The sequence below is a fragment of the Dermacentor andersoni genome, chromosome 7 (genome assembly GCF_023375885.2).
Source record: "Dermacentor andersoni chromosome 7, qqDerAnde1_hic_scaffold, whole genome shotgun sequence".
Taxonomy (NCBI): Eukaryota; Metazoa; Arthropoda; class Arachnida; order Ixodida; family Ixodidae; genus Dermacentor; species Dermacentor andersoni.
The window spans coordinates 129,023,440-129,167,618 of NC_092820.1; the positions used below are offsets into that span (position 1 = coordinate 129,023,440).

Consider the following 144,179-nt stretch of genomic DNA (forward strand, 5'->3'; position numbering starts at 1 on the left):
GGCATCCACAACCCTATTTAGCAGGAAGGCCATTCTATGTGAGCACGACGCTCATGCCTTTTGCAGAAGCCATAAAGCTGCTCTAGTTCGGGCAGAGCTGAGTCGCTGCAGTGATCGGACGCATTTTTTGCATCCCTCTCTATCATGTGAGCCAATATAGAAATTTTTTACTGTGGTCATCACTACTGCAATCCGTTTCCGCCAGGCCCAAAGGCTTCCTAGTGCAAATTTTTTGAACTGTCGATTGTTATTTTTTTGAAACACAAACGCGTAGTTACCTTGCTTTTATTTTTTATTCTGAATGTTTGTGTGCAATAGAAATTGTGTGGCCGGGAAGTCGCGCAGCTTGCACAGCATTTTTGCGACAAGCCCGAAGAAACAGAAAAAGAAACCATTGCCACTGAGAGCGTTATAAGGTGTCTCATAGGCAAACGCTTTAAATAATAACTTCGCCTTGTTTTACACGCTGAACAGCCGTGAAACAAGCCGCTTTAAAATATCGGCTTTAATATCTTCTTTTTTAAATCTCACCTTCTAAGTTGGCAAAATGTTGATCTCTCTGCAACAGTAAATGTTCAAACAAGTGCCTGCAAATGCACACGACGAAGCTATCTTGCAGGCAACCGTTCGGTCCTCTTGCGCATTTTATTCTACTAATACAAGTGAAGGTGCGTTAAATGGGAGGGAAAGCTCTATGTCAAGGTAGCATAGTCTTCATTTCTAATTGTTCAGCTTAACGTTAGGCTACCTAACGAATATGGGTAGCATTTGAAGCACATATTGAGTGGCTAGTCTAAATTTTCGGACGCATAGAATTTCAAAATGAAATCCTGTGACTCTTTTAGCTTCCCCGCAGCGCAATGGTGCCTTCTGAATTACCCGCTGCAGTAGCATAGTACCGATACCTTTGCGCTGCTAAATTTGGCGTGGCTATTTCAATCCCCGCCGTGGCGGGCGCATTTCGATTGAAAGTCAAATCGAGAAATGCTGATGCACCTAGATTTGGGTGCATGCTGAAGACCCCAAGAAGTGAAAAGTAATCCGAAGTCTTCCACTATACAGTGTGTCTCGTAATCATATTGTGAGTTTGGGAGGGAAAATCATGAGCTGCATTTTTCTTGTAAGGTGAAATATAAAAGCGCCACTATACTTCTACAAAACAATTTACATACCGACAACACCATAATAATAGGGTGTTACGGGAGACGTTACGGTAAGAATGGTGCATACTGAGCAGAAAGGGATGCTCCACATTTGGGAACGTTGCGTGTTTCACGATACTTGGATCTAGTTCTCCGTGACTAAAATTATACCTACACAAAGAGAAAGAATGGAGATGGAATATTCAGTTTATTTTTCCCGTTCCCAAATTTCAATCCTCGTCTAGGTCGCTAAATATTAGGACAATCCTACGCCACCAATAAGTTGCTGAGAACCAGTAGGGCTACATTATTTCAGCGGCCACCAAATCAGGAATGCCCACTGAGCTTCATAAGGACTGGAATCCTGGAAGAACGCTAACATAATCCATATCCAAAAGAAAGGGGACGCCAAATACTTGAAAAATAATAAACCGATCAGCTCACTGTCCGTTGCCTGCAAAGTATTTACTAAGGTAATCACAAATAGAATCAGGAACACCTTAGACTTCTGCCAACTAAAGGACCAGGCAGGATTCCGTAAAGGCTACTCAACAATAGACCATATTCACACCATCAATCAGGTGATAGAGAAATGTGCGGACTATAACCAAACCTTACATACAGCTTTCATTGATTACGAGAAAGCGTTTGATTCAGTCGAAACCTCAACAGTCATGGAGGCATTACTGAATCAGGGTGTAGACGAGTCGTAAGTAAAAATACTGAAAGTTATCTATAGTGGCTCCACAGCCACCGTAGTCCTCCCTTAAAGAAAGCAACAAAATCCAAATAAAGAAAGGCGTCAGGCAGGTAAATACGATCTCTCCAATGCTATTAACAGTGTGTTGACAGGAGGTATTCAGAGACCTGGATTGGGAAGGATTGGGAATAAGAGTTAATTGAGAATACCTTAGTAACTTGCGATTCGCTGATGATATTGCCTTGCTTAGTAACTCAGGGGACCAACTGCAATGCATGCTCACTGACCTGGAGATGCAAAGAAGAAGGGTGGGTCTAAAGATTAATCTGCAGAAAACTAAAGTAATGTTTCACAGTCTCGGAGGAGAACAGCAGTTTACGATAGGTAGCGAAGCACAGGAAGTGGTAAGGGAGTACATCTACCTAGTGCAGGTAGTGACCGCGGATCCGGATCATGAGACTAAAATAATCAGAGGAATAAGAATGGGCTGGAGTGCGTTTGGTAGGCATACTCAGATCATCAACAGCAGGTTGCGATTATCCCTCAAGGGAAAAGGGTATAACAGCTGTGTCTTACCAGTACTCAGGTACAGGGCAGAAACCTGGAGGCTTACGAAAAGGGTTCTACTTAAATAGAGGATGACGCAACGAGCTATGGAAAGAAGAATGATGGGCGTAAGGTTAAGGGATAACAGCAGATTGGCTGAGGGCACAAACCCGAGTTAATGACAGCTTTGTTGAAATCAAGAAAAATAAATAACCATGGGCAGGATATGTTATGAGTAGGGAAGATAACGGATGGTCATTAAGGATTACGGACTAGATTCCAAGGGAAGGAAAGCGTAGCAGGTGGCGGCAGAAAGTTAGGTGGGCGGAAGAGGTTAAAAAGTTTTGAGGGACAACGCGGCCGCAATTAGTACATGACCGGGGTAGTTGGAGAAGCGTGGGAGAGGCCTTTGCCCTGCAGTGGGTGTAGCCAGGCTTATGATGATAATAATGATGACGATGATTATCACTCTTTTTCAGCTCTCTCCCCCAGCGCGGCGAAGCTGCGGACACAATGTGAAACCCAGCTAGGCTCTAACAGCTTCATTACAAAAGAAAGGGAACGATAGTTGTAACACCGTAAATTTCATATTCCTTCTGGAATAAATAGCCTTTACATAACGGTACGTTGGTCATACAGAGGCGCTTTTAGGATGTGGTTTATCAGCCATAGGTCAAATGCAACAAGTATTTGGAATTTCCCCTATCCTACCATATTAACATTATTCTCCTCTTTCAACTATTGAGAAGCTGTAATATTAGAATCAGGGTTTCGGGCAAACCAGAAGCAGGAAATTCGTGAGTCCTACCTCATTTACATGTTTGTTTTAGCCCGTCGCGTAATAATTAAAATAGCATTGCATCCCTACCGTTTGGAAGTGTGTTTGTATAGGTTGCTTCACGTTCCACACATCATTTACTATCCTTTTCACAGCTTGCATTGTGCTGACACGCCTTCTTCCTTCCTCAACCCCTTTTGACGCTGCCTTTAGTACGTATTACTCGGCTTCATAGTATAAATATATGTGTTCTGTCACCGCCTGCACCCTGTTATGAGCTACGATTATCTCGATTACATTTCGCATAGCATGCCCATTTGCGTTACGTGATGAAAGCAGTGGTGACCACTTGCTCGTGGCACGTTCGTAGTTAACAGACTTGCCACAGTCCATCTCTCAAGTCGTTTACAGCTCTGTAGAAGCGGAAAGACTGCTCATTTCATAGGAAGGGCGAACGCCTCTCGAGATGTGTTCATCCACGCTGCGTCGTCTGTTCCGCGGTAGTTTACTTCGCACTATAACACGTGTTGGCGCAAAGGTTCTCACATATAACATATCGCTATAAGGTAGCATACACCGAGCAAAGTTTCTCATCCTGCTAAATTGTCGGACAGTTGTAATCTGAACTATATGCCGCTGCGCATGGATATTGCCTGTTTACTCCTCGGTCCTTCGGAAGCACTGCAAGCGATCTGTGAGTTTAAGTACGTTTATCTACCACAAACGATAGTTATCGAGCTATATACAGCGCTCTCTCAAGCCTTTACGTATTCGACTGGTAGAAACGGAGCACTGGAAACGTGTTCTACTGGTTTCCTCCCTGTGATTGGATTCGTCCTGAAGCACTTGGAGCCGATCAGAATATCTCATCGGAGCTGCTCTGAGATATCGCCGCGGTATACCAGCTGGCTAACGCCTGCATGGCAGCTGGCTAATCAAAGCTCTAGACAACTTTTCAGGCCCAGCAATATGTACCAACTATAAAACACTTAGCGCAGTAGCACTGGCATTGCTTGCTTTCAGGAATGAAGCAAGCTCCTTGTTTACTAACGACGCAATGTGGGTGGCATTCCACTGGCAACGATACTTGAACAAAGAAAGAAACTGTCAGTCCAAAGAGCATTTCGAATGTACCTAATAACGTAAGCTCATTTAAATATTTCTTTTTTGGCAGACCACACCATAGACTAGACTGCATTCTTTTGTTCAAATTAAGCGGCTAAACATTCAACGTGAGAATATCAAGAATAGCCCTCACTGGAAAGATAAAACAGTGGTGCCACAGGTGTTTACGTTCTTGTTGTAATATCTTTTCTACAATGGAGGGGGGGGGGCATCTCTTCATTGGGCGTAATGTTCATTTATTACGCGCAACCTGACTAGACATCATGTCTGTATATACATTTTTAAGCAACTGATGTTGCTTAAGCTATGGACTATATCTATTGTAAGAGAAATAGGGCATGTCACGTATTACATAGTAAAGTTAATTCTTGCTTTAGGTGAAGAGCAATAATTTAGGAATGGAAGATGAACTAAGAATAACGGGCAGGTAAAAAGTGAGAAAGGATCAGGAAAGTTGCAGACGTAATTAGAAGATACGTAATCAAGCTTGTCGGGACACTAGTTGCATCGAGACGGCAATACAAATTAGTATTGACTATTCTATTCCTAGTGGAAGAGACCCATATGAACAAATGTAGTCACTTTTCGCGCGGGGCTTTTATCGCACGAGGTCGTGAGATCAAACCCCGGCCATGACGGCAGCATGTCGATGTGGGCGAAGTGCGAAAGCACCCGTGTACATGAATTTAGGTGCATGTTAAAGAACCACAGGTAATTGAAATTATTCCGGAGTCCCCCATTACGGTGTGCCTCCTAATGTCATTGTTGTTTTGGCTCGTAAACCCCAGAATTCAATTCAATTAGGTCTGTTTTCTTTTTCGTAAACGGACAGATAATGTTCGTTCACTTCGTTAATCGCTTTTCTCCCATTGTTGCAGGTTGCGTCCATTGCTCGAATGCGATGGTTATTTTAGGGACTATCAGAATAAAAAAACAGCAGTGTTTGCTCTTAATATTCCAAGCCCAGACAGGCAGTTTCCTAAGCTCAAGTTTTGGCTTACTGGAATAAACGACCGTAGCATGCAACATGTACAGGCATGTTTTGTTACGCAGACTCACAGATAGCGTGTCGCATATTGTGCCTTCCAAATTTTATCAGAGCGTGTTATTCTAAACAGCTAGAGATATCGCACAGTGCAAATTGTAAATCGTAGAAAAATACAGCTGCAACCAACTAAATGTTAATCTCATCCAAGCCACGTCCCTGCCTTTGAGTTTGCGGGCTACAAGGTCAGGGTGCAATGTGTCTCCATCGCAAAACATTGTCCTGTGAGGCATCCTCTACTTTCGGTTTCGTTCAGTGCTTCTTTATCTTTCTTTATATGCGTTTCTTTTCATAGCTCAGAATAACAAGCTATCATTCATGGCCGCCCTTGAGCGGAATATAATACGGCCCTGGTATGCCACGTCCTGCCCAGTGCACGCGACAGCCAACCGCGCTTCTTGGTTCGGACAGAAGAGGCTGCTGCGTAATGAAAATACGAGATTTTGCATTCTGCCAACTGCTGTCGCCACAGCAGCACTGAAAACATTTTAGGCACTGTGTCTCTCCTCCTTATTTTGTGTGCCTCACACGTGCGACGCGTGGAACGCAGATCCTGGCTTTCTGAACGGAAATATTTATTGAAGCAATTTTCGTTGTGTTTAGTTTCTTCCTCGGCATCACTAAACCCCTTGTGATCTTTATTTGTGTCTGTGTCTGTCACAAAGGTCACAACTTTATTCCCATGCAATTTTTATTAGTGAACTACACCTCTCACAAATTGTATATGAAGACACCCCATTATAAGAACCCACAGGGTGAGACATCTACGCAGTAACGTCACGTAGACGTATGGAAAGTTTGACGCTCGTCGAAAAAAGAGACGGTCATCTCAGGTGTATGTACAGGGAGAAGTACTATTCTACCAGCAACACAGTACAGCAACATAAAACATACAGTACCAGCAACATAAAATATGGTATTCAAATGGAGAATGCTGTAAACGACCAATGAACATGTGCCTACAAAATGTAGTTAGACTAACCTTTCCTACCTTGCAAGCAATTTATTTTGTCATAACATTGGTCTATCTTGATGTGGACAAACAAGAAGCATCTTTCTTAAACACATGTGAAACAACAGCAGCAAAAAAAAGAAATGGGACTTTTGCAAGATTCCCTACTAACTCCAGTTGCTACAAACTGCAACACATGCTATGGGGATCACGGCTCCTCAGCTTTTGTCCTGAATTTGATCTCTTCAGCTTGCCGGTGAAGTGCTACAAACGTCGTATCTTGCTCAGAGCATGCTACTGGCAGCGGGCGGGCACAAAAACCTCCAAACATTTACCATAGGGTGGCGAGCCGTGACTGCTGCCTGGTTGCCACGCAGGAGCTAATCTGCGCCACGTATGCAGCTGGCACTGCTTACCTAGCACGCGCCAATCTGGTGACGGAGACGACAGCAATAACGGAAAAGCAGTAGCGCAGCGCTACATGACTATAAGAATATTTACCTTGCAATGGGGGGGGGGGGGGGGGGAGTCTTCTCCCTACAAGCGTTAAAATGGAAACGCTCCGCCGGTACGTTCACAATGCACTCCAAATATTAGGGGGTTGCCGATGTAAGAAGACTCGAAACCTCAATTTACAAGAGCTTGAAAAACTTGCGGGGCTGGGGTGACTAAGTTCCCTTAACCTGTAAAATAATGCTACACAAGTAGAATGCAGTACACGTGGGCTTACTGTATGTGCTTATCTATGGCATGTACGGTACGCTATGTGCTTATGTGCATAAGTTAACATATGAAAGAAATACCTTTTGTTAAGCTCACTGGGCTTGTGCAGAAGCTTAACAAGTCGGCGGTCAAAATTTATAGTATCTACACACACCGAACTTAGTGCCTCGTTTTGAGGCAACTGTGCAAGATTTTAAACCTTGTACCAGGATTGGGAGGGGAGAAAACGTTTCGTATATGAATCACTTCTTTAAAGCAATATCAATCATAGTATGACTATGTAGCTTCAATTGTGGATGCCAGCGGCCCTGTTTTAAATGCGTGAGAAAACATGGAGCGTGCGATTAAATAAAGTTTCGGGCGTTATTTATCTCACTCTGAAGCTTTCAACTAGAATCAGATAAGAATTTCAGAAATCATCTTCAACCGCTTTCTGCACCGAGAGCACCGTCCCTCGCATAGGTCTTTTGCTTTGTCTTGTTCAAAATTGATCCAGATTCAGCGTATATGGTCGTCTGAACTACACACATGCTGCTAATATTGAAAGTTTATCAAGTCGACGATTAATCAGCACTTAAGCACAATCTGAACTGGTTGAACAACAAAAATAAAAGCGGAACATATGCTTTAGAACACAGTGTATATTTAGGTTATCCATGAACCACTGGAAAATAATGAAGGCACGATAAAAGCGTGTCTTACTGCCACATACAGTACTCCATTAGGTGTGAGATTGGATGTGCCACTATTTAAATTCAGGTCACAATGAACTCACAGTACTTCTCGCGCGCGTCCTGCTAGCGTGAAATATCTAGCAAAGGACCATTGAAAAATTATTTTTCGGCAATACGCCAATTGTATCGCGTACTCAAATTTAATTGGCAAAGTGCGGAGTTCACGGGATCCACCCTTCAATGAGCGAACGCACTGAATGTCAGTCTCGTAAATGTTCTCATGTGACACAAGATAAAATATACGCAGATTAACCAACTGCCAGAGCAGCCACCAGGCACTGCAACAGTGTCTAATAGTGAAATGTAGGAAACTGCGATGGGCCGGCTGGGAGTCAAGAATAAAAGAAAAAAATTGGTGAAAGTAACGGGGACAAAGTAGGAAGCTCACGGCGTCAGGTCGCAGGCAGAGTGGAGCTGTCTACATGGGAGGAGATAAGATATTTGACATCTAGGGTCACCATGCCTGTCTTCCAATGGTGTCATACCTGCCACGCTATCGGGCATCATATAAATGTGCTAGCTCTACCGCACCAGCTTTGCAATAGTGTATCGGTGATCTATAATTTCCCAAACAATGCGCTCTCTAGAATGGTGACGCTGTTTACGTTGCGTTTCTACGCTTGAACATCACAGAAGTACCTACAGTTAATCATAGTAAAAAAGAATTGCCTGCAGCAGAACATTTATCGACAAGACAGTCAGCTTTCAACTTGCGAAAAGCCCTTGGGAGATTCGCTCTGCAGTCATTCATTTCCAAAAAAATTGGCAGAGCTCATCTGACAACAAATTTGATGTGAATGCGATTAGCAATACACCAATGTAGCCACACAGTGTATCGCCACTTCAGAAAAACAATGTAGCACGCTGTAAGCGTGCTACAGCGTGCAAAAAATATACGAATAATATACAGAGTGTACGTTATAATTATAACATGTCAGTTAAAACTCTGGAATATTCCCTGCGTCCTGGTTGTAACTTCTTTGTAAAGGCACTCTATCGAGCTGCTGCTCCTGACGCGGGGGTGTTGTGAACGGGGCGCCATGCCCAACCTCTTGGAGGCAATACATTTCATGTATAACCTTCGCAGACTCATTCTGGGCGATTAGCGTAGATTGAACTCCTAACAATATTGCATATACTGTACCAAAGTTGTCTGTCCGCGTACATAGCTAACAAAATCTACCGAGGGGCCCATGTTTAATAAATCACAGAGAAGCCGGCAACTAAATTACGGCACATACCAAATGTACCATGTTATCAGCTCGGCGAGACAGCAGCCAGTACATAGCAGGTGGCTCGTGCAAGAGAACAACTTAGGTCGCTTAGTTAAAGAAGTAAAGCAAGACATACCATAAAGTGAGTAAAATTCTCTGAGAATGCTAACTGCATCAAAAAGTTTAAGCAGCAAAGGTGCATGCGTCAGATGTTTTCAGCATGGCTGATTCAAATGGTCGTCCGCAGAATATTTGTTCTGGGATATACAGCTGAGTAACTTTGTCGGACGATTGTCAATCAATAGAGATGAGGCTTTCCAATCTATGTAAAAGTAATGTCTGCAAGATGTAGTTAGGACGTCGCATATGAAAACTCGTAGTATGACGTAATCGTGATCACCATCAGACATTTATTTGGCAATGACGTCTTACTAGGAAAAATACTTTATGAGCCTAAACACAGAAAATATTCGCTAGTGTTCCTTATCGTCAGATTCGACAGATTTGTGATTATTCCATGGAGCGTGCAACTATAATTCATGGAACCTATACGTTGAAAGAGTTGACTTAAGTTCTCGAGCAACAATACGAAACTTTTCGCCACAGATACCTCTTCACAATAAAAATGTACATGGGTGAATGGGTAAAGTGTTGCCACTTGTGTGTGCAAATGACAACGTAACACGTCTGTTGTCAAATTCAAAATACTCGCACAATATGTTGAAACGTTTCTGTGATCTAAATGTGCAACAGACGACACACTTTTACCATACTTCTGTAACAAATGCCTCACGCAGTCGCTATAAGATTTCTTTAATTTAGCCATTATAGTGAAAGTTGTGCATATACAAACGTCATTTACGATGTTTTGTGGCCGCTGATTGAACATTGCTAACTTGCATCTTCCGCGGTGACGTCAAGTTCTGGTACCTGCTTTTCAATGCGAATTGATAAAATCAATTCCTTCATTATACCTGGCCACGGCGCCATAAATAAGACAACGTTGCCAGTTAGCTTTAAAGCTTTATTACAGCTCATTGCCATATATGAAAAAAACTGGCATCAACGCTGTGATGCAATGGTCACCATGACATTAAGTTTATATAGTGCCGAAGAGAATATAAAAGTATTTAGCTTCCTTAAATTACGGCAGTGCTACATTCCATTCAGTGATTACAGAAGACTATAGGCTTGGGCTGGTTGGTAAAACACAGTTACAATGGAAGCATAGCGCGCAAAGGACGATCCACAAAGACTAGATAGGACACGCGCTTGTCCTGTCTAGTCTTTGTGGATCGTCCTTTGCGCGCTATGCTTCCGGTGATTTCAAACCCACTTTCTTTGTAAATACTTCTGCTTAAACATTGGTGCTTGTACTTGTGCTATAAGTTTACTAGTGGTGTTTAGAATGTGTATGTCTGTTTTCTGAAACAAGGTTATAATGGACATTTATTGACTGTGCAGCATTTAGTCTTAAATTGCAAAATTTCCTGTTATATCATAAGCAGTTTCATTTCAGCAACTGCATTTCGCCTGTCTGTGCTAAATATCCTGGATAATTTAATGAGTTACCTCTCACTGAAGAATATTTTTTTTGTCTACGAGGGCTAAATCAGCTAATTCAGTGCACATTTCATTAGCTCCCTAGCTTTAGTTCATGAATATAGCAAAAACTGGGGATGGCTGTTTAATTGTTTTGGAACTTATTTTTGTGAAATTGCTGAATCTTCTAATGTTGGTTTATGCATTTCACAGGAGTAAAGTAATTACGAAGGCAAAAATGACACGCAAGGTATAGGAAGTACCTCCGGATATCTTTACATAGCACACGCCTCAAGGTATTTTTAAGCCACTCGGAAGTATGGTGGCAGGAATAAAGATTTCGACCCCCCAATTCAGCACATTTTACTTGGCCTTATTAATATCACTCATCTGTATATTTTGCCTACGTTTGCCGTAATCGTCGCTGCTGGTATATTTCTGTTCATGGCTATCCACCACACTTCTCGGTGGCGCCGCCGATTTTCCTCTAAATACTCTTCTACACAACTTCCTTGTCACTTCACCAGCAAAATCTGCAGGCAAAAGGGAGCGTTTTGTCATCTAAAACTCAGCAAAAAAGCAAATAACACACTGCTCCAAGGCCGCTACACGAATGAGCCACTTCAGACATGTCGACGTTATTGCGCATTTTGTTCGCGTTTTAATAACAGTAGAGATAATTGTCTACATAAAGTATACACGGGGCAGCAGTACATTCCGCCATAATAGTAACCAATTCATTGTTCGCTATAACATCGGCAATGCATGGCGATCCTTTGTAATACTGAGGCACGTTTGCAATTTACACGACGCATAGAGATGTCAGTAACTTGTTTAGCCATTCTTACGGGTCCAACGGCGATTTCTTCACATTGCAAAATTAAGGTACTTGATCTGCGCCGCTGAAACCTTTTGAAGGGCAGCATTTGTTAAATTTGAAGAGACAGAGCTTTTAAATTCACGCACAAGGGAGAAGAACGCAGATAACATAAAATAGGGCGTACCAAATAGTGTGTGCTTTTCTCTTTCTTACCAGCATGACCTTTCTAGGCCGCGAGATATGATATGCCAAGTCTTCCATTCCTAAGATGACAAAGCTAATGTTGATGTTCACTAGAAAAGCAAAGAAAATATTGCAAAACAGACCTCCAAACGCTTTTTGTAGTCTTTCTGGGAAAACCAGCAGACTTTTGCCCATTGTCATAGCACTCGGGCACGAACTATTGGTTGCAAATGAAACGCGAACAGGGGAACGCGTGGCGATAGGACAAATCGAGGCCGCTTGCCTGTCGTTATCAGAGAGAGGCGCGAATTTCCGGTTCGCGATAGTTTACTTCTATTTTCTTTGGCTTTCATTTTCTTGCTTTGTCACTGGAGCACCACATTCATGCCTACAACCGATTACACCTTGCACAGCGCTTTGACTTTGCTTCCACCGATGCCATGTTATCGGCACCTGGTTGCGATGCGAACAGCGCAGGAGGCCGATCGGGAACGGCCGGTGTGCAACGTGACGTTCTTAATCACTTTTTTTTCTGATAAAGCACGCAACTTTAAAGCCACGAGAAAGGCTCAAATACATTGGGACCGATATTTCACGCGTCATTTGAAACTGACAATGCCGAGTGTAAGCCCCGAAGAAAGAGCTCGAATCGTTGCTTTTTGCAGTCATGGTGTGCTACAACGTGGGATTGCAGAGGAAACACGTTGTGCACTGTCTACGATTAATAGAATTTTGCATGCCTACCGCGACGAGGGACGGCTTGAAAACTTGCCTCGTGGGCACAGGTAGCGGGTTACAGGAAACGACGCCGGCCTACATATTGTGGCCGCTGCAGCAGATGCACCCATCATCACTGCTCGCGAGATTAAGGACACTTTCGAATTGTCTGCTAGCAGGTCCACTATTAGGCGCCGTCTCCACGAGGCTGATCTGCGAAGCCGCGTACCATCGCAGAAGCCGCTGGTCTGAGCAGCTAATCGAAACGCAAGACTCTAGTTGCACAAAGCCATGCGTTATGGCCTGCAGAGCACTGGCGCTGCGTGATGCTCTCTGATGAGCCTACGTTTTCGACTCGTCGGGACCAGCGTCAGCGAACTTGGAGAGCCCAAAACACCAGGTGTGTCTTCCCTACCAAATACGCATGTTGACACTGCCGTATTTGATGTCGGGTTGCTTTAATGATATGACTAAAATATTTCATATTGCGACGCGAAAAGAATCCGTTCATTTATTTATTTATTTATTTATTTATTTATTTAACTATTTACTTATTCATTTATTTACTTATCTGAATTACCCTCAGGGCCAAAGGCACAACAGAAGCAGTGGCTCGAAAAGAAGACAAGTACAGGCATGAGATGCTCCTAGTTATAGAATATTAGCTAAAATAGTTTACAAGCTTTGTTACATTCCTAGGTATACAATCTTAGTTAAGGAACTGCGAAAAAGATAATGATCAACAATGGAAGTGAGCGATCCGGGAAGGTGGTCCCAGTCCTGTGAAATACGCGAAATGAATGAGTGAAGGCAATTTCTTGTATGGTAAAAAGCGATGCCAACTTTTTGTGCGTGATAAGTGCAGAGAGATATTAACAAGGGCGTAAACATAGGTGAGTTTGGAAGGGAAGTACTTGCATAGAGACGCTGGTTCGCCATTCATATTGGTAGGCTATACCTTAAAATACAGTTACAAAAGCATTACTTCCAAGATACAGTAAATTGTGTTTCTTCAAAGTGTTTAAAAATGTTAAAATAAATTTCAATTTGCAACTTTAAATATACTTGCAATTCTACCTGCATTGCGACACCAACAGCCACTAGTATTTATATTCTTTAAAGCTGTTGTGGGTGTGTCTATGCCGAAGGGCGAAGCAGGGACTTCTTTAATTTGAATAAATCAAGCAACAACGCTTAATTGAATATTGTGTATTGCTCCAACACAAGCTATGACACCGCGTGATTGCTTGTCCTTTCCAAACATATCATCGTCATCATCATCATCATCATCATGATCATCAATACCAGCACCAGCCAACTTTATGTCCACAGGACGAAGGCCTCTCTCCCTGCGATATGCAATTACGCCAATTGATTCCAGCTTGCGCCAGCGAATTTGCTAATTTCATCGCCACATCTAGTCTTCTGCAGCCCTCGACTGCGCTTCCCTTCTCTTAGTACCCATTCAGTAACCCTAATGGTCCAATGGTTATCTAACCTGCGCATTACATGACTCGCCCAGCTCCATTTTTTCTCCTGATGTCAAGCAGAATATCGGCTATACCCGTTTGCTGTCTTATCCAAACCACGCTATTTCTGTCTCTTAACGTTACGCCTAGTATTCTTTGTTCCATCGCTCTTTGTGCGGTTTTGAACTTGTTGTCAAGCTTCTTTGTCAGTCTTCAAGTCTCTGCTCGATATGTCAGCACCTGTAACATGCACTGATTGCACACGTTCCTTTTCAATAATGATAATGGTAAGCTTCGAGTCAGGAGCGGACGTCTGCCGTATGCGATCCGCCCAATTTTTACTGTTCTATTAATTACTTCTCATAATCAAGGTTTCCTGTGTAAATTTAACCTATGTAAACCTACTCCTTCATAGACTCTAGAGGCTGACTGGCGATCCTAAACTCTTGTTGCCTTAACCGGCTATCCATCATTATTTTGTCTTCTGCATACTAATCTTCAACCCCACTCTCGCACTCTCTCTGTTAAGGTCCTCCATCATTTCATGTAACTTGTCTGCAGTATTGCTGAATAGAACAACATCTTCGGCAAACCGAAGGTTGCTGCGACATTCGCTGACGATCCTTACTTCTAAGTCTTGCCAGTTTACTACCTTGAATACTTTTTCCAAGCACGCCGTGAATAGCATTGGAGAGATTGTGTCTCCTTGTATGACCCCTTTCTTTCTACTTTTCTTGTGCAGAATTAAGGTAGCTATGGAATGCTTGTGAAACCAAACATACACTTAGTGTGAAGTAGTACCTACAGTGGAACATGAAATTATATCAAAACATTAACATAAATGCAAGCATCTACATTGACGATGGCTGTGACCAGCGATTCCAACAGTGCGAGGGCACCTTCCAGAGTGCTCTCAAATATAACGGAGCCCTAAAACATAATGTGAGCCAGAAGTTGTCTTTAACCTAATGTGCACTCGATAGGTGCTACTGCGCAAGGTTAACAGGTAAGAATATAAAGAATAATATTCTGCATGCGGAAGCTTGTGTTGGCGACACTGTTGACCGGAAAGTGTGGTGTAAATTGTGGTCGTTGACTGAAAGAGCAGAACAGTACAGCAAGGCTGCATGATTCTAAATACACCACAGCCTTGAGTCTGCCTAGTGAAAAAAAACGTGTGTGTTCAATAAAATATAAGCATTCTATTGTTAGGACGTAGATAAGGTAAATTTGGAAGTAGTCTGGGGAATCAAATGAAAATCCTACACATTAAAGCAAGTGCCTCCCTGTTTCGTATTTACATTTTAATTGAGCTGCTGTTGTGTGTGTTCATTGCCTTCAGCAAGCCATGATGTCTACTCCCAAAAAAAGTCACAACTGACCGTTACTAAAATGCACAATACCCAAACAAAAGTGGTCCCTTCAAAATTTGAAGAACCCCATGGGTATTTAACAGTGTTTCGATTTGCGGGTGAATAGGGATAATGAAAAATATACTAAGTCCAAAATCTGTTTTTATTCAGTCTGAGTGTGGCAAACTACAAAGCTTGAGGTTAAAAAGGATTTAGGAAAGCACTTAGCTCTTATGAATGTTCGCATTCAAATATTTTCCACCAAATCACTTGTGAATAAGCACACTTCCGTTCATTCTGTTCTATACCTAGCACAAAAGAAAAAAAAGCACCGGCAATTATGAAACTTCCTAATGTGAAATTTTAGCGCTGTGCTATTTGTGTATTCAATATGCGTGACAATACTTTGTATTAATGTTATATAGGTACGCGCTTTATAATAGGAAGATAACGCTGTGAGTAGTATAGCTGGAGGCGACAATCTGTCACGTGCAGCACATTGGGAACAGAGTGAAGTGTGGCGAGCCTGCCTCGCTAATCTGGAATTCGTGAGAGATAGCGCGTGGTTGATGCGTAGGCGCAGTTCACAGCAACCACCGCAAACAGACCTCTGCTCATGCAGTGCTTTGTTTCCATACAGACAACGCGCTGCTGCGGCGCATCGTCACCCCACAGCCCGACTTGCCGAGTACAATGCATTTCTTCTCACGCTGTTTTGTCACCAACGATGAGAGCGGCCAGTTTTGGCGGGTAAATCTTGACACCAGTCTCAGCGGCGACAACACCAAAGGAAGCGTCGCATGAAGCCTTACTCGTGGCCGCTTGCCATGGCCCCTTGCAAGAGTAGGGATCCCAGTCACAGATGCTGCTACCGCGGACTGACCTCAGCAGCTCACGGCGCGGACGACCTTAGCCCCCACCCAATGGCACGTCCTCCCCCCCCCCCCCCTAATCAGAAGGCCAGATGAGATCGCGTACGCGGCTCCGGATGCTGTGTCCCAGGGCAACTCAGCGCATAGGCAGTCCGTTTCCCTCTGCCCTTCATCCAATTTCCGCTTCATATTTTGACTGGAGCGCCCTCCTATACTTTCCTGTTCGCCTTCTCTTCTTTCATCTCGTGATGCACTCCGCATTCGCTTCATATTTCGCTGCCCTCGTTCGCGCGATTACGAGATATATTACGAGGTGTGTTACCATATATTTGGGTGTAGTTTAAACTGATTGTTCAGTTTTGTGACGTCGATGATGCTTTTTTAGGTTTGATAGCAATAGGCCAACTGTGGGAATGAATCTATGAACTAATAATAGAAGGAAAATATCCCGCCGACTAGTTAGTCGTTCGAGTTACATTAGATTGATTGCTATAATGTTTTTAAATGAAACGGATCACTCTATTCTGCATGCTCTCCAGGTGTTCGATGAGGTATTTTTGATGAGACCATATACTAGAGGCGTACTCAATTTGTGGCCGTACAATAGTTATGTGAGCTAGTTTTCTTAGTGGTGAAGGCGCAGTTCTTAAGTTGTGGCGCCGAAATCCTAATGCTCTGGAGGCGTTAGCCGCAATGGAGGTGATGTGATTAGTCCATGAAAGATTGTGCGTAAGGAGGACATCTAAGTACTTAAGTGTGAGTCTGTTTCGTCCCCTTTGCTGAGTGAGAAGCTACAACACCTCCTACTTCTCCTGAAGCCGTGTCCAAGCTACTTGCGGGTGCGACATATTGATGTGAAGCTGCGCACCAGTGGATGGAATGACCAGCTCAATGGCCGGAGATGTTCTATTCCGCCTGCTGAACTAATGACGAGAGCATCAATATTCCACTCTACAGGTGTTTTGCTCCGATGTAGAAGTCGGAGACACTTATTTTCTTAGTTATGTAATAGCGCATAAACTTAAATATAAGCCCATAAACAGAACTAATCCAGCACAAACCAAGCGTTAGGCATATGTAGAGCACGCAAACAATACATTTTTGTGTTTGTTCGGGACGTCCTTCTAGGCGCGGATGGCCAAGGGAGCGTTCTTTCTTATCAGATAATAGCCTATTCAAATGAAAGCTACACGAATTTCTTGCGCCAAAAAAAAATTACGGTTGCTGATGTGAACTATTGGTCACACGCGGGTATAAAGTACCGTCTTTATCCAACTTCCACTAATTATTGTGTTCGAGTAGAGTGTGCGGCAATTGTAAGACGGCAGCAATTTGGATTTGTGTAAGCTAAATTGATACAGCTGCACAAGACACAACCAATGATCTACAAGACAAGGTGGCCGCCCATGAAATGTTTGCCGCGTAGTAGTGTCATTACGCTCTTTTATTTCGACCATTGTAAGCTCATGTTGCCCAAATACGCCAATGGTTCGTTGTAGCAGACGCGCCGAGAGGATATAAGTATTTGGAGAAACGACTCATACTTCTCTTGCTTCATCTAGTCAGCTTGTAATGAAGAGAGATCTAGCCCCATTTTTGAATGTGGGATGTTTTGCACCCCAAAAATGCAAGGTGGCGTTTAAGAGGGCCCTCAGGCAGCCATTTATTTCTATGCGTAGGTCGCCGTCCAACTAACATCATTCTTCTCCCTCTCTTATACCTAAAAAAGTGAAATACGGCGCACACGAGCAATGGCGGCCTGCAACAATAGGTACGTCTGCCTAGGTGCAATAAAATCAAATCAACTACAGTCATATAAATGTCGCAGAGAATGATTAGTTAGTGTAATATCCGCGTAAAGATATGAGGTGATCCAGCTTGCGAATCGCGTAAGAAAGGATGCCTTCGTGTGCAGAACTACAGCTTAAAATTATAAGAAAGCAGCTATAACAAAATGGGTGCGTGTTTGGAAAGATGACAGCGTATCTTGACACCATGAGCGCTACTTTTGTATGAACCACTCTATGTGCAATGCCCGAATATATGCTGACCACTACTTATCCAGAATTTCTGTATGCGTCTACGGCATAAATTTGGCCATTAAAAAGGCGATAATCAAATACCTACTTTCGTGGAATATTATATGCGCCTTTTCTGAGGTAAAACAGTAAGCATCGCAGGTAATGTTGGCATTGCTGGTTCGGAATACTCATTTTATTGAATAGGCCTTTTTTAGTTCAAATAACAGTCATTTCTACTTTTTTTTTACATATGCGCAAATTTTTATTCCCCACATATGCAATCAGGCACCCAGATTGTTAAATGGCACACTTGTATTAGTTGGAATGTACCGTTGTTTAAAACACGTGCTGAGAAAGTAACAAAAAAAAACACTAATACTTGGAGTTTGCCTGACGCCTCCTTAAACGTGCAGGAACGACACTGCCTGTGAACAGAAATTGGTTGCCGGGTGGTAGGAGGTGAGGTATATGGCATAAATAATTCCTTTTTATAAGATCTGACCGGCAATTATTTTATGTCACCTTCATATTACATTTGCCGTTCACCGACGTGTACATTTGGGTAATCATACCAGACTTATATTTTTATTCAATAAGAAAAGCCTGCCTTCTGTATGGATAGCTTATACTGACGCTGTCGTTCCACCTTGATTGGTCGTCACATTCAAACGTCCAAAATTAAGAGAATTGTTAGGATTCGAGCTTCTCGCGCATCTCACTTGTCTGGAATACATAAGAAGTACCATGCCAAAAGGCGAATGTTCAGTTATTCTAAACACACTTAAATGCAAGCGAGTTTACTGCTATGGAAACAACAAGCATATAGTCTCTGAATTCTGTGTTTGCGTTCGCACTACTATTCAAGTTTATGAGGATGTTTGTGGAAAGTACTCTGTGCGCAGTGAGCTAGCTTGATGCATGCGTCCTTTTTCGCTGCGCTAACGGTGCTCGAGTGCGACGCTTAGCTCGAGGCGACAACGCGCCGATTGGAGCTCCTTTCGCTTCTGCAACGCACATTTGGATCGGTCCAGCTCAAAGAGGCAGCAGAGAACGGTGGCGTGTTTCGGTTATCGCCTATTAAAATGGTACGGTACGCCTTCAACGGCAACGCGCCGCGCTAGATAAAGATGCTTACTGCGGTAGTTTTGGCGGTGATAGGCGATAAGGCGAGCCCGTCGGCGGCTGTGTTCTTTGCTGACGTCGTCATCACACCTCTGTTCATTTGCGCTGTGTATTCGTGTGCAGTCACCGCGTGACAGCTGCGACTTATCGGTTCCAATCCCAATCCCACTTATCCCAAATCCAAAAGAGGCGAAATATATTTTGCGATGCGGCACATCATTACCGCAACCTAAACCGAGGCGCGCTTAACCGCTACAGCACAAGATGTTATCAAAATAACCGCACGGTATACTATGAGCCACTACGGATTAAAAAAAAAACAATTCTTATGTCCTACGTGCCAAACCAACGATGTGATAACGAGGCACATCGTATAGTTGGGGCCTTCGTATTAATTTTAACATCCTGGAACGTGCATACAACGTACAATGCACGAGCGTTTTTGCATTCCGCTACTTTGGAATGCGGCCGCTGCAGGGATCGAATCCAGGAGCTCGAGTCTCAAATTGCCACGGCAGCCGCCATAGTTACGATATGCGTAAGCGTGAAGTGCAACACTGCCTTCCGGTACGAGTGTGGTACAAGCGTAGCACAGCTGCACACCTACTGCACAATTATTTGTCGCGGTTCTCCTAAGCTCGTAGTACCTGCCTAAATACCTTGAAAGGCAGCGGGCCTATCACGTATCGGAACGCGATAACAAGCGCTCAGATGGCCCACGTGAGCCCCTATGAAAGATGGCGTGGCCACTGTACAAAATTTTCACTGCGCAGAGAAGCTGATCCGTATGTTCAAATTGTGTTCTCTCATACAAATTAGGGAAAAATTATTATAGAGGAAGAAATGAAGCGATGCAATTTTACGCACGTGGGGCGCCGCTGCTTCTTCGCCTACCATTGTTTCAAACGAAGTGGCGGCGGCAGCGAGCGTTAGTATCGCGCGCTTTCGCTCCGGGGAATGCGCTTTGTCTGAAGAAAGTGAACGGTGTGCTTAACATCTCACGCTTCTCAATGTCAAAATAGAAGACAAGGTTACGTGCTCAAGAAAACGAGATTACCTACCTGTGTGCAGAAGTTGGGCTGCGACTGTTTCGTGATGCCTTCTCTCCAACAGGCATAATAACCTCTGCCGCGCAACTCATCAAAACAGCCAGGCTCGCACATAAGTGGAAGACTAGTAGTTGGGTCAGCCAATGATTTCAACGGATAAATGTCCCACTTATCGTCGTCAAAGTATTTCACTAAAATGTGCGTCATGTTGTCCGAAAAGAAAAAAAAATCATCAGAAAGCGCGAGGCGCGAACCACCGCACAATTGTAACCAAGTAACTGAGTCTGAAAGCTGTTCACAGCTTCACTATCGTATTCAGTTTTTAAGATATTTCAAACGCAAGATAACCGCACTGAAAAATCGCTAATTAATTTGTAATAATTTTTCATCTACTAACCTTTATAAATTTTTAAGAAGAACCTAATTTGTAGCGTTAACAATAAATAATACGACTAAGAAATGGGACTACGAAACTAGCGGTAACCTTGTGTACTTTTGCAAAAACGTGCGCAAAACGAAGCTACAACGGTTATAACCGCGTGTGCACACGCACACATCCGAACGCTACCTTGACGTTTGTAGCGCTACCTAGAAATAAAAATTATTACTAATTTTGTTATTTTTAAAAAAGTAATAGAACTAAAATAGTTCATAGCGCCTCTCCAGATGGCAAGGTGACAAGTAAAGTATGATAAGAGTCCCTTACCTGTATTTCTTTCATTTCCCTTTGGGCTTCTTCTACTTAACTGAACATACGAGACTTGCAGGCTTGGGAGACGAGAGCATGGCAGTTCGGCGAGGCTCAAATAAATCACATGCTTCTTGCAAGGCGAGAGTCAGGAGCAGCCACAGATACAGCGATTAGCTGTGACACTGTTGCGGCTGTTGCTGAATCCGTAGCTCCTTGAAGACAATGGTTATAGCGGCTGCGCTCTGCGATTTCAAAGTGCGTTCGTTGTTTGATCTCTAGTACCATGGCCCTTGGATAAAAAAAAACTATGTTTGCTTTCCGGACAGAGGATGCGTCGCAGGAAATTCGAAGACCTCTGACGTGTAAGTATGACCTCTCACGCACTTGCATCCTACGATTCCCACAGCGCGTCCGATGCTCGAAGGTAGCGTCGTCGCGTGTCGGTGCCTGTCTTATCGCCGGCCGCGCTGCCGCCGTGTCTACTTTTAGGGCACTCCACATGCGCGTAGTCACCGTGTTTGCAAGTGAATTTGGCATTCTTCTACTCCCTGAAACGTGCTCATTTTGGATCGTACCAATGGCTAGGTCATCTTGTGTATGTTAAAACGACGATGGCATTTGTACGCCGGCGAAGAAATGTTAAATTGTTATGAACTTGGGCGGTGATGAAGCTAGTACAACGTTGCAGTTTTTACGTAGCGAAAACGGCTACGAAAGTGGTGCGGTCCCGGACATAGGCGCTTCAAAGTGCCAGCTGTAGCGATAGCACGAGGAAGTGGCGCACGGCGCACGCGCCAAGCATTTCATAGCTTACTGGCTTTCGAATGAGAGGAGTATGCGCGCGCTCGTGGCCTATTGGTTAGAGTACCGGGCTCGACGGCCGACGTTCGATTCCACCCCATCGGTCACACATTATTTTCATTTAATGAAAGCGAGGGAAAAGAAGAACCTACCTGCCGGAAAGAGTTAAGTATGACGCTAGAACACTTCGCATTAAATTTTTGGAATGCCTTCATATGCGAGTCCTAATTATTGTATACTAGACTCAGCTCCTGCACAACAAAAAAAAAACAACGAAAATCAACACAAATCAATCAATTAATTTAGTCATTGAGAACACTCAATGGTAATATTTTTGTGCAAGTGTTGAGCGAACTCAATTGCTTTTCAAAATTTGTTGAAGTCCATTGTTTCCACAATTGCCCAACAATATCTCAATGGCTAATCAACAGTCATTGTTGTACGGGGTGCCATGCCATGCGACTTGATAATTCTTTGTTTTGACGATGGCCTCGCTTTACATGCCCATGTTGAAGTGCCAATATTGGCTAAGGAGCGGACTCTGCAAGATCGTCTTACCACCTTGCACGAAGTACCACGTTGCGCAGTCCAGCCCTAGACCAGTTGGAAGCAACACTATTTAGCTCTACCTCGCAAGAGCAGCTACGCTTGCTGGAGCTGGAGCGACGAACCTGAAGGCGTACTCTACCTCTACACTGAGGAGTCTAGAGCCCACATGTGAAGAAGCAAGACCAGCTTTCTCCACCAACTCTCTTACCTCTTAAGGCTTCTAATAAAGTATCATAGACGTATTTCTACAGCTTTGAAAATAGGGTACCCTTTTCAAAGCTAGAATCCACCATTTCGAGCGCAGTCATATCTCGCTCTATGTGCTGCAACTCGGCTGTGTTAGCTTTGCATCGCAGTAAATTCCCTAATTTACACTGCGGTCAAAATACAATGACTCACCTTATTGCGGGAAAAACACGGGGAAGGGGGGAGATGGAAATTCAAGACGATGAGCAAAACCACAACAAGGTGAAAGCCGGAGGTAACGTTTCAACAAGTGGACTTGTTTAGGCAAGTGGCCTTCAAGAAGACAAGTCCACTTGTCGAAACGCTGGCTCCTGCTTTCACCTGGCTCTCGTTTTCCTCATGACCTTAGTGCGGTCTTAGTGCAATTGTTAGGAGACTATTGAACACTTGCTCTATTATTGTTCTCTCTACGACGAACCACGCCAGATTCTGCGGAGCGTGCCTCAATTTTACGTCGCACGTGAGTTCCTAAAAATATGGCATCAACTTATTTTTTTGTCCAGAAAGCGCCGCCACCCGTTTTACCTTACTATATTCGAAGTAGACGAGCGTAATCCGAAATTTGATCTTACTACATTCGTCCCTATATTTTCTTACTTACCCAGACTTCCCCCTCTCTCGATTTGGCAATTTGAGACGTCGTACAGTTAGGGAGGTGAGGCGTACTAGGGATAGAATACTGTGTTTTTTTTTATATCGAAGTGCTGAATCCGGGTCTTCATATTGGCCAATCTTAATACATGCAGTGCAATCTTAAACCACCAAAATGTGGCCAGGAGCCAGTAGGGCTGTACTGTTTCAGCTGCCACCACATCAGGAATCTCCAATGAGCTTCACAAGCATGTCCTCACCAGATCAGGAATGGCGTTTTCGGTGCAATGCTTATCCACTACCTCCATATAGAACTTGGCAATACAACTCTGGCCATTAGGGTATGGGGATGGCAGACCACTTGAAAGAGGCCATAGTCACATGAGTAGCGCAGCAAACCATGCTAGGAATCTCTGGATCATCAGAGGAAACCACTAGAAGGTGAACCTGGCAACAGTAAACGCGCGAACATGCGCAAGAGGATCGCGTGCTTGGAAAATTGTTTTGAAGCCAATGCAACTTGCTTGCCTGCAGTGAATTGCATAGTTATCTCCTACGGCTAAAATAATAAATAAAATAACGCACGTTGGTAAACTAGTTGGTCATAACTTCGCACGCAAACAGCGTAAAATTGGAGTAAATTGAAATACACAAGACGGAGTGCTCTCTTATATCTTTCGGCGGTCCTCTAGTGTAGAGATGATCTGCACCATCACCTACCGAACGTGCATTGCGTTGTGGTTGGGGGAGCTATTTAGGAATTTTCTGGCGGGCTCATTTGGTGTGGTATAGGGCAGCTCACTCTGTACAAAAACGACAAAGGGGCTGAGAAAGGGTGGGGTATATCGCACGGTAGAGCGTTAGGTAAGTTGAGGTGTTGGTTTGAAGTTGCCTTCAGGCCGTGGCTTCAGCTTTGGCCAAGGATGGATGCCGTGGCGGCAGCGTCCTTCTCGAAAAGTGGTAGTGCTAGATTGTGTTGTAGTAAGCGTGTAGTGCTTGTGAAGTGGAGTATTCGGACGTCTCTTGCAGTACCCGGTGGCAGTGATAATAATGATGCTTAGTCGAGTGTTGAAGCGTTTTCGTGCGCCTTCTTCCCTGTGAGCGTGTTTGCTAGCGCTGTTAATTCGCAGTGTCACTGCGGAAGATGTCACTGCCTAGTTCCATTGGATCTATGAAAGCAGTCACAAATAGTTTTCCAACCGTATGGCAATGAAATATCTGTTATCTATTGAAGAAGACTACATTTTCAGAGCATCGGCTAGCAGACAGGAAACTCTTTAGATACTCAGAAACACGACGCCCCACCAGTACCGGCCACGGCATCTAAACCTTCAGACGCGGCGAACCTCTCGTGCAGGAAAGTACATGCGTATCAAAAAGCAATTTATAGTCCGGTGACGCATGCAGCCAACTTAGTACGATAACGTTTCAAAAACCTAACTAAAGTTATGCTCTTTAAATGGAATAGGGAGCGAAATAAATTTTTTGTTCGTTCAGAGAGTGCCATTTGAGATACACGTTTTGTTGCAGTGGGGTTTATTAAGAATTGTTTTTATTCTTTGGCTAATTAGAGAATAGACCCGGCAACCCGCACGTCAGCAAGGGTTGCACAGATGGCCATAGGCATATGCCAACTCGTAATTTATTTTTGCTGTCCTGAGTTGAGTTAATAGGAGAGATGGTGCAGTATATATCTACGAAACCAAAGTCTGCGGGACAACCACAGAACAGCCACTTCAGCGATGAAACTGTGTTGTGATTTGTTGACTTCGAGCTTACGGCATATTCTTGGACCCCTCTGGGGCAGTTCATTGCCGGTTGTTCTTTCAGACGAATACATGGCCGCATTAGTTGTGAAGCTGTTCTTTCTGTCGCAGAATCTTGCATTCCGCGTTCTCTATTCGTTTGTTAAAATCACGAATCGCTGACACGAATCCCTTTGCAAGCAATTGCGTACGCGATTCCCCTAGTACTAAAATTCACTTGGCACAGTGTTGTTAAGCCGTGTCTGTACAACGAGAAGCATTGTAGAACATACAAACGCTCCAATAAAAGGGTTGAAATAATGTAGAGAAACAGACTATGCAATGTGTTCGGAATTATAATTACTAATCGCAGGAAATCACATAATCTTAGGTGTTGGATTAAGTCAAAAATCTCATGGCACAGGGGTGCGTCGCTACCTCCTAATCCTTCTTTCGCTACCTTTAGAGGTAATTCATTGTTCAACGATATGGGCCGATACCACAACTGAGTATTATTGTCAAAGACGGTTTCGCTGTTATACGAAGGCCGATAAGTACCGATGAACTTGAGCGCCGAAACACGTTAATTGCATTATTTGTGTCGCAAAAGATGTTCGCAATATTATTGCGAATTACCAATTATTTGCGAAAAGTACTCACCTAAAGAATTAGAAAATTACTCAATGAACAAGAGACATTCACTTTTATGGGTACGATACCCAAATATACAGGTGCAACAAGTGGGCCACTTTACTCGTGTAATGTCTATGCATGTTTCTTTTTAAATTTTCGGTGGAGTGCAAGCCTTACATGGTAGTGGCGTATGGCTACTCACTGGTTCATGGAACAGCGCATGGAGTGTAATGCCGAATGAAACAGCCAGTAGCAGCCAGGCAAGAATACTTCCATTCTGCTGCCTTCGTCGTTTGTTGACGAGCAAGCCTCACCGGTGCCCTAAGCTTGTCGTCAACTAAGTTGTCCTCTACTGCTTAACGTTCGAGTAGCTTTGAATTTGTGCACCACAGTTGGAAACGGAAACGCACACCACGTGTTTGAGATCCACGGACGCACTATTGTCAGCAATGGCGTCTTAACGCTGAAGAACGTTGATGTAGCACGATGGATCTACGGAGGCGAACACGATCCAGCGGATTTATGGAGTTGATATGACCAACACTAGAGGAAACGCTTCCTTTAGCACCCATGCATTAAAGTAAGTAAATACATGGGCACCGTTATGACCATCAATATGTAACAATGTTAGTACACAAAATTCTTGTACGGTGATGCGAAGCAATGCGGTAGTTGCATTTACCAAGGAGTCCTACCATGGAGTTTGTGGAGTCTAGTAAGGGTAAAATTAATTTCTCAACACAAGTCAACAGCAAGCGCAGAAGCTGAGCAGCGATTCATAGAAAGGGAGCGATCGGTAGGGATATCTAGCGCAATTACAAGCATCGTTGGGTATGATGGCGCCATCTAGCTAATGCGCCTGCAAGCGCACCCTCTTGTAAACGTTATAAATACTCATCGGATATTTCTAAAGAATACATAGAATGAACTATTATTAATGCTGTGGATAAGCACGTGGAACGTGCGAACGCATATTTTTGCTGTAGGTTTTCTGTATTTTCAGGTTTCCTTAAAATAATTTTGGCCAATATGGAGATAAGTACGGTTGCCACCATGAGAGGGATGGATATAGCGGCGACTTTGTGGTTGGCACGATATGGCCCAGCTTTTCCTGACGAGTCAGTACACCATCTCTGGGTGGGATTCAGTGACAATCGCCGGCAAGTCTGTTACTGGTACCTTCTAGTAGTAAGTGGCTGGGGCAAATTAACCCGCATGTGAGATGTAAACAGGGAACCAGTGCAATCTCGGAGCACACGCACGCTGGCACCCTGCTTTGTGTTCACACATGTTGTTTTTGAATTTCTTGCGATGCAAAGTGACGTTGCCGGCGTTTTGCACTGGCGAGCCTTGCACAAGTCAATGTGTATATCAAAAGAAGAAAAGAAAGTACAACAATAAAAGACACGAAAAAAGCGTCCTGCTCAGCAGCAAATTATCTGTTTTCCCATTTTCTTGGTTTTGGCACAACGAATCAAGCATCTCAATTATTTCGAGATATTTATTTCATGTACATCTGCGTACACAGTTCTTTTCATTTTGCATAGAAGCTGTCGAGCGATTAGGTCCTCAATGTTCCTTGAGCTCACCACAACCCCGTAGGTACTGCAAAGAATTTGAAAGGAGTATAAGCAATGGTAAAACTATGGAAATGATTAGTCCGACGAATGAAAACATATTATAGTGCATGCATTTCTTGCTCAGAAACAATAACGTAATAATAAAATTATGGGCATGCTATGAGCGTCTTGGAACCTATGTGAAGCAAAGCGATCTTGACGCGGCTAATCAAAGGCTTTAAATTCGCCCATTTCATTGTTGCGGCTTCGGCACAAAGTATACTGCAGCCCGCGCACGTGCTCTCCACGAAGCCGTGCTACGCGCCGTGACACGCCTGGTGATCGTAGGAAAGAGCTAGTTGCCGTTGGCACGGTAGAAGTATACGGGCTATTGCGACCCAATGATTAAAGCATTGGGCTGCTGTGCAGAGTGATGAAGGTGTCGATTTCCCATTGGGCCGATATATAATTATCTTTTTTAGTTTGAACGCTTGTGCAAGACAGTAGCAGCAGACAGCAACCATGATCAGAAACGTCCTGCAGTAGTGACAAACAAAGCTTCGCTTTTAAGGCTCCTAGGAGTCTGATCACCATGGTGTATCATTTTATTTTTTTTTTATTTTTACATACTGCAGCCCCTTTATGGGGCTATTGCAGGAGTGGGTTAGACAAAAAGAAGTCATACAAAAAAACAAGTAAACAATAACTTATTAAAAGTTCACAAGAAACAAGGCAGATGACACAAATGAAACTCTAAATAACAGCAACACTGGGAGTCAGTACAAAAACGAGAATGAGTCAACACACTGTAATCGAGGGGCATGAATGGTAGCGGCGACCGTTCATCGCGAATATTGAATTTAATTGGCAATATGAGGTGTGAAATGTTTGCACAAGTTGCCTGTGCGCGCCTGCTTGAATTAAATGTATTCAGAATATGTTTTACGCCCTAAACGTTTCCACGCCACAAACCGTTGTACAAATAAAAAATCGAAACTAAGCACATTCCGAGGAGTCCAATCTGTCGAATGAAGACTTAGAAATTTGAAATATTCAAACTCTTTTTGCTTATATATATATTGCCGGACGTGCCAAAACTGTTTAGCAGAGAAAAAATCTGTTAAATTAACATGGCACGTTCACTCGGACGGCGAAGCAGTGACAGCGATAGCATGCTTTACGCTGCGCACTTGAGCTCTCGGACGGTGTTTCATCCATGGTTTTACCCATATGCGGGCAGTGCTGGGCACTATCGACGATACATGTATGTTAGATATTATCTTCGATGCTTTCTGGGTATCTTGTATCTGTATCATAATACATATGGCAAGACGTGTATCAGTTTTTGTATTTCCGACGCACGAAAGAATGTATCATGTATCTGAAGATACAAGATGCTGTCACAGCATCACCGGGCTAAACTGTAAACGTTGACTGAAATCCGCTTCTCTAGCTGATACTGCTGCCACTAAGCCACTAAAGGCAGTGGTATACTTTTATCTGTCTACCAGAGCCCTCGAGCGAGGGCAGGCGGAGAGGTTGGCGCCTCCCTATTGGTGGAGCTGATTCACGAGGTGGCGCTCGCGACGTTAAGTCAAGTACAAGCGCGCGAACGTCTGCGCGCAGTCGAGCTTTTGTGTGCTTGATTTTTTTGTTTTAGTTGGGTCGGTGCCACGACACTTGTTCGTAGCCACCGTACTGTGCTGCGTACGTCTGTGAGCGCGGCGTCCTTCGCGCAAATTTTGATGCCGCTATAGTGCCGTTATCGAAGCTTCTCTTACGTGGTATTTGTTGCGAAGTTGAAAGAATGCATGAATTTGGTTGCCTTGCGTCTATTGGCTTTCACACAGGAGCGACTCGAAGGATTCGTTGCATGCATGGTTGTCTAATGAAATATAGTTCGAGCAATGGAGACATATTTACTCGAAATATTACACTTTGAGCAAGAAGGACAAATATTTTCAGATATACCGAACATTTATTTCAAATAAAAAAAAGATTGGTGGAACATGACAAATTTCCAAGAAAACATTTTTGTTCATGCGCGTTTGCTTCTGCATTATACAGATATATCACAAGAAGTTTACCATCGTAGTGTCTTAAGATACAAAAGAAAACTATCGTATAGGATACAATAATTGCGGTAGTATCTCCCATATGTATATCTAAAATACGTGTTGCCGGAGTATCTTCTATCACATAATGATACAGCTGCAAAGTGTCTATGCCGACCCCTATGTGCAAAGGAGACATGTTAGATTGACGCAGCGTGTCACAACACGCCTGCTGGATTGAAGCAACAGTGCCCCGGAAACTAGGCGCCTCTGAATGTTGGCTTCACGAGTGCGGCTGGAGGTGGCTGCAGGTGTCACCCCTTGGCACAGCCCGAAATGAGAACGACGAGAAACGGTCCGTAAAAGTCATAATCATCATCAATAGCTTATTTTTATGTCCACTGCAGGACGAAATCCTCTTCCAGACATCTCCAATGACCAATGTCTCGCACTCGGCAATTCCAATCTCCGCCTTCGACATTCTTAATTTCACCACTGGACCTAATTTTCCGCTGTTCTCTACTGTGCTTCCCGTCTGTTGGCGCCCATTTGGAAATCGAATGGTCCACCGATTATTTGGCCTATGCAATGCGTGGTAGGAATAGCTACATTTCATTTCTGTCAATGTCAATAGAGTATGCACTATCCCCATTTGGTCTCCGATCCGAATTGCTCTCTTCATTAGTAAGCGCCTAGTGAAATACATAACGTTAGCTTGACATTTACTCATGAGACCAGAGCATATACACATGAGCTCAGCGGGAACGCTGGCCTGCTTATATTGCGCGTGCGCCTATTCCGGCAGCAGAAAGAGAAACCCTGCGCTGGCTCTGCCCACGAGGCGTTTGAGCGCCTATTTAACGCTGCATCCACTTGGCAGTGTCGTTTTTACAGTGAGACGCCATAGGTATTTCAGAAGACATTGTATTCTTCCACGTGCCATGCGCGCATGCACCGAAGGCGTGATTGCACTACAATGCTGGCGGTGGCAAGAAAGATGTGAATGCGTCTCCAATGTCTGGAGTTTTGCTATTGTCTTCAACCGAGTAACAACGTCACTCTTATTCAGGTATTTTACTGTGCGAATTTCTCTTTGACTTAAGAGTTGACGTGTCAAAATTGGTGTTACCATTCAAAGCATGTGATGTCGCGCCTGGAATGGCACTATACTAGCTATACTGTGCTGTATGTGCGCAGGACTGACGCCGTTGCAAAATGTATCACTTTGAGATCGTGAGCCATGGATAATACTGCATTGAAATTTTAGCATCAAATATTTCTGATAAAAGGTATACGCTGCGAATGAAATATTTTATGAACGTTCTTGCCGGTGGCAATGCCTAAACATTTGGACTAAGAATTCAGTCGAGACCTTAAAACCGGGTCACAGCCTCTCCGGCATTTCAATATTGCAGCATCTATCCTAGCATATGGGAGCATCCATACGGACCACCACGGCGACGACGATGCAGATGATGATGGCGAAAATTTGCATGGAGTTTCTATACAATTGCTATCAGAGTGATGTTGCGGGAATGCAGACGGGTATGCTGTCGGGAATGTGAGATGTTTCAAGGCCAGCCTAATGTGCCTGCGTTTGTACAATTGCAAATTGAACTAAGAATCGACCACTAAATCTGTTTAGGTAATCTCTTGTTTATTTATTAAACATAATAAACATATAATAAGTCAACTTGAGTGCACAGTAATGCTGGAATAGGAAGTTATTATACTTCCCTCCAAAATTTCATACGGTTGGTTAACCTTATATTATATTATATTAAGCAGAAAAATGAGTAGCCTAGAGATATTCTCATTGAACAGCTGCAAAGAAGAGCAGTACAATTTGTTCCAGTAAGTCACTGCCCTTGGTGAAGATTTTCATTTCTTGTATACTGCCTTTGGTACACTTTCAATTTTGAATGCAACTACGGCGAAGATGACCTTTGGCTAGGTTTTAATGGTGGCGACCTTTGTAATCCTTCATAAATATATTTTTTTTTTCAAATAGAAGGAAGCTATATGTCAAGTCTCAATGCCTACGTATATAAGAGATAAGATAAATGCCAGGCATAGACGAAAAAATTATGATAAAATACTTCAAATAATATTTGGTTTATCTGTGCCCCAGAACTTTACTGCACTGTGAAAAAGAAGCAATACACGTCTCAATAAATTGGTATTGCAGAACATGAGTATTCACGAAAATAAAGGGTCGTATTGTTGTGAAAATCAGGCACCAAAATTGTGCAGAATGTCTTAATTTTCTTCCTGATAAAATAATGAACAGTTAACTTAGACGCATGTAAATGATTTTGAATAATATATCAGGGATCGATGTCGGGCTAGTTGGTGTAGTACTTGGAAGAGCAAAAAGCGTGTAAGATGAGGACAAGAAAAAAAACGCAACATATGCGCTGACTACAAACGTTGTGTTTATTGCAACAAGGCAATAATGGCGCTTTTGCAATAAAGACAACGTTGTTAGGGCATGTGTTGTCGTTCTTTCCTTTTCATCATCTTACTGGCTGTTTCCCCTTTTAAATTTGAATATTTTTGGAATTATTGAAGAAAATAATCATTATTGCGGCACGTCCCACCACACTTAAGGACAGAATAAGGTGACTTCACTGTTCCTATAGGCGAAATCATCATCACCATCATCATCAGCCTGGTTACGCCCACTGCAGGGCAAAGGCCTCTCCCATACTTCTCCAACAACCCCGGTCATGTACTAATTGTGGCCATGTCGTCCCTGCAAACTTCTTAATCTCATCCGCCCACCTAACTTTCTGCCGCCCCCTGCTACGCTTCCCTCCCCTTGGAATCTAGTCCGTAACCCTCAATGACCATCGGTTATCGTCCCTCCTCATTACATGTCCTGCCCATGCCCATTTATTTTTCTTGATTTCAACTAAGAAGTCATTAACTCGCGTTTGTTCCCTCACCCAATCTGCATAGGCGAAATGGGCCTACATAAATAATTTGCCGCCATGTGAGCAAATACGAAGAATATACTGACTTCAATTCACAATAAATTTCCTAGTGCAGTGCTCCTTCCTTCACTTATATTAAGTCCGTCCTTATAATGCGCGCTCTTCCTAATTCTTCGTAAACTCCCTCGCAGTTTGTTGAGTAGGCTATTGGCTTTGCGTGTTCATGCTGCTGCCGTTGTGTTGCCTAATAGCAGGCTGGCACAAAGCGACTGTCATATTTACTACATTGTTCCAGGCTATTGGCCTCGTCTTCTACGCATTTCTCAGCGCTAAACAAGCAGTATCTCTATATATCCCCTGCAAGAAACATAGGTTCTCGAGAGCATAATTTCTTTGTGAAACAAGCAATTCTAATCTCTCAAGGCCTACGTTACTAAGCAATATGCTACAATGGTATGTATGCCTCTACCGTGCCAACACCAACTTTTTCATTGAGATGATCACCGCATCTTCATGATGATTGCCATATGACGGCCCGTGTGCACATCAGAAGATTGGCGAATCAAATGATAGTACATTTGAAATGCTTAGAAAAAAAAACAAGAAATACAATACAATACAACAGTTGTCATATTGAACCTGCGCACGAGTTTCTATTACGCCAAGGACGTGTACTGAAAAGGGACAAATTTGTCGTAATTCCTTAACCACTTCAGGAAAGCTTCGAGCCACGTAGATTCAAAAAAGAGAGTAGCATCTGCCGAATTTAGTTTACATAAATGATTACACTTACCACAACTGCACTCGCATACGTCACGCCTATTATTACATAGGTGAATCTGGTCGTTGGGGCAATGATGAAGTCGTCGTACAACCTCGCAGTGATTTACATTTTCAACTGAATGAGAAAATAGGAAAGACGTATTATTACAACCCCGTCTTTGTTTGGTAAACTGTTCTTGTCTGCGCCACTGACCGGTAACCTGTTGGCCAAGGTGCATCTTTTAATATTGCATGCTGCTCCAGTATAAGCAATTTAGACTTTTCGATAAGCTGTCTTACACCAGTATTTGTGATTCCATTTCCTCCAGCCACGAAATATCAGGAACTTTCGATAAATTTGTCACACACAAATGATCAATTTGAAGGCGGTGCTAAAGGATTTTACTTAAAAAGAAAAGATGTTGTTACCGTGATATGTCTGGCATTTTCTAAAGAGTCCACGTAATGAGAGAGTAATAATACCTCCGTTTACTGTATGATGTAGAGCTATAGTGATATTGCGTTTTTTATAACAGAAATTTAAGCACCGGAAAAAAAAGGAAGTGTACAAATAATTAGTTCGGAAAGTTTCCCGAACCTATTTGGTGGATTTACGGCAAGGTGAAAGTACTGGGAAACGTGGCGGACATTCAGTGAACGTGTCCTTTGGATCCATACACACCAAGTTTGAGTGTAACTAAATGTAAACTTACTTTGCGTACTCTGAGTGTTGGATTTGCCCGCCGCGGGTGAAAAGGGGTCACGTTCATATATATATATATATATATATATATATATATATATATATATATATATATATATATATATATATATATATATATATATATGTCTGTGTGTGTGCGTCTAACCAAAGAACAGCGTTCGCTCAACCGAAACAAGTAATGACGAAAGCAATTTCATAAGTCGAACAACCATGACAAAAAACTATTTTACAAATCGTGGCAGGTCGGCGAGTTTTCGTCAGGGGGACTAAACAACCGAACACATTTTCTTTAAGCTTCGGGTTGGGAAAGGGCATACACGTGGAAAGAACGCGTAGGCAGTGCAGGGTATTAGTAGCAGGGCTATACTCACTACCGAGTGATTAGTGTCATTGTGTTGATGAGTTTTCTGTGAGTTTAATAAACTGTCAGCACTCTCCGAAATGAAGGAAAATAAGTTTGCTCGTGGCCAGGTTGGTCTTCACAAAAACCACATTAGATCCGAAGCTAAGGCTGTCTCGAACAATTTCCCTAAATACAATAACGGAGTTGCTCACACTATTGCAGAGTGCTTTATTGTTGAAGACTCTACCGCACAGCTCATCGCTATATCAAAATGCTTCAATTCTGACGCGACTACTAGCGTTGGGAATTTGAGCTGCTTAGAATATAAATAACTTTGCTAGAAGGTTGAGACTTCAACAATTGTTTGTGAGTCCCCTTGATAAAACAAACGCTCTGTGCTGCCTAGCAGTAAGCAATGGGCTACGTCGATAGCCTAATTCACCACATCTCCCCTAATCCTTAGTCCTTTATGAAGGATACCAACCATTTGACGTCTAGCATCAAGGACATTCAAATAATTCCTATAGGTTTACTTGCTACCATCGTTGCTAGTTTTTTGCTCACGAATCTTTGTTTTATCTTTAAAGCTGATGGAAATAGGGCAATGTGAGCAGCACTAAAAAAATGTCTGGTCAATACACCCGCTGACTGCTACACGTAACAGACACGCCCTACAGTGGTTATTGAACGTAACAATGTAGAGGTTATTTGCGCTCATTGCGCGCATGTCGAAGGAAAGTATGGGAACGACAACTGGTCCTATTTAGGTGAAAATTTTATGACAGTACTAAAGAAACACTTTTATTGCTTGTCGCAGCTAGAGGTCCCACAGCTGAAAGTGTTTCATTTATGACATATTCTTAATTTTGCCTCATTGGCAAGCTTATTTCTGAAATTTATAACATCCTTCAGCTGTGGTCGTCCTACTATTTGCTTTTTGCGACCGTTACTCGTCGCAGAGTGCAAATTTCCTGGGATTAACCGTGTTTACCAAGATTAAGTACAAAGCAATACAGAAAGTCTATTGACACCGATTAGTATTTATGCTGTTACAGTAGTCAAGCCAGGCACTTCAGGACAGCATTCGCTGCAGCTACGCGACCCGTGTATTAATACGTGTTAGAAGAAAGTTAATTTCAACGCTAAATGTGCTGAAATACTCGAAACAGATAACTGATGGTGCTTTCTCCAGACCTTGCAAGCCTAACTGCGCCAACGTAAACAAAGCTAAATCATCTAAAGCAAATATTGCAGAAATATATCTTTACATACTTTGCTACGTTGCCAAAAGCTTCAGCAGTCCTTAAGAAAAACCACGGCATTCTTCCAAAACTCGTAGCCTTAAGCGCCTTAGACCCGCCTCGTGTAGTATACAGAAAAACTAAAAAAGAAAAAAAAAACGTTGTTTTATGTATGCCAGTTATGAACGCTTGCCGTGGAGCTGCGTGTCGGACAAGCAATAAACCACGTTGACAGGTCTACCGTCACATGATTACCACACAGAAAGCAGTCAGCACTGCGTCTAACTTCTCTCTAAAAAATTATGCGCGGCTCTGCTATCGCAAACACCATATTTCAGTGGAGCTGGGCGAAGGCCTGTAAAGTAGTGCGAAACCGCACACAAGAGACACGAGCGCTGGCAACGCGTCCAAGTGGTGTCCGCCAAAGGCGTCAACTACGACGTCCACGATTCCAGTGGCCAACACCATAGTAGACGCCGTGGTTGCCTCCTCTGTGTAAAAAGCGCCGGGCGAGGAGGACACCGAGGAACCCTAGCAGCCGCTTGAGAAGTACGCCCCTCCTCCCTCACCTGACTCCGTCACCTCCTCCCTCACCTGACGCGGCACGCATCTGCGCCGCGTTCCTCGCTCGCTTGCGTACCGCTCCTTTTCTCCTGCTGGGTTCCGCCCACCCTCGCCACGTCGTTATGCTGCGTGGTGCTATTTTCATACTCTGCTTTCACTCCCTTCCAGCTCTCTCCGCCAGCGCGACGAAGCTGCGGACGCAATGTGAAACGCAGCTAGATTCTAAAAGGTTCATTGCAAAAGAAAGGGAACGTTACTTGCAACCCCCTTAAATGTCGTATTCGTTCTCGAATGAATACCCTGTACATAACAGTACGTTTGTCATACAGAGGCGCTTTTATTGTGATTTATCAGCCTCAGGTCAAATGTAACAAGTCTTCGGAATTTCCCCGATGCTACCATATTAAGAATATTCTCCTCTTTGAACTATTGAGAAGTTACAATATTAGAAAAAGGCTTTCGGGCCAACTACAAAAGGCAAATTTGTGAGTCCTACCTTATTTATATGTTTATTATTAGCACGTTGGGTAATAATGAAAATACCATTGAATCCCTACTGATTAGAATAATATTTGTATAGGTTGCTTCACATTGCACATGCCATTTACTACCCCTTTCACTGCTTGCATCGTGCTGACACGCTTCCTTTCTTGCCCGTCCCCCTTTTCGCGCTGCCTTTAGTACATCTTACTCGTTTCCGTAATGTAACATACATTATTTTTTTCACCGCGTGCACCTTATTATGAGCCACGATTATCTCGCTTACATTTCGCATAGCATGCCCTTTTGCGTTACTTGAAGAAAGCAGTGGTGACCACCTGCTCGTGGCACGTTTGTAGTTAACAGGCTTTTCACAGTCCATCTCTCAAGTGGTTTACATCTCTGTAGAAGTGAAAAGACTCCTCATTCAATAGGAAGGCTGAACGCCTATCGAGATGTGTTCATCCGCGCTGCGTTGTCCGCTCAGCGGCAGTTTATTTCGCAGTATACCACGTGTGGGCGTAATGGTTCTCCCATATAACATATCGCTATAAGATACCATGCACCGAGCAAAGTCTCTCATCCTGCTAAATCATTGGACAATTATAATCCGAACTACATGCCGCTGCTCATGGATATTGCCTGTTTACTCCTCCTTCCTTCGGAAGCACTGCAAGCGATTTGTGAGATTGAGTACATTTATCTATCCCAAACGATCGTTATCGAGCTCTATACAGCGCTCTCTCAAGCCATTCCGTATTGTGCTGGTTGAAACGGAGCACTCGATAGGTGTTCTACTCGTGTCCTCCCTGTTATCGAATCCATTCAAAAGCACTTGGAGCCGTTCAGAATCTCTCGTCGGAGCGTCTGTGAGATCTCGCCGCGGCATACCAGCTGCCTAACGCATGCATGCCAGCTGGCTAACCAATACCCTAGACAAGTTTTCAGGCCCCCAGCCTTATGTATCAACTACAAAACACTTACCGCAGTTGCACTGGCATTGATTGTTCTCAGGAATAAAGCACGCTCCTTGTTTACCAACAACGCAATGTGGGTGGCATTCCACTGGCAACGATACTTGAATACAGAAAGAAACTGTCAGTTCAAGGAGCATTCCGGTTGCACCAAATAATGTAAGCTAACAAAAAAGTGTTTTTTTTTTTTTGTGGACCACACGATACACTAGCCTGCGTTCTTTTGTTCAAATTTCCCGGCTAAACATTCAACGTGAGAATATCAAGAGTAGCGCTCACTGGAAAGATTAAACTGTGGTGACACAGGTGATTACGTTCCTGTTGTAATATCTTTTCTACAATGCATCTGTTCATTAGGCATGACGTTCATCCATTACGCGTAACCTGATTAGACATGATATCTGCATAAACAATTGTAAGCAACTGATGTTGCTAAAGCAATCGACTATATCTATAGTAAGAGAAATAGGGTGTGTCACGTATTACATAGTAAGGTTCATTCTTGCTTAATTTGAAGATAAAAATTATGGGAATGGAAGGTGAATTAAAAATAACGGGCAGGTAAATGGTGAGATAGGATTAACCAAGTTACAGGCGTAATTTAAGGGTATGTAATCAAGCTTCTCGGGACACTAGTTGCATCTAGGCTGCAATACAAATTAGTATTGACCATTCTATGTGGAAGAGACCCATATGAACAAAGGTAGCCAATTTTCTCGCGTTGGGCTGCTATGCACGAGGTCGTGCGATCAAATCCCGGTCTCCACGGCAGCCTTTCGATGGGGGCGAAATGCGAAAGCACTAGTGAACATTAATCTAGGTACATGCTAAAGAACTGCAGGTGGTTCAAATTATTCAAGAGTCCCCCACTACTGTGTGCCTCCTAATCAGATTGTGTTTCTGGCTCGTAAAACCTCAGAATTCAATTCAATTAAGTCAGTTTTTTTCTCGTAAACGGACAGATAATATCTGTTCACTTTGTTAATCGCTTTGCTCCCTTTGGTGCAGCTTGCGTCCATTGCTGCAATCCAATGGTTATTTTAGGGACCATCACAATAATAAAAAAACAGCAGCTTTTGCTGTTAATATTCAAAGCCCAGACGGACAGTTTCCTAAGCTCAAATTTTGGCTTACTGCAATAAACGACCACAGCATGCAATATGCACATGCATGTTTTGTTACACAGACTCACAGATAGCGTGTCGCATATTGTGCCTTGCAAATGTTATCAGAGCGTGTTATTCTAAACAGCTAGAGATATGGGACATTGTATTTTGTAAACTGTAGAAAAATACAGCTGCAAACACCTAAAGGTTATTCTCTTCCAAGCCCCGTCACTGCCATTTAGTTTGCGGTCTACTAGGCCATGCAGCAGTGTGTATCCATCGCAAACCATTGTCCTGTGAGGCATCCTCTACCTTCGGTTGCGTTCGCTGCTTCTTTGTCTTTTTATTTTCAAATGCGTTTCTTTTCGCAGCGCAGAAAAACAAGCTATCATTCATGGCCGTCCTTGAGCGGAATATAATACGGCCCTGGTATGCTACGTCGCGTCTTGTGCACACGAAATCCAACCACGCTTCTTTGTTCGGACAGAAGAGGCTGCTGCGGGATGAAAATACAAGATTTTGCGTTCTACCAGCAACAGCAGTCGCCTCTGCAGCACTGCAAACATTTAGGCACCGTGTCTCTCGTCCTCATTTTGTGTGCCTCACACGTGTGACGCGCGGAATGCAGATCCTGCCTTTCTGGAAGGAAATATTTATTGAAGAAATTTTCGAGGGCACATTCGCCAATACATAGGTAAAAAAAAATAGGCCTGCAGCTTGCGGTCTTTCTTCTATGTTGTACAAACACCCTAGCCCCCAAAATTGCGATTGTCGGTTTCATTATAGTGAATTTTTTCCCCTCATAAATACGTACACTTGTAAGTACCAGTGATTAGGTTGGTACAAAGACGTGCGTAAAATTCTGATAACGTCGTATTGCAAACCAGTGACGTCACTCGGGCGTGTGGCATTCCCAATATACTTTAGGTGGCGAGGCACGTCGTAGAGAGGAACGTCGGTTTTACTGGCGCTGATGAGAAATCTGCGCCCCATGTACTATACGAGGTTCGCGCAACCATATAGAGCTGGCCCTTAGGGCGCACGGTGACTTTCACTTGCCAAATCAAACGTTCTTGTAAAGCCACCAAATTGCTTCACATTACACATTGTGACATTAATAGTCAAAAGGCTACTTTTGCGGCCTACCCACACACTACACTGGTAGTGGTCAAAAAGCTGATTCAGGAAGAGCTATGATAAATTGGTACAAAAATCTAGTATGGTAAAGTGCATTCACATATATTTCTGCGCGCTAATTCAATAAACAATCGGCGCGGTAATGCATCGAACTTACGCAAGTGTTTTTGTTTTAATTATAGAAGCGTTCAGAGTACGGAATCTCGCGATACGACAAATAAATGCAGATGATTTTTTTAATGCAGGCTACAATTCGGATTATATTACCCCAAAAAAGCACTCGGGGCCATAACATCTTAATTTTCTACCGCTCAAGTTGTATCTGTTTTCTTTCATCAAACAAATCGGAATGTACTACCGCGCCTTCAATACTTTATCTCTCATAGGCACCTATATTAGTGTTTCTACATGCGGTTAAACAACATCTGCAGCTTGCACGTTTTAGATAGCTGTGTCATAAAGGATGATAGAACTACAGCACACAACCTTCTAAAGGATATTTCCTTGATTGATCTTGAATATGCATACACAAGGTTCTTATACAAGGCTAAATAGAGCTTGTTATAACAGGCCGCAATAATAATGGAATTGCCCATTAATTATTTTTCGTTTATGCTGAAATAGCACAAAATGACGGATTTGAAGGCGAAATTAAATCTCAAGAACAACTTATCAGGAAAGCATGACTCGCTGGCTCTTTAAAAAATACCTAGTTAAATATATGACTTAACGAAAACGCGCCGAGGACCTCGCAAGCCAATTTATCGAAAATAAATTCTGTGGATTCTGTCAATTTTCATATCCATTTGAAATTCCTCCAACAATTTCGGTACGGTTATATTTATTCTCTTCTGCTTTGTAAAATTCATAATAACAAAATATTGTAAACCTTCTTGCAAAAACTTTCAAGGCGCTTATCTCATCGTTATAGTTGACCTCAAAACGTTCTCCAAATGAACATGGTTAGAGAAATAATACGATTCCTTTGTTTCACAGTAATGTATGCAGAATTATTATAACTTCAAATGCGCTAAAATATGTCCTTGTATTGTTGATCAATGTTAGGACCATTGCCAAATAACCTGAATTAAATTATTCAAATCAATATATCATCTATCATAAGGTATTTTTAATACTGTTGATCAAAGAATAACTATCTGTGTATTTTGAACAAGATAAATGCTGTAGCTTGCGCTTTGTTGCATACATAAGGACAGTTATCCTGGCGTGTTTTTAGCGACACGTAAATTTCAATGCAGCAAATGTTACCGAACTCTTAAACACGCTTAGACTGAGAAAACGGAGATAGAAGAGCGCCAGCACACGTCGCACAAACCGGTAGTAGCAAATAATCAAATTATGTGTACTTGAATATATTCCCTGTCCTCTCTATTCATTGTGAAGGCTAAAAAAAGATCAGCTTGTCCACGGTAGACGAAAACAAAGTTATTCATGTTTAGTTTATTAAGAAAGATAACCTTTTCTCAATTGTCATACCTTCAAAGCTCCACACTTGCCAAATAAACTCCGAACTTGAATGCACATTTTACTACTCCGGCTAATCTCATAACGACAGATACTCTCTCGATATGGGATAGTCTCTCGTTATACACGTTTCTGTTTTCGATGCCTACGAATTTGCTCACAGAATAAATATACCGTAATAAAGACTTAATCTTAGCTTCTATATTATTAATATGCAGTGAAAATTAAAAAAGAAGTTGAGGTATACTTGCTTCTGCCTTTCTCGCCCTTCACATATCCGGATAATGCTGCTGGCAGAAATATAAGGAAGCACAGAGCTGTGTATTTTGCTGCTATTGTTGGCTGGAATAAAGAAATACCGTGATTTATTATTTCATAAATGAAATCAACCTTGTGCATTAACCATGATAACCTAAATGTGCAAAAGAGATAGAACGCTTAGATTGATACGCATACACAAATATATTTTTGTTAATATGGAGACATACTTAATTTTTAAATTTTTTTTTTGTACTCGCTGGTTTCCTGAATTCAAAGCTCAATGGTGTTTTAAAAGTATAAAATACTATCTGTGACAGATAGCTAGGTGCCAAAATTTTGACTCATTCGGTATATATTAATGGCGATAACATTCTCACAAGCAAGTAAATGTGTGACTGTGTAAAACTTCAAATGCAGAGACACTGTCTGATTAGGGCTTACCTGCATTTCTAGATGCCTAGGCGCAATATCCGAGCTACAGGGCAGACGTATGCCTCTTACTCATGCACGAAAGCTTGCAGCAGTAACTAGGTTAGTCCTTTTCGTGGAAATCTCTCCGCAAAGGAAGTGTAACCCTGGTGACAAGCGAATAAATCCGTCCCATCTATATGTTGACGACGTAAGCGAAACGCTGCGGCCTTCAACAATGGAAGGCTTATAACGTTGTATAGGACTGTGCCAAATAGAAGCGAGACCAGCTGGCTGACATGGACGGTATTTGTGTGTTGGGAGGCTTGACAGATTTGCACAAAGAGATTTGGAAGTTATTCTTTTCACTGGGAAATACCAAGGAAGTCACTTAGAATTGAATATATATATATATATATATATATATATATATATATATATATATATATATATATATGTATATATATATATATATATGGCTGTTGTTTCGTTCGGAAATCTTATGATTCATAGAAAACGATAGCAACATGGCCACAACACCTGCCTGTGCCATTTCTTCGGTCAAACCAACCTTCGCCCCACGTGATCCATACTTCGTTTAGGACAATGAAAGCTTACATATAAAACTGAGAGCACGCGAGGAGTCCCTGTCTTACAAAGGGACAGCTATCGATTTAAGACGATAGCTCCCTTTTCACAGCCTTTAGTAATGGACCTGTTTATACAAGGCGCTACCTTTCGGATCGCTCCAAGTTGTAACAGTTTAGGTTTTTCTGCGAATTAGAAGTTCTTCGCAACGTGATTGTCGTTTTGCAGAGTAAGCTGTTATGGATCCATTCCATTAGCCATTCCAGTTGGCGATGTCCGCCGTCACGGCCGGTGTCGGTCGCAGCTATTGCCAGAAATTAGAATAAAAGATCACCCCGTTCCCACCGGCATCGAACCCGCGTCCTCTGCGCGGTAGTCGGCCACTCTAACATTGCGCCACGTCAGCCATCCCTAGTGGCTGCTGCAACATGTCCTATACACGCGTGTTAGCGCACGAAGAGCCACGCGAAGCGAGATGCGTGTCGCGTAGCTTCGATACCGGCACACTTTGCATTGTAGTTGCATATGATTGTATCAGGTAGCGTGCAAGGTATCAGTTGTATATGTAGCGATACAAAGCCTATAGAGAAGGTTTGAGGAAGAAAAATAAAGGTTAAAGAGACGAACAACGGTACACCAAAATAAATCACTTAGGCTACGTGACTATTCGTCATCGCCCCGTTTTAAAGGGAATGCCAATAAATCGTCAACATCAAAGGCAGCAGATCAGCATCGTATCACGCCACATTTCACGCCATGTGAAGTGCACGCCGTGTAGCATCGATTGTTGCAAAGTTTGCCGTTGCAGTTGAGTCGTATTCCACCAGACGTCACGACATGTAGCGGTTGCATCGTATCGTGCCACGCGCCAAGAACTTTGACCTGTGCGCCGCGTAGTCTCGATGTCTGTGGTTCCTCTTGGTTACACGTTATGGCGCCTCCTCGCAAGGTACGTACCGCTCCTTTGGAACCGAATAGTAGAGCTGGGTGCGCAGCTCCGACCGTGTAACGTCGGACTCAGCTGACCAATGTGCAGAGAGCAGCGTAACCCGCGGGTCGCCGTCGACGCCGCGCGGTGAGTTCAGTTCGGTCTAGTGTAAACTACGGAAAGAGACTTCGCAGCGAAGACCCTGTAGTGCGTGGTGCCAAGAGCAGAGCTCCTATGGAGCCGCTACTCCTGCTGACGCGACATCGCGGAGCTCGCGATAGGAGTGCCCCTATACGCGCACGTGAGCTTACGCCGTCCTGAGATCATAACCACGTGACATAGGGAGGGCTATTAGCCATACATTGCGCTCAAGATGTGCGTGATTGATATAAAGTTTATACATAGGCATAACAAAACTGGAAACAACTTGTTTCTGCCCCTGTATCAGATGTTTGCGCACCGGTTACGCAATGTTAGCGAACGGCTGCCCGATTCTGGCGCGTAGGCTTACATATCGCATGGGTAGATATGCCTGACGAGTAGGACGGGCACGTATGACCTAGCAGAAGGGTGACGCGTAGCTAGGCGCGTGGGATCAGCTACATGTGGTCGGGCATTTTGCCTACTTAAAGGAGTACTGACAGAAAAATTTTCCATCTTGGTTTTGCGGAAGGCGAAGACGTTCGCGAGACGCTGGCCATGCGTTGCATGGGCTCCGCATTTTCCAACCAATTCGGACCGCTACCCATCAACGGCAAGCATCGCAGGCGAGTTCGCTTCTCGTGGTCTTTTTCTACATTCCCGTGTCACATGTGGCAGCGACGGCCACGCAGCGCACCATGGGCAAGCGCCGGCATGTAGTGTGGTATTCATGTGGTGTGCTCTTCCCAAGTGGGGATAGGTGTGTGTTTGTATTCTTCTGTACGCGCGGGCTTCTTGTACCCCCATTTGCCGATGCGGGGGGGGGGGGGGCGGTGGGGCAAGGCGCTCTCTCGTGCGCCGTTGGTGTTCGAGGATGTCTCGGGCTGTAAGTGGACTATGTTGGAAAGGGCTGTGGTTCCCCGCTCGGTTCGTGAGTTCTCGAGCTAGGGAGTGCGCCCTCTCATTGCCTGGGATGCCCTCGTGTCCTGGACACCATATGATTGCATGTTCGTCTTGGAGTGCGTCGCCTAAGATTCTCAGCGCGATTCGTGGCAATCTGCCTTGCATATACATTCTGCATGCTGCTTTAGAGTCGGAAATAACCAGTGCCGAGTGCCCGCCGCTGTTGCTGTGTTTGATTGCCATCGCGATTCCTGAAGCTTCAGAAGTGGTGCAGCAGGTGCAGCAGGTGCAGCAGGTGCAGCAGATGTTCACTTTAGACCACTCGTCACTGTTGAGGCGCGCACGGGACGTGGCTTCGCAGCCAGTGGGATGTTTGATACCGTTTCGCAGCTATAGAAGCTGGCATTTTCTCTCAATGGTCAATTTTATGCTTCCTTTTCAAAACCAAAACGCTGGATTACCTTCTGGCTAAGTATCCATTTAGAAAAACGTTGTAATTCTAACAAACGCGCATTCATATGGGTGTGTTCCCGCACTCGTACACATGTTTCTTTGGCTCCAAGGGGATGAATTATAGGCGAAAGAAAGACTTTTTAGGGTGCATCTTTATTTATGTATTTATTCTAGATACTTTCAGGACCCAAAGGCACTATATATATATATATATATATATATATATACTGGCCTAAATGTTTATAGTCATTGTCATGGCAATATGCTACAGGTATGAGGGTAAAGCAGAAGCAGCTGCCAAGTGAAACCTCTCTTCGTATTTAACTATACGCATGTTGGATAAGAACAGCTTTATTTCATAGCGAGATAGATTGCTGAAAATTCCGAAGTAGGTTTTCACATTTAGGCACGCAATTTCATTGCAGGAATGTGTCAAATATAATAACCGCCACCTTTATTGTTAAATTCTAGAAACAGTATGTTCTTATATATACCATCTGGTTAAATAGTCTGGTGAATTATGAATTCTGTTAGCAAAGATGTTATTTGGGCATGGCTCAGTCGTTGCTTTTTACTGACGGTGCCACAGTAGAAATCGTGAGTGCTCTCAAGACTGCACAAGGGCTTGTGGAGTGTCGTCGGGCGTCGTGCTTGTGGAGTCTGCAGAAGATGTTTGGAAAATGATTCCATTAAGTCTTGTGATTGACGTAATCTCTATTGCGTATGCACGTGCACATACACACAAACCCCCATATATATATATATATATATGTATATACTCCCAGGGTTAGTTCTAGTGTTACAACATGAATACGCAAGAAAGTGTTTGGGATAACGGCGGCGCGGTAGCTCAGTTCGTTAGAGGATCGCACGCGTAATGCGGGAATGTCGGATTCTTTCCCACCTGCGGGAAATTGTTTTTTTTTTACACTTTCATTTCCATTAAACTAGCATTTCTGTAAGTGAATTTGTAAGTGCACGTAATTTCCCCTATGTTTTTCTTGGTGTCATCGTTTGTTGGCTCGTTATGAATACTAAACGACGGAACCCTTGGTTAATTCCCTTGCTTCTCGTTTATGTATATATATATATATATATATATATATATATATATATATATATATATATATATATATATATAGAACTTGAGTGGTGCTACAAGGTAAACAGAACAAGTATTTAATTTCGACAGTTTCGATCGGTGGACCGATCTTCATCAGGGTTTACAAAAAAATGGCAGTTCGGCCCTGGTAGTGAAGACACCAGACCGGGTGCCCGGTCGTTCTTATATACATCAAACCGAGAGGAACAGTTGTGACAGTGATTGATTTTCGGCGCCTTGGCAGATTTACAGCGGCCTTTGGCAGCTATGCAGGGCAAGAGGAAGGCGGAGTCACATGTATGTAGAGCAAGGAGGTCAGTAAGGAAAAAAGGGAAAAAAGAAAGAAAAAGGAAAGAAAAAGAAAAAAGAAAAAAGCACACAGGAGGAGGGAGACGTGAGTCGGAGAGTGAGGGGGGCGGGAAGTAGCGGCAGCTAGGTTCCCGTGCACCCGAGGCAAGGAGGGAGAAAACGGTGGCTCCGCAGCACCAGTGCGTGGGCTGCCGTTGTAGCGGGCAGCCCACGCAACGACCGGGCACCCGGTCTGGTGTCTTCACTACCAGGGCCGAACTGCCATTTTTTTGTAAACCCTGATGAAGATCGGTCCACCGATCGAAACTGTCGAAATTAAATACTTGTTCTGTTTACCTTGTAGCACCACTCAAGTTCTTTACGTTTGAAAGGTAGCCTGAAGAATCCCTCTTTGCCTACTATATGTGTGTGTGTGTGTGTGTGTGTGTGTGTGTGTGTGCGTGTGTGCGTGTGTGCGTGTGTGTGTGTGTGTGTGTGTGTGTGTGTGTGTGTGTGTGTGTGTGTGTGTGTGTGTGTGTGTGTGTGTGTGTGTGTGTGTGTGTGTGTGTGTGTGTGTGTGTGTGTTTGTGTGTGTGTGAAGGCACGCATTGTGATTTTTTATGAACTTGTGGACATGAAACGGTCAAGGGTACGCGCGATTACAGCAAAAAGCTGCACAGTAAGTTCTGTACCGGCATGCCCAATATTTTCTTTAACAGCAACAGGTGAAAGTGACGTAGCGTCTGTGAGATTTAAAGTACTCTTTTCGAGGGTGCATGGGAAAGCATTACGAAAGGGGTATCGCACTAAAATTGTTAAAGCCTGTTGAACCTGTTGGCAGACGATGAAACAAATAACACAGTAGTGAATATAAAAACTGGAAATTGCTGCACACATTTCATCTCAAGTTTCGCAACGTTTGGACCATGTAGCAGATATATTGTAAAAGTGTTTGTGCGGAAACTTATAATCGGTTACGGTAAGCCAACATTGAAGGTAAAAGCTAAGGAGCTTTACAGCAGTCATGAAGAAAAAGAAAAATGATTCTGGCAGATATTGGCTGATGTCGGAGAAATACATCAGGCGATGACTGTTGGCGCTATTCCATTAGATTCAAGCAATATTGCGACATAACAGATTTACACCGCAGAAACCTTTTATATAAAAGCCATGAGATGCAACCGTGCTTCAACATTGTGCTTCGATAATGATGACGTAGATTTTTTTCATCCGCTTTTGTCTCTTGCCCCGATGCCTTATGTGTTTGTCTGAGAGCGTGGTACATTAAACATTTTGCTAAACCTTTCCACAAAGAAATGCACGGGGCCCGATGAAATTCCAAATGTGTTCAAAGAAATGAAGACACAATTCAATCCAAGATGCATGTCGACGGTACTGCTATTAGCGTGCGAGCAATATAGCGATACACCGTATATCAGAACTAAGTACTATTTACCACCTGTAGTGGTCATTGCGAGACGGCAGTTGTTCCCGCTGCATGGGGCATTACCGGTGTCGTCGAAGTTTGCTATGGCACTCGTTTCCTGAGCTTGCCCATGTTGCCCATGTTGCCTAAGATTGTCTAAGTTCGTCTAAGGTTGCCCACAATGAGGACTTATTGACGTCCCCACAGTGACGACGAAGGAAGTACACGGAAGGAATGACGTCGATGGAAAGGCAAGTGCGATATTACGATGACGGCATGCTAACAATGAGGTGAGGATTCCTAAATCATGAGATCGTGTAACGATAACGGCGTGGCGATAACAACGCGAGTACAACGATATGACAAGTGAATGACGACGATGGCACGACAAAGATAGGATGATGACAAATAATGGTATAACGAAGCTCGAATGAGGACAATGAAACAACCACGATGTCAAGAGGAAGAGTGTATAACAACGGAATCATCATACCGACTGCCTGATGACGATGGCGTAACAATGGCGCATAATCGCTATCGAATGACAACGTCCTTAATGCGATAGAATGAAGTAGATGGATTGAAGAATGTAGTCGGACGACAACGGCACGGCCTCATTGGTATGGCAATAAATGCGTGATGTCGATGGCATGAAGACGACATCATGACGAAAGTTACATGATGAATAACATGAAGTTGAGGATATGAGCGCGACGGCTTCATGACGACGATTTGACGAGTACATCACGACGACTGTGTCGCGACGACGGAATGATTACAATTAATTCACAAAGATATTAGAGCAAACGGGTGAGGCCAAGTGTATAAAGTACGGTATTGTGATTCTGCTGTTGAAGGCTGTGAAGTTGTCCGAATCATTTTGCTGATATGATTGACACACAATTCAAGTAAAAAAAATGCATTGGATGACCGCAGCTTTTTGAGTTGATCGATAAAAGTAGTTACCCTAATTATGTGGGAAAAGCCACACAACCGTCATTAGAACTAAAAAAAGCAAATATAATTTATCTGCAAAGTTTAAAAGAGTGTATTTCCAAGCACTGTCCCCATTTTGTGATAGCGCCATTTATGGAGAAGAACATTAAAGTTTGCGGCATTGCCGGCATTTTCGCTGTGCGCTACGAGGTTTCCCGACACTCTACTGAATGACCACTTGTTTCATTATTAGTAGTGCGCCTACGGGCCTAAACTTCCTTCTGTGCGGCCCTTAATTAAAGATACATTTCACAGTAATTGAGGCAACAAATTTCAGGCATAGCCAGTACCGGCGGTGCTAGATTTCTGTCTTTCCAAATTATGAAGAATTACAGGTAAGGCGTAAATGCCTCCTTTCTTCATGAAAGAGGACTGTTGAAATACAACGTGATTATGCAAAAAAGAAGTGAGACGTGCAGACAGGACACAAGAGTAGAGAAGTGGGCAACACGAACGCCGTGTTCACAAACAACACGAACAACACGGCGTTCGTGTTGTCCACTTCTCTACTCTTGTGTCCTGTCTGCACGCCTCACTTCTTTTTTGCATAATGAATCCTTACCAACTAGCTCAGCTTTCTTTCGTTCAAATACAACGTGAAGCGTCTTATTACTGTGCGGTTACTGAGTATACTCATCTTAAACGGGTTGTAATTTATTTCCAACAGGTGATACAAACATCGGTATGGTTAGCCAATATAAAACAATAATTCAAAATATTAAGTTAGCTTTTTAACCGAACTTGCCAAGGCCACAATGAACGCTATAGTTGCCAAATAGCTCTTTAAATACATTGAAACTAATACTTACTACAGAAGCACATACAGGTTGTATTTTGATAGGGGCAATTAAGAAGATTCCCTCCAGGACAAAAAACCCTCCACGCAGTCGGACATGCAGTTCCTAGCGGGGCTGAAAAGATGATGGAGGAAATTTTAGCAACAAAAGCAGGAGCATCGCCCGAAAGGCAAAATCCCTATTGAAATGCCAAGTTTTGTACACCTGCACAAAGCAAGGTTCGTAGTTCTATCGGCCGCATATATTCAGCAAACGTTCGTTTGCTGAATAAATTATTAACCATAGTGTCAAGCCCGCACAAACCAGCGTGAACAGATCTCACTCGATCACCGCGAACAGTCATCATCACAACGCTGACGTGTTAAAGAGCGCCGTCATCAGAAACCGAACACTTCGTGCATCTTTTTGCGTCATTGCGTTAGAAAGCTGCGATTACACGGGCTATAACCCTAAGTGCTCCGGAAGATTGTGCGTATGAAGCCACGAGCCGTCGTAGCGTCCCCTTAGACTCTAAAAATTTTAACACCCTTAAGGGTGTAAATGACTTGTCCCATGGGTGACACCCTTTTTGGGTGTATTGCTACGCCCCAAGCAAAGGGGTGCAAATTAACACCCCACAAAAGAAGGGGTGTTAATATGACGTCACCTTGCCTATGGGTGTAAAACAAACAACACCCTTTCTATATGGGGTGTAACACAGACACCACCCTTTCAATATGGGTGTAGCATGGACAATACCCTTCCAAAAGGGTGTTATCCCTGCAAGTATTTTAGCGTTCACTACAGCCATGTAGTTAATGGGCAGACTAGCTGTTGTGAATGCTGCCTAGCCTTAGCTATGGTACTACCTTGTTCAGTATGAGCCAGAATCTGTGAGGCGTCGTCATATTGCGCTTCTGGTCCGTCATGTGGTAGCATAACGTGCGACCCTTTCAGGCAAAAAATTTAAGTTTCATGATCGCAGAAATGCACACATCCTATGCTTTTCGTAATCTTCCTCTGCAGTGATAGTACACTGCCGGCAGGATGCAGAGCGCAATAACAACGCGCGCTGCACTAAGGACACAGGATCTCCCGCACCTTGGTGCACCAGTACTTATCACTCCGTGGAAACAGCACACAGCCAAAAGCATGGTTCAGCATGGTTCGAAAAATTAAAAACCTCCACTTTTCTTGGTCAGAAATTTTCGCAACACCAGCTCGACCAGGAGGGAAAGACACCACAGCTCGTTGTTGTAGCTCATATTGAATGCAATAGGGCACACGCAATGCATGGATTGGCATATGTTTGCCTGTCAAGCAGTTTTTTGCCGTTTTAAGCACATATTTTATACCTCTATTCATCAAAGTTGTCATTTATCTCCACGGGATGCTTCTACTAGTACTTTCACATATGTGACTTAAAGGTAGCACTGAAAGCCAAAGAACAAAGTGCAACAAAGCGCTTCCACTTAGAATAATGTTTCAGCATTTACGAACAAAACAGCATGTGTAGCTGTGCATGCTGTTCAATATATAAGCATGCACTATTTCCTGAAATATATGTATGCTCCACTTACTGCCAGTGACCTGCTTATACTCAATAATTTAGTTTATTTTTCACCATGTGCTTGCATTGAATATCCCACAGGCATTGTAAGTTAAGCTACCAGAATAACAATCAGCTGGTCTAAGGTTACCTAATTGAACAACATCATTGTAAAATCTGTGACGAAATGTCAGAAGAAAAGTATTTATTATTTCATTAAAGGAAAATGGTAACATAATAATGTTTGCACATTTTAAAATTAAAAAGGACGAGAAAGAGTAAAACCATACCAATACAAAGACATAAGCACCGAATAATGGCACAGGCTTGCTCAATTAAATTTTAAGCAGAACAGCTTTTTTTAAATAACCTCACTACGAACTATCACGTTTTCCTTCGAAAAGCACTGAATCTTATTATAAAGTACAAAAATAACCGGTCACATAAGTAAGAACAAGTCTGAGTGTGTCTATGTTAACACAAGGATAGAAAGTTGGGCGAGTTGGTACAGTAACATGATCTTGGATTGTAGCGCGAAGTGACACGGACACAGACTAGAAGCAGACAGGATGAGCGCTAACTCTCAACTAAATTTTTATTGAAACGAAGAACATATATATATATAGGTGACTGCAAAAAACCGCAGCATAAGAACATGACAAGGTATGAAGACATCAGTTAAACATATCAGGAAGTAAGGAAGTAAAAAAAGGAAACATCAAGAAGACTACTTCAGTTTAACACACGTGTTGTGAAGATACTGAAATTCGCATCCTAACAGAGACAAAGATGCATGGCTAACGCAAGTCTCTCCTAATCTTTTAATGTGGAATGCCTCTCTATCTATTTGTTGTGAAAAACTTTGTTTCATATTGTGTGGACATGATTAGTAATGGCAAACTTAAGAGCTGAATAAGCTAGTCATGTCGACACGATATGAAACAGTTTTTCACAACAAATAGGCTCGAGAAGGCTAGTTATCCTGTGCATTTATTATCACTAACCTGCGAAAAGCATTTAAAATGGGTAAAAGGCCAGGCTAAGAAACAAGAAAAACAGAAAAAAAAAGTTTGATGTGGTGCCCTATGTACATAGATTATCCCATGGTTTATGGAACGTGGCCAATAGATATGACTTGAATGAAGTTTTCTAGGCCCCGCAAGTTGTCTATCATGTGCCTATGATAAATAGGAAACTTGAACAGGGTGGCTAAACAGCAGCAGCAGCAAACGACTTTATTGGGGTCCTGAGGAGCTAAGCGGGGGCCTGTAGGTCCTTACCCAGCCGTTGGCTAGCCCCATGTCGGAACAGAGAGGCCATGCCTCTCCGCTCGTTCACGGGCCCTCTGGACAGCCAGGAGCTGGACGTCCTACCTTGGGTCTGTAATGGCCTTCGTCCAGTCTTCTTCTGTATTAAAATCCTGTAACACAGGGCACTGCCAGAGCATGTGATTTAATGAGCTAAATTCAGTGCCACAATCTGGGCAGAGTGGATCGATGTCCGGGTGGAGGATGTTCAAAAAGCCCCTAGAGGGGTAGGAAAACAGAAAAGATGATTGCGGCGTTAGACATGTGTCCCTTTTTGTGCCTTGTAACACTGGTATACTTTATCAGATTCCTCTCAAGTGCGCGAAGACTTACATTGTACAGAGCGGCAGGTGCATTAATATTAGACTAAAAGAACACATTCACTTTACAATCCTAATGCTTCACATCTAGCGTCACATTGTTTCAATTGCGGTTGTGAACCTTTGTTTGAAGACACAAAAATTCTTTCGAGACACAAATGTCAAACCACACGGGAAATAATCGAGGCATTCCAGATTAAAAGATTAGGAGAGACTTGCGTTAGCCATGCATCTTTGTCTGTTAGAATGCGAATTTCAGTATCTTCACAACACGTGTGTTAATCTGAAGTAGTGTCTTTTTGTTGTTTCCTTTTTTGACTTCCCTACTTCCCGATTTGTTTAACTGATGTCTTCATACCTTGTCATGTTGTTATGCTGCGTTTTTTTGCAATCACCTATATATATATATATATATATATAGTTAGCTGAAAGTTAGCGCTCGTCCTGTCTGCTTGCAGTCTGTGTCTGTGTCACTTCGCGCAACAATCCAAGAGCATGTGTGACCAAAACATGGCTAGTAATAACTAGTGAGCACTGCACAAAAGTTGAACATGAAAACTAGTAATAGTAAAGACATATACTTGCATAGACAATACATAATAGTATAGACAATATTTTGCAGTTGAACTGCAAAATATTGCAAATATCACAAAGACAACATAAAAACTGGGCAGGACAGAGCACTGACTGTTAGCTATATTTGAACTATGCACACCAAATCTAGACATAAAAAGTCAAAACTAAACTGCCGAAAATGGTCATCTCTCCAAGAGACCACTGAGGAACAAAAGGTATACTTTTTATAAATCCATCTCATAGATTACTGATCTAATTAAACTTGACACATGACCCCTTGTGTGTAACAAATGCCCTGTTCTCGTTACATATGCATGATTACCAGCCTTGGTGAAAGAATGACTTGCACTAATGTTTCGAACACCAGTAAAAATGCTGCTTGTTCTCAACTTTCTGTTATGACAGCACACTTGTGGGCAGTTGTGAACCCTAGTTGCCTATAGGGCTCAAACACCATGTTTTGGCTGCACATGTACTGTCTGCCGAACACCTGGTTCAAGATAGCTTGCATCTTCGAATGTGCAGCCACACTGGTGGCACAGCATTCTTTTTTCAACTTGCCAGTTGATAAAGCCTCAGCAGCTGCAATCACCTGCCATTGCTCGTAAAGGTGCCATAAGGTCAGGCTGCAAATACAGTAGCAAAACTTTCAGAGTGCATTGTGTGAGTCGAGGTGTGTAATTTGTGCTTTAGTTTGGCAACGCTGCCACATTTACAACTATTCATTGCAGCTCCTAAATTTCAACATAAACACAATAAATTAGTACAGTTCCTTCAGTATGGTGGCAGATGCTCAGCTGCAGGCTTTCTAGAACCATGCATTATCTTCAGACAGTGCCAGTACAGCCCGTAGCACATCTTTCAAGCACTCCAGACAAGTACACTGATTACACTATACACAGAGCATCTGGTGTCGATTTACCTATAGAGGCAAGGTAGCCCCTAGAACACGTTTTGTGACAGGTATGCTGGGCACTTTGTCCCCTGAAATGCAAGTGCCTTTTGGTACTTCAGTGCCTGTAGTGTCCTTTACATCTAAATGAATATTGAATACATATTAGTAACATGAAGTCGACAAACAAAAGCCATCAGCCATCAACTGTGTGGCAAATCTGGGTGCAAGCTATTCTCTTATCAAGTATACCTGTAGGCATTGCGACCAATGTTCTCCCAAGATGTATGAGGCATTATCATTGCAGAGTTGTAAGGACATGACAATCCTAGGATGATTATGTTCTTGAGGCTTTTTTCCCCACTTTCCATCTTTTGAAACGTGTATGAAAAAAAATGCTACAACTGGCGTGTGATATGTTTTGCGTCTTATTTCCTAGCAGCTCATTGAAACGAGCCACGATGACAAATTGAAATGCTGTTACCTGATCAGACATTGAAATTTCTTAAACACTAACAAAACCAGATAGACATTAGAGTGAGCATCACTTAAATACATTACACTGGTTTAAAGTTATTGCACCACTTTGTGCCAGGTAAAAATGTTAGAAACATCAAAAATGGTAAGATTCTACGGCCAACCGTGAAAACTAAAAAAAAATCATTGAGCGTTCTTAAACGGGTACAGGAGCTTTACAACTGGCCGTCTTGGTGATGGACACGTAGATAGATGAGCAGCCATTCCACTGAGACGAGAATGTTGAGGGCTTCGCATGGAAGTCTGCGAGACACTGCAGAGTAGTTCTTGGTCCACGTGAAGGAGGTTGCTTGCATACACGTCTGGGCCACCATACTGAATGCATGGTGTTACCGGAACCTTTTCCCCCTGCATTGTGGTAAAAAAGCATGGTTAAGTTTATATAATATTTAATATGCAAAAAAAAAGGTGAGGCATGCAGACAGGACACGAGAGTAGAGAAGTCAACACGAACACGAAAGACATGAAAAATTTCATTAAATTGTTTTAATAGATAAAATTTTTATGCTATGTGTCATTCATTATGAGGATTCATAACCGCAACATATTTCACATATGAGCAGGTAGGATTATCAGCTTGGTCAGTTTGTAGAAGCTCGTTTGAGGCAAGAAATCGAGTTTCACAAACAAAACCTCAACATTCTTGACTGAAAAAGGAACACCTCAGATGACATGCAGTCCTGTGAGTGGTAATTGCACAGTTCAAGAAAAACAAATTAAAACTCACACACCGATCCTGAAAAAGGAATAAGCACCTGCTACTGCAAAAAGCTAATTAATTGATAGGTTTTAGTAGCACAAGGGCATCTTTGGCCAAAGAGCGCGAAGTCTATACTGCAAAAGATAAACTTAGCGCATCTTTACAAAGCAAATATATAAAGATGACTAATGCCTCTCTGCGCTACAGTTGCTTTGCTCTAGCGTGAAGTCATTTTAATGCATGCACACGCATACACACGCTACACCCAAGTTTAACAGCTGCAGAATTAAAATTGGGCAGCAACGAAGTCACAACCTTTAACCCTTGATTCCAAGCTGTACTAGTGACTGGAGGAAGTACCAATATCGCTAATGACGAGTCACACTCTTTCTGCCCGATGTTATGCTGCTGTTATTGTCAAAGATGAGTTACAGTCGGCATTGAGGGAAAGCTGCCCTCAAGAGCAGCTCTTATTTTTGTGTTATTTCTAACCAGAGACCAATGAAGTAATATATTTTTAGAATGAGAATGACACCCAAAAATTGAGTACGTAAAAAATTTGGAAAATTTGGTACATTTTTCCGGAATTAACGGGGGGGTTAATGGTTAAAGCGGCAATCCAGAAACTAGAACAAGTTTTTACATGTTTGCTACCAGTGAATGCTAGAAAATATGTTGGCATTCTGTAGTTTCGTCCAACAATGCAAAAGGGATTCTTAATAACTGAGGAAATAAATGGAAAAGTATCATGAAGTATATTTCGCGAATGTAATGCAGAATCACTCAACTTCTGTTACTATATAATCTCCACTTGATTAACCTGCACTTTCTGAACTAGTTCAGGAGGTGCTGCATTTCACTACTCATTACACCAGTTCAACGTGGCAGCAACTGCACGTTGTGATTTGTTTTACTTAGTGCAGGCTTTGTACATGGCGAGTTCACAGCATTCCCCACACTTGGCCGAAAGGTAGTGCATGTTTACGCAACGGGTGTGGTGCCGCTTCTGCACGAGCGAGGTGCAGAAATCAGAGTTTCATACAATAATTACTAGAGGGAACTCTGACGTTAGTGTCTACAGAAGATCAAACAAGAACGGCTTCACCAGCATGGAAATTATGGGAAGTACATGGATTTGCCTAAACTTCATCTGTTTGGCTTCAAACGGCTTTGTGACTTTGTCAAATACTGTGTAATAAATAAATAAACATTAAAATCGTCCGATGACAGGATTCAAACACAGGAACTCTAGAACAGAAGTCTGATATTGAAACCATTAAGCCACGGAGGCATGTAACGACAAGCGAGTGCAACGCCCTGATGAATTTATCGCGGGCATGCCAGTGCCTTGAGACGCTTGGCGCCTTTCAATTTGGCCACCTGGACAAGCTCAATCGTTGCAATTAATAGAAATTGTGCGTGTTGGCGCCGTCTTCTGCACTTCGAAGAGTACAGACTGCGCTGAAATCGACAATAAGATTTATATAGCGTATAACATACGAAGCCACAAGAACGTTTGAATTCACAAGCTCGAATATCAGACAAATCCATGTGCTTTCCACCATTCCCATGGTGGTACGACTGCAGCGCCAGAGTTCCCTCTAGTAATTACTGTAAGAAACTCTTATGGCAGAAATAACCGAAGTGCCTGGCATTTTGTTTTGGAGTAATAAACTAAGTTTTTCTGTCCTATAAATCTTACTGGTCAATAATTCCAAGATTTAGTGCAGCCACATGTCTAGTAGGCATTTGTGGTATTTTGCATAAACATTGCAAAGCCAACTGTGATGAATGTTCACTCTGGTAAATTGTTTATGATCGAGTAGCATAGACTACTGAAGCAATCTCTGGAAGGCAAGTGAAGTAATTTTCTTATTTGCAGCCTTTAAACAGCATTCGAGCATATGACACATGCACCTCAGGTATGCAGATATTTCCTTGACTCAGCAAGAAGCGATGCTTCATGTTCCACGAGGCTACTTCAATCAAAGCAGTATTGGTGCTCTCTAAAAACAATGCCAATGCAGATGATTCAAATATTCTTCAGGGGCAACAGTTATGCCTGAAATCATGCTAGATTATCTTCTTTAAACACATGATCAGACCGTGTTAGAAGTGCTTCTTAAAATCCTCCTATTTATTAGACTAGTCATATATCTGTACACAAAGGCTACTAATTAGGTCCCATGCTATATCATCTTTACAAAAGCTTCACTTAGTAATACACATGCTGTGATAAGATTTGAGACCACATTGAGATGCTGAACAAGGTGAATTCATTATTTTTCAAATGAAGCTCCTGTTCTTCCAAACGAGAAGAAAGGATACTGAGGGTCAAAATTTTTCTGAATCACAGCTGAAAGATGCCAGGAAAGGCACGTGGAAACTTATTTGTAATTTTCTATTTAAATGTATAAATGATAAAGGGAAATGAAAATGGTAAAAAAACAACCAGGCATGGGGGGAGAACGAACCTACAGCCTTTGCATTACGCATGCGATGCATTAACCACTGTGCCACCGAGGCAGCATTCAACCGTCCACAATGACCCCTCAGATTGTCGACGCTCGAACGCGGCCGTAGTACCACAGTGGTTAGTATATCACATGCGTAATGTGAAGGTTATGGGTTCGTTCCCCACCCACAGGTGGATATCTTTTAATCCACTTCCATTTACCCAGAATTTATCATTTCTATACTTCATATAAAAAACTTAAAACATGTTCCTTTATGCTTTCCTTGGCCTCATTATCTGCTGGCTTCTTCCAGTTCTGTTACTTCAAACACTTATACATATTCTAATCTGGTAAGTAAACAGCTTTTGCATGATGCTGGAATGCAATATAAAACATTATTGCATGACCGTGTTATGTAGAATGCCTTACATTGCCCAGGCAAGGTGTATTAATGTCAATCTGAAAAAAAAAAACAATTCCCACTCTAGGCAGAAATCCTTTGTACTGCTGTGTGCAACAGGGTTTAACGAAAACTTGTTCAGAAATAAAGCCACCAAACAACGAGGAAATACGAGAACTAGATGAAAATTTGTGCAGTTGCATGTTAAAAATTTAGCACAGCAACAGATGAAGTCTTAATGAAGGAAGCGCGAGGATGGTTTATTTTGGACACACGAGGCAATGTACATGAAAGATGCATATGAGCTTACACGTGGAGAAATATTGTTTATGTAGCAGCTAAACTACGAACAGGCCTAGAACACACTGATACAAGGTGTCGAGCATGTAAATCTTATCATGCCCTTAAGGCAAAGAAACATGGCTGTTTCTCATGATTCGCTAAACATGGCTGGCTCACACAACTTAGCCACTTCTATATATGCCTTGTAATTACCAGGTGGTCTGTGTGACACGTGCAAGCTTTAAATATGTACAAGTGCCACGTAGCTGGACAGCCCCAATGTAATGACGTTTGCCATCGTTTTGAAGAAGTGAAAGCAATTCTTGCATTTTTCCTAATTAGGTAATTAGTTATTAACGATTATTTAACTGCTCAAATATTATATTCAAAGCAAAAGTGTCAGTGTGAAAATTGTAGAGCATCCTGAAAAATTCCCAATCCAGCTTTCTACTGCTCAATAGGTGCAACAATTTTTTTTTTCAAGCTTGAAAGAAGCCAGTGAATACATGCGAAAAGTGCCATGCAACTAACCACTCGTGCACCTGAACACCATTTGGCTCCTCCTTTCATGCTTGAAAAAAACTTTTCGAAAAGAATATTTTAGAAATTGATTAATTATAATTGACTATGTTTTAGGCAAAATGCATGAAATAGTGTGACTGCCACCTCCATTTTCGGCGACATGAATTGACTCCATTTTCATTTCCAAATCCAGCTATACATGGTGCGTGTTTTGAGCTGGTTCTGTAATTTAGGCTGGTTTTGACTAATTGAAGCTTCGCACCTTAATAATGGAGTCAGCCTAAAAAGAAATTGGTACATAAACGGTCGCTGTCAGTACTCCATACTCCTTTAACTTAGTGCGAAGTGCTTGTGAGCCAAGAAGTTGGTAGCTCTAAGCAGTATTTCTCATTTTGACCTGGTGTTATAGCCCACTTACTATGATGCCATGCTGCTCAGTCATGCTGGTCCCAGCTTCAATCTAGGCAATGGCAGCTGCCCTCCAATGGGGGTAAAATGCAATAACGCTTATGCACTTAGATTCAGGTGTACATTAAAGAAGGCCAGGTTCCCAAAACTTCAGGTTGTGACTTTGGAATGTAAAAGCCCATAATTTAATTTTAAAATCTAAAGTTGCTTTATTAGGAGCAGGGGCATCATTTTGAGCTTTTACTGCACTGCCATGGCACCAAGAAGCTCCGAGTAAATAAAAACAATTTCTTAGACAATGTACATATCTTGCAAACATTTACAAACACTTCTCTGCATGCACCTCTGTTGCTGTTATATTTAGATCCGTATGCCAAGGCGGGCTATGATGTTAGAACATGTTTCAAACTTGTTTTTTTTTTTTTACCGCTTTAAAGTTGTTGGTTATATTGCATCTCATTGTGTGTCGAACGCACATTTCAATGCATCAATTTCTTCAGAAAGTGCACTCCTCTTTATTCATTTGGGCATGCAAAAAGGGTTCAGAAGAACTGCTTTCTGAAGATCTGTATAACAAGCAAAAAACAATTCTATGTAGGATGCACAAAGAGAAAGGATTGGTTTGTAAATAAGTTATTTAGTTCTTAAAAAAAGAGGCAGCTGTCAGTATTCTGTTCCAAAATAAAATTGCCCCTACCTGGCTCTGCTTCATTTTCCGATGCTGATGGTCCATTCGGGGGCACTAAACTGATAGGCTGCACTTTGGCCATGTCGGGTGTGCTGTCACCAGGCCCAAGGTCGATCGACATCCTCACCAAAAGTCGAGTCCAAACGCTATAAAAAAAACATCTCATCATTTTGCTATCAGTTTTGTCATCTTGCGTGTTTCACACACGGCCGTCAGTGAAATATTTCGTCACTTGGATACTGCAAAAAATTCAAGCATTTTCTGGCAGCCAAGCTGAATACACAGTAAATGGAGAACATTAAAGAGCAAATGCAGTTGTCACATTAGATTGATCAAGTACAGCAGAAATGGAAATAAATCAGTGATACTGTGTCTGTTGGCTTTGAATGCAAGAAACGTAAAAACAGGAACTTGCAGCCACGCTAGTTTGAATTTCCCGCGTTTGCTACACCTCGCAACAAGTTTGGCATCGTCCGGTACTCGGGGATAGTAATCGCTTAAAATCAAGATGAACGAGCGTCGGCATAAATTAACAGGATATTTAACCGGGCAATATTGGCGCATAAAACAACTCACGTAGCGAAGCTACTGTCAATTACCCGATGACGCATCTGCGGGCGGTGCGGTTTGGGCGAACAATTCAAAAAGGAATGAGAGTTTCACTTGTTTCACGCCTACTAAGCTAAGACAGAATTTGAGTTTCTTCCTAAACTATACTGGATATTTACGCTCCGAATAAAACGCTGGAAATTTTGTTACGTCACATTGCATACGTATGAAAGTGAGGAAATAAGCTTTTATTGTATTCTGCCCAGACGGCATGCAGCAGCTACCACTCTCATGCAACAAAAGCATGAAAGTGGTACTCGTGGCACGGAAAACAAACATATACAGCGCCAACGTTACGCCCTTTGGAGTTGGAACTAAGCACGATCAAGCCAGTTAGTTTTCTAGCTTTCATAACGCCATGGAACACGACCAAACATCGAGCGAAACAACTGTCTGCTCTGGAAAATTATTACCGCTTCCATTTATATACCTATCGCTGCCACAAGCAAAAGTCAATGGGCTAGCTGTCCACAAGCGGCAGATTAAACTGACAGCAACATATTACGATAACGTAAAACAATTTCCACGGTGACTTAGCAGCCGCGGTATGCGCTAAGTGCCACAGTTCTCGTTTGCCGCTCGAAATTCACACCATGATGACGGTCACTGCATCTTTCACATGAAATATTGCACGCTTCGCTCCGGAGCTTAATAGGAGGGCGAAACGCATTTGCACGTACCTGAAATCCGCATGCCGGAAACCCGTCGACGCTTCCGAGAACGGGGCACACAGCCATACACTCGTACGGCGGCTTGACTTGGACGTGAGGCACTTCTATCAAATATTTCACATGCGACATGTTTCACACCGATTGCGCGAACACGAGAAAATGCCGCAGGTCGCAATGCGACGCCGTGCACCCGTGCATCTACCGATGAGCTGCGTGCACGGACTTGCAGAAAAACAGAACTATGACAAAACGGCCGGCGCGAAAGGATGGAGGCTCTCGTTGCGGAGACGAAGCGGACGAAGCAATGTTGCCAACTGTTGGTTCCGCGTTATGCCGGCGGTGGTGGCTTTAGTGGCGTGTGTTACGGCTGTCTATTTTTTTATTTCTTTTCCCCAAACAGTATAGCTAAGATCAGTACGTTGTTCGAATTTTTAACTGTGTCGTTTGGCATTATCTTTTTGTCTTTTTATGCTATTAAGCGGCCAATTATGGCCTCCCAGGTTCGCGCGCGCCAGCTTCGCGCGCAAATCTCGGAGGCCATAAGACAACTCGTTAGGAAATGTCGTTCTTGTCGTTGTTAACGTTTCATCATCGTTTCTTCAACTGAGATAGAGAGGTAGTGTCCCTTTTCCCGGGGTTGGGAGGGGGCGATCAAGACGGCATCGCTCAGCGGGGGGCGGGGGAGTAGGTTGGTGTTGGTTGTTATCGCGAAATTCGCGAACCCTGCGATTTTTTTTTTTATAACGTAAGCATTCTATACTTACCCAACAAGAAAAACCATCCGTCCGTCATTCCGTACCGCACGATATCTTTCAAAATAGAACCCGCAGCAGCGAGTGAATTCACCTTAGTGCTAGCTCTCGCTTCAACGCGACCGAAGCGGCGAGAACACTGCGCTCACGAAGCTTTCAGCTCATGCCGCACTATGCGCTTTTCGCAGATCACTTTCAAGATAGGTGTACGCGCGTCTGTTTTCAAAGCGAAGTAAACGGTGAGAACACAGCGCGTGAAGTTTTCAGCAGTGGGCCCACTCTGTCCACAATGCTGTTCGCTTTCAAGATACGGTTCGCGCGGCCGTGTTACAAGCAGCCGCCGCCGGAGAACGGTTGATAATGGTTCGACGCGGATCAGAAGTGCTAAAGAGCGATAACGGCTCAAAACGAACGGAACGTCAGCAGCGCACCTGGCCCCGCCACCTGCAGTACTTTGCTTGCACCATTCACTTGGCGCCGCCGACCTCAGCAGTTCGTGTCGCCGCAGCGCTGTCGCTTATAGTCGTCGGATCAAGTCTCATAACATTAATAACGACATGGACTGCGTGTAGATGAGGAAGCGTCACAATGCTTACACATACTTAGAGAAATCCGAGAGGAGTTCCTGTGTGATTTTTTTTTACCGGAAATGTGCAGTCAGCGGTGACCCAGAGTTGACAATGCATGTAAGAGGGGTGCCAAGCTTTTTTTTTTTTTGTGAGAGTCTTGCCAAGCTCCCAAAGATCTGCTCAAGCTAAGCCTTGCTGATGGCTGTATGTTTTTTTTTTTATTGTCGCATGCCCTCGAACTGCCACGAATCCTACAGTGTAATGACATTAGAGCAGTATTCACGTCCAAAGGGAAATGCAGCCGGTAATTTGGCTGCCTAAGGTTTGCGGCCCGGCGGCAGCTGCCCTCCCCTCCCCCGTTTCCGTTGACAAGTTAGGGGGAGGGGTCTAGAGGAATCTTGCACTCCCCTCGCCACAGTGGCGTAGCCAGAAAATTTTTGCGTGTGAAGGGGGGGGGGGTCCCAATTGACCGTGGAGGAGGAAGGAGCGGGGCCATTGCCATAGTAGGAAAAAATTTACTGTTAGTGAGCGTTACAAGTGCTCGGCGTGCCCCACTTGGCCACGCCGTTACTCCTCCGCCCCCTCTCCCCCCCGCAATCGACGTAAATCGAGCTATCAGAACGTGCATGACACGCATGCATGACATAACATGCATGACATGCCGCGAAGCTGGCATGGATGTCGTCACATAATCATCATCATCATCAGCTTATTTTGACGTCCATCGCAGGACGAAAGCTTCTCCAGCGATCTCCAATACCGCTGTCTTGTGCTAACTGGTTCCACGTGTCTTTAAGTTTCCCAATTCCATCACGTCCACATTATTCTCTGCCGTTCTCGACTGTGCTTCCCTTCCCTTAGCACCCATTCTGCAACTCCAATAGACCAGCAGTTCTCTCCCTTACGCTTTGCAATGTATGCCCAGCACGACTTCTTCGTTTAAGCGCAGGTAGCGCGCGTTTCATGTATAGCCAATATCAACGCCTTAACTGGCAATGTTTATTTATCATATACTGTAAGCTTGTACACTTACTCCCTTATAATTAGGGTGTAAATTAGAAAGACTGGGGTGTTCCAAGGGTGTTTTCTTGTTGAACACCCTTTTCCGTTAAAAAAGGGTGTTTCAAGGGTGTTTACAAGGGTGAAAAGATGAATACACCCGCATTACACCCATAAGGGTGTGAAAATGTTTAGAGTGTAGGGCGTGACATCGCGGAGCTCGCGATAGGAGTGCCCCTATACGCACACATGAACTTACGTGGTCCTGAGATCACAACCACGTGACGTAGGGAGGGCTGTTAGCCACACATTACGTTCAAAATGTGCGTGATTGATATAAAGTTTAAACATACGCATAATAAACTGGAAACAACTTGTTTCAGCCCCGGTGTCAGATGTTTGCGCGCCGGTTACGCGATGTCAGTGAACGGCTGCCCGATTCTGGCGCGTACGCTTACATATGGTATGTGTAGATATCCCTGACGAGTAGGACGGGCACGTATAGCCTGGCAGAATGGTGACACGTAGCTAGGCGCGTGGGATCAGCTACATGTGGTCGGGCATATTGCCTACATAAAGGAGTACTGACACAAAAATTTCCATCTTTGTTTTTCCGCTGCAATAAGTAGCTAATGACCCAGTAATCCTCGCACGAAACCTAATTTGCTTCAGAGCATGACAGGTAATAATTTGGAGTCTTGTTTGTAGCGACCAGTCGAAGTTTCGGTTTCAGAGAGCAAGAAGATGGCCAAAGAAGGAGTATAAACACAGCTGGGCACTTGGGGCGCTGTAACGTAAAATTATTCCAAACTTTTCTATTCCAATTTTGCAATCAGCCTTCTGCGATTGGTAAAAACTTTTTGGACCACCCCCCTTTCCCCTGTCTGTCACGCGGCGTCACGAAAATCACAATAGCTCCCCATCTGATATAACGTGTACACACGGATTATGCATGATTTGACCGAACAAAAGAAAAATAGTTGTTTATGATTCCACGCCTCTTCGCCATTAGCACTCGGCCATTGTTCAAATGTTTTCGGGCTGCGCCTACTTCACTTGCCTCTCACGCGACGTCGCAAAACCGCGAAAACTCACCGCGTCAAAGGGACGTGTACGCGATAAAGATGCATTAATATGCCGAACAAAACTGAATTATCTTCTTAATAGCCGCAGGCTGGCCCATTCCGAAAGGAATAAAAGATGGCTGCCGCCAATCGCTCAGGCACTGGCTACTCGCACCTGTCGAATAGCATGGGTTTATTTGCGTGTAATGAAACTTTCGACGTGGCCGCGTACCATTTTCGAACACGTTCGGCCTGTTTATGACCTCGTTCTGCCAACTCTCCTTTGCTGAGGATTCGTTTTAGCGTCATTCTTATGCTTCCTTTGCATGCCGCCGCGATTGTCGACGAGCCACCGCAAGCTAAATAAGGGAAAGCGGACCAATCGCAGACGCCGGCACCACCCTCTTCTTCTGGTTATCGATTTTCAGTGCAGTGGCTCGGCCCTATCGAATACCTCTCCACTTGAGCGGGCTCCTCGCCTCTTGTAAGCCAATTAGATAAGATAAGCCGCTCAGTGTAGGCAATTTTATTCGTTTTTCAAGCAAACAGATGTGACTTCGTACGAACGAGGAGAGCGTTTGATTGGTCTGTTCAGAGGACCCGGTGGGTGACCGCCCGATGCTTGGGTCGGTGGTTACGCAAATTTGACGTCAGGAAATTGGAATAAAAGCACATCGGAATAGTTTTACATTATATGGCCCTTGATCGCACAAAACTGTGACGTACGCATGGAAATGCGCTCACCGGCGCGCGAGCTTTGTGTTGCTTGTTCCTCTGCTACGTCTGCTATGTGTTTTGCGATGTCCTTGCCGTCATCATCGTTCTCGTTTTCGTCTTCCAGCGGCGACTATTTCCTGCAGGCGTGAGTTGCCACAGTATTAGGCGTGGCCGACCACTTTTGATCGGATCCACTACAAAGCAACGTCTCGGAAAGTGCGGGCAGCGAGAGCTATCAATATGCGCCCGCACTGCTACAAGTAGTACGAATCATCTGTCGAGGGCGCTTTGGGAATAAAACATATTCGGGAGCAAGACACAAGCCGGGGTAGAAGTCCGCACAGCATCAAGCTTGGGGGTACGAAGTCTTGGTCAAAGATGATCGGACTGCTCTAAGTTCGGCGGGTTTTGTTTATACCAGGCACGCTCGAAATGAGCAAAACTGGCTGCTCTTCAACGAGGTCCATTCTAAGCGTCCAGCGGCGCGCACGAACTCGGGCTACTTCTGACGCTCATCGACGCCGACTTTAGCGAACCAGCAAGCCAGGCGAGCTGGTGATCGCTAGGAAACGGCATAGGCCTCGCGCGTTTGCCGTCGGATCCGATCCCGACGACACATGTGATCTGTCCGCAGCTCGTAATAAAGCACCTATATTTGTCAACACAATGAACGTGTGCACATTTATGTGGCTTCTAAGTGAAAATGCAATTATTTTTAGCGACGGCGTTGGTAGCGATGAGAAAACACGTGTGCCAGGCGAGCCGCTCCGCAGAGACGATTGCTGCGACGGCTGCGCTGACCGCTTACGTGTCAAAATCACGCCAATGATTTACTATTTTGCGCTACGTATTATGAAATGCAGACTTTCGAGGTAACTTTACTCTGAGTTATCTCCTGTCGGAAACAAATTTTTGCTGATTTTCTGCGCTGGCATCAGCGGCGAAAAAAAGAATATCGGGGCTATCGGAGCGGCGAGAAAATTGCTCCCACAGCCTGCTCCGATGCAGCGCAAACAACTGACGTACCATTTTTTCGGTTATTTACATTCTTTACATTGCTTGCTTGATATCGATGTCGCGAGGTGCTACGTTTTGCTGTTGGCTGTGCGCAGGCGTACCTTAAAACTGATTTTAAGTATGTTCGTAGCTGCTATATTCGCCTTTTATATTTTCATACGATGTGTGTGTGCCCACATAAATCAATCTAACAAGTTACCTAGACTTTGAATTTTTGTGTCAGTGCTCCTTTAAGCACAGCAGAGGGCACCGCGTAGGACTCCTGCTGTTTGGACTGCCATGCACTGTCACAACCTAGGTTGAAGAGCAGACGGGTACTCACCTGCCGCTTATTGCACGTTTGATCACGTTACTGCGTGCTATCCCCCTCTCCTCTCTCTAGGCAACACTTTCTTGGTAGAAGTTCTCAATACTGTGCTTTGTGAATTTATGCTACTTGGACCAAAATTTCTATTGTCAAACCCAGCGTGACGAAAACGGTTATTTTACGATCGCCGCGCCTGTTTCGGCAGCATCCAAATTAGAACCTATGGCAGTAGGGCAAGTTAGTATGACGTCAAGGATCAAACTGCCCTGACTCGTGCTACTAGACAAGGAGGCATGGCCCTAGCTCACTCTTGAGGACGTGTCCTCCAAGATTTGGCGGATGGAAAGAGTGCGCGTAGTAAGGTGCCGTCCTTTTCTGCTCACTCTCGCTTACACAGCATATCATGCTTGTACTTTACAAAATCAGGAATGTGGCTGACAGATGCATTAGAACACTGTGGTATAAAGCTTATAAACAGGGAGTAGGTGCCTCAGAAAGACTGGCCAACGCTTCAATAAGAAAACCTCGCCTTTCACGAAGAGAGGTCCTCCCATCGAAACATTGGCCAGTCTTTCTGATGCACTCAATCCCTGTTTATAACTTTCATACCATATTGCACATTATACAGAACGTGAAGGGGACGGCAACGTGGTGGCGAATTCTCATTCGTTGCTCTTTGGTGTTTCGCCCGTACGTAGCATTGTATTAATAAACACCGAAATTGAATTGAATAAAGTTCTGGGGTTTTACGTGCCAAAACTACGATTTCATTATGAGGCGTGCCATAGTGGGCGAGTCCGGATTAATTTTAACCACCAGGCGACGTTGAAGGCGCCCCTAATGAACGGGACGCGGGCGTTTTTGCATTCATCCCCCATTTAAATGCGGCCGCCAACTCCAGGGTTTGATTCCGCAACCTCGTGCTTAGCAGCGCAGCACCACAGCCGCTAAGATATCACGGCGAGTAAACAAACGCTGGATATGAGGCGTTTCGACGCGGCTCATGCCGAATGCGTAGGTCATACTGACATTGATGTGTTAATGACGTCATTGTCTTCAACATTTAACCGGTGCTGGACATAGCGCAAGGAAAAAAAATTAAATTATGGGTTTTTACGTGCCAAAACCCCTTTCTGATTATGAGGCACGCCGTAGTGGAGGACTCCCGAAAATTCGACCACCTGGGGTCCTTTAAGGTGCACCTAAATCTAAGTACACGGGTGTTTTCGCATTTCGCCCCCATCGAAATGCTGCCGCCGTAGCCGGGATTCGATCCCGCGACGTCGTGCTCAGCAGCCTAACACCATAGCCACTGAGCAACCACGGCGGGTCAAGGAAAAAACCGGATATAGTGAAAATCTAGGTCATCCGCGATGCAGCTTATGCACCTAAGCGTGCAGTTGAGCCTCAACACCAACATGCCGTCGTGGTCATACCGTCGCAGCCATTTTCCTCGTCATCAGTCCGTGATCGCTGGGCCACTGACGTCATGTGTTTGTGTCAAGCCGTCACTGCCATTCTGTGGTCGTCAATGCAGCTTCGAAGTCGTCAAGCAGCAGCCGAACGAACTCTGAAGGATGATTTGTGGACGCCCGAACTTTGGTTATTTCTATGAAGACCGATGTCAACGTAGCTGTTTTAACCGGATCACTTTTCACTGGAAATTTCTAACTTCTCGTAAACTCGTGGTTGCTTCGGCTTTGACTGCTTTCGAGGAAGCGCTTTTGCTTTCTTTTTTCAATTTTATGCGGATTGCTCAAACATAATGTTTTAGCAGTATATGCACTTAAACCACATGGCGCTGCGGCACGTTCATGTGAGTTACCCCTCTTTGCCGCATGTAAAACAGCAATGCTCTCCAGTCAATGCTCATATTTTCTTATCGGATGACAATGCCGAGTGGCAATCCTTTGGTGTGTGGTCTTGACAATGAGCATACTGCACAACAGAAATGGTCATTTGATGGAGACGCTGCGGCCAAATCTAATCTTGATGTTATCTAGGGTGTTGGAGAGGACTCATTGAGCCCGTGTCTCAAGGTGGTGATTTTCTGCAGGGACTCTGAACAAAACACCTGGCTGTCGTCCCAACTTTCTACTTGCACCTGCAGGAACTTCAGGACCTGTCGCACCTCCTCTTTCCGCGGCGTCATAGAAGCAGCATCGTCAGCCTCACTCTCCTTTACTAGCTAAGGACCATGCCTTCAGGAGGCGAGCGCATAAGGACACGATGAAGCATTACTACATATTCCTAAGATAAAACCCCGAGATTGTTGACACTGCTTGTTTGAAAGCACCTCTGGTGAGTTTCCATAAATGAGATACTTGAGAAGAGCGGTTGACGCGCCCCATGACAATTATACTGTTAATACTGTCACCAACGAGGTTGGTATGACGGCCGAACTTCTCTCAGAGCAATTTTCACAGTACTGACAGGTGCCGTTGGTTTCACTAGGGCAACTCGTTGTATTGGTGCTCGGGAACTTGTTTGAGTGAAGACGCATCGGGTGGCTTGGTCCCTTACATGGCTTGGGTTGGCAGCTTCAAGCTTTCGTGCGTTCAACCAGCTCTTCAGCAGGATGCGAGCCCGGCTAATTGTGTTGCGAATCCTGTCGTGAGGTTGCACTGCTTCAGTTGCTTCCTCTTCGCATTCGTCATGAGTGTTCGTAAGATATACAATGTTTGCACCCTGTAAGTACAGAGTCTCTTAAGTGCAGGTAGTCTGAAGTGACTTGTAGGTGAGATACTGACGGTAGCTTGGCTTGTAGTGCTTCTGTAGCGCACGAGACTAATTTCGTAGCATCGGCCTGTAGTGTGCCTCTGCAGAGTCCCAGTCAATCCATCATCGTTGTTAGGAAGCCAAGCTTCTCCCGGGTTGCAAGCTATGTTGAAAACCAAAAAGGCCTTCTGTAGGATACGCTTTTTTCCTCTTATCGCTGCGACTTAGATGGCGCTCGCGCGAGCCATCCCACTCGTACTCTATAATCTCCTTTTTCTCTGCAGTTTTATTAGTCCTGCACATTATTCAGGATATTTTGGGTGATCGGATGGACGGGTTCGTCGATATCGCATACATAGCGAAGAGGGACTCATCAGATGTAGAAAACTTGAGTAGGCTGATGCATTGTCACCAGATTTGGGAAAGAAGCGGATCAATTTATTGATAGCATTTGAGCCGCTTAGGCGCAAGCCTAATATCCCGCGATTCTGATATTCCTGATATTGTGCGTATATGGGGCGTACATGGGGCATGGGAATTATTGGGACAAAAATCGAGAAGTCACAATGCGAAATTGCTGCATTCTCCAAAATAATAACAGTATTAGCCATATTCCTCGCTATATGCTTTGTTATATTTTTGGAGTGCAGTATCGTTGGAATCAGGTCACAAAGAAAAGCAAGGAACTGGCGCTACAAACAAACGAACTCGAAATGGAAAAGTGGCATTAATTCGCCATGGAAGGCATTGTTTTCGAATAATTTTATGAAAACGTTAATTCACATGTTTAAGTTGGGGCTATTGTATGTGTCACATAAGGTTGTTTTTAGACCATACATCTTCTTTAGACGAACATTATGAGTCCAGCAAAGGGGAAGGTTTTGCAGACGAGTTCCTAGGGGAAGTGGACATACTTTATCGATAATAACGTTAGTTTCAAGAAGCTAATACCAATAATTGATGAAGTGATTTTTTGATTGCTGCTTTCGGGACAGTTGTCGATATCGCAACTTTGGAAGCTGTGACATTTTATTGCACCCCCATCTATTAAAAGAAATTTAGGCAATGGCAGCTTACTCGAGATATCCATCTTAGAATTCCAATGCTCAGTCCGGGCAATATTGAATCTGAGCGCCTCCCTCGGCGTGTCGGACGGCAATGCTCCGTAAAGAAGTTTGGGAAGAGGTTTGAATGATATCGTGTTGACGCAAATCCTGACGCGACACACAGCCGCACGTACTTGTCAGGCAAATCATGCCGTATCAGTAGCTAATGCGTCTGGCCGAGACCTTCAGTTTCAACGTTGCTCGTGCTTGTCGTCACGTGGCGCTACTGTCTAACATAACAGTTGGTCGTCCTATCTGTGCTCTCGGCCCATTCATTTGTAACATTGCCTAAAGTTACCATGGAAGTTCAATAATAAATATTACGAATAAAATGCAACTTTCAAGTTAAAAAAAAAATGTGGAGGGATTAATAGGCGTCTGCTTCAAAATTTAGCAGTTAAGCTGCCCTAAAAAAGAAAAATAACTAAGAACAAAGCTAATTATTTAATTTTTTATCTGCTCTACTGTAGCTCACGTTATTAGCGGCAAGGTATGTAGAGGTCACCTTAAAGTTAGTCCGTGAAAACGCCACGTTCGCAGCACTTTATCTTGTTTGTAAAAAAAAATTGGTTTGGTTGACAAAACACCCTTATGTGTGGCACATACAGGTAGAATTTGCATAATATACTGGTTTTATTACCATTATAATTGTTGACTTGAAAAGGTTATGTAATTGAATCTAAGCACAGTCTCACGGCTATACCCAGTGGTCAAGCGTAGGACTAGTTTATTATTATAAAGATATAAACTACTTACTGCACTGATGGAAGAGCTTGCCATTCGGCCCCATGAGGCAATTAGGCCTTTGTCCACCAAAACAGCTCGTTTGTGTACACATGTAACTACCTGAGAATACAAAATTTTACATTTTTAATATTACCTTTGTCTTTAGCACACGCATTAACGTTATGAAAATGCGACACGTATAACTCTTATTCCCATTCTGGTTTTTGTTAATGCCTTGTACTAGTTCTTATTTATATTAAAATAAAACAGTGTTACTACTAAACATTCATTGTGATGTGTGATATTGCTATAAGTGGGTAAACGAATGCATTTTATTCAATCAAGAAAAAGTATTTAGTTTGCATGTCAACTACTATGGAAATATTGTAGTTACATTTGGTTTCCTTTTTTGCCTTGTTCCGCGCATTGTCATTATTTATGCTCGCACGCTTGGCGTCTGCGGCAATATAATTAATATTTGTGGCGCTCGCCTACGAGCGAAAATTGAGAAACACCTTAGCATCCGCCAGAAATTCTTGTAAAGTCCAACATACGTTCTTATTGTTTTTCGTTATTAAAAGAAGCATGTTTACACGGCGCCTATCTTATGGCAGCGGGTTGGTTGATAAATTTAAGAACAATATACAGCCGCAGTAGATTTTATAGTTAGAATTTAACTTGCGTGTGTCTTGTGCATTCTAGCCTAGACATCGTTAGAAACAATGAATTGCCAGGTTTATTAGATTACAAACCCATGCTCTAGTACCAAGAATTTACTAAATTACCTTGGTCCTGCTACAACGCTGGTTCGGCAAATTCCACTGAAACGTATGCGCACAAAGCCAATGAGAAAGGACGTGCAACAGTAAGAAACAATTACGCAACAAATTTATGTAAGCCATATTTTTCTACGAGAAGTCTTCTTCTTGATTATCTGCGTATCAAACGTCCCATATTAGAATTCCGGCAAATCGAAGTCAGGAGCGTACATTCTATGGAACGTGTTCTGCGGCTTTAGATATTTACCATTCATGTCGCAAACGAAAGGCTCACGAAGCTCGATGGCTTTCTTATATATACAAATGCTTATTTTGGAAAATCTGCTCTTAACGTTGCAATATTTTCTTAAACCTGTAATGCGATATCGTTTGTACTTGTGCCGCCATCGGTAAGATCTCACACGGCAAATGCATATATATTTACGCTAATTTCAATTCACTTTGCCTCATGCTTCCTGCGAGACATGACAATCAACAGACTTTAGCAATAAACAGAATAGGTTAAGCGACAAGTACGCATAATCAAGGCCACATTTAAAACGTCGTCACTATCGCACAAGCATACAGGTGATTACAGCTGAAAATTCTCGGGGAAAAATATATGAATGACTTTATAAAAATTCAGTAGGATTATTGTTCTTTCTAATACGAAACATTAGCTTTGTTCTGGTGTTTAATGCAAGTAGTGTGGGGACAACCTATGCGTCGAGCACATTTTTGCGACAAATTCTGAAATATTTACTGAGCAATATATATTCTCAGCAGTAACTCCAAGTTAGGCTTGCGAAAGCAATATTCTGCTTCCAGGTAATATTAAGGGCCTCTGAATACTATGAGGTAACTATGGTTGACAGATCGCATGATTCCGCCTTATTAGGGGGAATTTTTCTGTTTTGAAAAGGAATGTAAATCATAGCTTTGCACAAGATAACGTGTTCTAACTTCTGAACATTTACCATAAAGACACCATACAAGATAACAAGTGTACGGCACGACAAAATACGCCGCATTGCCAAACCTTATGCAGCTTTGGGAAGTTTATTAGATGGCATCCATTATAGAGTCTACATCCTCCACTACAGGACCTCATATAAACATTAACACGAGAGAATGCTATTAACGCTAAAGTTTCTATTGCACTTTGCTGTTGTAATAGTTGTATAATATGAACATTTGATTTCAGTTGGCTTTCGTTGTAAACTATACATATGTGAAGGATACGTGTCATAGAAATACCAGTACCGGATTTAAACAATGAATGTACGTTGCTGTGTTATCAATATTTCTAATTCATAAGTGCGTACAGTTATGTAGCAATAGAAAGCGTTCAGGTAATTGCCTGCATGGAAGTATGTCGCAACATTCTTCTATATATGCATTGCAAGTGCGAGGTTGTAGTTTTAATATATATTTGCACTTAATGTTTGATGTCATACAAGTGCGTTCTTGTATATTTATCCAGGCAATGTAATGATTTCGTCCATGTGAAAGGCACAAATTTACGATGAATTTAGACCGTGCGATGGCATTATGGAAGAATGCTGACAACAAAATGTGGTGGGGCTTGCTAAAATTGTGCAAAGAGCACATCATCTCCGTAAATATTTATTGACAGAAAAAAACCTAAAGGTATCTAAAAAAGTTGTCCTGAAACTAGAAGCAGCGGTATACGAGTAAGTCAAAAGAGATTAATTCAAAAAATAACACTGCAAACAAAGGGTTACTCACCTTCATTTAGTTTGACAGAAAGGGCCATCAGCACCAAAAGAAATGCAGAATGCTTAACACCCATGGCTGCCTGAAAGGTAAAAAAAGGTAATATAAACAATCACATGCTCCGTTGTTCAAAAGACTCACTGGAACGTGTCTACACGCGTTTTCTAATAGAGTTTATTTCAAATTATCTTGTTCAACTTCAGGCCGTTAGTATCGTTGTGTAATAAAACTTACACACTGTATTTTGGTGAAGCACAGATTTGGTTCAGGGAACATTACTACGATCACAAAGCGCTTTCGTAGGCCTTGAACGGGTCACCTAATAACACAAGCGTGAAAACACCACCAGTGGTCACAGTACGAAATGTGGGATGTCTAAGTATAGGGGCATGCATATTTTGTGGTTTCTGACGTGCCCTTGGCTAACTTTTTCTCTTATTTCGCCTTCATGTGCGCCCTGCATATCAGATTGCGACGAGGAGTAAGAATGTTGCTTGCTGCTACTCTTCTTCTTAGAAGCGTAAATGCCCGTACGACCAGCGACGACGCTTCTGCACTTGCCTAATTATAGAACGGCTAGTAGGCCCCGTAGAGGTCTCCTATGCGAGGCGCCCAAGGCAGCTCTAGCCAGAGCTAGAATGCCCTCAGCCAAGCCAGAAATAGTTCTGAAGGCTTGAAAATACATCTATTAGAGATGAGTTCTGCAATCATGGCCACAGATGCTGCTGGCGCACGTCTATAATAACGGAACATGTACTAGGTCCCATGACATTGTCCCCCTTTTATATTAAGTACGCTACAATGCTAAACACATACGCGTCAACGCAATCCACTCTGTATGCTTGACTCCAGTCTAAAATTGCATTACCGTGAAGCTCACTAAACCAGACCGATCGTTATGGAATGTCTTCCCACTAAGTCGCAAAAAAATCCTATCACAGCCAAAGTGGAAGAAATCAGACGATAAGAAGATTATCTCTTGAATGGGCAAGTTGGCTACCCTGTTGTGCAGTAAATTCATTTAACCTTAGAAGAATATCGCAGCAAAACAAGACGAAAGATGAAAATATTTAGCATGAAACAAATAAGAAGACTGCGTCAGAAATGCGTGATTTCCTTGTCTTTGGAACGCATTTGGGTTTTCTACGTGTTTTTAAGCGTGTTTTTACTTTGCTATGTATAATATTTTCTATAGATACATACTAACTAGCAGTGCACTTAGCAAATAATAAAATAAAGAAAATGGAAGAAGCCGGACATCCGCGTGATGTGCATACTTCTTGAAATATGTCCATAAATCCCTTGTCCTCAAGAAGATAAACAACGCGTTCACATTGAATTTGTTATTCTGTGCTGCGCAACTAGCTGCTCTCGTCAAAAGTCGTTGTTTTACAGCGAAGCTGTGGGTGCGACTAAAGGCGTTCAAAAACATTTTATGCAACTTGTCACAATGTTCTAAATCAAAACTGTGTTATTCACAAATTTCCATTTCAAGGAAATGTAGGAATTCTTAGGAGCAATACGCGGGAAAGTTCTGAAGTGTGTTTTAATCGGGGCTTAAAAGAAATTGTTAGGAAGTTGCCCCATTTCCCTACGAGGACTGTACACGGCAGAAATTTTCCAGTTATACGAACTTTCGGGCTACTTTCAATGTGATGTACATCAAAACTTTGTAGTTTGCACCTTTTTAATGTGCTTTCGAAATGACTGCTGAATACTCTGTGTCATTCGATTTCCATGCCTTATGCGAGACATGTGGTTGCTGTTCCCCGGGCTCCGCGGTGGCGCTTGCGAAGCACAGTGACTACATTTTGTTGAAGAAGGTTGAGGAGTAAATACTGCCTTTGTAGAAAGTTACTCCATGAAGCGTTGCAACGTCAAACCACCCGATTTCAAACGGTTTCTTGGTTCGTAAATAAACTGCGTGGAAGACTCTAAGTTATATGAAACTAATAACAATGTTAAGTTTGTGGTGTGGCGAAACATACAGGTTACCGGCCTGACTATAAGTGTTGCAAATGATTATTGAACCTTCGTTTTCTTCCGTTGAGTCATGCATCAAAAGGTGTACGGAGTTCGCTGCTTGGAATTCCTTGGTGAATGAAAATACGCACCTTGTCTATATCTGCCGGGAGTAAAGAGCACGCTAAGGGTAATGTAATGGGTACTCTTTGGGTTGTGCGTAGGTGAAGATACATATTTCGGGGCTAATTGCGGTCTCTACAAGAAATAATGTATATCGGCACTCCGAAGCGCATATAATTATGTTTTACGAGTGGCACGGAAAGTTGCACACCATCCTGGCATAACAACAATTACCACAGGGATCGCATATACCGCAAACAGGGCACCTCTAAGTCAAATATACGTGAGCTGTAGATCATCACCATCATCATCATCATCATCATCATCATCATCATCATCATCGTCGTCGTCGTCGTCGTCATCAGCCTGGCTACGCCCACTGCAGGGCAAATGCCTCTCCCATACTTCTCCAACTACCCCGTGATGTGCTATTTGTGGCCATGTTTTCCCTGGAAACTTCTTAATCTCATCCGTCCACCTAACTTTCTGCCGCCCCCTGCTACGCTTCCTTTCTCTTGGAATCCAGTACGTAACCCTTAATGACCACCGGTTATCTTCCCTCCTCATTACATGCCCTGTCCATGTCCATTTCTTTTTCTTGATTTCAACTAAAATGTAATTAACTCGCGTTTGTTCCCTCACCCAATGTTCTTCTTATCCCCTCCCCCCTTTAACGATGCACCCATAATTCTTCTTTCCTTAGCTCGTTGCGTCGTCCTCAATTTAAGTAGAACCCTTTTCGTAAGCATCCAAGTTTCTGCCCCGTAGGTGAGTACTGGTAAGACACAACTGTTATATACTTTCCTCTTGAGGGATAATGGCAACCTGCTATTCGTGATCTGAGAAAGCCTGCCAAACGCACCCCAGCCCATACCTTTTCTTGTGATTATTTCGGTCTCATGATCCGGATCCGCGGTCACTACCTGCCTTAAGTAGATGTATTCCCTTACCACTTCCAGTGCCTCGCTACCTATAGTAAACTGCTGTTCTCTTCCGAGACTGTTAAACATTGCTTTAGTTTTCTGCAGATTAAATTTTAGAGCCACCCTTCTGCTAAAAAAACGGTTCTGTAAAAAAAAAAAACTATGAATGGAAGTCCGACAGAGACCGCATACTTGACATGTGACCATTTCTTGCAAGACTATAAAAAATGGCATGAGTCTCGGCTGTTTGGTTCAAAGTGCGAACCATGGTCTAAATGGAAATTAAGCTTTATAAGAGTATTTCAAGGAAATTTAGTCGAACGATGGGACCAGGCTATTTACTACCAATTCGAGTCTGGTACTCAGCTAGATTATTTGCCTAAAAACAATACCTCCTTCGAATTTCAGAGCCGAAGCTGCCGTTAAAACCGTGCTGGTGCTAATAACACATTGACTACAAAAGTAACTACGGCAACTGATGCAGGTTAGCTAGATGTCCCCAAACGCTCCAAGCAATGTTACAGCCGTTGCAAGCTTTTCCGCACTAGTGAATGGAAAGAACCAACAAACATCACCGAGAACCTCACGCTATATCAAGTCGTATTTTTCACAAAACTTACCAGCACATTTCACAGGAAATGCGGGATGAAACATCTAAACTTGGTTCGAACGTTTCAGGACCCAGTAATGCCTCATGTGGTCAAACATTTGGCAAGGGAGAGAAAAAGAACAGATACATAAAGTGAAGATTGATTGACTACAGAAACCGTATTGCTGAGCTAGAAGAGAACACACGGCCAGAAAGGAAAAAGCAAAACCAGAGCATATCACTGGCAAACAAATATTTGTACGGGGCTATGACGGACAAGCAACGCGAGCACCCTGTAAAGTTGAAATAGAGGTCACAGACTATGAACCTAAGGAAGGTCCATACTCCAAGACTATACCTAAGGAAAGTGGATGGGGAAACAGCGCCGGGGTAGCTCAATTGGTAGAGCATCGCACGCGAAATGCGAAGGTTGTGGGTTCGGTTCCCGCCTTCGGCAAGTTGTTTTTTCATCCACTTTAATTTTCATTAATTTATCGGTTCTTTATTTCATTTATTAAGCAGAATGAATTTCCCCTATGTTGTGCTAGGTGTCAGTGTTTGTCGGCTTCTTATGATATGACTAATAAAAATTGGGCCCCTCGGTTTACCCCCTTTCATCTCGTTTATATGTGTATATATATATATATATATATATATATATATATATATATATATATATATATATATATATATATATATATATGTGTGTGTGTGAGTGTGTGTGTGTGTGTGTGTGTGTGTATTGGTGAAGCTCGTTTTTTTTTTTGAACCACTATTTCTTCCCCCCTTCTGCAAAAGCCATATCTATTTCGTACGTTGCTTTGTCCTTTCAATGTTGTTGTGATTATGTTTACGGGCTTTACGGATTCGTTGTGATTGTTGCCGTTTTTATTGCCAGGTAACGTAGGCATTACAATCACCGTATAACTGCCTGTTTGCGTACATACTGAAAAATTTCCTCCCACTGCGTTTCTGAAACGTGGTCTGGTTAAATAAACAAACAAAAACTTGCGCTCTTGTACACATATACTTTGAATGCCTGACTGACTAAGAACGCTCTACGTAAAGAGTCTATGTGCTTCTGCGTCATTCGTGAATCAGTTTGATAACACACTAGCGTGTAGGAACTGTAGCTCCTCTGTTAGCAATGCCAACCTGAAGGGCATACAGCTTATCACAACTCCATTCGATTCTGTTGCCGTTGTGCTCAAGAGTTCCTGAGTGACATAGCCTTGCTCAGCCGCGCTCAACGACGTAACTTGGCACTGCCTGAGCCAATGAAACTCTCACGAATGAATTCCCTTTCCGATTATCCCTATGATAAGGCGAGCCCACACCGTCTATGCACGTATTGTTCCGAGCTACAGAGAAGCTCGACCTCGCTTTATTTTTCGATGTATCAATGCAAGAAAACTGTGTCATGCAGCATCTGGATCTGAGGATGAGGTGTGCTTGCTTTGTGTTGCAGCGCAGCTTAGGCTGAGTTTTCTGTTCTCCTTAGGGACTGGGGACGTCTATTGGCAAGATGGAGGAGCAAAACCCGCTTCTGGAGCCTGTTGTGTGCATGCAGGGAGAGGTTGGCTAGCCGCAGTTGTCGCAGCTTCGCAGAATAAGCTATCTAACATTACCTAGCTGTTTAAATCCTCTTTCTAAATGCGGGTACCGAGGGTCACCATTTACCTCTCAGAAATAGGCTCCGATCGGCAATATACTCAGTCGATTGGCTCCGCCCATAAATACGCTTTCGCAGCTAGGGATTTCACACCCGTAGTACTTCTCAGCCGCAACACGTCAGAGCCACTAAACTTCCACGAAAGTAAACAGACATGGCGCGTGAGCTTACAAAAAAATTTGTGTTTTATCTCCCCTTGATTTGAATTCCTGCCCACAAAGAATTGTATTTTCATACGAACGTTGCTTGGATATTTATGTTGAGTCACTATTGCAGTGTTGTAATTGATCCTAACCTTATTCATAATATGTTGTTTTCATTAGAGCCTGAGTGAGCGCACTCAACGTGCACTTTCGTTTGAATTTTATTACGTAACTGCTAACCATACATGTACACGTTTTTTCGATCGCGTTTGGTCTTTAAATACGGCGTACAATTAGGTACGCGCACTATAGGCATCGTTTCAAACTCGCGGGTTACACCGAGCAGCAGCCTTCAACCACTTCTGCACAATATACTCGCCTACTGATTTGGGCTTCAGGCTGAGTCTGAAGCAGGCAGCTAATAGCAATATACGGCATTGAAGGTTTGGCAAACAGCTGCATTTTGCAGTTTCATCGAGTGTGCAACACAATGTGCAGGGTTAAATGCATGTTTTATTGGCCCCCAGGTTCATCTTCTGCTGCGCGGGGAGCCACGCTTGGCAATAGGAGGATCTATTGCCGATGACCAGTTAGGTATTACATGTATAAGACAATTACAAGCGCATAGCGTGACACCCTCCCCCCCCCCCTCCCCCCCCTCCTCAATCCGGGCCAACCAGCCGTACATGTACCTTTTATTGACTTCACTGCATGGGACATATTTCAGAGCCAAAGCTATTCAGGCTTTGCGATCAAAAAAGAAAAAAAAAAGAAACATCTAGATATGCAGTAACTCCGTCACAAAGATACTCTGACCTTGCCTTTCGAAAGCCATCTATGACTACGGAGGTGATCTCGGGTGTTTTAGGTTTGGAGGCTACAGTGAGCACAATTCACCTACAATATCACAATTCTAAGTTCTATACAGGTTAACGGAGGGTTGTCCAACTTCTTACCCCAAGAGCTGCTCTACTACCAAACGGTCACTGGTTGAACAAGGTGCCCACACAGAATATCAAGTCATTATATATTCCTATTTCGACATGAGGATCCTTACATGTAGCCGAGCTAAGACCACGGGACACGTACCATTCCTTATTTTCAGAACCATGGATTTCTGGCACGAGGCCAATACTTTTGAACTAGACCGCTTGCCGGCAAATACATTGACTACAGCCACACGATTGCGAATTTCCTTCATTTCTGTGGGAATGTTTTGAGTCACCCTTGAATATGGACCTCATCACCGAAACAGGAGAAACGAGGTCGAAATAACAGTTCGCATAATTTGCGCTCGATCATCCATGTCTGAGTAGCAGCCATGGATGAGCAGAGGTGTTCTATCTTAATTATTAGTTATGCTAGTTTGAGTAGTGCATTAAAAGAAAGCGCTAACCTTAGGAATGATTCAAACCCCGCGTTTTATTTCTAGTGCATTTATGTACGCGGTATCTACATGTTTAAAGGCATGCCTAAAATATACTATACAACGATGCAGGTAGTTCTATTCTTTGACTGTTTGCTATATAAATGGATGATTTATGCGTGCTATGCCCCCGCTGACGCTTTTGCCCGCTGACAGCACTGACGCTTAGAATGAAGTATTTGCCTTGAAACCTTGTAGCAATGTGCAGTGCTTAACTTTTTACGAATACTTGGCGAGTATCAACCAGCTGGAAGTTTTTAATGCCAGCCGCAACAAAATGGTCTTGCGGTACCATCACCAAATGAACAATCGCTTTGTATTTAGGGCGCACCGACGATGTACGCCTATGGCCGAAACCAATGATGCATGTTGACTACAGATTTCAAGCTCTTGCAAATGACAGCTTATTTCGGAGAATACCTGCTTGCGCTCTCACTTATGTAGCTATTCCCTGTGCAATCATTATTCCACCTGGACTTTTTGCCAATTATGCAGGTGTCGCGAGAGCAGAATGCCAACAGTTTGGCTTTGTTTCATTACAAATACAAAAATTCGACACTCTTCTTACTCGGCAAGAAAGCCTAAAGTAGAACTGAAACAAGTATAGTATTTAAAAGGAGAAATGTTGTAGAACTCCAATTGCGACATTTCAAAATGTAAAAGCAAAATGCACGGGAAATGTTGAAAGTGAAAGCTCATTTCTTGTCAACGGAAACAGCGTGCCAAGGAAAAGGCAAGAGCCCAACAAGATCCTGGTCGCCCGTGAAGCAGTTTGCTTTGTGCAGAAGCACTTCACAAGAATTTCACAAAGAATTTTACAAACACGCTGAACAGGATCAGCCAGTAAGTCAACACGCTCGAAATTTACACGAGGAAAAAATAACTCTAATGTATACACAACTTACTGCGTGATCAATACAAACTACAAATGCGTACTTTTTAGAGACATGCAAAACGTGCCACTCATAAAACGCTGATGAATATTCATTTCAAAGGTAACACAACAAATATAGAGTTTGCCGAGTAGAGAAATATCACGTTTATTTTGTTCGTTATTTGAGAATTGAAACTTCTTTTTTGACATGTAACATTCCATTTCGAAAGAAAGTGCATTTTTAGTGTGGGAACTTGGTAGCTTAGTGCAGCTGCCGCAGTGGTGTAGTGCGTATAACGTTGCGCTGAGAAGGCCGAAGGCCTGGGAACGAACCTGGCCGCGCCCGCCGCTATTCCGTGGTGACGAAATGCAATAATGCCCGAGTACCACGCATTGGATGCGCGTAAAAGAACACCAGATGGTCCAGATTAATCCAGAGTACTCCAATACAGCATTTCTCATAATCAAATATTGGTTTTAACACATAAGACACACCAATACACTTTCTTTAATTTTGTAGCTAAGTGTTTGCTTGCTCCAATTAGTGCGTGATAGTGGTACGCGTTTTCGTTTGTTCCTGAAAAGATATCCACTGCTGGAATTATCTAGACAAGAACAGTGCAATTCATGGCCATGGATATATATACGTATATAGGCAATATTTATATACTTTGTTTTTGCCATCAGCATGACAACTTTCTGAAATAGGGGTGTGTAGTGGGTAATACTGAAGCTCGGCCATATGAGATCTCTGTAGCACATTTCCTAGTTAAAATGAGATTTCAAAAGAATTACTAGACGTCGGAATTCCCTAAACAAGATTGCCGTGCGATAACATTTGGTATTCAAGGCCATATATATATATATATATATATATATATATATACATACATACCATCCCTTCATTTGTTTGATAAATGTTAAACCGCTCTTTGCACTGTTTGAAAACTGCGAAGCCACAGCTTGAGAATAACCACTAACACGGACAATGAAGTGGTTGAGCCGACTCTGCAGTTGCTACAAGATTAGTTCCGAAAGAACTGATGAGGTAAGCACGCTGTGATGCAGCATGTTTTTCTGAGTGGCCTTGTGGCAACGCTGGGGTGTTTGCGACCCTCCGCGCCATTCGATAGAACTGCGCTACCGTACGCACCATCGCTGGCATTGTACGTATTCTTGTGTTCGCGAATGCTTTATCGAAGTGGCCTGAGTAATGGCGGCATTGAGTACAGTACCGCCTAATTTCACGGCCTTAATTTTCGCCCGCCCCGTACATGGCGATATGCATGTGAAAGACGTGGATGAATCACAAATTATATTACAATATTTTCGGAGTGCGGTAATCGGTACAAAGTTGTGTACACCGGCTCCTATATATATATATATATATATATATATATATATATATATATATATATATATATATATATATATATATATATATATATATATATATATCTATATATATATATATATATATATATATTTGCCATTTGTAACGTACGCTATCTTCCAATGCCGCAGAATGGCCCAACATTGCTCAATCTAAAATGAGGATGACTGGAACGAATATCTTCTTATCACTCTTGAAGATCTCAATGCGGATCTACTATAACCTTAAGGTTAGCATATCATCTTTTAGCAATATATAGCTGGGTGGCGAATTATACTAGCAGCAGTAATGGGCGTATCATTTATTTGGCTTGCGCCTGCCGGTTTTTCTCACCATCGTACGTAACGCCTAAGGAATAGCCTACTAAATCAAATCAAATGAAATTAGTTTAATATTCTTAAATCGTATGGTAATTAGAGCATATAATATACACAGGCGAGAGTCCCAAAACCAGTCAGTAAAGCTAGCAAATACCCACACTAATAAAGATCTCTGTGCGCCCTTCCACTCTGTGAAGAAGCATGACCAGTGAAGCTGTGTATGTGGGACACTTAATGGCGAACTGTACCTCCGCCGCGGTTTGCCCCGGCATTGCACTATCTTCGGGATCGACCCACGTATGGTGAGTGCAGAGCGCCTGCTTCACCTCCGCCGCGGGTCGGCCCGGCATTGCACTATCTCCTGGATCGGCCCACGTAAGGGAGTTTTTTGCTTACAACAAAGACACGAAACTTTCCTTGGGCACTAGAGGTATACAGCTTTTCTGTAAACGACACCCGTACTGCTAGGCAGCAGTCGTGGCAAAAAGGAATGCACAATCTCGTGTAGAAAACAGACACCAACCTGCAGATCAAGTAGGAAGCAATCAGCGCAGGCTCCAGTTACCGCTACCACTGCCTCAAAAATGACGTGGTTCTCAGGGTTGCGTCCTTTTAAATCCTCGTTGATGACGTCAGGCTGGCAGGCGCCCTCTTCCGGATGCGATGACAGCTGGTCTTGATAGTTGCTGCGCCGCACACTTGCCTTGAGGACAGCTGCACCCAAATAACTTTAGAGCAAGTAGGGAGCAATCAGCACAGGCTCCAGTTGTCACAACCAGTGCTCAAGAAGTTATCGTATACGGCCTTCCAAAAACTCCCGAGCGAAGGTGTTGGTTTTCTTAGCGACACGAGAAGGAGCCATACTGCCAAGCAAATTTAATTCATGAATTCATGCATGAGACAAACGTCCATGGCTAAGCATCGAAAGATATCGTTCCAGTATACGAAAGCATTTCGCGTAAAAAAGATCAAGCAGAGCTAAAGCGCAGCTGGAACACAACTCTAGCGGCGATCGTTGACGCTCGCCCACAACCACATAAATGTCAGCGGGTAGATTAAAGTGACTTTTAGAAATACCTATAAGCAAAGCCAAGTAAAAAAGCAAACGAAGCGCTTCGTTACAATTCTGCACATCTAAGGACTAGAAGCGTAGCTTCCAGACACAACAGCAAACAGCCAAATTACATCGAAAGCTGTGAAAATCGCCACAGCTATTTTGCTTTGGCCAATTCTCAAAAAAAAAAAGAAACCTTGATATTGTTACGGAAAGATAAAAGAACAGAAAGGAACAAGAAGATCGCGAGACGTTGGCTTCTGCGTGTTGTTGCTGCTCAGCCATCTTAACCACATCGAATCTACTTGTATATATAATGTAAATACAGGGTGTTTATACTCCCAACATCCCCGCAGCATATTGGTTGAGGCGTGGGGTAGCCCAGCTGGAAACGGAGCTCCGCAGTGAACGTCGCACCACCGTCAGCACCATGAATGACGGTGAGCACGTGGGATCAACGTCGTTGCCGCTTCCAACGTCACCGTGGCCAGTTACGTCGCTGTCCCCTTTTCTTGTGGTGGTGCAACACAAGGATCCCGGCACTTTCTGCAGGACCGATGGCGCCGACGTTGAAGAGTGGATGGCTATGTAAGAACGCGTGAGTGGAATGAACAGATATGACCCTACGATTATGCTAGCTAACTTTTTCTACCTATACGGCACGGCAAATGTGGGGTATGAAAACCATGAAGAAAAGCTAACAAGATGGGACCAATGCAAAAGGGAAGTTAACAGAGTTGTTTGGCAAACCAGCTGGCGTAATATCGCCGTAAAGCAGGAAGCGGCCACCCGTGCCCAATCTCCCACGCGGTGCTATGTCTCGTACATCCAGGACGAGCCAGCGCTTTGTCCCAAAGCCGATCACGAGATGACAGAAGCTCAGAATATCGGGTATGTGTTCAAGTGAATTGCTGACGACACCTTTAATCTGCATATGTGTAAATGCTGCTCTACACTTGGTCATATCACCAAAGAGTTCCGCCAATTGTAACAGGCCAGAAGCCGACGCGTGCTGCAGGGATTCGACACACTTCCCAATACTGCCGCAACGTCTACGTGGAAAGATCTGCCCGCACAGCCGCACGCATCGCTGTCAGAGGACGTGGTGCGAATCGTTTGACAGGAACTGGATGCGATGGCGCCCGCAGCTTTCTGTTGGCGTAGCCCTGATGTTACCCCTTTTTCAGTTCCCCTCATACAAGCCATCGTTCGCCAGGAACTTGCAAACATTGGTCTACATTCTGTCTGTGCCGTCGCCAACCCCAGCGCCCCCCCCCCGCCCCCCAACGCGAGCCCTTCTACTATTTTCGCTCCACCCCGACGCTTCTCTCGACGTTATCGCAACCCGGCTAAGTAGAGAACTGCGGACGACCAGCCGATATGTCCCACCTGTCGCAGCATTAGTCATCTCGCGCGATACTTTCGCAACTCGTGGCCCACAACACCTCGCATACCGACCAACCTGCAACACGTGCAAGAAACACGTGCAAAAAATTGGCGTTTTAATATTTGAGTTACCAATTAAGGAACATTGATTGAAATAATGTTTTTTCACAGGAATGTACCCGTGCCAGCACAGTACCAAACCTATCAAGCAATAATGGCAATCTGATACCCCCCCCCCCCCCCCCCCCCGAGATGATAATGTCGCGCCCATATTCAGTAGCACATCCCGTGCCAGCAGGCATGATTTGTAGCAAATCACAGATGAAACTTGAGATCACTCATAGTTTCCTCATAATGTTGAAAGAACGACTACTTAACAGGGTAATAAGATTTAGGTCTTCGTAGTGTCTAACTTGCTGCACATTTAGAGCAGATTTGCGGTGTATATTTTAATGCACTTCGTCAGCTGTTTCCTTCGTGGGCTAGAGCCATGTATTTGTCGTGTAGAATGCTGTTGACATTAAGTTATTAGGCAAAGTTTCTTGCGTCCGACAAACTGTATTTGGAGACAACTCTTACTATTACAGGAGTAACGATTGTCAAAGGGAACGTTCCGTCTTTCGATTTGCTAATACAGCCTTATCAGGCCTGCAGATAGAGGCCAGCTTATATTGTCTTCGAATATGTTCTTCAGTACGTGACGAATAACATATTGCTCAGATATCTAAACATTTCATACGCGTCTGTTGACGTCTTCTACGTTCAGAGCACTTATATTTCATATTTGGTAAATGGCATCCACTTGAACTTTGTGATCTTAGCAGAGCTGTCGGCAAAGGAATTTATTATTGGCAGAATGTTTAGTACTGTTCTGGCGGTATTGTACGGCGCGCATCGAGCTGTAGAAGCAACGCGAAAGGTCGATGGAATGTTATCCGTACGTCACGAGAAAAGAACGCAAAACGGTGTGTACTTGTAGATGTTTTTTTTTTATGAACAAGCAGTCCTTGGCAGAAATGTTTTGACAACGTTGATCGGCACATTGTTGACGTTGGTACAACTTAAATTCAACATCTTAACAACGACACTACACATTCACCTATGTCCCTTGGGCGTTCTGGAAGCACACATTTATGGTACAAGAGAAACGTTCTAACCACATCACAGAGCAATTGAAGGAAGACATGTTCGCCCTTTAGTGAAGACGGCAATAAACAAGCATATGCCTTCCGCAAAACCCAGTAAGCCTTCTGCAGTGCCACGCCGGATTATGAGCCGAGTGTCGAGCACTGGATGCTAGCGCACTGGATTTGCACGACATACGGGGAGGCGCTGGGTACCATTGTGATAAGCAGCTCTAGAGCGAGAATATACGATGCCCAGCTACCGTATTTACTTGTTTTAAATAAAAACGCAACAAACAGATAAGACAAATTACGAGGACCACCAAGACTTTATCCTATGACCGCCACATTAGAAGCCCAGTGCTTGCCTCAATACTACGCGGAAAATCGTGACATGAATAAGTGACCATATCAGCACCCTGGGGCAGTTTCACTTAGTGATCACTTGTTTCGTATAGACGTGGTACACCCCGTAAGTAAAACTTACCGCACTCTCAGAAAGAAGAGTTGTTTGTTTTGAATAGGATGCCTTGAAGTACAACATTGATTTTATTTTGCGATTGGAACTTTAACTGCGAAAAAAAATTCCTAAGTGCACCGCCGGCAAAGGATGCTGTACGGGCTCTTAATACCGATTTGTATAGCCGTTTCTCGTTCTTTGCACAGGAAATCCACTATTTCTTAATTCAACCTTGCGTTTTAATCTCCGTCAGAGAAGTGTCGGTTAGTGCAGCTGGCAGCCTTCGGTGACGGCGCACACGCGTATGCTTAAACAGCGTCACATCGGTTGGCACTGTAGACACAAAACGTATGGTTTACTTAACCTCACTGATACGAAAGCTGAACTTCCTGAGCCGAGACCCATAGCGTATAGACGGACTCAGCGGGTACACTAGCCTTAACCTTCGGTGCAAGGGCACCATCTCAGCACGGGTACCTGGCGAATGCTAAAATGTGTATATTTCAGCCTCACAACCTTCTTAATCTTATTTTTTAGCACCCAACCGAACGTGGAAGGGGACGAATCGTCTCATCTTTGTTGACGGTACTATAATATCAGCGGCAGATTTCCTGAAGTCCGTTCGTACGCGTCCGAACGGGCTGGGTTTCTATATTTCGTGTCGACGCCGCGACACCGCTGCAACTCAACGTCGTTGGTTGTGTCGTCCCTTTTACACAAATATAAATAGTCACCGGTTGCGTCATTGCTTGTAAGCAAATATAAATCCATTACAGGAACACGTCAGGGACACTGAGATAACAAGTAGGGTGAACGTACATGTATTATAGACATGCACTGCTGGTGCGGAATGAGCCCTCCTAGACGCCAGACGAATGCAAAAATAGCAGCCACTAAAATATTATGTGTTTTCTGCGTTTGTGTACTTACGGTCAAAAAGCTAGCTATCCGCACAGGGAAAAGGCAAAGGGAAGAAACTAAAGTGATCTTCAGCGTCATATATGTGCAGGCCTAAACGAAGCAGCTCACTAAACTTTATTCCATGCTGTGACATGAACCAGATATTTATGACCTCAGAACATAACGTTATTGAGCACATGAAACTAGTACATCCCGATAAAATTGCACGGAGCATTTAGGATTCAAGAGCGCCTATACTCCAGGCATACTGGAACCAGTGCGGCACCAACGCCACCAGCACAGTTTCCAGTACGAGCCAGCGAACCACAGCGAGTACCACAGCGTTTAAAGCGCATACCAGTGCACACCAGCGTAAGAACAGAGAAACCAGCATCTCGCCCAGTGCGACCCAGGTCTTATCCAGCGAGCTCACTGGTGTCGCTGTGACTCCTAGCGAAAGCCAGCGTCTCCAGTGCGATCCAGCGCCAAGAAGGGCATCATAAACAAAGCATGCACGATTGACACAATTCTTTTTTTAACTTTGGGGAAATCAATGTACATTATTTAAGAAATTTATTTGTTTTGTTCCCTTCTCATGAACTTATGAAAAGCCGTTGATGGTCCTCGTCGAAGATCATCAGCGCCTCTTCCTTCTGGTGCCGTGGTTGTGGAATCTGCGGGAGATGTTTAGAAAATTACGTGGTTTATAGGCATAATGTCAAGTTGTATACCACACCCGCACAACAGCAGCTATATACTTCTTGATATACGAGGACGAGTGCAGAAGTAGATAGCAAGAAAGTTAATGTTGCTTACACTGAATGCATGTTTAGTTCAATAATTTTCCCAAAGAATCTCGGAACGCTAATTCTACGATATATCAAAACGGTGCGCGCTGGGAGCGCTAAAAAGGCAGCCCGAAACCTTACGAAAAAGGGATAGCCCATTACTAAAAGCTCGAATGCGGCGCGATTAGTAAGATGCAACTGGTACGACTTGCGATAACATTATGTACCGCGTCGTGTCCTCATTCAAACTTGGTGACACTCATTGGAACTGGAAATGCACGTCTGGTTAATGCCGTGGTATGTTATTTCATGTCAAATAGCTCTGATTTTCTCACAAACATCATAAGCATTTATATTATTCTCAGTCATTTCTTAGTACACTTCTACCACAAAAAAATTGTGTCGTCACGTCACGCGCTTCCAAATTTTGTTGAAGTACGCGAAACATACTTTTGCGAAAGAAATGTTACAATGTTTTATAGGTGCGTATAACTACTCAACTTCGCCACATGAACCTGCCTAGGTTTGTCTCCTATATATAGAAATGCTTCGTCGCAACTGCTGCAAAAGTATAATAGGTGACCGTATTCTTTGACATAGGTGTCTCTTAGTGGCACTCGCAACTCGTTGTTGTTCTTTAGGTTAAGCGAGCCAACGTCTTTTCCCTGGCACGATATGCGGGCGAGGAGGTAGCACAGCGTGGGCCACCTAAAATCCCTCAATAATTGAAAAGTACCGACTGGCTTCGATCCAGCCGACAACGCCTGCGATAGGCTGATCGGTGACATGAGACCTTGCTCCACCCCTTTACCGCGATGAAAGTTCCTGCGCGCCGGGCGAAGTGCGCGCGTTTCGCCTGTTGTGCTATGCACATCGCAGCGATAATTTCGTTCCGGGAGAGCCGAAATGCCTTGTTGCTATGCGGTTGGGTGCCGAACCCAGACGAAGGATGGCAAGAAGTTATTTTGCATCGCACGCGACAACCGGAACCTAACCAGACGAAAAGTATGGTTACACAGAACTGGACGGACGGACTTTGAACCGTCGGTAACAGCGCGGCTATGCGAGGCAAGTAACATACAACAATACTAAGGTGCGATAGAAAGTATACACGTGCGTGTGTGGAGCGGTGATAGTATTTCACTCGCGCGCATGAATGTTGAGGGCCGAAGCATGTGGAGATTATTTGCTTTAGTTCGTTGGGAACCCACTGAATAGATCAGTATCACCTAGGATGCGAAGGACCGAAATGCCTTGTTGCTGTGCGGATGGGTGCCGAGATCACACGGAGGACGACAAGAAGATATTTTGCTTCCCGCACGGCAAACAAAACCTAACCAGAAGATAAGTGTGGTTGGATAGAAATGGATGGAAAGACGGATCCGTCGGTAACTGCACGACTATGCGAGGAAAGTAAAGTAGAGCGATACGAAGGTGCGAGAGAAAGTATACACCTGTGTGTGCAGAGTTGCAGTAGTATTTCATCCGCGCGCATAAATGTTGACGGCCGAAGTTTGTTTAGATTACTGATTTTAGTGCATTACGAGCCCGTTGACTTAGCAAGTGCAGTATCACCTAGCATGCAAGTAAATAGTGGGGCAGAAACGCCTTAACTCGCTGACAAATATCCGCATTGCGTTACGTGCGATAAAAATTAACAAAATTCAGCAGCGAATTCTACTTTTACACTTTCCTGTGTTTCTGCGCGCGTTGTTAACTGCGCTTTACAGTATGTCCAAAAAGTCGTTTCCAACTCTCATTTCCTACTCTCAATATGTCCAAAATGTGATTTCCAATATCCTAATCGTATTTTGTGCATTGCATATGTGAATAAATATATTCCTAAGTGCCTGCATTGCTCTAGGCAGAGCAGGGACTCCGAGCGCGAGCGGCATTCACGAGCAAAAGCGCTGATGACAACCCACTAGAAAGCGCTAGAGAGGATCACGAACTACATCACTCCAATCCTTCTCTACAATTACCTCCGAGAATGAAAAGGGAGCAGCCCGGTGCCCTAACCGTTTGTCACTATTAGTGGGTCATAATAGGTATTGAGGCTTTCGACGTTGATAATGTCGCGTCTGCGACGGTGTAATTCCGAAGACAGTTCAATGGGCTCGATCACGTAGTTGACCGGAGATGTGCGTTCGACGACGCACATCTGCACCTGCATGCAATGCGAGCCACGTAGCGCTTCCCGCATACGTTTCCCGGCAAATATTGTTGTTGGGCAAGCTACCGCTGGCGACGGCAGCTTGCGACGTGTGGAGTGACTTCGCTAGGCTTTCGTTCATAAAATAACAAGCATATGAACTGATTTCAGTGTTGTTGCAGCACCGCTATGGGCTGCGACGTGCTGTCAAAATTACCACAACTTCTATTACTACCACTACTCTAAAATAACATTTGTAGCATTCCTCGAAAACCATGGAGCGTTGCATGCACCCCTCAGCTGCTGCAGTGATCTTCAACAGCTTCGGTAGACATCCACTTTCGCAGGGCTGGCATGATAAGTCATTTTTTTTTGTCTTTCGATTGATTGATAGCGGCACAAGACGTTTCGAGTCCTTGCCACGCATGCCGTAGCAATTCAATCTGACAGCGCTGCTCATCACGGTGCAGTCTGTTAACTAAGATCGGCCTCGTTTGCCCCTTTAATGTAAGCTATTGCAGTGTCCTTTCTCTTGGGGTATTATGCAGCAGTAGAATGTACAAATAGGCGTAAGCTCAGTGAAATTCCATGTCGTAGGCTATTTTCAAGTGAGTGAGAGTGTGTCAAGTTGGTCTACGGGTCATCATAGGAGGAAGAAATGATCTAAAAGGGCAGCTTCTGCTTCCAGCTCTCTGCGTTTCTCGGTTATATTGACCGAGACTTTAGCAATCAGTGACAAGAACAATGAGGGATGTCGTCCACTACAAGGGGGGGCAAACGCCGTCCAGCACTGGAGTCTTGGATCGCTACTTCATTATGCCTCCGAAGTGAGTCAGTGCTTTGACTCCAGCGTGGTCCGGTTTGCGGCTTCTGGTGACTCTTCAACAGTAAATATGAGCTCGGCCAGCGATATTACCATGGCACGAAGCCGCCGTCACAAGGGAAAAATTAGAAAGACATCACTGAAGATTTGCTTGGTACTGTAAAACGCGAGTGGGAAACGTTTACACTATCCCATACGTGCCAACAACAATGCAGAACCGGAGCTTCCCGAAAAGGGAGAGCATGTCGGAATATGTCAAGCAAATTTCCCCTGACAAAGCTGAAGGAACACGTATAAACACTTGAAAGAATAACCTTTCAGTGGAAGCTAATGCACAGAAAATATCTGACAAAATGAAAGCAATCACTCTCTACAGAAAGGAACGCAATAACAGCGCAGCACCCACTGAAATTAATCACTCAGCCTACGACAAGGCAGTCACAACAGGCGTTATATACGACAGGGACGTTGAGGTTACAGACCCTGCAAAACTTCTCTGATTGTCAGCCTCTGTACTCAGCTTTCTCCGCATCGTAGAAAACATCAACATTTTGATGACATACCAGAGCGCTTGCCTGTGGTATTTGCTTCTTTCTTTTCTTGTTTTATTCGCTCTGTTCAGCCTCGGTTTAAAATATTTGCATTCAGCTGGAGCTGCTGGACAAATTCCGCATCGTTAGTCATTTATAAGGTACGACAGTAAGGGGTGGCAAGCACAAAAATAACTATAACATTTCTTAAGCCTTGAGAGACAGTCAAACCGTTAGCTGCAAAGGAAGTTCACCGTAGAGTCCCGCGCTTCTCGTACCGGCTGGTTAACTACGACAGTCATTGCGCTGTGCGATGAAGTGATTCTATGGGACTAAGGCGAACGTTGTGCAGAGAACAAATGAAAAACAATCATATTTACCCTAAACTGGAAATAGGGACGCGAAAATGATGGATAGGACATTAAAGCCTTTTGTTACATGGATAACTTGCATACGTTAATCGGGTCTCGACATGCGCACAAACTTGCGTTTTGATATGTTTGTCATTTGATAAGAGAAAGCCATAAAATTTAAAGGTCCCGGAGAAGTTTGGCTATAAAGAACAGGTCCAGGATGTCGAAATAAAATATTTGCAATATTTGCATTCTTTGTAAGCAAAATTATCAATTTCGTAAAATTTACACAAAGTATGAGGGCTCTGATGACCTTCTTTAGTGCCACGAGTATCGAGTGACACTCTTGTTTCTTGCGCAGCACTTCCGGTTCACCTCCCGAGACAACCGAGTACGAAATTCAATATAAATCAGAAAGAAATAGAAAAGCGATAGTACAGTACAAAATTCATGGGTTTGTTTACAGATATGATATAGGAGCATAAGTTTAGTTACAAATTGATGCACTGAAGTGGCTGCAATTATTTTTGGTAATTAAAAATCACTGATTACCGCGCAGCAAAGGACATAATCCTAGACACTAGAGACCCGTCACGAGCGCACGACTTTGGCGAAATTCCTGGAAACTCGAAAGGCGAAAGGGGGAGTAACGAGGTCACTAAAGGCGTCACAAGCAAGAAGATGATATCATATTGAACCGGCTAATTAATGGAAAACTGTTGCGTGGCTTAGACCCGAGATCTACCTAGCCGAGCGGATGTGTCGACACTCCCTCCTCTCGCGCTTCTCTTCCGCTGGCACTCACCTGCTCCCTCGCTTGCTCGCAACAGCTGCGTGCGCGCTCTCATTACATGCCGTGACGTCAGCACAGGATAGGGAGCGTGAAGTGCGCTTCGTGCGCCGTTCCCTAGGGGCTACGCCCCGACAAGTGGCCTTAAGTCCCTCTATAATTTTCAAGGTAGCGACATCTGCCGCGCGGGCCAGCTAGGAAGTTTCTGTAGCAGACGGCGCCCACGCTAAACCGCGGCGCCGCGGCATTTGTGAGGTGAAAAAATATCTGCATACGCGCGGAAATAAAACCTGCTGGTGCCTGACTGTGGCGAAAAACGAAAGAAGGACCCGAACTGCTAAATTTAGTCCTTTAATTTCAAATGAGCGCTCCAAGAAAAACGCTCAAGACAGCGTAATTAGGGCTTGATCGCCTCGATTCCGCATGTTTCCATTTCGTTCGTTTGCGCTCAAACACCGCGCGAGCCTTGGTGATTGCTTGCACTTAATCCCATTTGCTCTGTTTTTTCTACACGCGTTGTTATGTTGACAAAATTGGCCGAACACATCTTACGATGAGTACCGACGGTAATGTCTTTGGAAAAGAATCAATATTGCGACACAACTAACCTGTACTGTCGAAGCAAGTTATGTATGGGGCGTGGGCTGCAGCGCCACTCCCCTTTCGCACTTCCCTCAGGGCGCTCGGTGCCAGCTATCGGAGCACACTTGAAAGCTGTGCGCGACTTCCAAGATGCATGGCGTACTGGTGCGTGTGAAGGCTGAGGAACACTTAATTCGGTGACCTAGCTTCTCTCTCGCCCTTTTTGCTAGAGACGCTGAGCTATCTGGTGGTGCTACCAAGAAGTCCGCCCGCGGCCTCGGAGGCAAATAGCATGGCGTGTCAGTTCCTTCCAACACTGATAATTGTTCTCTCGCTTACCGCATGCCCTACCCAATGGCACAAACCATGTGACACAAGTTGGCGTGATGCTCATTGAACAGTGGCACATACCCACTGCATTCGAGGCACAGCTTGCTAACGCCTTGATGGCGAAAACTTTCATTGAAAAGATGCACATACTCTGTGAATTTCAGCTGATGAGTATGGGTTCTTCAAGAACCCTGGAGAGAGGTTTGATTCCATGGAGACGAAGAAATAGAAGCAATTTTGAATAGTTATTGTAGAGCGGCACTATCCCGTTATCAAATACCCAGTCAACCAACTACACATAAAGGAGTTGCCTGAAGACAAGAACAGACCGAGTGGCACTTACTCCTATGGTTCAAGTCGGCGTGAAACAAGTTCTTAAAACAGCAATGCCTACCAAGACTCGCATTTAGAGTGACCTCTGTCTCTGTGAAAGATCTTCGTTGAACGGCGAAACATATGTAAGCTTTGACAATGCTCAGTGACGCATGGTGGTGCAAAGGTGGGTTACGAAACCTGTTCACTTAGCAGAGAAACTCGATGTGCTGGTCATTCGTGCACACGCAACCTGGGTGCCCACACAGGCGGGAGAGCAGTTAGACAGAAACCTAAGTACAAACATAGCCTCCCAAGAAGTGCGTGGAGTACCCGAAGAATGTTAACGAATTGAAAGAATGAATACGCCCATGAAATATCTTAGTGGAACGCTTCTTTGGATCGAACTATGCACATATTGGATTACGAAACTTTTAATAAATTGCCAGAGGCATCAGCTAAAATCCCTACTTAGTAATAAAAGCAAACGACCTTATTAGGGTCCTGAGGAGATAAGCGGGGGCCTGCAGGTCCCTACCCAGCCGTTGGCTAGTCAAATGTCGGAACAGAGAGGCCATGCCTCTCCGCTCGTTCACAAGCCCTCTGGACAGCCAGGAGGTGGACGTCTCGTTTCGGGTCTGTGATGGCCTTCGTCCAGTCTTCTCGGTTAAAATTCTGTAACACAGGGCACTGCCAGAGCATGTGATTTAATGAGCTAAATTTACTGCCACAGTCTGGGCAGAGTGGATCAATGTCCGGGTGGAGCATGTTCAGAAAGCCCCTAGAGGGGTAGGACCCCGTCTGAAGCATGGGAAGCGTGCTAGCTTGTGGCATGTTGAGCTTATGATGGGGCAAAGGAAAACTGCCTATTCCCTCTGTAATGAGAGGTGACCCGGTAATACGTCTGGTCCCATGTGAGCTGGGAATCAGACTATGTGATGAACAATGTCAGAGGGGTGTTTGCTGTTTAGAAGCCTGGCTGCTTCTTTGGCTATTAATCCCGATGCGAACGCTCTAACTGCTGCTCGGGAATCAGTGTGCACCGTAGTGCGTTTTGAGTCCTGTAATGCGACAGCTATAGCAGCCTGTTCCGCCACACCGACTGAGGAGGTCTTCAGCGAGGCTGCCGAGAGGAATTCTCCGCTGCCATTGTCTATGGCTACGGAAAACTTGTTGGCACTGGCGTGTCGCGCCGCGTCAACAAAGGTCTGGGTTCTGGATATGTTCTTTAAGAAAGTTCTAGCCCTCGCCAACCTTCGACCTTTATTGTGTTGGGGGTGGACATTTCTTGGAAAAGGGTCTACAATAAAGGAGTTCCTTGTTTGTATATCAAGTTGCGTGGTATTTTCCTGATTGAAGCTAGGATGGAGGCCTGCCGCATCCAGAAGTCTTCTGCCTGCTTTGGAGTTTGATAATCTAATAATTTGTGCTGATCTTCGTGCTTCTATGAACTCCGAAATTGTGTTGTTTACTCCCAATGTCATGAGTTTCTCTGTGCTAGCCGTGATTGGCACGCCGATCAGCCTTTTGATACTTTTGCGCATAAGCGTGTCTGATTTATCCATTTGATCTGATCTATCCAATTGAGGGCCGCGACTATGTAAATGACATGGCTGATGAGGAACGCATGGTGAGCCCTAAGGAGTATATCCTCGCCTATTCCGCCTTTCTTGTTGGACACTATCATAATTAATCTAATAATGCTCTCAGTTCTTGCGGTGAGTTGGGCTATAGTCTGAGCGTTGCATTCCTTTGAGTTTATTGAAAGCCCTTGTATTTTGATAGAGTCTACTGTCGGGATGGTGTGCCCATCTGTGGTACGAACGCTAATGGCCCCTCCGAAAACCTCTTTGCTTCTTCGCGCTCCACGACTCTCAGATGACCGTCAGATGAGAAGGGCATGTCAAGGAGGCAATGCTATTCACTTTGAAAGCAAGCAAAATTGACCTCCTGTAATCTAGGGGAACGTTTAATTTGACAGCTTAAACAACGTTGGGATTCACCACGCGATGTTTGCGTCGGTGCTTATGTAAGTTTTGCGTCAGGAGATTCAAACGAAAATATATTTGAATTGTTTAAGTTATTGGGCCCCTTGCTTTCTTCAATTGTGTCCCTTTAAAACTACGCCTCGTGACTATGCATCTATTATCAAGAACCAGATAGCTGCCCGCAACTGTTATAGAATGTAACAGGGTTCTCAAATTAGGCACATATTTTTGTCGCCTATTTAGTAGTACGGAGAGGAAAGCGAGATAAATCACAGCAGTGAACGTCCGTTTAAAATTGATGCCCATCCGCTGATTTATAAAGAAGCCGAGCTATCTTGAACAACCCTCCCGCACACACCTGACCATGGCTGCTTGGGTCTGCTGGTGCTTTGCCTAAACGTTCCCACCTCGAAAATAAATAAATAATTGTTCAGCTAACTTAGTGTGCCCCTGTGCGCTCGGCGCTGTGGCAGTGCGTAATTCGCAAACACCCCGGGGCTGCGAGAGCACATAGGGAAGCGGTCCTGGATTGAGTTGAGATGCGGCGAGTGGCACGCTCGTCAGTCGCCAGACCAAATCGCATCGGGGAAACGATGGTTCTGCCCGAGCTGTGGTGAGGAGTCTCACTGGTTTAAAAAAGAAGGGGAGGGGGGGGGGGGGAGGGAAGCGAAAGGCGTACCGAACGGTAGCGCTGCATCAATGTGCAAAAAGCAGTGGGAGCGGCGGCCCTCTCTAAGCGACCTTTCCGGTAGCTTGCGCGCAATCTTCATCTGATCACCACTAGCACACACTCCGGCCATACCAAGATAAGCGTAAATATTCATATACCCGGTTCCTAATATCAGCCTTAAGCCGCGAAGAGGAGCTCGCCACTTTTGGCTTCATGAGATGAGCTACACTCCTGCCACCTGCTTCTCCGGGGCAGCCGCTCTACCATCTGAGCTAACAAGGCGGCTAGCAAGTGGCAGGGCGAAGTCGAATTTCTCGACAACACAAAGCAAAGGCAAGTGTTTGACGTACTAGTTCTGCGGAAACCCGCAAGGTGGAGAGAAGTAATTAATTCAAAAAGGGAAAATCAGACATCCACCGGTTCGTAGCAATTGCTACCATTGCGGGTTTCCGCAGAACTAATACGTCAAACACTTGCCTTTGCTTCGCGTTGTCGACAAATTCGATTTCGCCCTGCCACCTGCCCTGCCACCTGCCTTTCCGGAGCAGCCGCTCTACCATCTGAGCTAACCAGACGGTTAGCAGGTGGCAGGGCAAAGTCCAATTTGTCAACAACACGAAGCAAAGGCAAGTGTTTGACGTTGTAGTTCTGCGGAAACCCACAAGGTGGAGAGAAGTAATGAATTAAAAAAAAGGGAAATGAGACCTCCACCAGTTCGTAGAAATGACTACCATTGCGGGTTTCTGCAGAACTACTACGTCAAACCTTTGACGTCAAGCCTTTGCTTCATGTTCTTGACAAATTCGACTTCGCCCTGCCATCTGCTAGTCGCCTGCTTAACACAGATGGCAGAGCGGCTGCCCCGGCAAGGCAGTGGTCCCGGGTTCGGGTCCCGGACCAAGACGAATTTTTCTTCAACTGTGATGTTTTTCTTTCGAGGAATGCGTATGGGTTTCCTTTGTAGCAATTGCTACGAACGGGTGGATGTCTGATTTTCCCTTTATTGAGTACTTCTCTCCACCTTGTGGGTTTCCGCAGAACTACTACGTCGATTGTGCTATACTTTCTTTTACGGATAAAACAAAGGGCGCTATAGATGCCGGTTTCTACGCAGGATCAATTTTTATCGACTCATCCAAAGCATTTGAATCAATAAACCACGTCATCTTACTTACTAAACTACGAGCAGTAGGCATCGATGGCCCAGCATTAGCACTTCTAAAAAGTTACCTAACAGATAGACAACAAGCTGTGTATTTTAGTTCCTCACTTTCTAATTTCAGAATAACCAATAAAGGGGTCCCGCAGGGGTCTGTACTTGGCCCGCTACTATTCCTGCTTTATATAAATGATTTACCCGGTTGTTTAACAGAAACTGAGGCCTTTCTTTACGCCGATGACACTACATTACTTGCAACCGATCGTTCACTAACTTCCCTGACTACTAAGTTAAACACTGATCTGAAAAATATTTTAACGTGGTGCCAGGTTAACTCGCTAAGCATAAATCCTACCAAAACGTCTTTTATGCTTTTTCATTCGAATCACAGGACACCAGAGTTCATTCCCACTGTCAACCTAAACTCTCTTAACATCAGTGCAGTTAATGAATGCTCATTTCTTGAAATAATTCTTGACTCAAACTTAAAATTTACGAAGCATATCGCCTATTTGAAGCGCAAAATTTCTCCCGGTATTAGAATTTTACTTAAATCGAGATATTATTTTAGCAAACCAACATTCCTGACCTTGTATTATTCTTTTATTCACAGCCATCTTCGGATGTGCCCAGACGTGAACGGGAGACCAAACTAAGGGGCACACATGGTGGCGGCTGCGTTGTGCACTGTGTGGAGTGCTGTGATCCGAGAAAGTTGCAGGAAACTGTCGAACTCGAACGTCGGTACAAAGCGAAACCACCCTCTCTTTAGCAGAAAGCATGGCTAGCACGGCGCAGACACAGCTCTGCAGCGGAGGCGCTTGGAGAGAGACGGCATTCTCTATTGTCGGAGCTATCCTTCCCGGTCACTTGTGCTGGTTACGCTTCAGTGACTGTATTTACGCTATGGTTATAGTAGTTGTAGCAGTAGTAGTTGTTCCTCACAAAAAGACTTTAGACTGTCTATAGAAAGTCTATAGACTGTTTATAGGCAACTTTGCCTTTCGATATATTTGCACTTTTGTTGATACAATGTTTATAGGCTTTCTATAGACGAAAGTCCATAAAGTTTCTACTTTTTGTCTGTTCGCAATCTATAGATGGTGCATAAAAGAAAGTCGATAAGGTGTTTGTTTCTTTTTTGCCTGCTTCCCCTCTATAGACTACCTATAGACAAAAGTCAATACAGTCTCTATTTATTCTTTTCTATTATTTATCTATTGTCTTTCTATAGACGAAAGCAGATAAGGTTTCTATTTTTTTTCTCTATTCGCACTTGTGGGGATGCGCGACTCTCGCGCGTCCCCTGATGTTTTTCCCGCATAGCGCGCCTCCTGTAGTGCGGCTTTGCCGCGTGGACGGCGTGATGCCCGCGGCGGTCGATGTGGTTGGGGCGCAGTGCGAGAGATGGCGCGAGTGTTGCGCTGCTAACGCCGCCGACAGGCGAGGTTACTTAGGCGCCGAAAGGAAGGCGCTTGGTCTCTTTGGGTTCTGGAAGCGAACGGTACGGACGTGCCATGCCGCGCGTGCGCCGACCCATGCTTCGGCGAGACTGTCTCGCGTGGCCGCCTTCGAACGTGCCACCCTTCGCGCGACCGTACACGCGAACGACCAGGCGTTGGGATCCAGCATGGGGCGAACATATTCGCTCGCTCTGCGGTCGCGGTGAGTCGGACTTCTAGATTTGTCGCGCGCCCATCGGCATGTATTGTGGATACCAACTCGGCTAGCAGGCATTGATCTATGAAAGGTGCAATAAATGCCCTTGTGACTGTTTGCACTACTGTGGTGTCGTTCCTTTGTCCCAAGAGTACGGGAGGAGAACCCCATATCTCCCACACACTCTATCGACGGTCTTTAGAAAAAAGTCGATATGGTGTTTGTTTCTTTTTTGTGTACTTCCGCTCTATATACTACCTATACACGAAAGTCAATACAGTCGCTATTTCTGTCTATTAATTCTCGGTAAACTTTCTATAGACGAAAGTCGATAAGATTTCTATTTCGTTTTGTCCATTCGCAGTCTATAGACGGTCTATAGAACAAAGTTGATAAGGTCTTTGTTTCCTTTTGTCTTCTTCCCCTCAATAGCATATTTATAGACGTCAGTCGATACAGTCTCTATTTATTGTTGCTCATTCTGCGTCTATAGACTGTTTATACATGATATTCGATAAGGTATACAGTTCATCTTGTCTATTCCCACTCTACGAAGTTCTTCACAAACACGCACATCCACATATTCACGTGCACACACCCACCCACACCCACGCACGCACACACGCATATATATATACATATACATATATATATATATCCTGCCGATCTTCTTCGTCACAATCACCCCCGGAATCGAAGAGTAGCCATCCTGGCGATTTAGGAAGAGGTGAGCGGATCGTAATACGGCCTCAGCCGGTCAATGTGCACAGTCTCTCGTCCCCGACGACGCAGCTCTGGAGATGGTTACACGGGCTCGACCACGTAATTAACAAGTAATGGTTGCGCAACCACGCGGTAGGGCTCGTCGTACTTCGGGAGGAGCTTGGACGAAAGGCCAGGAGCAACAACAGGCGGTACCCAAAGCCACACGAGTGAGTAGATAGGAAAGGGGTGAGGGGGTGCGCTGAGGTCACGGCTCTCTTTTAAGCGGCACTGTTGAGCAGACGTCAAAGAACGGGCCAGTTGTCGGCATTTCTCGGCGTACTGAGCGACCGTAGAATCAGGTGAGCATTCAGCAGGGTCCGGCCGGTACGGGAGAACTGTATCAATGGTGCTGGAGGGATGGCGGCCGTAAAGCAGAAAGAATGGTGAGAATCCGGTAGTGGCTTGAGGGGCTCCCGTCCAAGTACGATGCTGACGCTCCAACCTTCTTGGCCCAGAGCCATGTCGATAATGCCAGCTTAGCACCGGTTCTCTCCCGATCACACCTCGAGTCACACGCCTCGAGGGCTCGTGCCATTCGGACAGATCCGCGCACATCATCGTCGTCTTTTATTTTTGTGCCCCATGCCTCTTTCACATGACAACCATGCAAGCACTCACGACAATGACTTATTGGGTCAGGCAAAACGGCAATTCAGGGAATCTGTCTTGTCGAAGTAAAATACGACGTAGCCATCACGGTGCTGTCTGACTGAGTGGGTCATTGTGACATGTTTTCTCAATGAACATCTGGACCAATTATTTATAATTCAGCTGATAGCGACAAACTGAGAAATCTCGATGATGAGATTACGTTCCACATAAACATACTGAAGGGATATTAAGTTACTCTCGACAATCACTCTGCTTTTCTGCGCCACGTCATCATGAAAGCCTTAGCACATGACCTAGGTATCTAGTATTGTTAGCGGCTGAAGTAGGTTTCCTGGTCAAACAACGTTGGCACATCAGCAGCGGTCCCAGCAGAGAGGTCCCAACAAGCGAAAGTTCTTATGATCTTTAAAAAAATGAATTATGGGGTTTTACGTGCCAAAACCACTTTATGATTATGAGGCACGCCGTAGTGGGGGATTCCGGAAATGTCGACCACCTGGGGATCATTAACGTGCACCTAAATCTAAGCACACGGGTGTATCCTTTATCACACTGCAAGCCCTAAATGTGAAATCCAAATGTGAGCCCCTGTCTGGGGATATTTTAAACGTGGTAGCAACAGACAAATACAGCAGATCAGTTACGTTTTGCTGGGCACCAAGCTATGTTGAAATACCGAATAATGAAGCAGCGGATAGATGCGCACCAATGGCAGCGTACAAATACATAAGAAACACAACACTTCCATACAAAGATCTTACCCGTGCGAGTCGGAAGGCGCTTAGGTCAAAATGGCAGCACGAATGGAACCATTGTACAAGCAACAAGGTACATCTTATTAAACCCGTAAATGGCAAGTGGAAGTCGTGCAGTTACCAGCCATGGTTCCATGAGGTGCTATTATGTTGCCTTCGGATTGGACTCACAAATCTTACACACAATTTTCTCTTTCGAAAATAAAACCTGCCAACTGGCGAGAAGTGCCATGAACCTCTTACAGTGATGCACATTCTTATGATATGTCCACACATGAAAACACAGAGCAAAATCTTTAACGCAATCTGCATAATTTCCACCCCACCCTATTATTGGCAGATGACCCAATAATGCCTTTAACTAACTTGTTCGACATTTTAGAGACAACTGGTTATTTATACAAGCCATATGTAATCCATGTTTAACTGATCTAGCATTGTGTTTTATATTGTATCGTGACTGGTGCAGGATGACGTTAATCGCCTTTGCGCCATTAAACCCAACTAGTGTGGGAGGGCGAGAGAGGGAAAAGGCAACGAAAAAAGGCAAAGTCGTCCTGGGGCTTGGTGCCCGCAAAGCGTTCGGCGATGTGTCGCCTGCCACTATCATGAGCAGTGTAAATTCCAACTCGGGTTTCCGCGCATATACCTTCGCCCGGGTGTTTGTGACCAAACTGTACGGTAGAGCTGTCCCTGGGCGAGCTTTGCAATGATTTTATTTCTCTCGGAACAATGGGCACTCCTCAGGGTGCTGTTCTTTCCCCGTTCCTCGTTAATCTATGTTCCAGCTTCCTGCGAAGCCGCCATCCATACCCAAAATCTCCCACTCCCTCTGTGGGAACAATGCTACCATTCGTACCTGCAAAGGCACTGACGAGGACATTCAGACTGCGCCTTCAAGAAGCTTGCCACAGCCTACAGTCACATGTTGAGGCAATGTGGCTCACTTGCTTAGCAGTAAAATCTGAGCTTCCCGTAATTCCCCACAAAGCCAAACGCTCCGCTCAGCCTTCTCCACTGCCAGTCAACCTTGACATTCGCCTCAACGGCGTCAGCATTCCTGAGGTGCAGACCATCCGTACCTTCAGAATGCCGCTGCAAAAGAACACGCACAATGAGGCATGCATCATAACGCTGAAAGCAACGCGCAGCAGATGGTACGCTTCATGAGAATCCCCGCCCTCAAACACGAGGCTGGGAAACAGACCTTTGTAAGCTGAGGCTCTATTCTCGACACGGATGGCGGCTGCACGGCCAACTCTATCCGCCATACTGACTATCTGATTGGTTGTGGAGAGCTCATGTCTTGAAATTTGTGCCGGGAAACGGAAATTTTGCAACATGCCATTTTGCTATCAGGATGACGAAATGTGACGTGCAGTTGCAAATTTTATCGACTAATACATTTTTTTGGACCTTGGCCGCTACATTGCGGTGTTAGCGCTTCAATAATAAAGTGAGCGGTAGCATACAGAAGCCTGTGTAATGCATAGGCAATTTTGGGAATAAGTGGTGACTATAGAAGATAGGGGTACCATGTCAGCTTGCTGAATGGCTGAAGGAAATGGCTGAGGGGAGGGTCACAGGAAAGGCGATTTCGTAAATGTCAATTTGACGTAGCGTGACGTTGGGCTGCACCGCCATTGCAGAGATTTTCTACTATATTTATGTTGCGACGAGCCGCGCGAATTACACTAATGAGCAGCCATATGCAATGGCAGCCGAAAGGAGTGCGTATTGCCACATTTTTCCTATCGTTTGGCGCCACGAAAATATTTTGTTCATAACGCGTGGTCGCAGTATTTGCATTCCTCTCGGGTGGTGCTGGTATTTGTGTTCTGGGCCATCATTTTGTAAAAGAACGCGTTTATATGATACAATATTGGTTGAACATAGCAAACATTCTGCATCGTTGTCCACTTTTCACTGCTGCATTGGTATTGTAATCAAGATTAATGCCTTTTCGCGCAATAAATATATATGACAACGGCATCTTTTTAATTTATAAGAAGGAATGTACGTAAGCCGGCGCCTTGAACTTTCCGCGCGCGGTGCGATTAATCAGCCAAGTGAAAAGAGAAGGCAGCGCCGCTGCTTCCATTGCGCAAGCGGATACCCCTGGCGCGCACAAAGCTATCGGTGATATTCGGCCGTTTCCCAGCCAAGCGAGTCGGGCTGAGTCACTTGTGTTTCGCGAGATAGCGATGACGTGGCTTAAAACGTGCACTCATCACCACGGGTAGGTCGCGTATGTTGTGGAAAGCAAGCGCGTTGGCGCCAACATGCGATGACACATTCCATTTACCGGGGCCACGCATCATAGCTTATGAAACAGACGACGGCTTGTACGCTGCAGACGAGGTAAGCGAGCAGCATTTTTGTCGAAGTAATCGCGCGCCTTGAGCTAGCTGCCTTATTTTTACAGACGAGAAAAATTGTTTTATCAAGAACGTTAGGTTCAGTGCCTTCGTGTCAATTTCTTAGGCAAAATGTAAAATTTGCGTCACGCTACGAAAGCAAAACAGGGCCACCAGTGTCATTATACATTCCACCGGATAGACCACAAGACATTCCGCCATTTGGCGGAATGTCTAGATTAGAGTATTTGTTCTGGCCAATAATTCTCAGTCACATAACATGCTTGCTTCTTTAACTGCATCCTGTGGCAGATACCAGGAAAGTGCGTTCGATCATCTGCCAGGCCTATAAGACAGCGCTTGTTATCCCTTCGACTTAGAGAAAGAAATTCAACAAGAGGGGACAATCTTCAAAAACTGGCAACAGGAAACACGTCACGCCTAGTTTCAACTCCATCCGTTAGTTGACGCAAGCATCGGAAAAAAACAGAATTTGAAATCAACTTACAAACAACGTTTGCTTTTTTTTATTCTTTCCCACTCAAAGTGGAAATGTTTTGCGTGTAAATGAACTTCTACTTGGCGACTTATTTTTGTTGCGTTGCTTAGCAGCAAGCTAGCGGCACGCCAGACGCGCGTGCATACGTCATGCGCCAGACAAGTCGCAGGAGTGAGCGAGGCCGGCTGCGGATGTGAAGCTCGCGTGCTCGGCGACCCGTCTTTTTTTGGATGCAGCCCGTTTTTTGGGCTCCCGGCGTTCTTTTGTGTTCCGTCTGCATTTCGGCACAGCACCACTGCACTACTGGACTACAACAAGGTGAGCAATTTTGTTTGACAGTCTGCGACGCACTTCAAGCACAATTAGGCTTACTGTACAAAACTGAACCTATATGGTGACGCAGTTATCGAAAAACAGCTCCGCCGTCCAAGCCTAGTTAACTTGAGTTAATTATTTGTACTGGGAGATATTGGCAATGCTTTCAATGAGCCCAAGCATAAATAAAACTTATTTCGGTAGTTTTTGGGCACGCTCACCGCACCTGGCTTTGTGACGAAAAGCACCTTGGTCGTGTGACGCAGTTTCGCGTGTACTGAATTTTATCGGGACAAGTTGTGGCGCTTTCTCTGGCCCCAGACATTATTGTAACTAATTTCGCTACTTTTTGCAGTACTTTTCAAGCGCAGTGGCCGCACGCGGCTGTGTGCCGCAGTTAGTTTCGCGTGTACTGAATTTTAGTGGTAGAAGTTCGTGACGCATTCTCTGACCAGAAAAAGTATTGTAATTCATTAGGTAACTTTTTGGGATATTTTGAGTCATGCTCGCCGCACCTAGGGTTGTGAAGCTGTTTGCAAAAAAGCAAGCCGGCCATGGTGAGTTAGTTTTGCGTCTACTGAATTTTAGTGGGACAAGCTTGTGGCGCATTTTATAGCCCTGCAACAACATATACCTTATTTCGCTACTCACGCTTGTCGAAAACGCGACGAGCGATTGCCGAGAATGATAACACGGGAGTGTTGCTTTCGCCGGCAGGACGCGTAAAAGATAACACGGAGGAGCTCAAGAACTTGACGTTTATGTATTCTGAGCGACTGAAAACAGGCTTTGCACACACGAATCTGTCTTGAGTGCGACTAGAAGGCATTCTGCGAGCGTGTAACATGGTCTGGCTGAGCCTGTGTTGTAGCCACCTCTGTGTACTTGGCGTACGATTGCGTCGACTGAGGCCAAGTTGGAAACGCGCAGTCACCCGTGTATTTGTGCTCTTAAATCGCAGGAAGTAATGCCCGGGAAGAGAGGGATGCCTGAAAATCGGATGCTTTCTTCACATTTTATGGCATTGTTTGGGAGGAGTCTTTGCTGCGAAATGTGCGTAAAAGTGAATTTATCAGTAATGCCGCTCATTCACCACTTACGCACGTTTCGCCTCTACACGTAATACTCCTGTTAGGTCAGTTTACCAGAATGATTCGTGCTTGTAATTTACTTTGTTTCAGCTGATGGCATGCGGTGGAGCTTCGTACGGCAACGACTGGTGCTTACCTGGTGCCACAACTTTGGATGAATGCAGTAGCCCGGAAGAAGCATCTATATAGAGCAAAATAAACATTTCATCATTTCAGAAGACGTCTTTCGTTCTCTTTATGAAATTCCACCTGACATATTCGGTGCAGTCTTCTAAAGGTCGTTCGCAATCATTTCTACTAAATAATGAAACGATTCCACGCCAAGGCCACGCGGGGCTCAGCAGAAGCGGAAAAAAATAAATGTCGCGCCGAGCAGCGGAGCCGGCGCGGCGTGTACCAACTGGTGTGCAAAACGCGCGCGCCCAAAACCGAAACCGGAAGGTGTTAATACCATCCGATTGGTGTGCTACAGTCGATTCGGCCGCTGGGCTCAATGGGAGTGTCCGCTCTTGTTGAAATTTCTTTCTCTATGCCTTCGATGCCAGCACCTAGCAGCTCCACTGTCTGGGCGATTATTACACGGTAGATAAGGTTGTTTAGGACCATGATCAGCGCAGTAACACAGTAGAGCGCTTAAAACGACAGGCAGACGTGTTCTTGCCAATATGGGCATACGGCCTAGCCCCACTAGCACAAGAAACGCCTCCCTTCTACCTCTAATCAGAACAAGGTCATTGCCAAAAGCTCTCTAAGAATACGCTCGCATATTTCCACAATTCCAGGCGGAGAACTCACGCGAACTCTCGGCACGATTCCTACAACGGTGGCCCACATGTCCTTTACGCAGACGTGGCTTGTTATTCTTCCTCTCCTTGCCCGTTTTAGATTGTAGTCTGCGCAGTGACCGTGTCGAGGCGAATCGCTACCGGAGCGACTATCTCGACGCCTAAATCAGAGCTACTGAAGAAGCAGCGATCGCCCTCGCCATATTAAATCCGTACATCTGTGCAGCGGTCAGTGACTCTTAACCAGCGGTCACTAATCGTTCCCATCAGAGTGGCTTTATCCACCCTGCGTCTTCTTCCTTTGTATTCTTCCTTTCAAGATCGTGGTGCCATCGAACTGCTTTGGGTTCCGGCTTACGCGGGCAATTAGGGGAACGAGGCAGCCCAACTTACTGGTTGAGGTTTCGTCAACCGAGCGGCGAGCACTTCCAGCCCCGACATGTCAAGCAAGGGCCTCACCAAGTTGCATGAAATTACAGCATATCATCGCGTGAATAGGTGACTTCACACCACTGCTTATCCTTGTCTGGCACGCGCACAGGCTACTGTCTGGCGTCACCTACAAACAGGCGCTTTCTGTAATCCATACGTACTCTCCTGTATGTAACCGGGCGACTATGAGTCTCTCTGTCTCTCGAGGAATATAGCCGCCACTTTAGCCCATGTGCTTCCCTCCTCCCTCGCAGCTCTTGCCATGTAGTACCTCACCGGAAGCGTGGGACCACCTTCTGCGGTCAATCAAGTGGCGAATCCAGGCAGCTATCATGCTAGAATTAGCTTACTATGTTCGAAGATCACTTTTCACCAGGTTTAGGACTCTACAAGTGTTTATCTGAGGAGTTCATCCTGAAAGAAAACACCACGCCCTGCTTTTTTATAGCGCGTATGGTGCCGGATGCTTTGACTACCAAATTGTTCGAAGCTTTCGACTAATTGGTCACAGACCGCGTCATATCACCGGTAGTGGCAGAAGAATGGGCTACACTAGTCGTTCGAGTTGCAAAAGCTGGCTAGACGATCCGTCTTTATGGAAATTTTCGACTAACAGTGAACGCGGCCACGGTGTCCCAGCAGTACCTACAGCCTCGTGTGGACGATATCTACGCAAGATTGAACGGTCGTGAAGTAGTCCGCGCATTAGACTTGACTCAAACATGCATGCAACGGCGCCTGGATGACGAGGCCAAGAAGCTGGTGGCCATAAACACCTGCAAGCGCCTCTTTTTCTTCAAGAGGCTCCCTTTTGGATTTATGTCAGCACCAGCCAGTTTTTAGGGAACATATGGATTTGTCGTTGAAGGAACTGCTGGGTGCGCAAGCCTACCTGCATGGCATCATAGTGGCCGAAATTACAATGATTATTCATTGCTAAAGCAAGACTTTGAGCGCTTATGTGACTACAGCCTAAGGCTAAACATCAAGAAATGGAAATTAAGACAAACAGAAGTCGCTTCCTTGGCCATTAAATGGATAATAATGAACTTACAGCAGACGATGACTTTATTGAAGCAGTTCTTCAGGCACCAACCCCGAAGTGGCTGAGCAAACTAAACTAAAATATGTCTTGGGTTTAATGAAGTATTATGCCAAATTTCTGCCGAGCTTGTCCACACTGCTGGCTCTACCGTACAGTCTACTAACAAAGGGAATATCTTGCAAATGACTAGAAAACATGGGCAATCGATTCATAAGGTGAAAAAATTAAGCCATACAAGTATCAACGTTTCTGACCCACTTTGACCCTAAAAAGAACCTTTGAAGTTGCAATATGATCAATGACCTGTTAGAGTGGTAGCTGCCCTTTCTCCCCGCATCAGTGGCAAAGATTATCCTATGGCATTCCGCTGCAGGACGCTCTCCAACTATTCTCAGCTAAGAAAGGAAGTGCTGGTGCCTATATTTGGCGTAATACTGTTTCAGGGCTACATATCTGGCAGTGAGTTTGTTTGGTTACGAACCAAAGACCACTGACGGGTTTACTTAACTGAGGAAAAACCATTGCACTCGTGGCTGCGGTTAGGATTAAGCGGTGGGCGATTTTATTAGGCAACTAACAGTACAGATTCTTGTATCGCAGGCGTACGGAAAATAAGCTGCAACGTAACAGCACAGAGGAACTGCCAGAGTTTGTTCTTTGCTCAAGTGCTTGGAAAAAAGGCTTTCAGCGTTAAATAAATGGCTAGCTCCCTACTCACGTAGAATAAAAAGACGTTCCACAAATGTACGGCTTACTGGGTGTCATGCGTCACGCTGACTAATCAAGATTTTCCGCGTCTCGGTGTCTTAGGCGGATTAAACAAAGTATCATAATTTCGCATGTTGTTTTTCGCTGGATCCGTCCAGATGTTGAATAAAGGGACGTCCCAAAAATATATGACTGACTAGGTGTCACGCGTCGCAGCACCGAGTAAACATTTTTTCCGTTAAATGCATGTGCTTTTCACTGTCCTCGGTGAACTAATGCAGTCATTTCGATTTCGGCTATGCTTGTGAATATCCCGTACTAACTTTATGTAGCATCAAGGGTAGATTTCCTGGAAAGTAGCTTCGTTTTAGTCGTTAACCGTGGTGAAAGGTAAGCGTTCTTGGGCAATTAGAAGCATTGGAAGCCATTACTGAACACTTGTTTTCTTCTTTTTATGGAATAAAGGACGTCCGCAGTACGTTTCCACGGTATCTTTGATGAACAACAGAAGGCATTCGGTTTACATTTGTTTGAAATTCAGAGTACGTCGTGAATAATCTGTAGGCAAAGTGCAAGGTGTGCATACTAATTACGGCATTAGAAAAAGATTACTTATGCAAGCTTTTTGTAAGCTTTATGGAAACTGAAATTAGGTGGCCACCCAAGGCTAATTTCCGCCGTCGCCGTAATGTTCCGTATAAAGTCTAAATGCGATAACATCGCGTCCCTGCGCAGCATGCTGTAAGTCCCAGTGACAGCGTGTGAGGGTCAGCAGAGCAGGATGATGGCTTGGTCTCGCGCATACAAGGGACAATGGCAGGGAGGAAGCGCACTGTCTTCTGTCGAGTGCAGGGCCAAAGGGGGCAGAAGAGGAAAGGGGAGAGGGCGTTCTACTCCGCAGCTTCTGCTGCGTTTGGCGCGGCTGAGCGCGGCTGTGTCGGAGCGTTTCCACCCCGACTATCAAGCTCATGACGCCCGCACTTGTATATTGAAGTTCTTGAATTGAATTGACTGAATTGAAGCTTGTTCAGTCGGTCAAGGAATGGGGATTTATTGTTCTACCTTATGAAATGTACCACCACACGGCTGACTGCGCCCTCCACGACAACCTCCAGCTGGCCGAGGGCTTCAACCCGACGAAGTCATAGAACGATGCTATCGGAAGATGTGAGGAAGCATGCCTGACGAAATTGGCGAATGCTTCTATGGGCTTTCCCTGTTGGCATGTTTCACAGCAAAAATACACAAAGAAGGCTCCGTCTTCCGCGTGATTGTCTGGGTAACCGAGACTTGGTGGCGATGCCTTGGACTTCCCCTGCAAAGAAGCCTGAGTTTGCTCGACGTCTTCCACGCGTACTTTGTCCGCAGCCCAAATGAGGTGCGTCAGTTTTGGATGCATTCGCAGTGGACCTGTATTAATCTCTGCCTCAAACCACCATCATTTATAAGGTGCAGCTGCTTCCATAGATTATTATTGGTCATGTGTTACTACATCGATTATATTGATGGTGCTGTCGTGTTAGAGACACCCGAAACTATACGGAAGTGGGTTTTTATTCTTTGAGTAAATTTATTTCAGCACGTTTACTTTTTTCGTCAATTGCGCATGATTGACAGACCCATCAGCATCATCATCATGATCATTAGCCTGGTCACGTCCACTGAAGGGCAAAGGCCGCTCCCATACTTCTCCAACAACCCCGGTCATGTACTAATTGTGGCCATGTCGTCCCTGCAAACTTCTTAATCTCATCCGCCCACCTAACTTTCTGCCGCCCCCTGCTACGCTTCCCTTCCCTTGGAATCCAGTCCGTAACCCTTAATGACCATCGGTTATCTTCCCTCCTCATTACATGTCCTGCCCATGCCCATGTCTTTTTCTTGATTTCAACTAAGATGTCATTAACTCGTGTTTGTTCCCTCACCCAATCTGCTCTTTTCTTATCCCTTAACGTTACAGCCATCATTCTTTTTTCCATAGCTCGTTGCGTCGTCCTCAATTTAAGTAGAACCGTTTTCGTAACTCCATGTTTCTGCCCCGTAGGTGAGTACTGGTAAGACAAAGCTATTATACACTTTTCACTTGAGGAATAATGGCAACCTGCTGTTCATGATCTGAGAATCCCTGCCAAACGCACCCCAGCCCATTTTTATTCTTCTGATTATTTCCTTCTCATGATCCGGATCCGCCGTCACTACCTGTCCTAAGTAGATCTATTCCCTTACCACTTCCAGTGCCTCGCTACCTATTGTAAAATGCTGTTCCCTTCCTAGACTGTTGAACATTACTTAAGTTTGCCGCAGATTAATTTTTAGACCCACCCTTCGGCTTTGCCTCTCCAGGTCAGTGAGCATGCATTGCAGTTAGTCCCCTGAGTTACTAAGCAAGGCAATATCATCAGCGAATCGCAAGTTACTGAGGTATTCCCCATTAACTTTTATGCCCAATTCTTCCCAATCCAGGTATCTGAATACTTCCTGTAAACACGCTGTGAATATCATTGAAGAGATCGTATCTCCCTGCCTGACGCCTTTCTTTATTGGGATTTTGTTGCTTTCTTTATGGAGGAGTACAGTGGCTGTGGAGCCGCTATAGATATCTTTCAGTATTTTTACATACGGCTCGTCTACACCCTCATTCCGTATTGCCTCCATGACTGGTGAGGTTTCGACAGAATCAAACGCTTTCTCGTAATCAATGAAATCTATATGTAAGGGTTGGTTATATTCCGCACATTTCTCTATGACCTGATTGATAGTGTGAATATGGTCTATTGGTGAGTAGCCTTTACGGAATCCTGCCTGGTCCTTTGGTTGACAGAAGTCTAAGGTGTTCCTGATTCTATTTGCGATTACCTTAGTAAATAGTTTGTAGGCAACCGACAGTAAGCTGATCGGTCTATATATTTTCAAGTCTTTGGCGTCCCCTTTCTTATAGATTAGGATTATGTTAGCGTTAGCGTTATGTTAGATTAGATTAGGTGCAGCGGTGGCGTAGAGGTAGAACACCCGCCTCGCGTGCAAGAGGTCCGTGGTTCGAATCCCGGTGCCGCGCAATTTTCCACCGGATTAAAAAAAAAAAAAAAAAAAATCCGCGTGTTGATAAAATTGCATAAACAGGCCTGGAGTGTGGCCTGATGCCGGTGACCAGAACCGGTAACGCACTCCCTCACCAGAGCAGGATTGGCCACCCTGGTGCAGTACTTGGCCACAACCTCCTATATGAACACAACAATCAAACCCCGGCCCTCAGTCCCCAGCAGCTGCGAAGCAACTGACCACGGCGGCGGTCAGACCTGCGACGCTGCAGAGGGTGCTAAGAATCCCTGGCTCCGGACAGGCCGCCATTGGAATATGAACCTGGCAACGTTTAACGCAAGAACATTATCTAGTGAGGCGAGTCTAGCAGTGCTATTGGAAGAATTAGAGGGCAGTAAATGGGATATAATAGGGCTCAGTGAAGTTAGGAGGCCAAAAGAAGCATATACAGTGTTAAGGAGCGGGCACGTCCTGTGCTACCGGGGCTTAGCGGAGAGACGAGAACTAGGAGTCGGATTCCTGATTAATAAGAATATAGCTGGTAACATACAGGAATTCTATAGCATTAACGAGAGGGTGGCATGTCTTGTTGTGAAACTTAATAAGAGGTACAAAATGAAGGTTGTACAGGTCTACGCCCCTACATCCAGTCATGATGACCAGGAAGTCGAAAGCTTCTATGAAGACGTGGAATCGGCGATGGGTAGAGTGAAAACAAAATACACTATACTGATCGGCGATTTCAATGCCAAGGTAGGCAAGAAGCATGCTGGAGACAAGGCAGTGGGGGAATATGGCATAGGCACTAGGAATAGCAGGGGGGAGTTATTAGTAGAGTTTGCAGAACAGAATAATATGAGGATAATGAATACCTTCTTCCGCAAGCGGAATAACCGAAAGTGGACATGGAGGAGCCCGAACGGCGATACTAGAAATGAAATAGATTTCATACTCTGCGCTAACCCTGGCATCATACAAGATGTGGACGTGCTCGGTAAGGTGCGCTGCACTGACCACAGGATGGTAAGAACTCGAATTAGCCTAGACCTGAGGAGGGAACGGAGGAAACTGGTACATAAGAAGCCGATCAATGAGTTAGCGCTAAGAGGGAAAATAGAGGAATTCGAGATCAAGCTACAGAACAGGTATTCGGCTTTAAGTCACGAAGAGGACCTTAGTGTTGAAGCAATGAACGACAATCTTGTGGGCATCATTAAGGAGTGTGCAATAGAAGTCGGTGGTAACTCCGTTAGACAGGATACCAGTAAGCTATCGCAGGAGACGAAAGATCTGATCAAGAAACGCCAATGTATGAAAGCCTCTAACACTACAGCTAGAATAGAACTGGCAGAACTTTCGAAGTTAATCAACAAGCGTAAGACAGCGGACATAAGGAAGTATAACATGGATAGAATTGAACAAGCTCTCAGGAACGGAGGAAGCCTAAAAGCAGTGAAGAAGAAACTAGGAATTGGCAAGAATCAGATGTATGCGTTAAGAGACAAAGCCGGCAATATCATTACTAATATGGATGAGATAGTTCAAGTCGCTGAGGAGTTCTATAGAGATTTATACAGTACGAGTGGTACCCACGATGATAATGGAAGAGAGAATAATCTAGAGGAATTCGATATCCCAGAAGTAACGCCGGAAGAAGTAAAGAAAGCCTTGGGAGCTATGCAAAGGGGGAAGGCAGCTGGGGAGGATCAGGTAACAGCAGATTTGCTGAAGGATGGTGGGCAGATTGTTCTAGAAAAACTGGCCACCCTGTATACACAATGCCTCAAGACCTCGAGCATACCGGAATCTTGGAAGAACGCTAACATAATCCTAATCCATAAGAAAGGCGACGCCAAAGACTTGAAAAATTATAGACCAATCAGCTTACTGTCCGTTGCCTACAAAGTATTTACTAAGGTAATTGCAAATAGAATCCGGAACACCTTAGACTTCCGTCAACCAAAGGACCAGGCAGGATTCCGTAAAGGCTACTCAACAATAGATCATATTCACACTATCAATCAGGTGATAGAGAAATGTGCGGAATATAACCAACCATTATATATAGCTTTCATTGATTACGAGAAAGCGTTTGATTCAGTCGAAACCTCAGCAGTCATGGAGGCAGTGCGGAATCAGGGTGTAGACGAGCCGTATGTAAAAATACTGAAAGATATCTATAGCGGCTCCACAGCCACTGTACTCCTCCATAAAGAAAGCAACAAAATCCCAATAAAGAAAGGCGTCAGGCAGGGAGATACGATCTCTCCAATCCTATTCACAGCGTGTTTACAGGAGGTATTCAGAGACCTGGATTGGGAAGAATTGGGGATAAGAGTAAATGGAGAATACCTTAGTAACTTGCGCTTCGCTGATGATATTGCCTTGCTTAGTAACTCAGGGGACCAACTGCAATGCATGCTCACTGATCTGGAGAGGCAGAGCAGAAGGGTGGGACTAAAAATGAATCTGCAGAAAACTAAAGTAATGTTTAACAGTCTCGGAAGGGAACAGCAGTTTACGATAGGTAGCGAGGCACTGGAAGTGGTAAGAGAATACATCTACTTAGGACAGGTAGTGACTGCTGATCCAGATCATGAGAGTGAAATAATCAGAAGAATAAGAATGGGCTGGGGTGCGTTTGGCAGGCATTCGCAGATCATGAACAGCAGGTTGCCATTATCCCTCAAGAGAAAAGTGTATAACAGCTGTGTCTTACCAGTACTCACGTACGGGGCAGAAACCTGGAGGCTTACGAAAAGGGTTCTACTTAAATTGAGGACGACGCAACGAACTATGGAAAGAAGAATGATAGGTGTAACGTTAAGGGATAAGAAAAGAGCAGATTGGGTGAGGAAACAAACGCGCGTTAATGACATCTTAGTTGAAATCAAGAAAAAGAAATGGGCATGGGCAGGACATGTAATGAGGAGGGAAGATAACCGATGGTCATTAAGGGTTACGGACTGGATTCCGAGGGAAGGGAAGCGTAGCAGGGGGCGACAGAAAGTTAGGTGGGCAGATGAGATTAGGAAGTTTGGAGGGTCAACATGGCCACAATTAGTACATGACCGGGGTAGTTGGAGAAGTATGGGAGAGGCCTTTGCCCTGCAGTGGGCGTAATCAGGCTGATGATGATGATGATGATGATGATGATGTTAGCGTACATCCAAGATTCCGGTACGCTCTAGGTCATGAGGCATTGCGTATACAGGGTGGCCAGTTTCTCTAGAACAATCTTCCCACCATCCTTCAACAAATCTGCTGTTACCTGATCCTCCCCAGCTGCCTTCCCCCTTTGCATAGCTACCAAGGCTTTCTTTACTTCTTCCGCCATTACCTGTGGGATTTCGAATTCTCCTAGACTATTCTCTGTTCCATTATCGTCGTGGGTGCCACTGGTATTGTATAAATCTCTATAGAACTTCTCAGCCACTTGAACTATCTAATCCATATTAGTAATGATATTGCCGGCTTTGTCTCTTAACGCATACATCTGATTCTTGCCAATTCCTAGTTTCTTCTTCACTGCTTTTAGGCTTTCTCAGTTCCTGAGAGCATGTTCAATTCTATCCTAATGAAACTTTCTTATGTCAGCTGTCTTACGCTTGTTGATTAACTTGGAAAGTTCTGCCAGTTCTATTCTAGCTGTAGGGTTAGAAGCTTTCATACAGTGGCGTTTCTTGATCAGATCTTTCGTCTCCTGCGAAAGCTTACTGGTATCCTGTCTAACGGAGTTACCACCGACTTCTATTGCACACTCCTTAATGATGCCCACAAGACTGTCGTTCATTGCTTCAACACTAAGGTCCTCTTCCTGAGTTAAAGCCGAATACCTGTTCTGTAGCTTGATCTGGAATTCCTCTATTTTCCCTCTTACCGCTAACTCATTGATCGGGTTCTTATGTACCAGTTTATTCCGTTCCCTCCTCTGGTCTAGGCTTGTATCTTGTATGATGCCAGGGTTAGCGCAGATTATGAAGTCTATTTCATTTCTAGTATCGCCGTTCGGCTCCTCCACGTCCACTTTCAGCTATCCCGCTTGCGGAAGAAGGCATTCATTATCTGCATATTATTCTGTTCCGCAAACCCTACTAATAACTCTCTCCTGCTATTCCTAGTGCCTATGCCGTATTCCACCACTGCCTTGTCTCCAGCCTGCTTCTTGCCTACCTTGACATTGAGGTCGCCCATCAGTATTGTGTATTTTGTTTTCACTCTACCCATCGCTGATTCCACGTCTTCATAGAAGCTTTGGACTTCCTCGTCATCATGACTGGATGTAGGGGCGTAGACCTTTACAACCTTCATAATGTACCTCTTATTAAGTTCCACAACAACACCTGCCACACTCTCGTTAATGGTATAGAATTCCTGTATGTTACCAGCTATATTCTTATTAATGAGGAATGCGACTCCTAGTTCTCGTCTCTTCGCTAAGCCCTTGTAGCGCAAGGACGTGCCCGCTTTTTAGCACTGTATATGCTTCTTTTGGCCTCCTAATTTCACTGAGACCTATTATATCCCATTTACTGCCCTCTAATTCCTCCAATAGCACTGCTAGACTCGCCTCACTATATAACGTTCTAGCATTAAACGTTGCCAGGTTCATATTCCAATGGCGGCCTGTCCGGATCCAGGGATTCTTAGCATCCGCTGCTGCGTCACAGGTTTGACCGTCGCCGTGGTCAGTTGCTTCGCGGCTGCTGGAGACTGAGGGCCGGGGTTTGATTGTTGTGTTCATATAGGAGGTTGTGGCCAAGTACTGCACCAGGGTGGCCAATCCTGCTCTGGTGAGGGAGTGCGTTACCGGTTCTGGTCAACGGGATCGGGCCAAACTCCAGGCCTGTTTAAGCAATTTTATCAGCACGCGGATTTTTTTTTTTTTAATCCGGTGGAACATTGTGCGACACGTAGATTCGAACCACGGACCTCTTGCACGCGAGGCGGGTGTTCTACCTCTACGCCACCTCTGCACTCTGGTAAGACCCGCCTCACGTGAAACATTTCGTCTTCAAATAGTGAGTGACAAGTTCCCTTATGCTGCTTTGCCAACACGTACTTGAAGGCCAACAAAGTTTCGGGGGCTAGAATTTCGCTGACTAGCACTGACACTCTTCTTATACTATTGGTCATATTAGAATAATAATGAAGTAGTAATAAGAAGAATCAACTTCTCACTATTGCTTTTATATGCGCATTAACTACTTAATGTCTAAATACTGGTGCGCATACAATACAAAGTAAAGCATCAAAGGTAATAGAACCACAACGAAAAGGTGCGCATTAAAAGTAATATCAGAATTAGCAACACAAAGATAAACAAGGGCATATTAAGCAACATTCCAGGAGTAACACCAAAGTAATAGAGAGTGTGCAAGCACGGACGCATATTGAAACTGAAAGGCTGCCTAAAAGGAGGCTCAAGATAAAGTTCCAACCTCAGAAGCGAAAGACAGCGTTTGTTGAAAAATAATAAGTTGGGAAAAGTAACTATTGTAAGCATTTCTCATTCTGTGAAGAGGCGAGTGTCCGTTGAAAGAGCCAGCCACGCTGCATAGTCTGTGTTCCTTGGTGGCCATTGGAAATCGCAGTTAATAAGAAGATAGTAGCTATTTTACACATGAAATAATTGTGTGAGTGATCTCGCACAAAAAAAAAAAGGCTTTTGGCATGACTGCGTTTGCAGCTCATTCACTCAAGTGATAGTTATTGCACAAATGCGAAAAGTCGGTGCGTTATACCTCATGATTAGTTCTGCACACGTTCTTTTTCAATGTTATTTGAATTTCTTGTGGTATTCCATGCCACTGACGCATATCCAAGTCATAAACGATCCACGTACATTTAAACAGCTTGAAGAAACATGAGTGGGAAAATGTCGTGCAACTACGTAGATGGAACACAGCCTGCAGTAGCCTCGTATTACTATGTCTTTAGAATGCGCAATATAAGTTCATTGTACTATAAAGATTTCGGCAGCGTCATTCTCACCATGAATGTCATCGTTATTAGGATTGCCAATGAACCATTGTAGCGAGCATGTATGTAGTCATGCTCTTCTCGAACTTTCCATTGGGCATGCTGCGTCATCTAGTGGCAGCACCGCGAAGTTTGCACGTGTGTAACTATTCATCCGAGATTGTCTAAACTTATTGGACGCGGTTTTGATTGCTTGCAGCAGGCACGTACCCAGGGGGGGCCCGGGGGGGCCCGGGCCCCCCCCGAAATCAAGTGGCATAACCCCCCCCCCCCTCCCCACCCACGCCACCACTCCTCACACATTCCTAAAGCGCCGCCAGATCAATGTTGATACTTGGCAGCTGTTCATCGGTCAGCATTATGCTACCTTTTTCACTCCTTTTAGATGGCGGTAGTTACCGGCATCTCTTGTAATGTGAAGGACAGTTTTCTCAGATTCCGCACCCGTGCGATTAACTCGAGATGCGTTCAGTTGTCACCATCTATTCAACCGTCACGCGCATAGCTGTTGCTTTTGTTAGTTCAACCTTCTCTGTTTAGGCTGATCCTGGGACGAGGAGAGGGATACGGCTGTTACTTAGCTTGTCTGTACTCTCATGGAACGAGTTGCGGCCGGAGAAAACGCCAATTGCGTTTAACTTTTCCATCTGCTTCATTATTTCCTCGAATTACGGCTCGCCGCGACGCTGGCAGATGCCCGGAACCATATACACGTGATATGGGTTAGATAAGGTGGGAAATAAAATAATGTGCAAGAGCGTCCATCATGAAACCCTGCAATAACCCTTAAACCCATAAGCAAGATGACTGTCGCCCGTTACCTCGTCTGTTTTTCCTAATTGTGTAGCACTTTTCGTGCAAAATTGGCAACTGGAAACAAAAAATCGCAAGGAGTTGAGAAATTAAGCGATCTACTAAGGGAGAGAGCCAAGATAACAACCAAACTGCAAGCAAAAGCGAATAATAAAAAAAGTTAACCGTTGTTTATGAGAATATTTATGCATCAACATCTTTTTATTTAAGAAGGAAGTAGAGAAAAGGCCGCCAGAAGTGGAAAACAATTACTTGTTTTCAATGACGCTTCCACAGTTATCGGTCGAACCGCCTCACGTAGCCACTTCTCTGCTGTGCTTATGTGGGTGTTTTTCTAACCTATCGCGGTGAGCGCAGTACGTCTAGAATCGCAGAGTCCTGCGCTCTACGCGGTTCTATGGGACTGGCGGCCGCACAGCGTTACGCAATTCGCGGAACTGTCAAAACTGATCAACAAGGCGAAATTAACTGATATTCGAAACTATAACATGAGAAAGACGGAAGAAGCCGTAAAAAATGAACGCAGCCTGAAATCAGTAAAAAAGAAACCTGGCATAGGACAAACCATGATGTATGCACTAAAAGATAAGAAGGATAATATCATCAGCAATCTCGAAGATATAGTAAAAGCAGCGGAAATATTCTAAGCTGACCTGTATACAGTACCCAGAGGAGTCACGATACCTCACTTAGAAACACTAATGACCAATTTAATTCAATTCAATTTCAATTCAATTCTTTATTCAACATCGTCATGAGGATGTTGGGTGCATCGACAAAACCCAGAAGAAAGGCTTGACAGAGGTCGACGCACCCTACAATGACTTGGCAACAGTATCGCAGTGTATCATACAGCATGTGTAAATCATTCGCAATAACAACATTGACACAAATGAAACGGTATTTGAACATCACATGCAAAAACAAAAGCAAGCACAAAGCACTATGACATAAGTGTCAGCAGTACATAAATTAACATCAATTCACAGCGCGTTATTTAACGTCTGTGGAATAATGTAGCTAAGCATTTGGCGACCATAATTCGTTCGCGTTTTAGGCACAAACCACGTGAAGCCAGTGCGGGTAGCATACTTAAGTTCCTTGCATTTCAAAATTGCCAGGTCTAACATGAATGTATTATTCTGTCATATACTTGTTTTATACCGCCTTAACAGTAAATTTTCATGCAATTGGGGAAGGGGGGTGATGCCAAGTGACGCAAAGATCGGTGCGGTATGTTCAAATCTCGAAGCATTAACAATATTTCGAACAATTCTCTTCTGAAGCATGTGCAGCCGTCTGATATTGGTAAATGACGCGGTGCCCCAGACCAAGATACAGTAATTAACGACTGAAGAAAACAGTGCATTGTACAGCATTTGCTTAACACGCTTAGGTAGGAAATATCGCAGTCGGGACACGATACCAACAACCTTTGACAACTTGCCCCTGACCATTTCAACGTGATCGTCCCACGATAAATTTTCGTTAAAGAAAACACCCAGACTTTTGACCACGGGAACTATTTGAATGGACGACGAACCCATTTCTAAGCAGATCTGTGGAGTAGAAGCAATCTTGTTACGAGGCCTAAATAATACAGCTTTACTTTTTTTGTGTTTATGATTAGCGAGTTCGATTCAGACCATTCATGAAGTTGGCGCAGACACTCTGTAGCTTGCTGTTCAAGATCTCGTACATGTGCTGCTCGGAAGAACAGAGTGGTATCATCTGCGTAGATCACAAATGTTGGGATCTTACTTAAGCAGACTATGTCGTTGACATAAAGGAGGAAAAGCAGAGGTCCCAGAACACTTCCCTGGGGAACGCCAGAAGAAATATGTTTAACATCTGATAGTGCGTTGTTTACTGTTACTTGTTGGACGCGAGAACTGAGGTAGGATCTAATTATGTCAAGACATTTTCCGCGAAAACCATAGTGTTCGAGTTTGGCTAACATTGTTTGGTGATTGATGCGGTCAAACGCTTTCGAGAAATCGATGAAAATACCAAGAGTGAAAACCTTTTGCTCAAAGGATTCTAAGATTAGTTCTTTTTGGGTTAGAAGTGCAGTCTCTGTCGAAAAGTTCTTCCTAAAACCGTGCTGGCTTGGCGTTAGTATATTAAATTTCCCACAGAAACTGGACATTCGCGTATACAGTATCTTTTCAAAACACTTTGAGAAAATCGGAAGAATAGAAATTGGGCGATAGTTTGATAGGTCGTTTTTGTCTCCACCTTTATGAACAACGGTTACTTTAGCAATCTGCATTCGTTTAGGGAACACTGCATGTTCGAGGCAACAATTAAAAATATGTTCTAGGACTGGGCTTACTATATCGGCTACATATTTTACTGGCTGAATCTTAAGGTCATCTATGTCCCGTGAGCTACTGCTGCGGAGGGTCAAGAGGCAAGCTTCGATTTCGCTGGTGTCTGTTGGCATCAAGAATGCAGTGGAAGGAACTCGCGAGTCAAGGCATTTGATATTCGGGGAGGCGCTATTGCTATCTGCCAAAGACACGAAAAAATCATTAAATTTTTCGGCTAATAATTTTCCACCCAGTGGTATGTTGTCTACTAAGACTTCAAGCATGCCGCTGGCATGTGCACCTCGATTCAAAATTTCATTTATTGTTTTCCATACAAGGTCACTCCTTTTTAACACGTCTGGGTTGAATAACTTTTCCATATACTCTTGTTTTGCTCGGCGTAGAAAAGACGTCACTTTGTTTCTATACGTCATAAAACGCGCCAGGTCATCTTGTGATCTGCTTTTGATGAAGCGGTTATAAAGATCGTTTTTTTGTTTTATCACTTGAAGACATTCGGCGCTTATCCAGGGTTTACGAGCCTTACGAGGTTTCTTAAGCGTCTCAAGTGGAAAACTTTGCGCATAAACAGACTTAAATGTGGTAATGAAGGCATTATAAGCGTCCTCTGGATCACTTTCACGGAGCACAGTACTCCAGTTCAGACCTGCAAGTGCTGACCGAAAAGAATTCATTGTGTTTTGGTTTATGCGCCGGTATAATACCGCAGGAAGCATGCGTTGTTTTTGAGGAGCTAAAGAATCTACAAACAAGAATATGGGCAGATGATCACTTATTTGGACATTAATGACTCCTGAGTGAAGACAGTCAACTCGAGAGTTAGTAATGAAGACATCAATTGCCGTCGCTGTCTCTAGCCGTGTCGGTTTATTTATGAGATTAGTGAATCCATTGCTGTGTAATATGCTGTCGACTTCATATTTACGCGCAGAAGAAGATAAGAAATCAATATTAAGATCACCACCCAGAACTAGATTAAGGTTGTTTTCTGTGATCCACTGCAGATATTCATCAAGAAAGCGACCAAAATTCGAAACGCTACCTCTGGGTGGTCTGTATATAACAGAAAACACCAGGATAGAGAAACTGTCCTATAACTAGCCATGAGGTCAGAAGGGCCCTGCAAGACATGAAACGATGAAGAGCAGGAGGAAAAGGTGGAATAACAGTCGATTTAATCAAAGATGGAGGAGACATAATGCTTGGAAAACTGGCGGCTCTTTATACTGCAAGGGTCCGAGAAAACTGGAAGAATGCAGACATACTAATCCACAAAAAAGGAGAGGTTAAAGAATTGAAAAATTATAGGACCATTAGCTTGCTCCTAGTATTATATAAAATATTTACCAAAATAGTATCCAATAAAATAAGGGCAACACTGGATATTATCAACCAAGGGAACAGGGTGGCTTCAGGAAGAGGTACTTTACAATGGATCACATCCATGTCATCAATCAGGTTATCGCGAAATCTGCAGAGTACAATAAGCCTCTCTATGTGGCTTACATAGATTACGAAAATGAATTTGATTCAGTAGAGATACCAGCAGTCATAGAGGCACTACGTAATCAAGGAGTACAGAACGCTTACGTAAAAAGCTTGGAAAGTATTGCTACATGCGTGTGGTATTTGTTTGTTTGAACGATGCGCGTGGGCGTTATCACTCCAGAAAAGAGGAGGAAGAACGAACTGGGCTCGCGCTGTGAATCTAACCGGTCAGCGCTGCAACCGTTGTCGTAAATATAATCTGTAAATAGTTTCTCGTCTTACTGACTCGTCCTTCGCGGAAGAATATCTACAGAGGTTCTACAGCTACCTTAATTATATACAAGAAAAGCAGGGGAGATACCTATAGAGAAAGGGGTCGGACAGGGAGACACAATTTCTCCAAAGCTATTCACTGCGTGCTTAGAAGAATTCAAGCTATTAAATTGGGAAGGCTTAAGAATAAAGATCGACGGCAAATATCTCAGCAACCTTCGGTTTGCCGATGACATTGTTCTATTCAACAACAATGCAGACGAGTTACAACAAATGATTGGAGACCTTAACAGAGAGAGTGTAAGAGTGGGGTTGAATATTAATATGCAGAAGATGAATATAATGATAAATAGCCGGACAAAGGAACAAGAGATCAGGATCGCCAGTTGGCCACTAGAGACTGTGAAGGAGTACGTTTACCTAGGTCAATCAATCACAGGGAACCCTGATCATGAGAATGAAATTCACAGAAGAATAAAAATAGGTTGGATCGCATACGGCAGACGTTGCCAGCTCCTGACTGGAAACTTGCCATTATTATTAAAAAGTAAGGTGTACAATCAGTGCATTTTGCCAGTGCTGACATATGGGGCAGAGACTTGAGAGCAAGTTAAGGACAGCGCAAAGAGCGATCGAACGAAGATTGCTAGGCACAACGTTAAGAGAAAGATAGCGGTTTGGATCAGAGAGCGAACGGGTATAGACGATGTTCAAATTGAAATCAAGAGGAAAAAATGTAGCTGGGCAGGTCATGTAATGCGCCGGTTAGATAACCGTTGGACAATTAGGGTTACAGAATGGGTTCCAAGAGAAGGGAAACGCAATCGAGGACGACAAAACACTAGGTTGAGCGATGAAATTAGGAAATTCGCGGGCGCTAGTTGGAATCAGTTGGTGCAGGACAGGGGTAATTGGAGATCGCAGGGAGAGGCCTTCGTCCTGCAGTGCACATAAAACAGGCTGATGATGACGATGATGATGATGATGATGATGATGATGATGATGGAGGTGGTGGGCCCCCCCCGAAAAAAAATCCTGGGTACGTGCCTGGCTTGCAGTACCACCGAAATAAAAAAAAAGGTTTTTCGTCTTCGAAGAGTGGCACACAGCTAATGACATATAATCCGTGACTCAAGTTGTCATCAAAGAAGTTAATTATGAACAGCACATATCCAGTGCAACATAAGCAGTGACCCATGTTTTCCCAGCAGTTGGTTCCGAATCGTCAGGGAGTCAAGTTGGCGGCAATATGTTTGAGACCGAGAAATCCGGCAGAACCTGCCTGACAATGAATGTAGACACTGGTGCAATTAGCAAGTAATCAATGCATTGACATATATTGCAAATGCCGAAACGCGTTATGTATGAGGTGTCTATGCAGCTCTGGTTTGGCACTCGTGCTTTGCTCTCTGCCGCAGCAGATTTCTCCGCCGCAGCAATATATCTCCGCCGCAGCAAATTTCTTGTGTGGAGCTAGTGTGAATATACATTCAAAGAAGATTGTCTAATTATACATATTGCCTTAGGTTGACTACGCCAAGCCCCAAATAAATTTAAAATATTTTTATTGAAGCGTGCCCAAGTTCCATGGCTCACTTGCATTACCCCAAATGTGCGTCAAAGATGTACGTTGAGGAGCTGCACATATCCAGTTTCACTTATGTAATGACCCAGGCCACTGTGACAGATGCCCATTGAAGCGCTACGCACAAATGAGTTGCACAGACGCACTGACCCAAATTGACTTCAGAGAGTTTAATTGAAACGTGGCGCGCACCTAGCTTCACATGTACAGTTATTCAAGTTATGTCGAAAAGCTTTGCTGAAGGGCCGCATTTAAGACATTAGCATACAGCGAGAAGCACAATTTCGGTTAAAACCGTATTACTGATGTCGTTGAAGCGTGCCACGCACGCAGTGGCATGATCATTTACCCAGTTGGCCTCAAAGAGTGGCCCACACTCATTGCGGCATATCCCGTGACCCATGTTGGTCCACTGGTTAGTTTCACCGGGTGAACGACGCCCTACATATTTCACCATAGACTTCCAGTCACGCAAGCTGGTGGAAAATTGGTTAGATAATTAGATGCACAGTAGGTTCATAAGCACATTTTCCTTTGAAATTACATGAAATTCCCTACGATGTTAATTGCAATAAATTCACACCTAGACTGCTTGTTGCAACAACCCTGGTCAACACTGCACGAGCCACAGAATGCTTGAGGCCCACATATTTGATTTTACGCGATTATAATGTATTTATCGTTATAGATGAATTGAGCGTGACCACGCTTATTCCGCACTGTTTCGAGGATGCGGACTGTTCAGACTGCAGGAGCGCGGGGGTCATGAATAACATGCCCATCTCTAAGTATTTTGATGTGGCATGCAGGAAGAAGCAATGCAGACTTTCGAATTCATGAGAAAACGTTATTGAAGAAAATTGAAAATAGAAAGCGGACCTCATAAGGAAGCTTAGGGCGCAGTTCTAGATACTGCACAGGCAAATAAAGATTGATCAATGCCGTTCCTGAAGGACCATCTATTGAGGCGATAGGAGGGTATTAGAGCGACTATAGCAAGCTTTGACACTCAAATACGGGGCCATCTTCGGCAGTAGGAGATCACTTGCTACGTCACAGGCATTCGTTAGGGTGAAGTACTTAACATAATTTTGATCCCTTTGCTTCATGGGCGTGGAAACCTGCAACATAAAGAGGACTGTGTTGGTGATCCTTGAGCTACCAAAAATAATTATGTGCTGAGTTGGAACAAAGACATATCTGACACCGAAGTATTGCATACCGAATAGACAATTAAGAAAAGCTTGATCATCAAAGAGAGAAGTGAAATTTCTTGAAAGCATGCGACAATATGGCGCGTGATTTAAAGACCAAGAAAATGTGAAGGCTTCCTGAGCATACGGAGAAGCGGAAATATTTAGAGAGTTTTTAAGGATTTATGATCAGTCTGGTAACAAGAGACTACTGTATTCTCTGATATTGACTGCCGTAAGGTCATCTGGGAATGAGGGCAAATTCAGTGTCAGATGCCTGAGGTATCGAATGATGACATTCTCTGCAAGTAGTACCGCTCTAAAGGTTTCGGAAACGTGCGGCTGGTGAAGAGGGCTATGCACATGACAATTTATAAGTAGAGACAAAATGGACGGCGAAGAAGTCGGCGACTGCTCGCACTTAACCACGGGAGTTTCATAAATCGACCCTTTGATTTAATGAGATAAACCTTTGAAATTTTATTTGGAGATTCTGGAACGAAGAATTCATTAAAGAGAAAACATCGGAGGAGGGTTGCTACAGCGAAGGAGAGTTAGCAGGACGCCGTTGAGGACAGAATAAATACCTTTTTTAGATGTATATCCAAGCACAAAACATGACGATCTGATCACCTCTGAACACAAATACCTATGTTAGATTTTTACAGTTTTCTATCCACTAACTAGAAAGCAACTAGAAAGCTAAAACAAAAAAGGACCGCACAAGGAAAAGCTCCAAACTGCAAATATTTCTTCTGACTAATTGACATGTTCGTGCATATTTTGCTATGATACCCTTCCGTTCTTGATCGGGAATTCGGAGCCATTGTGAACACTTTGCTCGTGTGGACCCCACCAAAAATGAGCGCCTACCGTTCTGATCGCATGGAAAGATCGCGTAGCCTGAGAAAGAGAAGATGAATTGCACAAGAAAGCAGTGGCTTTCATTCTGCCGACGGTACTTAGAAAAAATATTGCTTATTCCGTATTTATTTTTACTTTTTTTCTGTGGTGCGGCTGCCTTCCAGCTGTCGCAGAAATTCCTTCCAGGTCACGCAGAAGAGCTCATTGTTCTCGTACAGCGTTCGCTCAGTCATAGCGGGCGAAGTTGACATTCTGCCGCTTCGTTCTTCTGCCCCAAATGCTTGCAGCTCAAAATATAAGTCCTCTTGGATTACAAGAGTAACTACTTTAGCAGTGATGACGAAGATTTCTGAGGAAATCGATGTGTCATATGTTAGGATAAAATATGCTTCATCGCATTCTTCAGAAGCACTGCATGTTTATTTTATTACTGAAATTAAATGGTCGGGTAAATGCGACGTTTCCCAGTAACCGCTACGCACAGGATGTCCTCAGCAAGAACACGTGTGTGACAAAAGTGACGCATGTCTTTCAAAAGCAGAGCCTGTATACAGAAATATATATATATATATATATATATATATATATATATATATATATATATATATATATATATATATATATATATATACATAATGCGGCAACCATGGTGCTCTTGCGCTTCTTCGTGGATACACTGTAAGACCTAATGGCATTGTCATGAAGTCCGCGCATGGCCTGAGAGATGCGAAGCACGGCTCTCGAGTGGCTGCGAACGCTGATAATTGTTCCCGTGCTTACCGTACACTCAGTGGCACATACTCAGTGACCGAATTTGGAGAGAGGTTCATTGAAGAGCGGCACATACCCATTGCATTCCTGGCGTAGCTCACTAAGGAGCCGGTGTTAAAGGAGTTCATCGAAAGCGGCAGATAACCGGTGCATTTTTGGTGCAGCCTGCTGATGCGTCGGGTTGCTGTCGTTGAGGAGGTATTGAGACGCGTGCTAAATTACGATAAACACCGAATAAATTTAAGACACATAGCCAGTTACCCAAGCTGGCACCAGAGAGATTCATTGAAGTCCAGCACAGACCGAGTGGCACATACGCAGTGCTCCAAGTCGGCGCAAAAGAGTTGCTTCGAACCGTGGTGCCAACAAGTCCCGCATCTAGGGTGACTAATGCCGGCGTGAAAGGGGTTCCTTGGAGAACGACACGTATGCACATATTGGCGCATACTCAGCGACACAAGTTGGTCCGACGGCTGGCTTCGCTCCCTAGCACCTCAGCATAGCAGCCCGGTTAGATAACTGTTCTACCATTGACTAGCCAGTCACCTAGGCAGGCGGGAAAACTGTAATTTACAGATTCATACAAACCTTCATATATGGTTAGCTGCCGGAAAGTGCGAGAGGTACCCAAAGAATGCCAACGCATTAAAAAAAGTCCAGAGCTCCAATTAGCGAGCAACAAGGGTTCCATCGAGAGAAAAGAAGAAAATCAAGCTGGGGAGATTCAGAGATGGAAGGGCGGAGGCCACGCTGGCACGTCGACCAGTACATGGAGAAGTCAAGGTAGCTGCCGTACATAGAACCCATAGTCGTGAGCCTGCGGGGCCTCTTCACAGTCAGCGGGATCACTTCCAAAGACCTGGACGTTTCCTGGAACGAGTGGCTCCTCTTCTCTGGATACCAAAGATGCAGCAGTGAAAACACGGTAGGGTTTTGCAGGTGTGGTATCATTGGGATCCTAGAGCCATACCTGCAGGACTTGCAGCCGGCCACGAAGTCAGTGTGTGACAAGCAAGTCAGAGATTCCTGAGAAGTCATGGCGACGGGAGCGGTGAAATGTTGAAAGCACGTCAATACAAGTAGCGGACTGTGCGGTAAGGTTAAGCCGTTATAACAGCTTCAACTGATACCTGGCGATATTTTCTACGTGTTCCTTTTTAGTTAGAATAAAATATCGAGTAATTTACAGCGAAGCAATTATGGGCTAATTTCCCCGATATCGTGTCCGCGTGTAGAAAAACTATCATCATCAGCAATCGCTGGTGAGTCGTCGTCTTGTGCCACAGCTGGCCCGTTGGCGGCCCTCCGCGGTACCACGCACACGCGTTCGTGCCATTGCTCCCGCGTTCGTTGTTACCAAATAATTAACTGATTAAAAACACAAAGACGTAACCAATCATTGAGAAATACTCCGTCGGGATGTACCCAGTGATAAACACCGGGACCACACATTTCAGATACGCTGGTTAACCATTTGTAGCGAGTGCTTGGGCTGAGAGTTTTTTTGTAGACCTTTCTTCGGAATTTTTTGCATTTACTTCGCAATTTTTTTCCCAATTGAACATTTTCCTGATGTTCTTTTTTTCTACGGCTGTGCTAAATACGTGTCTGCGTTTTCACTCGAAAATTGGCCTTGCAATTTGTGGGAGACAGCGAGACAACCCTTACAAAGCGCTTAGAACGCAATTTAGAACGGAAACTGACATTAATATTTGGCATCTGCTACGAGAGAACAAAAGCGGTTGTTTTGAGCTGCGTAACGTATAGTGATGACCACGAGCTTACCTGAGCTCATTACATGGGGTTGCGCTTGGTGCTCGCCGGCATTAAAGAGTCCCTGAAACGATTTCGACGATTTTGTACAAACGTACCGAGTCGTTAGAGTGCGTACTTCTGATCATTAATTGTCGCATCTAAGTGACCTGTGTAAAGCGCGTAATTTATTATACGGTTTAAAAAATGTCATCGCTGCCGATTGAAGCAAATCGCTCAGCTGTATTGCCCATTGAATTGCTCCTGCCCATTTGACGTCATTTACCTCAATGACGTTAGAAGGGCGAGCTATCTGATTGGTTCCCCAGGGCGCGCAATCAATAATATTTCGAACTTTATGGTGAATATATGTAGTTCTTAACAGTTGGAACGTCAGTTTACATAATTGGAAAGTAACAGAAAGAGAATGCAGAAGAACAATTTCTGACTACATTTCAGTACTTCCGGCACACAGCGTCGTCTGCTTGTGTTCCAACGTGCTCCATTTTGACGAGAGCTTCGCGGACAGTCTGTGAGTCTTTTCGCGACACCATGATTCGAATTTGTTGCGTTGTGGGCTGCAAACCGAGTGATTGGCAATATGTGATGCTGTGACATCGCGTCCCTCTGCAAGGCAGTAGACGAGCGGACTGGCTGCAGCGCACTGGACTACCGTTGTCTGATCGGCGCCAGGAATTGCGCGTTTGCGGCCGTCACTTTACACCGGAGGATTACTACGGCAATAGCGTTTCGCGAGTCCGGTATTCGGGTAAACGCAAGCGCAAGGGGACAGGGCCTGGTCGCTTGACCGTGCCTTTCACGGGATGAGCAAAATCGCAAAATGTGAATGGTCTGCATGGTGCAGTCACCTGGTGGCACAGAGCTCAACCACACACTTTGGCAGTAACGAAATGTATTGTTCTTTGCTGCTGGTGCAAAGTTTTCGCAGGAGTGCGATCATTACCACATTGTTTTGTCAATGTTTAAAATCTTTTACACTTGGTTAGAGCAATATTAGCGCTTTGTTTGGCTCTTTAAGCTGTGCGGTAAGAGGTGGCTTGACCGTGCAGACCGATCAGACAGCTCACGTACGTCTAGGCTAAAAGTTCCTTCACCAGCTTGAGTTTATGCCTCCAGCCATCGGTCGAAATGTCCAGTTCGCCTGTGGTTACCGGAATACCAGGCATGTTCGACGCTGCGACATAATGCTCGTAACGCACGCTGCTTCGATAGCTCTCGCTTGTGGTCGACTGCCAAGGAGCTGGCGGAGAGGTTGGAGAGGCTTCGCGCGCTCGCTCCTAGCGAACCGGAAGTCGACGACACGACGTGCCATCATGACGCAGAGCCACTGAATGCGGAGCTTAGCCCCGAGTACTTGGCGAACGCGTTGAGGAGAAAATTCATGACTATGGAGGAGGGTAACATGAAATCAAATGTGTAATGTGAAATTGTAATGGAAATTTATGCTTGTGCTGTGTACAAAATAATGCTTTACTTTCATGCAATCTATGTTTAGGCGCTACACCGTTCAGCAGCTATGGTGATCTGCCAGCTGCAGCTGCAATGTGAATGCACCGTTGACGGCACAATGTCCAAAGGAGAAAGGCCGTACTTGTTGAGGCAAAAAAAAAAAAAAAAGATGACAGGAGGTCAATGCAGCAAGTGAAACAAAATTTCATTACCCATTTTTAAAAAAAGTACACGAAATGGTAGGCGCACGAGCTCTATTTGTTTAGTGACCTCAAATTTGTGTGCTCAATTATGAAGACTGAAATTCTAGTAGCCTGTATCTTCCCAAATGCAGGTTCTCCCGTGTCCAAGAAGATACCAAAAGCGTGCTATTAAGCACCAAATTTAATTCGTCAGCCCTTATTGCTTCTATTGTTGTCCTGAGTAGTGTTCCCAGCATTACCTTTATAACTAACATGTGCAGTGCACATAGCGCTGCTACTTTTGCGAGAAGATAAGCATTGTCAATTGAGGTGGCTTTAAGAGAACTGACAGAGTAGGAAGAAATATTTTGCTACATTTGAGCACATGTGAGTCACCAGATAAGCAATAAGTGGACAACTTGGCTACATTATGCTGCCAATGTATTCCGGCAGAGTGCATCTGGCTTTTTAATTATGCTACAGAAACTAACCTGCGCTGTTATGCACCATCATGAAAGTAGTTACTATTGAACAACCTGAAATAGTGGAACAGAAATGTTCTTACAGGCTACAACGACACAAAAATTGTCTAAACTTGCAACACAAGGCCCCTGTCACTTACATACTGCAAAAATATAACTTGCACTTTAGTATTTGTCGTTGAAGTTCGAATATTGCAACATTATTGAACAAAGTATTGGTACTTATTTGTGCTTCGTACTTCTTAAGCCAAAGACTCAGAACAGAGTAGGACATAATTTCAATCCACGATTTTGTCAGGTGAGGAATTTTTCACCCTCATTATCACCACTTAGCTAGATTTTGCAGCTTTCTATACTACGTTCCATACAAAGCAGTCAACGCCCTGGAGGCTATAGAGACTTCTTGCAGTGGCATCGTTCGCACTTGGATATAGTTCGATGTTTTTTGACCCCAATGGTGCGCAACTGTTTTTTATATATTGCTGCAGTATTTAATGAAACAAATTTTAGCCTCTAGAAACAAATACACTGCGGTATACGGCTGCTGATGCGTTGTTGTAGCTAGTTTTTATTTTTATTTTTCTTTTCGGGGTTCTGTTATTTGCAAGCCGTCGCAAGGAGCCTCGAGTGCATGCTCGTGCAACTGAACGCCGTTGGCGCGCAGCCAAGCACAGACGGAACACATGGAGTCAGAACTTTTCTCGACCGAACTTCTTGCAAAGCTTCCACAGCGTTGACTGCTATGTGTGGAACGGAGTATAGAGAACCATTTATATGCAGATATATTAGAAAGTAAGGAAGATGTAAGGCGTGTAGAACCTACATGGATACATACCGTCATACTCTCGCTGGCCAAAATAATAATAATCATATGAAAGTGATTGCTCTTCGTTGCTGCATTCATGCATTTCTTGTGTTTGTCAGGTAGGTGGCGGCGGGGAGGGTATGGAACGAGTGGCGATAGCGATGTAACTTTATCTAAAACATTTTTTTTTGGTTTGATGTTTTCTTCTTGTCTCATTGTAATGGCAGTAAGCTTGATGTCGTTGCCGCTGCGCCCTTGCCTGAAATGCCCTTTTGTATATCACAGACCATGGTGGAAGAATATGAGAGGTGTATGAAATGCGCGGCGGCTCCATGGAGCGAGCGTCTCTGCAAGTCGCTACAGTTTCTGGTCCTGAGCTGGTGGATGGCGCGAGTACTTTGAAGCCTCTAAGGGGCCGTTTCTTAGATTGAGCTAATGGGAAAATTCAAGCACATGGTGGTTTGGCGCACGATTTTGCGGCAATGTGCCGAGCTTTTTAGCAACTCATGGGGAATAATGCCTTGTCCCGCGTTTTAATACGGGGTACGAGCCGTCTACGGATAAATTTGTTTTGGACCGAAAAGACCATGATCGTCTGAACAGTGTGTGATCCCGAGGAAGTTTCGAATGCTTCAGCTGACTGACTTTGACGGCGAAGAACATATCGAGCATCAAGTCTTGGGTAAGTCATGGACAGCGCAGCGCATTCTAGTTCACTGCTACAACACGTAGAAGTTTTTTTTTGTATAACCACATTTATTTCTGTTTTCAACGTACATGTTCTCGAGCTCTCTCTGTAGTGTCGGTAGGATGGATCCACCTTCTAACAATCATGTTATCGCTGAGTAAACATGCGCACTCTCGTAGGTGCTCCCGAAATAATCACGTAATTTAGCGGTTTCAGGTCGTCACATCGAAACATGTAGATGGTCAAAGAAATTTCAATTCGAACGCTATCGATACTACTTAATTGCGTTATCGTTATTGGATTGTTTGGTATGTATAAGAAAAATTCCTTAACTGGCTAATTGCTTTTCCACGTGACCACAACTTACTAACGAAAGGCTCAACCTCTAAGAAAATGCGTGAGTAGGCATGCACGTTTATTAAGCGAGGCGCCTAGGTGGTAGCGAGAATGAAAATTCACAACTTATTATTCATAACTAAATAGACGATATCTCAGCCAATGTATTTCACAACAGTAAATTCTGGTTTCTTCCCATTGAGGTGTTCAAATCTACGCAACAATAGTGGATAAACTGCGGGTATATTACTGAAAATCAATAAATGCCGCCCAGACTCCTTCGAGATATGTATACCTTGTAGGAACCACTATTGAACGCAATAATCGTGTCGTGGATTTGACTGCTACAATCCCTAAAGAAAACGGCGTCTCCACATCAACAATTCAAACAAAGAACCCTTTTCTTCGTCTTGCAGCAGCACAAAATCACGCCAAATGTGGCGCATGTGTGGCATTTGGTGGTTTGACTACGCATAAGAATGTGCCTTTCTGAAATTCCCCGGCACTGTCATGTGATTAAGGGTCTAGCACAGGCGTCTAGCTGCTTCAAATGTAGGCTTCTAGCTTCATTTCTGGCCGTCGTTTTACAACATGGGGCAATTTAACGTGTAAGGAAACGCCGAGTGGAAGAAGCGCCTGATTACCAGTTTTTTTTTTCTTTTGTATGCTTATGTATGCGTACCTACATTCGCCTCAACATGTTTCTCAGCGTGGACAGTCCAGAACTGGCAATCAAAAAGAAAAAGCACCTAGTTAAGCATCTGGATGCATCTAATTATTTATTACACTTCGGCGTGCTTTCTTACTGCGCATACGCCAAGCCGGCGAGACTCCAATGGATGGCCCCCGCTCTCCCACGCCAACTGTCCTGGAAAGCGCGAAACATTAGATAGTGTCCTCCCTTATTATGGAGGCCAGTTGTTACACATCTCATATTCTTCCTCCGTGTCACAGGAACATATCACTTCGTTCGCGCAGCGCTAGGCAGCTAGGCATTGATCGTAGCAGTGCTGTGACTTGGTTACTTGGTTACTTCCACGTGGAACTGCTTGAACGTAGCATGTTTTGCTTCGACGGTATTTTGGTTCGCGGCCGTGACCTCCACGGCCGCGAGCCCTTTGTTGCTTCGTAAGATGATGTACGCGCATAGACGGATGGCACACTCGGTGAAGTTGTCATTCGGGAAGATGCGACTACTCTTGGCAACTCATGCCAGCCCGGTCGCAATGGCGTAACAAGCCGATCCCAAGCCCTTACGCTCTCTATTTTAACTTGAAGACGTGGTACCTGCGCGTGGTACCTGCCGTTCAAATCCGTCGCAGATAGGCGACGCATTTGCAACTTGCGTGCTCACATGGATAAGTGCTTCCATGGCGCAGCTTCCGAGCTGCATTAGGCCGCTGGGTAGATAATCCAACTGTGGTGTTTGTTTTAAAAAAAGCTGCAGTGTTAGAAGCGAGTGGAACATCAAGCTTCTCAATGAATCGCGATTGCATGTCAATTCGTTGGGATCACAGGGTGATCATAATTGTCACAGATACTACGGTGTGATAAAACCCACGGCAGCAGTTCCCTAAACAAAAAAAGGTGGAAAGCAGGATAAAGATATCTCTGTTAAGCATTCCACAGGCAAAAATACTGGCTTCAGCTAGTTAAAAAAAAAAAAAAACAGAAAACGTATTTTTTGTACTTTTCCAGCACAATAGGTGGAGTTCCAAAGCAAAACCTGATATTAGTGTTTGTCTTTCCGAGTCTGCAAGAGATCCGTCGCTGCGGTGTGTAATTATACAACACATAAAAGCTTTATTGAGTGTAAGCGGGGCTTATTTACAAATGATTCACGTTACCTTCATGTCTGAGTGTTCAACCGTAACGTAGCAGTGCGATATACACGGTCATATTTGCTTGTGCGCGTGTGATATCATGCCAGCTAATTTTGTAAGCGAATGCTTACAAGTTCACAAAGCCGATAAAACAAATATCCTTACTTCGTATAGCTCTCGACTAATTTGCTATCACAATTGATGCTTCGTCTATCGGGCGAAACTGCGACTTTTTCGTTCGATCGCTCTTTGCGCGGTCCTTGTTCTCTAGCTTCTTTGTTTACCCGCAAGCTTTTGTCCCATATGTTACCACTGACATAATTCGATGATTGCACACTATTCTTTGAAGAGATAGCGGTAACCTCCAAGTCAGGATTTATTTATGTCTGCCATATGCACTTCAGCGCAGTTTTCTTATTCTGTAATGTTTGTTCTCATTGCCAGGGCACCTTGTGAATAATTAATCTAGATGAACGAACATTTGCAGGAACTTTAAATGCTAAATTGCAATCATGCATTCATGTTTTGCCAGGCTTTTGAACATTACCTTTGTCTTCTTCATATTATTCTTAAAGCGTACTTTTACACTTTCAGAGTTAAAGTTCACAATCAGTTGTTGCAAATCATGCCCAGTGTTTCAGAATAGGACAATGCCATCTTCAAACCGAAGCCTGTCGGCATATTTGCCGCTGCTGCTCCCTCCTCAGATTTCCCATTCTAATAGCTTGAATTCTACTTCTAACCTTGCTGTGAACAGCATTAGAGAGATTGTGCCTTCTTGCCTGGCACTTTGTTCGATATATAATTTTCTATGAATAAGCAAGGTACCTCTGGAACCTTATTATATATTTCCCAAGATATTCCAAGAGAGCTGTTAGCTCGTTATCCAGCAGGGCCATGCTTCATGAGAATGAGGCTGGCCGCAATGTGAATATATAGAGTTGAAGTAGATGAAGGGTGAATATCATGCTCACAGTATTGAAGCATCCGTCCTATAGCCCTTGATTACGCAATGTCTCCGTGACTGCTAGTATATATACTGAATCAATTACCTTTTCATTAAAAATTAAACTATATAGGGTTTCGTTGTACTCCATCAATAAGTCAATTGCTTGTATAATGAAGCAATTTATAAAAGAGCGTGAAAGGGAATAATGAAAATATAAAGCCAGAAAGCTCGGTTTACACTAAGAAGAGGTAGCTGAAAAAATAAGTACCAGGAAAAAAGTCAACGGCCTGCGCGGCACACTCAGCATACTCAGTGTATAAGCTCGAGGAGTGGCTTAACAGCAGTACCAATTTCCCGCAGCACGCACTATAGAGAGTCCTAGCGGCGGAGCTTCTTTGCGTCGTTTTCATGAGAACGAACTGAACTGTCCGCCCAGCGTGGATGACGAGCTCCGCCCGGTGCTGCCCTTATACGATCTCGTTTTTTTTCATATCGTTGTTCTCATGCTATTGTCATTTTACTATTGTCACCATTTCAGTATCATCACCCCATTGGCGTCATGCCACTTCGTCATACCGCATACGTCATTCTGTCAAACTCAGTGTATCGTAAGCACGGTATCGTCATATGTCGTAGTTGTCATGTCGTCTTTGTCATTGCCTCGTCGCTGTCGTTCAATCGTGGTCACTCTGCGTTTGTCATAGAATTCTTGACTTATGTTCATGCCCAGGCCACTGTCATCACAGTATCGTCGTCGTATATTCATCGTCACATATGCGTCGTCACGTCATCGACGTCTTGCAATTGTCGTCGTCCCATTTGTTCATGCCGTCGTTGCCTCGCCACCATGGGACGGTGAGACAACGACGGCATAAAAAATGGGACGACCGTCCCCACTTGAGTATTTTCAATTTCTTGTTCCGTGGTTGTCATGCCACCTTGGTCGATTTATCGACGTCTATCCTTTTTGTTCATTGGATCCTAACCATATATAGCGTTGTCGTCGTGCAGTCGGGACGTCATCCCTGCAGAGGGAGTGGGATAGAAAACTAGGCCGTTCCCAGAGGCCGGGCACATTGGATACAGCACAAGCAAAAGAAATCTGAAAATTGCATATTCTGAATGAAAACTGTCCTTCGGCAATGCTACTTGTCGCTACACTGCTTCACTTGTAATCGCAATGATATGGACAGTCATCAAGAGAGCGCATGACTGTATGACTCAATGCCTTTGGGTAAGTAATACTTTTTTTAGAAGGCTGATGCAGGCAACATTTATTTTGTGTCTGTCTCAAAAGTCTACGTAGCAGTATAGTGTCATGCGACTGTTTTCAGTGGTGCAGAACAAGAAAAGAGCATCAACCAACCGTAGGCGTTAAATCTGAAAAAAAAGAAAAAAAAATGATTTCAAGTTTATACACTCGTCCACAAAAGACTGCAATAATAACTTTTATGCCTCTATGCCTGGTCTCGGCCCTGTGAAACGTATTAAGGCTAATGAATGGCGTTTCATGTCATCTTTCATAAAAAAGCATTTTCGATCACGATCTTGGAGTATATCGGCCTCCCTTAGGCGTCTACATTAATATTGCATTTGCTATGATAAAGGCCTGCTTTATAAACGGGCATGATCTCATCCACCTTGGTTTTCCGTATTGTGCGGCTATCGGCGTAATGGGCGATTTAAAGAAAATGGCAGCTCACTTGTGCGACCATGCAAAATCACAAGCTAATTTTTAGCGAAGCTGTTTCTTTAGAGATCTTCCAATTAGAATTTAACTTGCCAGTACTCAAACTATATGGATATTAAAACCGTCCCGCAATATGACCGGAAAGTTTGAAGCAATGTAGGCAGATAAAACCTCTTAAACAGGTTACGACATCTCTACAAGAGCAGTAATTGATCCGCAAACATTTTAAGTCGAGAGAACATTAACTGGATTGTTCCATCAAATTTTCAGTAGATGTGAATGTGGTGGCGCTTATACTTCACCCAGGACAAGATGATCAATTCTACATTGTTCATGCAACACAAATACATCGCCCAGGGTAACCTGCTTACGTAGTTTACTGCTAAAGCCGTAATTTCTTCACTCACATTTCACTTTGTCTGCGCAATACCAGTAAGCTGCCACCCTTTAAAAAACATATACAAGACGCCTTTTTTTTATCTAGAAAAGGACACCAAGCAAACCTATTCTGAAGACCGTATCACGCATCAGAAGAAAAGAGAACGTAGAATTTATGTGCAGCACTTCTAATCAAACCAAGAATTTTAAATATTCCTTACACATTGGCCTTAACCTGACCCCTATTTCCACTAAGCGTTCCACCAAACGTAGAGTTGACTAGCGGCATTGCTAACCACAACTGATGTAACCCTTATGACAATTTAAGCACTTAAGCAGAAATTTTGTGCAAAGTTAGTGTTCAGTCGTCATGCATTTGTCTTCACACACAGAATGACCTTATATTTTGCCCAATTTCGGAAAATTCTGCCGCAGTGCCTAACATAGTTCTGTAGTACGGTAGCTAGGTAGGCAAGTGGTACATCTGCATTATTACTTACAGCGCGAGCTTCAAACACGGACAACGCTCGTGTTTCGTCTCTCTTCCTTGTCCGTGTTTCAAGTGCGAGCTGTAAGTAATAATGTAGCGTAGTTCAGCTAGAGAAACTGTCGAAAGTCGGCAAGCTCGTAAGCAAACCACAATGCTCCAGATCACCCGAATTCGCAATTCATTGCAAAGACCACGAGTAACCCGCCCACTTAGAATTTCGCCTACACACCACTGTATACACGGCTCGTATTTCCGCCAATAATAAAGAAACTGCCTCACTCATTCGACCAAAGTCACCGGGCAAACCTTTTATGACGCACAAGAATGCCAAAAAACGAACTCAAAATATTTATTTATTACATTCCTACTTAGACAGGAAAAAGGCAGTATTTATAGACACATTTCACTACCTGCCTCGAATCTCTATTACTGATAAATTATTTGTAGGACACAGTTAAGTCGTGAAAACGAAAAACATAGCTGGTAACGGCTAGCGTGGTGCGTTTCAAAAAATGCTTAGGTATTTTTTTGTTGTTATAAGAACTGTATATTTTGCACACAAATTTCTAATCACGCACAGAGATTCGCCCTAATGGTCTCACCGTTTATGGTAAGTTTCATTTTCGCAGCGTTATTGGTTGTTTTACAGCTGCGTGCTTAATATTTATTCGGTAGTAAAATTTTGCCATTCGTATTTAATTAATGCTACAGAACATATATGAATTTTCGTCATACACATGCACTCTGGAGCGCTTACATACGTTATTAGTTACACAGGCCGTGAATATCCTGAACACTTTGATTATTGGTCACACGTGCTCCTTACACATGCACATTATTTTTGCCATATCTAGGACAACGTAGCGTACAATGTCCATATAACGTTTTTGGGCACTTGGTATACGTTTTTTCCCCCAAAAGGCTGAATTTATGAGCATAAGTTTCACTTTGCACACCAATTTGCAATAGGCTAGCTCCCATGTTAGCTACATTCGATTTCAGTGATACTTGAACTTATGCCAAGGCAGCCGGCTAAATTTTTGGCCTCTTGCAAAACACACTCTTAGCGCTACGGGAGTGTGTTGCACGTAATTTCTTGCAAAGTTCAAACATAAAGAAAGTACGTTGTGCAGTTTATCAGGGACACCGGAGAAGGCAACTACAAATCTTGTATAAAGTATGAAGCTGTAATATTTATCACGCCTTAAACTTCTAACATAAGTTTGCGTAACATTTCCTTCTTGTTCGTTAGTCGCGAAATTGGTGGATTTCGTACTTGCGCGAGAGCTGTGTGCTAAATTTTGCATCGCTTCAAAAACATAAGCCTAAAAGATAAAGATGAACGTAATTTAGTGCAAAGAGTGCAATGTTTTACGAAGTTTGAACTTTGTCTACATGTTATCCTTAACCTGCCCCTTGTACATATCAGTTGTAGACAAGGTGCCTCATTTAGTTCACCGACAAGACCGGAGAAAACAACTAAAAACACATTTTGATGCATAAAATTAGGAACAGAAAACGAAGGTTCATTAAAAAATTGCAGCACTTGTATTTAGGACAGGAACGGTAGAGTTTCAGTACGGAACAAACATAACAATTACCCTACTTTCACTGTATTTGATGTTAGTTTTGCAGTGATCTCTTGGAAGCATTGCGGTTAATGACAGTGTGCAACTGTGGGACCTTGTCATAAGTAACGCTCCACAGAGGCTATATATTACCCTCAAATTTAAAAATGCATGCCTAATCACTGACAACATGCACTGTACTTCAGTGAAATATAAATAACGTATCTAGCTTATTTCATCGAGAACGGAGAAAATTAATTATTTGCTCGTAAAGAGCTTAAAATTCAGAAGATGACCAGCATTCAGTAATTATATAGAATGCACGTATTTTACATGGAAATGTCACATTTTCGGTACACGTGACCCATAGAGTGGCCACCAATTACTGCAAATAATAAATTTGTGATCTTTTTGGTTGTGGCATTGAAGTGAGAAATTTTTTAAGAAATACGAAACACACCTAAAAGGCCGAGATGGCAGTTTTAGTAATCTTTATACAACGCTTCATTCACACGCACCCTTCTCAATTTTTCAGCGTATTTGCACATAATATTTTTCTTATTTCCTTATTGTATGTACTTTGTGAGTGATAAATCCTTTGAAAGTGGGCCTATTGGGTTTTTAATCGCTTCTAGTCGAGTTAACAGCTTCGCTGTAAAACAACTGCGGCAGATAACAAATGCGAGGTCCCATCACCTGCTAATGTTATTTCTTTGTCTAAGAAGAACGAAGGCGATACGCTGTAATGGTGTTCATGGCAAGAATGGTTGGTCTATTATATGTGGACATAATGATATCTAAAGGCCTTTGAGGCTACTAAACAGCTTGTGACAGAGGAGCGTAAGTGTACATATTCTACTGGATTAGCTAAGAATGTGCAGCTACATGTTGGCGCATATCGAGTGGTCTAAAAATAGACAAATAAAAAATGTGAAAAAGCACGAACTAAGGCGGTAAATATCATGAATTGTTCCATTAAGAGTTTTGTGGGATTTACGGATAGCCATCATTCAACAAGTAGAGGTCCGCTGACGGGATTAATTATTTGATTTGGCAGAACAAGTTGACACTGCTTTATTGGTCAGTAGTCCCTGGTATCTAGGCAAAACCATCCATTGCCAAGTACAGTTTCAATGACAACGGAAGAGTCGAAAGATACAAAAATTAACGATATTTGCTATAATTTGTTATATTATTTAGACGTAGAAAGCTTTACGCGACATACCTAAAAACTTTATGCAGTGATGCAGTGTTTTATACGCCAAACAAACGGGCGTGATTGACACTCCTTTTCCGATGTAGTGTTATATAAATTGTCCTCAAAGGCAGCTTTTTAATTATATAGGTATGTATGTTTGTGGTGGCTATATGTTTATACGGCAACTACATATATCTGGACTCCGGAGTTTGCCTACAGGCCTGTAGTATACTACATCTTACAGGTGTAGCATGGCACATGCCCTCTTGTAATGTGCGGCCACTTAGGAATCCAACATTATCAAGTACTATTGTAGTTTATAATGGTAAGTTTTAGGTTAAACGTTGTTCTTGTTCGAATTATGAGAAAAGCTGCTCCTGCTTTTAGGGTCTCGCAGATCGTTTGCTATTCACAAATAAAGTCTAGAGATGCTGTTTATGTATATGCTCAGTTGCGCAAGCATTAATACACACTGCAGAAAAGTTGTGCAAAAAGACCCGATGGTTTCGAATACACACGTATTAAAATACACACGTAAATGAAACCTATATTAATTTGTACTAATATGGACGACTGTACCAACCGCTAAGCACATTTTTCAAATAATGAACAGAGAGAAAACACAGCAAAACGCCTTTAGATATTACTGCGGTCAACATATCAAACGTTTACAGGGAGACAGATCAGGTTGCCTTTAATTTAAGGGCAAAAACAGTGCTGCTATTGCCATAGTTTCTTTCCCTCCACTGCCCAAGCAAAAAGGTGCAGCTATGTTTTGTGCCTCTAATAATTTTTCTCAGGCCTTATTTTTCTTATTTGTAACAATACGATCACACAACACCTAGCTGAAGAATAGACACACCCACAAAGCTATAAGGGGAGCTGAACACAACTTGTATCGGTCTTGTGCCCACTGGAGGTAAGTCTGAGTGGTGTGCACACACTCATAAGTCGTGATGCCGCCTTCATGAAAGCCGCTGTAGGTGGCCTTCTTCCAAATTATTTTATTATCGCCATGTTACCGCTTCTTTTTACCTTCCTTGCACAATGAAAAAAGACATAACTTTCTCTCTCTCTCTCTCTGAAATTGTGCAAGCCATTAGTGCGTGGAAACTGCTTTATTTATGTGCTCAGCATAACACATCTTAATTTATGTGCAGTGCCGCAGCTACTGAGGAAATACGAATGGTTCATTACCACCAGCCCGAAATGACACTGAAGCTTCAGAAGAGGGATATTTTATTTGACATCGAGGTGTTCTTGGTCTGCAGACGCGTGTGCCACTGGCGAAACTTTAGTTTCGCATGCATTTTATTAAAGCGCTGGAAGCTCGACTAAATAGCGCCTACCAGACTTTTGCTTGAAACTACAACGAAAATGATAGTGTGCAGCTGCACACGGCGAGAACACGGAGAAAACTGGCTCGACAACGGACTCGCATTGTTTTTGCTTGTGACTACTAGTTCGTGTGGCTCCACATTGACATCGTTACGCAGCCCCCATGTTTAGATCTTGTCATTTCATAGTTGTTTGAAGTTTGTACTACAAATAGCGCATGCGCGAAATTTGCGCGGACACCTTTATTCCTTTCCAGACTCGCATAACCATCTCAGATTAATTGCTGCCACAAAGTGCTCAGTGTAATATTATGGCTGCACTCCGCTTCTCCTTCATTTTTAGATTGTATTAAAGGGTGTTTGAGTAGGTCTTGCCTTCGTTTGGGCATGTGCTAAGGTGGTGGTGGTGATAAACTTTATTGAAAGGAGGAAGGGTAAAGAGGGACGTGGCTGAGGGTTAGGGCTCAAGTAAGACCCTGGGCGTGCTTGGCCTTTTCCGCCCAGTCCACTAGTTCAAGTTGTCGGTCGACGTCCGCGGTACTGAGCCAGATTGTCCAGTCAGTCTCGCTGCTGACGGGGGGATGAGAGAACGGGAGCGAGGTGCATTCCCACATTATGTGTGTGAGTGTTCCTGTTTCTGAACAGAGCCTACATTTGTCGCTTTCCCTGCCCCCTGTGATATTGTTAATGTATTTTGGGTGTGGGCATGTGTTTGTCTGAAGTCGCCGAAACGCGACCGCTTGCGTTTTGTCGAGTTGCTTGGCCGGTGGTGGGAGCGCGCTGTGCCTCAAGCGATACCGATGGGCTATTTCATAATAAGTCTCGCAGGGTTCCTCGTGTCTCTCCTCCTCATTCATGCCGTCGGCATCCGCGGACGAGGCTCGGCGCGCGAGATCTCAAGCTAGACTGTGAGCCGACGTGTTGCCGGGCACAGCCGCGTGAGCGGGTGTCCACACGAGGGTTTTCAAGCCGCTAAGGGGGTGTCGTGTGAAGACATGGTACGCCTGTTTGGAAATTCTACCACGGACGAAATTGCCGATGGCCTGCTTGCTGTCGCTGATGACGGTATTCGCTTCCGCATGCATGGCCATGGCAATCGCGGTTTCCTCCGCTTCCACCACTCGGCCAGCCGTGATTGTTGTATGTTCTAATAGTCCTCCGTTGTGATCCGCTACCACCGCGGTCATGAGGTCGCCGCGAGGGTGTGTGGCTGCGTCTGTGTAGACCACTCCATCTTGCGAGCCGTAGCGTCGCCAAATGGCTTCACTACGGGCCTGCCGACGGCCCTGATGGAACTCGGGGTCCATGTTGCGGGGCAGAGGTGGGGCATAAATATGCCCCCTCACCTTTCGCGGAATCGTCACGTACTCTGTAACCTCGGGGATAGCCTCGAGACTGAGCTTCCGGAGGACTGTGCGGCCAGCCGGGGTTAGTGAGAGACGACGGACTTGGGCTGT

At 44.0% G+C, this 144,179-nt stretch overlaps 1 protein-coding gene and 3 long non-coding RNA genes across 5 annotated transcripts; 1 reads left to right on the top strand and 3 right to left on the bottom strand.

Moving 5' to 3' along the window:
- Positions 1–26,845: 26,845 nt before the first annotated feature.
- Positions 26,846–41,599, bottom strand: LOC126533835 (uncharacterized). Its single transcript, XR_011895818.1, has 5 exons — positions 41,430–41,599; positions 40,979–41,069; positions 37,010–37,102; positions 32,705–32,809; positions 26,846–26,967 (listed from the first exon to the last, which is right to left on the bottom strand). It is a non-coding gene; the product is annotated as an uncharacterized lncRNA (long non-coding RNA).
- A 3,145-nt stretch (positions 41,600–44,744) lies between these two features.
- LOC129385618 (uncharacterized) lies at positions 44,745–87,296 on the bottom strand. The gene is made up of 6 exons (XM_055072431.2): positions 87,203–87,296; positions 83,333–83,523; positions 73,397–73,466; positions 70,920–71,009; positions 49,031–49,132; positions 44,745–45,069 (listed from the first exon to the last, which is right to left on the bottom strand). Exons 1-6 carry the CDS (start codon positions 87,294–87,296, stop codon positions 45,017–45,019), a joined length of 600 nt encoding a protein of 199 aa, XP_054928406.2. The 3' UTR covers positions 44,745–45,016.
- LOC129385619 (uncharacterized) lies at positions 54,094–61,173 on the bottom strand. Its single transcript, XR_008613090.2, has 3 exons — positions 60,924–61,173; positions 59,644–59,780; positions 54,094–54,526 (listed from the first exon to the last, which is right to left on the bottom strand). It is a non-coding gene; the product is annotated as an uncharacterized lncRNA (long non-coding RNA).
- A 17,043-nt stretch (positions 87,297–104,339) lies between the features above and the next one.
- LOC129385368 (uncharacterized) lies at positions 104,340–106,481 on the top strand. Of its 2 annotated transcripts, none has more exons than XR_008612931.1 (2): positions 104,340–105,175; positions 106,134–106,481. It is a non-coding gene; the product is annotated as an uncharacterized lncRNA (long non-coding RNA). The 2 variants fall into 2 exon arrangements; XR_008612930.1 differs by having other exon boundaries at positions 106,354–106,481.
- Positions 106,482–144,179: the final 37,698 nt, after the last annotated feature.

Coding starts and splice junctions, on each gene's coding strand:
- LOC129385618 (XM_055072431.2), bottom strand. CDS start 87,296: ATGGTGCCCTTGCACCGAAGGTTAAGGCTAGTGTACCCGCTGAGTCCG. Junction 83,524..87,202: donor GAAGTTCAGCTTTCGTATCA/GTGAGGTTAAGT, acceptor ATTTGGGTGCAG/CTGTCCTCAAGGCAAGTGTG. Junction 45,070..49,030: donor AACCTGTATGTGCTTCTGTA/GTAAGTATTAGT, acceptor CATCTTCTGCAG/ACTCCACAAGCACGACGCCC.